Here is a 121722-nt window from a genome sequence, read left to right as displayed (position 1 = left end):
TGGCCTCCCCACTTTGTTGCTTCTCTTGCCTGTGGGTGGATGCAGGAGAGCCAGCAGAAGACCCAGAGCACCCGCTAGATTTGGAACATGTCTGGGGTGGGGCACGCTGGCTCATGCCTGTAATCCCAGCGCTTGGGGAGGATCACTTTAGCCCAGGAGATTGAGAACAGCCTGGCAATATAGTGAGACCCTGTCTCTACAAAAAATTAGACCGACACAGTGGTGTGCTCCTGTAGTCCCAGCTACTCAGGAGGCTGAGGCAGGAGGATTGCTTGAGTCTGGAAGGTCGAGGCTACAGTGAACTATGATTCTGCCACTGCACTCCAGCCTGGGCAGCAGAGACCGAGACCTTGTCTCAAAAAAACAAAACAAAAATCAGCTGTGTTGCACCACTGACGTGGGGAGGAGGGGTGTCTGTTACAGCAGCCACACTGCCTATCCAGGGACAGTGCTGGGGATAGGACCTGGGGAGAAACTTGAGGCCTAGTGAAAAATACGAGGTTTTGGCCGGGCGCGGTGGCTCACGCCTGTAATCCCAGCACTTTGGGAGGCTGAGGCGGACGGATCACCTGAGGTCGGGAGTTTGAAACCAGCCTGACCAACATGAAGAAACCCCATCTCTACTAAAAATACAAAATTAGCTGGGTGTGGTGGTGCATGCCTATAATACCAGCTACTCGGGAGGCTGAGGCAGGAGAATCACTTGAACCCAGGAGGCGGAGGTTGCGGTGAGCCAAGATCATGTCATTGCACTCCAGCCTGGGCAACAAGAGCGAAACTCTGTCTCAAAAAAAAAAAAAAGAAAAAATATGAGGTTTTGGAAAAGGATGTAGAATTGCTCGTCATCTAAAATGGAAGCAGCAGTGACAGCTCTCATAAGACCAGCATCACACCATCTCCTCACAGACGGGGCTGGCTCTTCGGCACAAATCCCACTCTCCAGACCTAGCTGCATAGGACAAGCCAATTTCTCTCTGAATGTCTGTTTTTTGTTTTTGTTTTTTGAGATGGAGTCTTGCTTTGTCCCAGGCTGGAGTGCAGTGGCATGATCATAGCTCACTGCTTGCTTGAACTCCTGGGCTCAAGTGATCCTCCCGCCTCAACCTCCCAAGTAGCTGGCACGTGCGCACCACCATGCTCAGCTAATTAAAAAAAAAAAAAATTCACAGAGATGGGGTCTCACTATATTGCCCAGGCTAGTCTTGAACTCCTGCATTCAAGGGATCCTCCCGCCTCAGCCTCCCAAAGTGTTGGAACTAAAGGCATAAGCCACCACACTTGGCCTTTTTTTTTTTTTTTTTCTGAGACAGAGTCTCACTCTGGAGTGCAGTGGCACGATCTCTGCTCACTCCAACCTCTGCCTCCTGGGTTCAAGCGATTCTCCTGCCTCAGCCTCTTGAGTAGATGGGACTACAGGCACCCGCCACCTTGCCTAATTTTTTTTTTTTTTTTTTTTTGAGATGGAGTCTCACTCTGTTGCCCAAGCTGGAGTGCAGTGGCACAATCTCGGCTCACTGTAACCTCTGCCTGCCGGGTTCAAGCAATTCTTCTGCCTCAGCCTCCCGAGTAGCTGGGACAACAGGCATGCCACCATGCCCAGCTAATTTTTTTGTATTTTTAGTAGAGATGGGGTTTCACCATGCTGGCCAGGCTAGTCTTGAACTCTTGACCTCATGATCCACCTGCCTTGGCCTCTCAAAGTGCTGGAATTACAAGAGTGAGCCACCGTGCCTGGCCCGTGGCCTAATTTTTGTATTTTTAGTAGAGATGGGGTTTCACCAATTTGGCCAGGCTGGTCTCGAACTCCTGACCTCAAGTGATCTGCCCACCTCGGCCTCCCAAAATGCTGGGATTACAGGCATGAGCTACTGTGCTCAGCATTTTTTTTTTTTTTTTTTTGAGACGGAGTTTTGTTCTTGTTGCCCAGGCTGGAGTGCAATGGCACAATCTTGGCTCACCACAACCTCCGCCTCCTGGGTTCAAGCGATTCTTCTGCCTCAGCCTCCCGAGTAACTGGGATTACAGGCATGAGCCATCACACTTGGCTAATTTTGTATTTTAGTAGAGATGGGGTTTCTCCATGTTGGTCAGGCTGGTCTCGAACTCCCAACCTCAGGTGATCCACTCTCCTTGGCCTCCCAAAGTGCTGCGATTACAGGCATGAGCCACCGCGCCCAGCCTATTTTATTTTTTTTTAAGAGACAACAGTCTTGCTCCATGGCCCAGCCTGGAGTGCAGTGGTGTGATCATAGCTCACTGCAGCCTCAAACTCCTGGGCTCAAGCCATCCTCCCACCTCAGCCTCCCAAGGAACTGGGACTATAGGTGGTACCACCACACCTAGCTAATTTTTAAATTTTTTGAAGATTTTATGCCGGGCATGGTAATCCCAGCACTTTTGGAGGCCGAGGGGGCCAGATCACTTGAGGTCAGGACTTCACAACCAGCCTGGCCAACCTGGTGAAACCCAGTCTCTACTAAAAATATAAAAATTAGCCGGGCATGGTGGCCCACGCCTGTAATTCCAGCTGCACAGGAGGCTGAAGCAGGAGAATCACTTGAACCCGGGAGGCAGAGGTTGCAGGAAGCTGAGATGGCGTCACTGCACTCCAGCCTGGGCGACATAGCAAGACTTTGTCTCAAAAAAAAAAAAAAAAAAAAAAAACAGTTTTGTGGAGATATGATCAATGTAACATTTTTAAGTGACCCATCTAAAGGATATTATTCAATGTTTTTTAGTATTCAGAGTTATGCAATCATCACCACAATCCATTTTATTGTATGTTTTTTAGTAGAGACAGGGTCTCACTATGTTGCTCAGGCTGGTCTCAAACTCCTGTCCTCAAGCGATCCTCCCACCTTGGCCTCCCAAAGTGCTGGGATTACAGACATGATCCACTGTGCCAGCCACCACAATCTGTTTTAGAACACTGTCATACCCCAAAAGAAACCATATACCCCAGCCTGGGCAACATGGCAAAACCTCACCCCTACAAGAAATACAAAAATTAGCCAGGTGTGTAATCCCAGCACTTTGGGAGGCCGAGGTGGGTGGATCACCAGAGGTCAGGAGTTCGAGACCAGCCGGGCCAATATGGTGAAACCTTGTCTCTACCAAAAATACAAAAATTAGCCAGGCGTGGTTGTGTGTGCCTGTAGTCCCAGCTACTCAGGAGGCTGAGGCAGGAGAATCACTTGAACCCGGGAGGCAGAGGTTGCAGTGAGCCAAGATCATGCCATTGCACACTCCAGCCTGGGCAACAGAGCGAGATTCCGTCTAAAAAAAAATAAAAGAAACTGCTGCTGTTGTCCCAGTGAAGGGAGTGGCAGAGGGCCAACAGCGTTGAGCTGTATTTAGGAGCAGGAGCTGGGAAGACCTGGGGTGGAGGGAAAGGCAGGTCCAGATGGCTGCAGGGCAGCGGGGGGATCTGTGGCTTTTGTTTGTTGAGATGGGGAACTAGGGGAAGAGGGGCAGTGTGGGGTGAAGCGGGGAGAAAGGCTGGAGGGTTGGATTTGAGGTGCCTGAGGACGAACATCTAGAAAGCAGCAGGGTGTGTTCACCTGGAGCTCAGGAGACAGATCTGACAGGAGATCCAGATCCAGGGGTTGTCAGTGTGGAGGTGGCCCTGAAACCATGGCCACGGGTGAGGCCTTGCATACCCCAGTCCCTGTAAGGAAGCACAGCCCTGAGGGCCGGGCTAGGGGAAGGCAGGAAGCACATAGGAGAGAGGCCAGAGCGGCAGGAGGTGAGCCAAGAGCCCACAGCACCAGGGACGCCACAGGGCTCCAGGGACAGGGCTGCAGGGAAATGCTCCCTGGTACCATCCTGGTCCCGGCCCCTCGTCCCCCTCTCCCCATTGCCACAAAACCTCCTCCTGGCTCTCCACCCTGCCTCTTTCCCCAGCCTGTCCAAAGAGGGCAAAGTCCAGGCTCCTGCCCCTCAGGCGCGGTGTGATGTAGGACAAAGAGCATGAGATCGCAGGCCTGAGGCCAGGGCCTTTATTCCTCGCTGTGTGACCAGGGCCCCCTTTTTCTCCTTTTTCTTTTTTTTTTTTTTGAAACAGAGCAAGACTCTATCGCCCAAGCTGGAGTGCAGTGATGCAATCCCGGCTCACTGCAACCTCTGCCTCCCAGGTTCAAGCGATTCTCCCACCTCGGCTTCCCGAGTTAGGATTACAGGCACGTTCCACCATGTCTGGCTGGTTGTTTGTATTTTTAATAGAAATGGGGTTTCACTGTGTTGCCCAGGCTGCTCTTGAACTCTTGGCCTCAAGTGATTCACCCGCCTCGGCCTCCCCAAGTGCTGGGATTACTGGCGTGAGCCATGGCGCCTGGCCACGACCAGGGCCCTTAACCTCTCACCCGCTTCCTTCATCTGTTTAAAAATCAAACCAACGAAAATGTCCCTAGGTTGTTCTGAGGATCCAACGTGATTATGTACACAGGTGTTTTGCAACTGCAACGATTAAGTACATCGTGACAGGTGCTGATTAGGATCTTGGCATTCAAGATCTCATACAGTCTGCACCTGGTCCAATTCTCCAAGCCTTTGGCCAACCAAATCCCTTCTGAGTGTTTGCCTTCAGTCAGCATCTACCTTTCTCCCAGATCACAGGCAAAACCTCAGCTCACAGGCAAAACCTCAGCTCACTGCAACCTCCAGCTCCTGGGCTCAACCAATCCTACCACTTCAGCCTCCCAAGTAGCTGGGACCACAGGCGCACACCACCATGTCCGGCTAAATTTTTGTATTTTTAGTAGCGATAGGGTTTCACCATGTTGCCCAGGCTGGTCTCCAACTCCTGAGCTCAAGCGATCCCCCTGCCTTGGCCCTCCAAAGTGCTGGGATTACAGGCGTGAGCCACTGTGCCTGGCCTGTTTAAATCTTTGATCCGTTTAAAGGTATCCTGATATTGGTGTGAGAGATGGATTCAGCTCTCCTTTTTTCCAGATAGCTATACGCTTGTCTGGATAGTATTTACTCACAGGCCACCTCTGCCCCAGCTGCTGTCCTCTCCTCTCTAACTAACCTTCAGCCCCTCCTCTCTGCTCTCTGCTTATCCCCAGCCTGTCATGAGAACTGGATCTACAGACCCCACATCTCCTGAGAACCCCTTCCTGACCAGCTCCCAGGGGGCTCTTGCTCCTCTGCAGTGTCGAAATCCCAACTGCCTGCCCCCTTCCTCCATCCTCCCTTCCTCCATCCTCCCTTCCTCCATCCTCCTGCGGGCACAGTGGCTCAATTCTGTAATCCCAGCACTTTGGGAGGCCTAGGTGGGTGGATCACTTGAGGTCAGGAGTTTAAGACCAGCCTATTCAACATGGTAAAACCCCATCTCTACTGAAAACACAAAAATTGGCCGGGCGCGGTGGTTCACACCTGTAATCCCAGCACTTTGGGAGGCCAAGGCGGGCGGATCACTTGAGGTCAGGAGTTCGAGACCAGCCTGGCCAACATGGTGAAACCCCATCTCTACTAAAAATACAAAAATTAGCCAGGCACGGTGGCAGGCGCCTGTAATCCCAGCTACTTGGAAGGCTGAGGCAGGAGAATTGCTTGAACCTGGGAGGCGGAGGTTGCAGTGAGCCGAGATTGCGCCATTGCACTCCAGTCTGGGTGACAGAGAGAGACTCCCTGTCAAAAAAAAACACAAAAATTAGCCGGGTGTGGTGGAACATGCAGTAATAATCCCAGCTATTTGGGAGGCTGAGGCAGGAGAATCACTTGAACCCAGAAGGCAGAGGTTGCGGTGAGCTGAGGTTGCACCACTGCACCCCAGCCTGGACGACAGAGCAAGACTCCATCTCAAAAAAAAAAAAAAAAAAAAAAAAAGAATTTAGGCTGAGTGTGGGTTATAAGATTATACAGGTTAAGGTGTATTAAGTAACTAGCACAAGATGGGTTAATCTATGCTAGTGCCCACACCTGGTAAATCATTTTGAGTTCAGCCAGCTTCTGGTCAGCCCTGTGCCCATCCATGATTCTTATTCTGTTCTTACTGAGCGCAAAATAATTCATAGATTTTTGTTTTTTGGTTTTGCAGTTTTGGTTTTTTTTTGAGACAGGCTCTCACTCTGTCACCCAGGCTGCAGTGTGGTGACACAACTGCAGCTCATGTAACCTCAACTTCCCAGGCTCAAGCCATCCTCCCACCTCAGCTTCCCAAGTAGCTGACTCCAGGAACACACCACCACACCCAGCTAATTTTTATATTTTTTGTAGAGATGAGGTCTCACTATGTTACCCAGGCTGGTCTCAAACTCCTAGGCTCCAAGCGATCTCTCACCTCAGCCTCCCAAAGTGTTGGGATTACAACCACACCCAGCTGTATTTTCTTTTCTTTCTTTTTTTTTTTAAGATGGATCTCGGTCTGTTGCTCAGGCTGGAGGGGCAATGGCATGATCTCAGCTCACTGCAACCTCTGCCTCCCTAGTTCAAGAAATTCTCCTGCCTCAGCCTCCCGAGTGGCTGGGATTACAGGCACCCGCTACCACACCTGGCTAATTTTTGTATTTTTGTAGAGACGGGGTTCACCAGCTGGCACGGTGGCTCACACCTGTAATCTCAGCATTTTGGGAGGCCAAGTCGGGCAGATCATTTGAGGTCAGGAGTTCGAGCCTGGCCAACATGGTGAAACTCTGTCTCTACTAAAAATATAAAAATTAGCTGGGTGTGATGGCACACGCCTGTAGTCCCAGCTACTCAGGAGGCTGAGGCAGGAGAATCGCTTGAACCCAGGAGGCAGAGATTGCAGTGAGCTGAGATTACGCCATGGCACTCCAGCCTGGGCAACAAAGCAAGACTCTGTCTCAAAAAAAAAAAAAAAGGCCAGGTGTGGTGGCTCATGCCTGTAATCCCAGCACTTTGGGAGGCCAAGGCGGGCAGATCACCAAGTCAGGAGATCGAGACCATCCTGGCTAACACAGTGAAACCCCATCTCTACTAAAAATACAAAAAATTAGCCGGGCGTGGTAGCAGGTGCCTGTAGTCCCAGCTACTCCGGAGGCTGAGGCAGGAGAATGGCGTGAAGCCGGGAGGCGGAGCTTGCAGTGAGCGGAGATCGCACCACTGCACTCCAGCCAAGGGCAACGGAGCGAGACTCTGTCTCAAGAAAAAACAAAAAAAGAGAGAGAGAGAGATGGGGTTTCACCATGTTGACCACGCTGGTCTTGAACTCCTGACCACGTCGTGATCCGCCTGCCTCGGCCTCCCAAAGTGCTGGGATTACAGGCTTGAGCCACCGTGCCCGGCCTTGTTTATATTTTCAACGTAAACTTTAGCATCAGCTTGTTTCCTTCCAGAAAAAAGGCTCTTGGTGTTTTTATTTGGATCATGTTAAATTTGTAAACTAAGAAGAACTGGCGTTTTATGATGTTGAGTCTCCCTATCCGAGGACTTGCCATGTCTTTCCAGTTTCATGTCCTTTGGGAACATTTTCCTTATGGTGATTTTGCATGTTTCTTGTGACATTTGTTCCCAGATATTTTATCATCTTTGTTGATATTGTAAAACAGACCTTATCTTCTTCCATCTTTTTTTTTTTTTTTTTTTTTTTTGAGATAAGGTCTTGCTCTGTCACCCAGGCTGGAGTGCAGTGGTGCGATCATGACTCACTGAAACCTCCACCTCCTGGGCTCAAGTGATTCTCCCACCTCAGCCTCCCATGTAGCTAGAACTATAGACATATGCCACTGCACCCAGCTAATTTATTTATTTTTGTTTTTAAATTTATATCTATCTATTTATTTATTTATTGAGACATGGTCTCATTTTGTTACCCAGGCTAGAGTACAGTGGTGTGAACGCAGCTCATCCCAGCCTCGACCCTTTGGGTTCAAGCAATCCTCCTACCTCAGCCTCCTAAGTAGCTGGGACTATAGGCAAGTACCACCATGCCGACCTAATTTTTGTACTTTTTGTAGAGATGGGGTTTCGCCATGTTGCCCAGGCTGGTCTTGAATTCCTGAGCTCAAGTGATCTGCCCACCTCAGCCTCCCAAACTGCTGGGATTACAGGCGGGAGCCACTATGCCTGGCCTCCCATTTTCTAACTAGCTGTCATTTGTCTGTGGGAAGGTATTGATTTCTCTGTACAGATGTTGATCTCACTTCCCTACTGAATTACCTGTCTGTGTGCAGTGGTTTGGCATTTGATCTCATACAGACAAAATTGTGTCTTTTTTTTTCTTTTTTCACAGACAGAGTCTTGCTATGTTGGCCAGGTTCATCTTGAACTGTTGGCCTCAAGCAATTCTCCTGCCTCAGCCTCCCAAAGTGATAGGACTACAGGTGAAAGCCTCCACACCTGGCCTCAAAATCATGTCTAAATGGCACATTTAAACCCATGGCCAGGTGAGCTCCAAGGCTCTTCCACTGCCTGCTCTGCTTGTCCTGAGACCGCTAGTGAAGATGAAAGTTCATTAAAGGAGAAAATAGGCCAGGCGCAGTGGCTCACACCAGTAATCCCAGCACTTTGGGAGGCTGAGGCGGGTGTATCACTTAAGATCTGGAGTTCAAGACCAGCCTGGCCAACATGTAGAAACTTCATCCCTACTAGAAATACAAAAAAATTAGCTGGGCGTGGTGGCAGGCACCTGTAGTCCCAGCTACTCAGGAGGCTGAGACTGGAGAATTGCTTGAACCCGGGAGGCGGAGGTTGCAGTGAGCTGAGATCGCACCACTGCACTCCAGCCTGGGTGACACCGTGAGACTCCGTCTCAAAAAAACAAAAACTATTTTGTTCTGAGTAAGGAATATAAGTTGTTTTTCAAATGCCTTCTGACCATAAGGCTACTCTTCCAAACACTTTTGCAGCCTGAGAAAAGTAATCCATGGAGAGAAGACCTCTCCCCCTCAGCTGTAGAACTCAAAGTGCAGATGGGTGAGGAGCATGATCTCAAAAGAAAACACAGGGCAGCCAGGCCAGCACCATGGGAGGCCGAGGCGGGGAGATTACTTGAGGTCATGAGTTTGAGACTAGCCTGGCCAACATGGTGAAACCTCATCTCTACTAAAAATACAAAAATTAGCCAGGCGTGGTGGCAGGCGCCTGTAATCCCAGCTGCTTGGGAGGCTGAGGTGGGAGTATCGCTTGAGCCTGGGAGGCAGAGGTTGCAGTGAGCCAACATCACGCCACTGCACTCCAGCCTGGGCGACAGACACCGTGTCAAAAAAAAAAAAAAAAAAAGCATATAGCACCTCTCCCTTCGCTCTCTTTCTCCTGCTCCAGCCGTGTAAGATGTCCCTTCCCCATCGCCTTCCACCATGATTGTAAGTTTCCTGAGGCCTCCCCTGCCATGCTTCCTGTACATCCTGCAGAACCATGAGCCAGTTAAACTTCTTTCCTTTATAAACTACCAAGTCTCAGGTTCTCAGGTATTTTACAGCAGGGAGAACAAACTGATGACACCATTGCATTGTGGGGTTAGGGCCTCAAAGTATGAATTTGGGAGTGGGGGGGTGCATAACAAAATCCCACAGACCTGGGTTCTTGGTCCTAGCTCCAGATCCTGCTAGTTACGTGACCTTGGGCGAGGTGGCTGATGCCTCTGAACTTGTTTCCTCAGCAGTATGATGGAATATGATGTTGGCCTCCTAGGGTTTTTGGGAGACATGACTAATGTATATAATATCCAGCCTGGACAGGCACGGTGGCTCACACTTGTAATCTCAGGACTTTAGGAGGCTGAGGCAGGTTGATCACCTGAGGTCAGGAGTTTGAGACCAGCCTGACCAACATGGTGAAACCCCATCTCTACTAAAAATACAAAAAATTAGCCAGGCCTGGTGGCCCATGCTTGTAACCCCAGCTACTCAGGAGGCTGAGGCAGCAGAATCACTTGAATCCAGGAGGCGGAGGTTGCAGTGACCCGAATCGCATCGTTGCACTCCAGCCTGGGCGACAAGAGCGAAACTCCATCTGGAAAATAAAATAAAATAAAATATCCAGCCTAATGCCAGAGGAATCATATACTTCCTCAATAGATGTTTCTCTTCATCTATCCATCTGGGCAGACATGCTTTCTGCCACCTCCCCCCCTCTTCTTCCATAGTAGGAAAACACCCAACTATTATTATTATTGACAAGGTCTCACTCTTTCACCCAGGCTGGAGTGCAGTGGCACAATCTTGGCTCACTGCAACCTCCGCCTCCTGGGTTCAAGCAATTCTCTTGCCTCAGCCTCCCAGGTAGCTGGGATTACAGGCTCCCACAGCCACGGCCAGCCAATTTTTGTATTTTTAGTAGAAACGGGGTTTCACCGTATTGGCCAAGGTAGTCTCGAACTCCTGACCTTAAGTGATCCACCCACTTTGGCCTCCCAAAGTGCTGGGATTACAGGCGTGAGCCACCATGCCCAGCCAGAGAATACCCAATTTTTAGCTTGCATAAGACTACCCAGAGTAAAGACCACCTGTCCCAGCTACTGACATTTAGGTGCAGCCATGTGACTCAGCTCTGGCCAATAGGATTCAAGCAAAATTTTCATATGACAGCCCCAGATAACCTTCCTGAAACCCCTTTCTCTTGCAATCGTGTCTCCATCCTGTTGCTTCACTACTCATGTGATGTCTGGAGCTCTGGCTGCTGACACTGAGGGCCACACCCTAGGGCAGCGGTCCCCAACCTTTTTGGCACCGGTTTCGTGGAAAACAATTTCCCATGGTGGAGGGGGAATGGTTTCGGGATGAAACTGTTCCACCTCAGATCATCAGGTATTAGATTCTCATAAGGAGCGTGGAACCTAGATCCCTCGCATACGCAGTTCACGTAGGGTTCGTGCTCCTATGAAAATCTAATGCCACCACTGATCTGACAGGAGGCGGTAATGCTTGCTCGCCCGCCATCATCTCCTGCTGTGGGGCCCAGCTCCTTACAGGCCACAGACCCGTACTGGGTTGGGTCCTTCTGCCCTAAGGGTTGTGGCATGGTGGGCTGGAAGGGGCCAGTGCTCTGCTCCTGGGAAATTGATGGAGACAGTGGCTGAACCAGCCCTGGTCAGCTTACTGTGGACTTTGATGAATTCAAGCCACTGTTGTTGTGGGGCTCTGTCACTTTCAGGGCAGCTGAATCTAGTCCTGATATCCCATCATTCATGCCTGTCTACCAAGCAGCCAATCCCCACAGTCCCTGACATCTCCGGAATCCCCACCGCAAAGGGGAGCAAAGAAAAGACGTCTGTGGAGATTTCCCATCTTCCTCTACTCAACCCTGCTTCGTGCGTAGTTCTCCACTCCCACGATTCCCCGTCTATAAATACTTTCATGGGGTGGAGGCAGATGAGGATGTGGAAAGGGGAAATCACTTCACTCTGAGCCATGCTGGGTGATGTGTCATCTCCATCCCTGCACTCTAGTGTCTACTGAGCCGTCGAACACAGGCCCAGGTGCTGGAGACAGAGATGCAGAAGAAAGTTACCAAACACTAGCCCTCAGGGAGCCGGAGATACCGTGGCAGATGCTGAGCAGTAATCCATCCCAGAAGGCAGCGGGGCAAGGAGAGCAGAGGGGAGGCCGACTTGGATGGGGTCAGGAGAGACTTCAGAGAGACGGTGACTCCAGAGCTGAGGCGTGGGGAAAGGAGGGAAAAAGGCTCATGCAGAAGCACGTGAGCATCCACCAAAGAGAAAACATCAAGTGTTAGCGGAGATGGCGAGGAACTGGAACCGCAGACCTTGCTGGTGGGAATGTATTAGTAAGATGGTGCTGGCCAGGCGCGGTGGTTCACACCTGTAATCCAAGCACTTGGGGAGGCTGAGGCGGGGGGATCACTTGAGGTCAGTAGTTCGAGACTGTCCTGGCCAACAGGGTGAAACCCTGTCTCTACCAAAAATCCGAAAAATAGCTTCGCGTGGTGGCGGGTGCCTGTAATCCCTCCCCACCCTCGGGAGGCTGGGGCAGGAGAATTGCTTGAACCTGGGAGGTGGAGGTTGTGGTGAGCCAAGATGGCACCATTGCACTCCAGCCTGGGCAACAAGAGCAAAACTCTGTCTCAAAAAAAAAAAAAAAAAGCTCTGGAATTGGATGGTGGTGATGATTGCACAATATACTAAACAAACCCCACAGAGCTGTATATTTTTAAACATACAGTTTTTAAATTTTTTTATGTTATGTGAATTATATCTTAATACAAATAAGCTTTAAAAATCATTATGAGCCAGGTGCAGTGGCTCATGCCTGTAATCCAAGCAGTTTGGAAGGCTAAGACGGGAGGACTGCTTAATCCCAGGAGTTGGAGACCAGCCTGGACAACATAGGAAAACCTCATCTCTACAAATAATAAAATAAAAATTAGCCAGGCATGCTGGTACACACCTGTGGTCCCAGTTACTCAGGAAGCTGAGGTGGGAGAATTGCATGAGTCTGGGTGGTCAAGGCTGCAATAAATCGTGATCATGCCACTGCACTGCCACTGGGCAACAGAGCAAGACCTCATCTCAAAAAAGAAAAAAAAGATAATGATACAACCAACAAAAATTATACTTTATGAAAAACGTAAAAAACATGGAAAACATCATCATAGTACAATGTTAAATAAAAGCACATAATCTTACATGTACAGTAGGATTATAATTGTGTTAAAAACAAAAGCACATCGCTTAAATACAGGAAAAGCACAGTGGAAAGAAATGTATCAATCCTGGGACAGGAGAAAATCTGTTTCTGTCTTGGGAGTAATGACATGACCACCCTGCCTGATTTGCTATGGATTTGAGGAGGCTTTAGGCCCATTTTCTCATAGCCTGCTTCTTAGATTTGGAGCTCCCAAAAGTAGTCATCATTTTTTTTTTTTTTTGGAGATAAGAGTCTCGCTCTGTCGTCCAGGCTGGAGTGCAGCAGCTCGATCTCAGCTCACTGCAAGCTCCGCCTCCCAGGTTCACACCATTCTCCTGCCTCAGCCTCCCAAGTAGCTGGGACTACAGGTGCCCGCCACCACGCCCGGCTAATTTTTTGTATTTTTAGTAGAGACGGGGTTTCACCGTGTTAGCCAGGATGGTCTTGATCTCCTGACATCGTGATCCGCCTGCCTCGGCCTCCCAAAGTGCCGGGATTACAGGCGTGAGCCACCTCGCCTGGCCCATTTTTTGTTTTTGAGACGGGGTCCTGCACTCCCAGGCTGGAGTGCAGTGGCATGATTTTGACTCACTGCAGCCTTGACCTCCCAGGCTCAAGAGAACCTTCCACTTCAGCCTCCCAAGGAGCTAGGACTACAGGCGCGTGCCACACATCCAGCATTGTTTTCTATTTTTTTTGGTAGAAACAAAGTCTCACTATGTTGCCCAGGCTGGTCTTGAACTCCTGGGCTCAAGTAATCCTCCTGCCTCGGCCTTCCAAAGTGCTAGGAGAGGTAGTCATCCTTGAGACAGGAACTGTAAGTTGTCAGAGAAGAAGACATGGTCTGTGGCTGGGCACGGTGGTTCACGCCTGGAATCCCAGCACTTTGGGAGGCCGAAGAAGGCAGATCACCTGAGGTTAGGAGTTCGAGACCAGCCTTGCCAACATGGTGAAACCCCATCTCTACTAATAATAAAAAATTAGCTGGGTGTGGTGGCGCGTGCCTGTAATCCCAGCTACTCAGGAGGCTGAGGCAGGAGAACTGCTGAAACTTTGGAGACAGAGGTTGCAGTGAGCCAAAATCACTGCCACTGCACTCCAGCCTGGGCTACAGAGCGAGACTCTGTCTCAAAAAATAAAAGAAAAGAAAAGAAAAGAAAAGAAGACAGGGTTTGCGGTTGATGTGGGACATGTCAACCTGTCCACACACAGACACCTCTACCTTCGCGACAGGGCTGCACTCTGTTCTCTGTGTGCATTTGATGGCAGGCAGGGTGAAGATGGGCTTCCCACAGACACAGCAAAAATTCCTTTTTTTTTTTTTTTTTTTTGAGATGGAGTTTCGCTCTTGTTGCCCAGGCTCAAGTGCAGTGGCGTGATCTCGGCTCACTGCAACCTCCGCCTCCCGGGTTCAAGCGATTCTCCTGCCTCAGCCTCCCAAGTAGCTGGGATTATAGGCACGCACCACCACGCCTGGCTAATTTTTGTTGTATTTTTAGTAGAGAAGGGGTTTCACCATGTTGGCCAGGCTGGTCTTGAACTCCTGACCTCAGGTGATCCACCCACCTCGGCCTCCCAAAGTGCTGAGATTACAGGCGCCCTCCACCACAGCTGGCTAATTTTTGTTGTATTTTTAGTAGAGACAGGGTTTCACCATGTTGGCCAGGCTGGTCTTGAACTCCTGACCTCAGGTGATCCACCCGCCTCGGCCTCCCAAAGTGTTATGATTACAGGTGTGAGCCACTGCACCCAGCCAGAAAATTCTTTCTCACAGAAGCTCAGAAACAGGTGATGAGTGAGGAGGCATGGTCACCCACAACAGTTGATGATCTGGTCAGAGAGAGCCAAACGCTGAAAACCACAAAGCTGGAAGCCTTGAGACCCTCCAGCAAACTTGGGAACCCTTCTTCTCTGGCCTGGTATTGACATTTCCTGTAGCCTCTTTTTTTTTTTTCTTTTCTTTCTTTTTTTTTTTTTTTTTTTTTTTTTTTGAGACAGAGTTTTGCTCTTGTTGCCCAGGCTGGAGTGCAATGGCGCGATCTCAGCTCACAGCAATCTCCGCCTCCCGGATTCAAGCCATTCTCCTGCCTCAGCCTCCAGAGTAGCTGGGATTACAGGCAGGTGCCACCACGCCCAGATAATTTTTATAGTTTTAGTAGAGACGGGGTTTCACCATGTTGGCAAGGCTGGTTTCAAACTCCTAACCTCAAGTGATCCGCCTGCCTCGGCCTCCCAAAGTGCTGGGATTACAGGCGTGAGCCACCTTACCCAGCTAGTTTTTTATTATTAGTAGAGACAGGGTTTCACCACGTTGGCCAGGCTGGTCTCAAACTCCTGACATCAGATGATCCGCCTGCCTCGGCCTCCTGAAGTGCTGGCATTACAGACGTGAGCCACCGCACCCGGCGCCCTGTAGCCTCGTGATGTTTGACTCCCCTGAGAAGAGCGACAGAAGAAAGTCAAAATGCATAAGAAATCAGCTATTGAAAGTTACTGGACAGTGAATCCTCTCTTTCTTTCTTTCTTTTTTTTTATTTTATTTTAGTTTACTGGTGTTTGAGTCATTTGCTGAGTAAATCTGAAAGAACAAAAAAAAAGGAACTGTTGCCGAGGTGCCCCATCTTTGGAGCTTGCAGCCTATCAGAACTTCCTCTGGAATCCTCCAGCAGTGGTTGGCTTCTCATTATTTCCTCAGCCCTTTAGCTCTACTAAGTTTTAAAAAATAAAATGGAGGCCGGCCATGGTGGCTCACGCCTGTAATCTCAGCACTTTGGAAGGCCAAGGTGGGTGGATTGCTTGAGGTCAGGAGTTCAAGACCAGCCTGGGCACACCCTGTCTCATTTAAAAATAAATAAAATAAAATAAAATGATGGAGATTTATATCCATACAAAAACCTGCACATGAAGGCTTATGGCAACTTTATTCATAAATGCTAAAGCTTGGAAGCAACTAAGATGTCCTGTTTTTTTGTTTTTTTTTGAGACGGAGTCTCGCACTGTCACCTGTGCTGGAGTACAATGGCATGATCTTGGCTCACTGCAACCTCCGCCTCCCAGGTTCAAGCAATTCTCTTGCCTTAGCCTCCTGAGTAGCTGGGATTACAGGCACCCACCACCATGTCCAGCTAATTTTTTGTATTTTTAGTAGAGACAGGGGTTTCACTATGTTGGCCAGGCTGGTCTCGAACTCCTAACCTCATGATCTGCCCGCCTCGGCCTCCCAAAGTGCTGGGATTACAGGCATCAGCCACTGCGCCCAGCTAGGATATCCTTTAATAGGTGAATGGATAAGCAAACTGTGTGCTGGATCTGCACAATGAAATGTTATTCAGCACCAAAAAGAAACACACTATCAGGCCAGGAGAAATTGTGGAAAAACCTTAGCTGCATATTGCTGAGTGAAAGAAAGTCAGATCCAAGAGGGCAAGAATTCTGATTGGTTCACTGCTGAGTCTCCAACATCTAAAACAGTGTCTGGCCAAAACAGGCCCTCAATATTAGATGAGTTTTTTTTTGTTTTTTTTTTTAAGTCCAGGCATATGGTGGCTCAAACCCTTGATCCCAGCAGTTTGGGAGGCTGAAGCGAGGTGATTACTTAAGGCCAGGAGCTCGAGACCAGCCTGGACAACATAGTGAGACTCCATCTCCATTAAAAAAAAAAAAAAAAAAAAAAAAGACTGGGCGCAGTGGCTCACGCCTGTAATCCCAGCACTTTGGGAGGCTGAGGCAGGTGGATCATGAGGTCAGGAGATCCAGACTATCCTGGCTAACACGGTGAAACCCCGTCTCTACTAAAGATACAAAAAATTAGCTGGGCGTGGTGGCAGGCGCCTGTAGTCCTAGCTACTCGGGAGACTGAGGGAGGAGAATGGCATGAACCCGGGAGGCGGAGCTTGCAGTGAGCCGAGATCGCAGCCACTGCACTCCAGGCTGGGCGACAGAGTGACAGAATGAGACTCCGTCTCAAAAAAAAAAAAAGAAGAAAAGAAAAAAGAGGCCCTTCATCTTATCCTGACTGAAAAGAAGGTAGAAAGAAGCAAGGGTATCCTGGGATCATCAGCTAAGATATCTCCAGTTCAGTCTGGTCCCTGAAAGTGTGGGCCACTAACCAAAATGCTTATCCCTAGGCCCCACCCCAGACCTGCTTGATCAGGATAAGTGTCCCTAGGTAGGAGGTAATCCGCATTTTAAAATAAGCATCTGGCCAGGCACGGTGGCTCACGCCTGTAATCTCAACACTTTGGGAGGCTGACCCAAACAGATTGCTTGAGCCCACGAGTTTTAAGACTAGCCCGGGCAACATGGCAAAACGCCATCTCTACAAAAATACAGAAAATTAGCTGGGCATTGTGGCATACACCTGTGGTCCCAGCTACCCAAGAGGCTGAGGTGGGACTGCTTGAGCCTAGGAGGTGGAGCTTACAGTGAGCCGAGATCGAGCCACTGCACTGCAGCCTGCGCAACAGAGTGGGACCCCATCTCAAACAAAAAATAAAAAACAAACAAAAAAATAAAACAAGCATACAGTGATTCTTGTATCAGCTGAAACTGAGAACCACTTGGGATGTTTACTAAAAATGCAGATTATGGCTGGGTGCAGTGGTTCATGCCTGTAATCCCAGCACTTTGGGAGGCCAAGATGGGCAGATCACGTGAGGTCAGGAGTTCCAGACCAGCCTGGCCAACATGGTGAAACCCCGTGTCTACCAAAAATACAAAAACGAGCCAGGCACGGTGGCACGCGCCTGTAATCCCAGCTACTCGGGAGGCTGAGGCAGGAGAATTGTTTGAACCTGGGAGGCGGAGGTTGCAGCGAGCCGAGATTGCGCCATTGCATTCCAGCCTGGGCGAAAGAGCGAAACTCCGTCTCAAAAAAAAAAAAAAAAAAAAAAAATGCAGATTATATTTTAGAACTGTGGAGGTGCAGAGGCAGCAAGGCTTGACCTACCCTGTAGTCCAACTCCATCTGTGCAGATGAAGGAACTGCAGCCCAGAGAAGGAAAGTTACTTGCCAGAGACACACAGCAAGTTGCCTTCTGACTTTCAGGCCTCTTACAGAGAGCTGACCAACTCAGTTAGATGTTAAGAGACTCATTTGCCTCAGAAGCATCAGCTCAAGCAGCTGCTAAATACCAACTCTATTTGGTCAAGGCCAAGGAGATATTTACTCCTTCCGAGGAGGCGGGGGAAGTCCAAAGGAGCTTTTTATAGGCCTCTTTAGGGTAAGTGTTGGTGAGGTCACAGAAGGATTCACTTCCCCAAGCTGACGGGAACCATTACTTTCTGGTTTCTCTTTTCATATTTACTAAACATATTTAACTTAAAATGAAATGGCCAAATTTGAAATATATAAAAACTACAATCTGGGTCAGCCCAGGAAAACTAGCATCTACCTCCAATCTCATCTCATCCCAGCCACCAATTTGCCACCTGACCTTGAGGGACTGCAGGCACATCTCCTAGTCCTTCTGGGCCCCGGTCAGATGAAATGGCCTCCATGAATCTTTCCAGTTCTGACCATCTGTGGTGCCCTGGGTCTAAGTCACCCTACAATTAGCCTGTAGTCAAAGGTCCTTCCTGGCTTATCTGCTGATTGGCCTTTGAAGAGGCCCATTCTAAAATGTGGGTTTGCTCTAGTTCAGGAAAACAAAGTAGGGCCAAAGATCTCCTTAGCCAAAGAAATAATCTGGAAAGAGGTTAGCAATCAGTTCACAAACTAACCTGGACAACAGAGATAAAACATGAAGGCTGCACTTGCATGGGGAAATAAGGTAATCCCTAAGCAAGGAGACAGAGGGAGTGAGGGAGGACTGTGCAGCCCGGAAGGCCACAGTGAGGGACACTTTCGACTAGAACAGGAAGTCAAATTTCTTTTTTAGGTTCTGCCCATTATGGGCCAACTTAACATCTTTATTTTTATTTATTTATGTATTTTTGTTTATTTTTGAGATGGAGTCTTGCTCTGTTGTCCAGGCTGGAGTGGAGTGATCTCGGCTCACTGCAACCTCCTCCTCCCAGGTTCAAGTGATTCTCCTGCCTCAGCCTCCTGAGTAGCTGGGATTACAGGTGCCCACCACCACGCCCAGATAATTTTTGTATTTTTAGTAGAGATGGGGTTTCACCATGTTGGCCAGGCTGGTCTCGAACTCCTCACTTCAAGTGATCCACCTGCCTCAGCCACCCAAAGTGCTGGGATACAGGCATGAGTCACTGCACCAAGCCCACCTTAACATTTTTTTTTTTTTTTTTGAGATGGAGTCTCACTCTTGTCACCCAGGCTGGAGTGCAGTGGTGTGATCTCAGCTCACTGCAACCTCCGCCTCCTGGGTTCAAGAGATTCTCCTGCTTCAGCCTCCTGAGTAGCTGGGGTTACAGACACCTGCCACCACGCCCAGCTAATTTTTGTACTTTTAGTAGAGATGGGGTTTCGCCATGTTGGCCAGGTTGGTCTTGAACTTCTGACCTCAGGTGACCCACTCACCTCAGCCTCCCAAAGTGCTGGTATTACAGGCGTCAGCCACCGTGCCTGGCAATATCTTTAACTATCTTTTTCCTGTGTGGACAATGCTTATCATTACTTGCATTGAGTGAAAAAAAAAAAAGGTCATCATTTTGTGTGCACATTAACTGATTTTCAACAAACATGAACAGAGCAATTTAGTGGAGAAAGAATAGACTTTTCAACAAAAACAGAGTTCCATGTACTACGACAATTAAATATCCAAATACAAGAAAAAAAAAAACCTTCAATATCTCATACCAAACAAAAAATAACTAAAAATGGATCAGAGACCTAGATGTAAAACCTAAAACTATGAAATTTCTATTAGAAAACGTAGGAGAAAATCTTTATGACCTTTGACTAGGCAAAGATTTCTTTGGTAAAGGCCAGGCATGGTGGCTTACACCTGTAATCCCAGGACTTTGGGAGACCCAGGAGTTTAAGACCAGCCTGAGTGCATAGGGAGATCCTGTCTCTACCAAAAATTAAGGCCAGGCGTGGTGGCTCATGCCTGTAATCCTAGCACTTTGGGAGGCTGAAGCAGGCAGATCAGCTGAGGTCAGGAGTTCGAGACCAGCCTGGCCAACATGGTGAAACCTCGTCTCTACCAAAAATACAAAAATTAGCTGGACATGATGGCGGGTGCCTGTAATCCCAGCTACTTGGGAGGCTGAGGCTGGAGAATCCCTTGAACCCAGGAGGCACAGGTTGCAGTGAGCCGAGATTGCACCATTGCACTCCAGCCTGGACAACCGAGTGAGACTTTGTCTCAAAAACAACAACAACAACAACAAACAAACAAAAAACACAAGGGACACAGGAAGATGTGGAAACAACTCCATGGGGATGCTATCAGCAAAATCCAGAGTAGGGAAAATGCCACAGCATAAACCACTTAATTTCTTTCTTTTTAAAAATTTATTATTTAGTTTTTGTAGAGATGGAGTCTTGCTATGTTTCCCAGGCTGGAGCACAGTGGCTATTCACAGGCACTATTTTTGCGCAATACAGCTTTGAACTTCTGGGCTCAAGGGATCCTCCTGCCTCAGTCTCCCTAATAGTGGGAATACAGGTGTGCACCCCCAGCCTGGCTCCATCTAGTTTCTTAAAAATATATATAATAAAATAAAACAAAGAAAGGAAAATGAAAGGAAATGAAAGAAAACAAATTTCAAGTAAAAAAAAAGTAAAGTGGAGAAAAACGATAGATTTTTTAAAGGACTTCCAGTTGCAATGTTCAGTTCAGATCTCAACTCTTTTTTCTTTTCTTTGAGGCAGAGTCTCACTCAGTTGTCCAGGCTGGAGTGCAATGGCACGATCTTGGCTCACTGTAACCTCTCCCTCCCAGGTTCAAGTGATCCTCCTGCCTCAGCCTCCCAAGTAGCTGGAATTACAAGCGCCTACCACCATGCCTGGCTAATTTTTGTATTTTTAGTAGAGACGCGGTTTCACATGTTGGTCAGGCTGGTCTTGAACTCCTGACCTCAAGCAATCCACCCACCTCAGCATCCCAGTGCTGGGATTACAGGTGTGAGCCACTGCACCCAACCAAGATCTCAATTCAGACAAACATTTTTGTTTGTTTGTTTTCTGAGCTCTGTCACTTAGAAAAACTTGTGGCTGGGTATGGTGGCTGACGTTTATAATCCCAGCACTTTGGGAGGCCGAGGCGGGCAGATCACGAGGTCAGGAGATCGAGACCACAGTGAAACCCCATCTCTACTAAAAATACAAAAAATTAGCCGAGTGTGGTGGCGGATGCCTGTAGTCCCAGCTACTCGGAGAGGCTGAGGCAGGAGAATGGCGTGAACCCGGGAGGCGGAGCTTGCAGTGACTGCACTCCAGCCTGGGGAACAGAGCGAGACTCCGTCTCAAAAAAAAAAAAAAAAAAAAAAGAAAAGCAAACAACTTGTTTTAAGAAGGACATTTCAGCCAGGCACGGTGGCTCATGCCTGTAATCCCAGAACTTTGGGAGGCCGAGCAGGGTGGATCACTTGAGATCAGGAGTTCAAAACTAGTCTGGCCAACATGATGAAACCCCATCTCTACTAAAACTACAAACATTAGCTGGGTATGGTGGTGCACGCCTGTAGTCCCAGCTACTCAGGAGGCTGAAGGAAGAGAATCACTTGAACCTGGGAGGTGGAGGTTGCAGTGAGCCGAGATCGTGCCACTGCACTCCAGCTTGGGTGACAGAGTGAGACTCTTGCCTCAAAAAAAAAATGTTTGAGACCAGACTGACCAACATGGCGAAACCCCATCTCTACTAAAGATACAAGAAATTAGCTGGGCCTAGTGGTGCACGCGTGTAATCCCAGTTACTCGGGAGGCTGAGGCAGGAGAATCGTGTGAATCCCAGAGGCAAAGGTTGCAGTGAGCTGAGATAGCGCCATTGCACTCCAGCCTGGGCGACAAGAGCAAAACTCTGTCTCAAAAAAAAAAAAAAAAAAAAAAAAAAAAAAAAAAAAAAAAGGACATTTCTTTCATTCAGCGAAGTGTAAACACTAATTCGTATTTGATATTTAAAAAGTTTTTTTTTGGATCGGAGTGACAGTTTTGTGTGTGTATGAAGCATAACGTATACGTATTAAAAAGGGAATGCTTGTCCTTTAAAGACACATATTGAAATATTTACTGGTGAAAACACATGATGGTATTTACTTCAAAATAACGCTGGGCAGCGGGTGCGAAGTAGGTGCAGAAATAGAGGAAACAAGATTGCCCCATGAGGCGCGTAACTGCTGAGGTCGGAGAGCGACTGTACGCGGCTTCATCGGGTTATTCCACTTCTGTGTATCTTGAAATTTTCTACAATAAAAATGTCTTAAAATTGTGCGTCAAAATGATAACACTAATATAAAAATGCAATTAAAAAGTCAGGAGGCAATATGTCGCGCAAAACCGTGACGCTAGTTGTGTGCGGGCGGTAGGATGAGTCATTTCCTCCTTCGTTTCTACATTCTCTGTCTATATACTTTTAATATTACTTTTATAATGAGAAATACTAAAACGCGGGGTGGGGGGGGACACTAGTGTTTTTGCCCTCCCTGTCCCCGAGGGGACTGTTTTCATCTATTCTCTCTCCGACGTCCTCCAGGTTTTTGCTAGGCTTCCTGCCATCTTTACGAAGTTGAGATTATCCGGGTTCTGGCATTAACAGAGTTTGAGGAAAGCAGGTCAAGTTCACCGCGCCCAAACCTTGGACCCTGCCTGCAGGCTGACTTTCGAGCCACACGCCAGAGCATGGCGACCCCTAAGGTCGCAGCCCGGCTTCGCAAGCCACCTCCTTCTAACGCGTCGGTCGCCCTCGCGCGCCCGCGAGCAGCCGGACTACATCTCCCAGGAGGCTGTGCGCCGTCGAGCGGACCTGCCCTTTGTCGCGAAGGACTACATTACCCAGTGATACTTTGCGGGAGGCGGGCGCCAGACCTCAAGCGCACAACCATTGGTCCAGCGTCTGGCGGGGAGCTGCACGGTGATTGGCCCAGGAGCCCGCCAGTTTCGCCCGAGCTCAGTAGAGTTTTGCTGTTAAGACTGCGCGAGGAGCTAGAGAGAGCAGAGCGCGCGGAGCCGGGCCGCACCCGCCGATCCGTGTGAGTAACCTCTACCTCCGTCCTTCTCACTGTCCTCTCGGGGACCTGCACCCTCGCTCCTCAGGGTGGTCGGGAGGAAGCACACGCACCCGGGCGCTCACGAGGGGGCGGGGACTGTGTACACACGTGTCACACCTGACCGGAGAAGCATCTCCAGGGACACCGGCGGCAGAGCCCCGCGCACGCCCTTGAGCACCTGCGCTCCAGGGCGTCCCCTCGGATTCAAGGAGAAAAAACACATCCCGAGGCACACGTGGACACCTAGGTACCCACACGGGGACCTCTGCAGAGCTGCTCAGCTGAGCCCTTGGGCACATGGGCACCCGAACACCGGGAAGAGCTTGCTATGCTCCGGTCTCCTCCTGACAGCGATCCAGGACACCTGCCACTCGGGCTTGCTCCTCCTTCTTGCCCAGATGGGCGGGAAACTGACGCTGCTCAGTGTGACCTGAGCGGTCCCTGGGTAACCCTGGAGAGGTTTTGCCTCTCAGTCGCTTGCCGCGTGTTTAAACTTTCTCATGGGCGCCTGGGGGGGAGTTCCAGGGTGGGTGAGAGGAGAAAAGGAATTGATGTCTGGGGTGGAGGCTGCCATCCTGTAGGCAGTATCTCCCCTCCTCCCCCACCCCCACCCCCACTACTACAAGTATTCAAGAACTAGGGTAATTCTGAAGTGTAGTTTTAGGGATTTTTTTTTTTTTTTTTTTTTTTTTGCCATAACACATTCAAACAGTATAGAATTATTGACAGGTCTACCTTCCTTCTTCCCTTCCCAGCCCTTCTCCCAGTGATCAATTACCAACTACCTGTTGATGTGTGTGTGGTTACAGACTTCTTTCTATGCTTTGTACAACTCTACAGAGCGTATGTAGGTATTACTGTTTTTTTGTTTTTGTTTTCTGTTTTTACAAAAAAGGAAAAAACTACATCTCCTGGAAGGGATGCTTTTTAGCTGAGCTCTGGTGGATGAGAGGAGCTAGCCTTGAAAAAGTGAGTAGGGGCTGAGAGTGGGGATGCATTTCAGACGTAAGAAACTGGAGGAGTAGAAGCAAGGCAATAGATAGGAGTGCTCGCCAAGTTTTCCAGGAACTGGGCAGAAGCAGTCAGACCACTCTGGTAAAATGAGGGAAGGGGAAGAATGGTCCAGAGTGAGGCTGAAGAGGTCAGTAGGTCTGAGTCAGGGGAGCCCAGGAGCGTCATTTTCTTTTTGTTTTGTTTTGTTTTTTTGTTTTTGAGACGGAGTCTCACTCTGTCGCCCAGGCTGGAGTGCAATGGCGCGATTTCGGCTCACTGCAACCTCCGCCTCCCAGGCTCATGTGATTTTCCCTCCTCAGCCTCCCAAGTAACTGGGATTACAGACGCCCGCCACCACACCCAGATAAGTTTTGTATTTTTAGTAGAGGCGGGGTTTCACCATGTTGGCCAGGCTGGTCTTGAACTCCTGACCTCAGGCGATCCACCCGCCTCGGCCTCCCAAAGTGCTGGGATTACAGGCATGAGCCACCGCGCGTGGCCAGGAGCATCATTTGCTAGCGTAGCATGGCCCCACTGTGCTGGGGCGGCCTGAGGTGTGTGCAGGAGGGGAAAGGGAAAGGTGAAGGGGCTCAGGGCCTCAGGGCTCTTCCTTTGGACAGTGGGGGATTGTTAAAGAATCCAATCCCTCTTCTCTAGCCCTGCACGTCCTTCAGTCCCTCAGCGTTACACTTGAGTGGGCTCACTCAGTGAGCAGGAGTTTGCTATAAAGTTGCCAGATGTCTTGGAAAACCAGTTGATCGCTGGGACCAACAATTGCCTATCAAGCCTGTTCATTCAATTCTCAAATATTATTAAGCACTTACCATGATGGGCTCTATTCCAGGAACCGAAAAGTTACGAGTGAACAAATGAGACCAAGGCCGTGTTTCCACGGGCTTACATTCTAGTCAGAAAGAGAGACAAGAAACAAATGTATTGTATAAATAATCCATGGCGTGCCGGGCGCTGCAGCTCATGCATGTAATCTCAACAATTCAGGAGGCTGAGGCAAGAGAATCACTTGAGGCCAGGAGTTCGAGACCAGCCAGGGCAACATTGAGACCTTATCGCTACAAAAATAAAAAAACTTAGCCAGGCCTGCACCTGTAAGTGCCAGCTAATTGGGAGCTGAGGCAAGAGAATCACTTGAGCCCAGGAGTTCAAGGCTACAGTGAGTTATGATGGCACCACTGCATTCCAGCCTGGGCAACAGAGTGAGACCCTGTCTGTAAAAAAGTAAACAAATATGCCATAGTAATAAGTACTGTAAAGAGGAATAAAACAAGTGCTATTTTATTTTATTTTTAAATTTTTGTATTTTTTGTAGAGTTGGGGTTTTGCAGTGTTGCCCAGGCTGGTCTTGAACTCCTGAGCTCAAGCAATCCGCCCACCTCGGCCTCCCAAAGTGCTGGGATACAGGCATGAGCCGCTGCGCCCAGTCCAAAAGTGAGTGCTATTTTAGACAGTCTAGTCGGGGAGGGCTGCTCTGAGGCAGAGACCATGAGAACCTTGCCTCGTGTTTATTCCGTATCTCTTGCATTTAGCTTGATACTGATGGACATTGTGTGGGCCAGAGGCAGGGATGGTTGGCTATGACCCCAAACCAGATGGCAGGAATAACACCAAGTTCCAGGTGGCAGTGGCTGGGTCTGTGTCTGGACTTGTCACTCGGGCGCTGATCAGTCCCTTCGACGTCATCAAGATCCGTTTCCAGGTACTCTTCCCCTTTTTCCATGCAATGGACTGCAGGACAAGTTCAGTCTTTCTTGCAAAAGCAGTTCCTAAAACTTGGAATTCTATCCAGATGAAGGGCTTGCCTTTTCTGAAAGTTCCCCTTCACATTCCAGCCCACCCCGCTGTCCTGACCTTTTTTATTTTGATTCCTAGCTTCAGCATGAGCGCCTGTCTCGCAGTGACCCCAACGCAAAGTACCATGGCATCCTCCAGGCCTCTAGGCAGATTCTGCAGGAGGAGGGGCCAACAGCTTTCTGGAAAGGACACATCCCAGCTCAGATTCTCTCCATAGGCTATGGAGCTGTCCAAGTAGGTGGCAGGGGACCTGGCCAGGCCTCTAGGGTCATGTTGCTCAATGGAGGAGCAGAGGGAGGGTGAGGCAAGCAGGAATGCCGCGCAGGGCAGGACGGAAGAGGCAGGCCCCACGCTTCCCATCTGCCTCACCCGGGAGCCTTCCTGACCAGCAGTACCGTAGGCATTCCCCTCCGCCATGTCCCCGCATCTATCCTGTGTGACTTAGGTGTTGCATCTTGGAGACTGATTTGATGTCATGCCTTCTGTGAGGCTTGGCGAAGGACAGCACTAATGCATTTCAATTTTTGAAATACCACCTTCACATATGTGGTTCATCTGAACTTCACCGCACGGTCACGAGGAGGGCGGGGTAGGTGTCACGTGGCTCTCAGGGAGGAGAAGTCAGCTGTCCGAGGCCACACAGCCTGCACATGGCGGGGCTAGGGTTAGAACTCACGCTTCATTCAGTGGAGCACTAATATAGTCATAGTGCACAGCATGTGATTTTATGCAGTAGATGTGTTAAGAACCAGCCCTGTACAGTGCAAACCACGGGCCAGGCCCCTGTTGGAAGCACTTCACATACACTCTGTCACAGCAGTCCTTAAGGTAGGGGCTGTTGTCCCTTCCATGTCACGCATGAGAAGACTGAGATGGACAGAGCTTACATAATTAACCCCACCAAAGTCACTGGCTAGAAAATGGCAGAGCCACGACCCCCACCTAGGCAGCTAGTGCCAGAGATGTCCCTGCCTACTCTTCCTGTGACATCACAGTGACCGCCCAAGTCAGGTGCTTACTGGCTGGGCATGTGCTGCGATCCTGTCTCTGCACTTGTCTGCAAACAGATATTGCAGCATGACGAAGAAATACAGCAACAGGATAGTCTCAAAAAGCCAGGCGTGGGCCGGACTCAGTGGCTCACACCTGTAATCCCAGCATCTGAGCCCGGGAGGCGGAGGCTGCAGTGAGCCACGATCATGCCACTGCACTTCAGCCTGGGCGACACAGCCAGACCCTGTCTCAAAAAAAGCAAAGAAGCCAGGCCATCTTCAGTTGGCTGAAGCAAGATCTGAGCATAGCCCTGGTATAGTGGCCCACACCTGTAATCCCATCAATTTGGGAGGCTGAGGTGGGAGAATGGCTTGAGCTCAGGAGTTTGAGACCAGCCTGGGCAACATAGGGAGACCTCCTCTCTACTAAAAAAAAAAAAAAAAAAAATTAGCCAGATATGGTGGTACATACCTGTAGTCCCAGCTGTTCCAGAGGCAGGAGAATAATTTGAGCTAGAGAAGCCAAGGCTGTTGTGAACTATGATCGAGCCACTGCACTCCAGCCTGGGCAACTGAGCACGACCTTGCCTCAAAAAGCAAAACAGGGCCAAGCTCGGTGGCTCATGTGTGTAATCCCAGCATTTTGGGAGCCCAAGGCGGGCAGATTGCTTGAGCTCAGGAGTTTGAGACCAGCCTTGGCAACATAGTGAAACCCTGGTTCTACAAAAAATACCCAAATTAGCTGGACATGGTGGCATGCGCCCGTAGTCCCAGCTACTTGAGGGGCTGAGGTGGGAGGATCACTGGAGCCCAGGAGGTTGAGGCTGCAGTGAGCCGTGTTCGTGCCACTGTACTCCAGCCTGGGTTACAGAGAGACACTCTTGTCTCTAAAAATAAAAACAAAAACAAAAAAAGAAAGAAAGATCTGAATGTAAGGGGGTCACCCTGTGGAACATGCTCCCGAAAGAATCTGCCCCAGAAAAGAATGATTCTTGAACAGTGCCGCCACCAGCTGCACTGAAGTGGTCCCTGCAGGAATCAGAGCATGGCTGTCTTTCCCAGTTCTCAGAAAACGAAGTTAGCCAGTGACATTTTCTGATGTACATTGTTCTCATGTATCTTTTTTATTTTTTCTTGAGACGGAGTCTCACTCTGTCGCCCAGGCTGGAGTGCAGTGGCGCGATCTCAGCTTACTGCACCCTCCACCTCCTAGGTTCAAGTGATTCTTCTGCCTCAGCCTCCCAAGTAGCTGGGGTTACAGGCCCATGCCACCACGCCTGGCTAATTTTTGTATTTTTAGTAGAGACAGGGTTCCACCATATTGGCCAGGCTGGTCTCCAACTCGTGACCTCATGATCTGCCCACCTCGGCCTTCCAAAGTGCTGGGATTACAGGCATGGGCCACTGCACCCAGTCTTTTTTTTGAGACTGAGTCTTGCTCTGTCGCCCGGGCTGGAGCGCAGTGGCATGATCTCGACTCAGTGCAGCCTCCGCCTCCCGGGTTCAAGTGATTCTCCTGCCTCAGCCCCCTGAGTACCTGGGACTACAGGTGCCCGCCACCATCCCTGACTAACTTTTGTATTTTTAGTAAAGACAGGGTTTCACTATGTTGACCCGGCTGGTCTCGAACTTCTGACCTCGTGATCTGCCCGCCTTGGCCTCCCAAAGTGCTGGGATTACAGGCGTGAGCCACTGCACCTGACCCCCATATATCTTCTTAACCCTTTGAGTGTCTGACTCTACTCAAGTATCAAATGGCATCTGAGTTTTGCATAGAATGTTACATTTATCATATGCTGTCACTGCTCAAGAAGAATATTTCCTGACCTTTTCCTCGCCCCTCCACCTGGGCCCCAGCCGGGTCACGGGTGATGTATTTGGGGAGTATTTGGTCCTCGCCCTCATCCTTTGGGCTCTCAGTGACTTCTTCACTTACTCTTGCAGTTCTTGTCGTTTGAAATGCTGACGGAGCTGGTCCACAGAGGCAGCGTGTATGATGCCCGGGAATTCTCAGTGCACTTTGTGTGTGGTGGCCTGGCTGCCTGTATGGCCACCCTCACTGTGCACCCTGTGGATGTTCTGCGCACCCGCTTTGCAGCTCAGGGCGAGCCCAAGGTGAGTGGCCAGGGACCAGACCAGGGGAGCCCAAATAAGGAAGGTGTTGTCCCAGGGGTAGCATTCTTTATTTTGTATTTATTTATTTATTTATTTATTTATTTATTTTTGTTTTGTTTTGTTTGAGATGGAGTCTCGCTCTGTTGCCAGGCTGGAGTGCAGTGGTGCAGTCTATTTTTTTCTTTTATTTCATAAACTTTTTTTTAATATATAATTTTTATTTTTATTTTTTTTGAGAGACGGAGTCTCACTCTTATTGCCCAGGCTGGAGTGCAATGGCCAGATCTCGGCTCACTGCAACCTCTGCCTCCTAGGTTCAAGCAGTTCTCCTGCCTCCGCCTCCCAGTAGCTGGGATTACAGGTGCCTGCCATCACGCCCAGCTATTTTTTGTACTTTTAGTAGAGACGGAGTTTCGCCATGTTAGCAGGCTGGTCTTGAACTCCTGACCTGAGGTGATCCACCCGCCTCAGCCTCCCATAGTGCTAGGATTACAGGCATGAGCCACCGCACCTGGCCTATATATATATTTTTTGAGACAGTGTCTTGTTTTGTTGCCTAGGCTGCAGTGCAGTGGCACGATCACTGCTCACTGAAGCCTCGACCTCCTGGGATCAAGTGATCCTTCTGCCTCAGCCTCCCCAGTAGCTGAGACTACACCTGGCTTAAGTTTTGTATTTTTTTAGAGACGGGGTTTCATCATGTTGCCCAGGCTGGTCTCGAACTCTTGAGCTCAAGCCGTCTGCCCGCCTTGGCCTCCCAAAATGCTGGGATTACAGGCATGAGCCACCGCACTTGGCAGAGGTTGAGTTCTTATCCTTGCAGAAAGCAAAGCTGGGAGAGTTTCGGGTTTTCAGTTTGTCTGGCAGTCAGTTTGTAAAACCCATGACTGTGGGCAGCACCGTGCGTGATGCTCTATTTCCCTGCCTCAAAGGAGCTCACAGCCTCCCTGGAAGACAGAACCTACCGGTATGAAACAGAACAAATAATTACCCAGCAGTGGGCTGGATCAAGGACTGCATCTGGGCAAGTGGGACTTGAGAACTTATTGCTGGATTATTATGAGAGTGTCTTTGTTTTTTTGTTTGTTTGGTTGGTTGGTTTTTTGAGACAGTCTCACTTTGTTGCGCAGGCTGGAGTGCAGTGGCGCGATCTCAGCTCACCGTAACCTCTGCCTCCTGGGTTCAAGTGATTCTCCTGTCTCAGCCTCCTGAGTAGCTGGGATCACAGGCACGTGCCACCATGTCCGGCTAATTTTTATATTTTTCGTAGAGACAGGATTTCACGAAGAATTGGGCTGGGCGCGGTGGCTCACGCCTGTAATCCCAGCACTTTGGGAGGCCGAGGCGGGCGGATCACGAGGTCAGGAGATCGAGATCATCCTGGCTAACATGGTGAAACCCCGTCTCTACTAAAAATACAAAAAAAAATTAGCCGGGCGTGGTGGCGGGTGCCTGTACTCCCAGCCACTCGGGAGGCTGAGGCAGGAGAATGGTGTGAACCCGGGAGGCGGAGTTTGCAGTGACCCAAGATCGCGCCACTGCACTCCAGCCTGGGCGACAGAGCAAGACTCCGTCTAAAAAAAATAAAAATAAAAAAATAAATAAATAAATAATTTTTTTTTTTTTAGGCCAGGTGTGGTGGCTTACACCTGTAATACCAACACTCTGGGAGGTGAGGCAGGCAGATCACCTAAGTCAAGAGTTCAAAACCAGCCTGGCCAACATGATGAAACCCCGTCTCTACTAAAAATACAAAAATTAGTTGGGCGTGGTGTCAGGTGCCTATAATCACAGCTACTCGGGGGGCTGAGGCACAACAATCGCTTGAACCTGGGAGGTGGGGGCTGCAGTGAGCCAAGATTGTGCCACTGCACTCCAGCCTAGGCAACATAGCAAGACTTTGTCTCAAAAAAAAAAAAAAAAAAAAAGATAGTAGCATATTACCTCTAGCTTAAACTATTGACATGTTGGATTTTTGATTCTAGAATGATCAGAGAATATCTGGTCATGAAAGTGAGGGGAAGAGACCTGGTTAAAACCTACAAGACTCTCCACCTGCCTTAAGACTAGTCACAACCATATTGTAAACCTGATCTTGAACGATAAAAAATTTTACAACGTATAAGATGTATCAAGGTTACAAAGACAGTTCTTCATGAATTATAATTTAAAAAAATACCAGCCGCTCCCTGATTCCGATCCCCAGAGGCGACTACTTTTAATACTTATAGTTGTTTCTTTGATTATTTCCTTCCATAATTCTAAGTAACATGCTTGGCCGGGTGCAGTGGCTCACACCTGTAATCCCAGCACTTTGGGAGGCCAAGGAGGAAGGATCACCTGAGGTCAGGAGTTCGAGACCAGTTTGGGCAACATAGCAAGACCTCCTCTCTACTTTATTATTTATTTATTTATTTATTTTTGTTTTTGAGACAGAGTCTCCGCCTGTCACCCAGGTTGGAGTGCCGTGGTACAATCTCAGCTCACTGCAACCTCCGCCTCCCAGGTTCAAGCAATTCTTGTGCCTCAGCCTCCCAAGAAGCTGGGATTACAGGCATGAGCCACCACCCCCAGCTAATTTTTGTATTTTTAGTAGAGATGGGCTTTCACCATGATGGCCAGGCTGGTCTCAAACTCCTGTCCTCAAGTGATCTGCCTGCCTCAGCCTCCCCAAAGTGCTGGGATTACAGGCGTGAGCCACCGCGCCCGGCCGCACCTTCCTGTTTTAACAGCTGCACTAGGTTCTTGTGAGCTGGTGTCCCATAATTCATGTAACCATCACTCACAGATGGACATTGCATCTTTAGCTCTTCCCCAGGACGCTGCAGTGACTCTTCGACACACACTTTTGTGCACACCTGTGGATATAACAGTGGTATACATGTGTAGAAGGGGGAGTTTCTGGAAAATGCCATCCTTCGAATCTCTGTCCAGCATTTCCCTTCACCGTCTTCCTGGTAGGAGGAGTCTGGCTCCTGGTAGCTGGTATTTTAGGCGAGGGGACAGAGCTATGATGGGCTGTTCCAGGGCTAAAACCACTTCACTGAGCTCATTCAAAGTGCGTGTGTGTGTCCAGGTCTATAATACGCTGTGCCATGCCGTGGGGACCATGTATAGGAGCGAAGGCCCCCAGGTTTTCTACAAAGGCTTGGCCCCCACCTTGATTGCCATCTTCCCCTACGCCGGGCTGCAGTTCTCCTGTTACAGCTCCTTGAAGCACCTGTACAAGTGGGCCATACCAGCCGAAGGAAAGAAAAATGGTGAGGCAGCCCTCACACGAGAGGAAACCCTCCCACCCCAGCCGCCAGAACGCCCCCTTCCAAATCACGAAGGAGCTAAAGTTCTCCTGTCCGAATCGAAGACCGCGGGTCTCTGTACCTGGCTCTGTAATGTGGCAAACAAAACAACTGCAGCTGCTTGGAGAGGACTTGATTTCTTCCAGCTCCTGCCACACCCATCACTGGCATTACTGAAATTGACTTCCAGTGATTGGTCATGGTTTTCATTTTTGTCAGAAGTCCAAATTGCAAGTTGCTTGTTTTTTGGTTGAGGTTCTTCGGTTGCTCTTTCCAGGCAGGGGGAGGCTGGGGAGGGGTGGGGCATCCTGGTCCCTCTCCAGCCCTGAACTGAGTCATGCTGCAGAGCTTGAGGCCCATGTTGCCTCCAGCTGGGGGACTGCGGCCTCCAGCCCCTCCAGCCCGGATTACTCTGCCAGAAGTGGCTGTGTCTGGCTCTTCTCCCCCTAGATTACATTCCCTTTTGGAATGGGAGGACCAGTGGAGGTCAGATAGAAGTGCGTTTGTGGGGTTTGGTTTGTGGTGGAGGATTAGCCCTGACACCTTTTAAGTTGTCACCCATAGACTGCGTTTCTCTCATCCGTTCTCCCAATCCCACTTCTCTGGTTCAGAGAACCTCCAAAACCTGCTTTGTGGCAGTGGAGCTGGTGTCATCAGCAAGACCCTCACATATCCGCTGGACCTCTTCAAGAAGCGGCTACAGGTTGGAGGGTTCGAGCACGCCAGAGCTGCCTTTGGCCAGGTGAGCCGTTCACTCCCGGGCAGACAGCTCTGACCCTTGCCATCACTGGGCACATGAGGGAACCAGTAGTCACCTCCTACCCATTGGGCAACATCACCCCTGGCCATGGTCCCTTCACCTCCAGTCCATCCCTTGAGATCCCCAAGCATGTGGGAAAGCTGCATGCAAACCCTGGGTCCTGAGCACTGTGGAAGGATCTGGGCCAAAGACATACAGTGTCTACTCTTTTTTTTTTTTTCTTTAAAATAGAGGCAGGGTCTCACTCTGTTTCCCAGGCTGGTCTTGAACACTCCTGACTCCACCTCCCAAAGTGCTGGGATTACAGGTGTGAGCCACTGCACCTAGCACAGTTTCTGCTCTTAAAACATGTCCTGGCCGGGCGTGGTGGCTCATACCTGTAATCCCAGCACTTTGGGAGGCCAAGGCGGACGGATCACGAGGTCAGGAGATCGAGACCATCCTGGCTAACACAGTGAAAGCCCGTCTCTACTAACAAAAAAAAAAATACAAAAAAATTAGCCAGGCGTGGTGGCGGGCACCTGTAGTCCCAGCTACTCGGGAGGCTGAGGCAGGAGAATGGCGTGAACCCAGGAGGCAGAGCTTGCAGTGAGCTGAGATTGCGCCACTGCACTCCAGCCTAGGCAACAGAGCGAGACTCCATCTCAAAAAAAAAAAACATGTCCAGAAGCTGGGTGTGGGCATGGTGGCTCACGCCTGTAATCCCAACATTTTGGGAGGCCGAGGCAAGTGGATCACCTGAGGTCAGGAGTTCCAGACCAGCCTGATCAACATGGTGAAACCCCATTTCTACTAAAAATATAAAAATTAGCTGGGCATGGTGGTGGGCGCCTGTAGTCCCAGCTACTCGGGAGGCTGAAACAGGAGAATCGCTTGAACCTGGGAGGTGGATGTTACAGTGAGCCACAATCCCACCACTGCACTCTAGCCTGGGCAACAGAGCAAGGAAGGTCCCCAGATATTAAAGAACACAGAAAAGGGGTTTTGCTATAGTTGTTCTGGAATGGAGTGAATTTGAGCAACTAAGTTATATATATATGTATGTTTTTGTTTTGTTTTTGTTGTTTTTGTTTTGAAATGGAGTTTTGCTCTTGTTGCCCAGCCTGGAGTACAATGGCGTGATCTCGGCTCACTGCAACCTCTGCCTCCCAGGTTCAAGCGATTCTCCTACCTCAGCCTCCCAAGTAGCTGGGATTATAGGCGCGTGCCACCACGCCCAGCTAATTTTTTGTATTTTTAGTAGAGACAGGGTTTCACCATGTTAGCCAGGCTGGTCTCGAACTCCTGACCTCAGGTGATCCACCTGCCTCGGCCTCCCAAAGTGCTGACATTACAGGCATGAGCCACTGTGCCCAGCCATATATATATATATTTTTTGAGACGGAGTCTCGCTCTTTTGCCCAGGCTGGAGTGCAGTGGCGTGATCTCGGCTCACTGTAGCCTCCGCCTCCCTGGTTCAAGTGATTCTCCTGCCTTAGCCTCTGAGCAGCTGGGATTACAGGCGCCCGCCACCATGTCCTAATTTTTGTATTTTTAGAAGAGACAGGGTTTCACCACATTGGCCAAGGTGGTCTCGAACTCCTGACCTCAGTTGATCCATCTGCCTCAGCCCCCCAAAGTGCTGGGATTACAGGCATGAGCCGCCACACCCGGGCCTAAGTTGTATTTTATGTGCACTAGGAGAGTTGGCCATTCAGAAGCCCCATGCTAGGTCATGTTGTAGTCTTAGTAGTCACTCCTCAGTTGTTCAGATTTTTACATACTCCTTTTCTTTTGGTCAGTGGGTAGGGTTAGGGGTAGGCTAAGGATGGGCAATTCCAGGCCTTTCCCCTCTGTATCCTGGGAACCTGAGATGTGGAGGCGTGAAAAAATATGCCTGACAATGTCAGAGGAGAGGGATGGCATGGAATGGGAGGCAAGATAGGGAGAGAGCATTCCTTCCTTGGGGGAAGAAAAAGAGCTGGGTTTATAGTTATAATGCATTTTCTCTGTAGGAAACTTTAGAAAATTTAGATAGACAAAAAGAAAGACCAAGCCAGCTGCAGTGGATCACGCCTGTGATCCCAACACTTTTGGAGGCCAGAATGGGAAAATCAGTTGAGGCCAGGAGCTTGAAACCAGCCTGGTCAACATAGCAAAACCCTGTCTCTACAAAATAAAAATTAAAAAATTAGCCGGGCATGGTGGTGTGTGCTTGTAGTTCCAGCTACTGGAGAGGCTGAGGCAGGAGAATTGCTTGAGCCCAGGAGTTCGAGGCTGCAGTGAGCTACGATCACACCACTGCACACCATCTTGGGCGACAGAGTGGGACTCTGTCTCAAAAAAAAAAAAAAGACCAAAATCCCTTGTAATTTCACTACCACAGATAACCACATGGAACCTTTCAGTGTAGTTTTATTTCTTTTCATAAATACACGTGTACATTTTAACAAAAATAGGGATACACTGTATACAAGGTTTGTAACCTCCCTTTTCCACTTACCGGCTTGTCCTGAAGGGAGAGTTTGTTTTCTTTTTTTGTTTCTTTTTTTAAATGGGGTATCGCTCTGTTGCCTGGGCTGGTCTCGAAATCCTGGGCTCAAGCGATCCTCCCACTCTCAGCCTCCCAAGTAGCTGGGATTGCAGGCAGGCACCACTGCACCCAGCATGAAGGGACAGTTTGAATTTGGACAGGGAGCGATGGTGAGAGCCCAGGATGACAGAGGGAGGCCTTACTGCTAACAAAGACTAGTGTAATCCAGTTTGGCCGGAGGTGGGAAGGGCACGTGGGAGGACCAGTGGAGGTCAGATCAGGGAGGAAAATCAAGGCCAAATGGTGCAGTGCCTTGAACGGCAGATCCTGGGGTTTGGACTTGATTTCTCATGATGTCGTCACTGGGAGTTACTGCAGCTTTTGGAGGGAAGCCAGGCCTGAGGAGGGCTGTGCCTGGGGATGAACGTCTGGCAGTAGTGTGTGAGGTCAGCTGGAGAGGGTGAGGCTGGAGGCAGGAAGGCCTGGCTGAGAGCTACTGAGGGCTGCCCAAGGGGGATCAGGTGGGGTGCGATGAAGGGTCAGAGACGCCTCTGGGAAGAGGTTCTGGAGCCATTGCTGGATCCTTTGGAGCCACAGGCAGCCGTTCTTCCTGGGCAGGAAGGAGCTCTGTCCAGCTGCTGATTTCTAGGCCTGTCATCTGTTCAGTCTTAACCCAATTGCAGTAGAAAGAATGAGATTAATTTATTTGCTATTTTGAGCTGGGCATGGTTGTCCATGCCTGTAATCCCAGCACACTGGGAGGCTGAAGCGGGTGGATCACCTAAGGTCAGGAGTTCAAGACCAGCCTGGCCAACATGGCGAAACTGCATCTCTACTAAAAATACAAAAAATTAGCCGGGCGTGGTGGTGTGTGCCTGTAATCCCAGCTACTCAGGAGGCTGAGGCAGGAGAATCACTTGAACCTGGGAGGCAGAGGCTGCAATGAGCCAAGATTGTGCCACTGCATTCCAGCCTGGGCAACAGAGTGAGACTCTGCCTCAACAAAAAAATAAAATAATTTGCTATTTTGCATTCATTTCTTTGTCCAGCAAGTACTTCTTCAGAGCTGTGATGTGCCAGGGGCTGTGTTAATGGGAGCAGAGCGGGCATCCATATTTTCATCCCTTTCCTCTCCGCAGGTGCGGAGATACAAGGGCCTCATGGACTGTGCCAAGCAGGTGCTGCAAAAGGAAGGCGCCCTGGGCTTCTTCAAGGGCCTGTCCCCCAGCTTGCTGAAGGCTGCCCTCTCCACGGGCTTCATGTTCTTCTGGTATGAATTCTTCTGTAATGTCTTCCACTGCATGAACAGGACAGCCAGCCAGCGCTGAGCACAGGAAGGACCCCAGGTCTTCCGTGGAGGCAGCCTCCTGAAGGAAGGAAGATTCAGTCTCCACTGAGAGGTGCCGTCTGGCCCTTCCCTGCAGGCCAGCTGCCCCAAGCGGGGTGGCAGCCTTGAACCCACCCAGCTGGGACACCACCAGAAGGTCCAGGGCTCTCCCCATGAGAGAATCAGAGGGAATGCAGGACGTGGTCTACGGTGAACCAACGACACAGTGAGAAGGAGCAGGAAGTTGCTGTTTCTCCTCTGACCAGCCCACACTCCAAAGGAAACAGACGCCATCCTACACCTGTCAGCCCTGTCTGCCAGGAGAACAGAACGCTCCTGGTCTGGATGGGGCTGCTGCTTGAGTGCAGAGGGCTGTGGTAGGCCCTTTGCAGGAGTCAGGTCCCTACACTTGGCCTGTTTTTCCCAACCTATTTAATAGACATTAAAGCTAAACGCACATTCCTTATCTTACTCCATCTCTCCTGGCACATCTGCCTACTCACAAAGTATGAGGGAAAGGACTCCTGCCTTCCTCAAATCCCATGTTCTCCATAGCGGCAGCCCTTGGCAGCTCTGCTTCTAGTGCTGGGGGAGACTCCAGGCTGAGCCAGTCACTTCCTGGGCCCTGGGCCCAGATCTTTGTGTCTGCAGACACACCACCACCCAGGCTGTCCTCTCCCAGGACCGGGCTGGTTATGGCCGTGGGGCTCCATGGAAAGCAGATCCCAGTGCCCGTGCAGGAAGTGGACGGGCCATGCTGTGGGCAGGCGTGGGTGAAGGTGCAGCCTCTCCCCAGTCTACCTCACTGGCTCCTCTTTCACCCAGGGCTGGGTCGGCCTTGCTGGGTGAGGAGCTGTCGGCAGGACAGGTGGCATCAGCGCCCACTGCCTGCTCCTCAGTGCAGAGCATGCTGCGGGTGCATCCTCCCCTGGAGCCCCAGAAGGGCCGTGGCTCTGAAGCAGCCCCACTGATGGAGATGGCGGAAGGAAGGGGCGGGCAGGTAGCCTGGTGAGGGCACAGCTGGTGCCTGGGGTGTTACCAGAGCACAGGGACACCCACAGGCGGAAAGGCAGAGGAGAAACCAGTTCCAGGCTGAGGGGAGGTCTCCATGACCTGCACCCTTCCCTCCACCTGCCCGGCCTGTAGGGGTTGCTCCGACCTGGGGAGCCCTCCATTCTGTCTCCTCTCCAGCCTTGGAAGGAGGCACCCACTGGGAGCCGGCGCTGGCCCTGGCCCTGGCGTGTGGGTCCTGGGCTCCTCCTCGCACCATCCTTGCCTGCCTCTGGTCTGGGATTTTGGGGTCTGTCTGGGCCCTGAATGCTGGGGCTTCCTGGCTCTGGGCTGCTGGTTCCCAAGGTCCAGGCTGCGGCGGGGGCCACGAGGTTGCAGCTGCCTGAATGCATTTTTTATAAAATTTCGTTAAAGTTTCTTCTCTTCATCTCTCCTGCCCATTGGTTTCTTTTGCTGCAGCTGAGCGTTCTCTTCCTCCTCCGTTTTCGGTGACCACTTTGGCGGTTCTTTTAAAAGGAGGCGAGAACGCGGGCAGCGCCGGCAGCGCTCCTCCCGGTCGCGCGGCAGGAGTGGCGGCAGTTCTTCCCTCACTTCTAGGTGCCCTCCTGTCACCCAGGGCAGACGCCGGGCGGTGGGGTCCGCGCCACTTCAGGGGCACTCGCAACAACCGACGGCCGCGAGTTGCCCATGGGGCCCCTTTCTCGGGGCTGCCCCTATGACCTGAAACTCCCTTCGCCCATGTCCTCCTTGGAGCGGGAGAGGGTTGTGGCTGGCCCCGGTCCTGCAGCCCCTGCCTTCTCTACCTGGGTGGGGGGAGCGGGGAAAGTGGTGCGACCAGGGCTGATGCTGTTCCTCCTGCCACCGGGTCCCCACCACGCCCTCTGCAGGCTCCTCCCACGCCGCGCAGCCCAGCGGTGTCTCCCAGCCCAGTGCACCTGAGCTCCGGGGAGGGCTGGGTGCGGGGCCACGCGCAAGATCGAGGGTCCGGCGGGTCCGGCGTGGGCCCGGACACGGCCCAGGCGCACCGGGTGAAGGGGTGACGAGCCGAGCGAGTTCCGCCTGCGGCTGGGTGGCAGCGTCGCAGGGTCCCACGCAGGCGGCGCGGCTTCCGGGGCGGCCTGGAGGCCAGGGCAGTACCCCGCGGGCCCGGCAGGTGGCGCGGGCGTGCCGGCCCTTCCCCGGCGCCGCGCGAGGAGATGAGCTCACTGCGGCCCCCGCAGCGCCGGACGCTAGTTGCGCGCTCCCAGGCGCCGAGCGGCCCCGGGCACGCGCGCGCGCCACCGGCCCGGCAGGTGGGTCACGGCGCCCACGCCGCCTCTCCTGCCCGCGAGACCCTGGGCCGTGGGCTCCGCAGCCCGCCCTGTGCCTCCGCGAGGGGCGTTCCGGGAGCAGGGGGAGCGGCCGAGGGCTGGAGACCCTAAAGGCGCCTCCTGTGACCAGAGGGGAGCCTCCGGCGGGAGCCACCTCTCGGGGGCGCATCATCCTGCCCCCCCGTAAGAGGAAGGCTCCAGAATGGAGCTCAGGAATTAGGAGTCTCGAGTGCGTAGGGCCGGGTTACTGCCACTCGGGAGCCGATCCGACCAGCCTGTCCCGGGGAGAAGCTGGCACGGGTCTGGGGAGTTCAGGCTGCTCCCGGCAGGGGCGGCGAACAGGGCGCCTGCGTCCCCACCCACGCAGGCCGGCCCCATCCGGGGGATGCAGCGGCGGGTGTTGAGACCGAAGGACTCGGCGAAAGCCAGAAAGAAAGGGTTGGGGAGAGGGGCTCGGAGCCCTGCTGGGGACAGAGTCGCACCGCTTGGAGTTCCCAGCCTGGCCCTCACCGGCATCTTCCTGGGCCAGCAACGTCAGGCCGGTTTATTTAAGCAACTGTAACGTCCGCCCGCACACACCCTGCCCCGGTCTACTCCTGCCTCCTGCTGGGACTGGAGGGTGGGCGCTTTCCTGCTTCAGCTTCTCGCTCTTGTGTAATCCCACAAGCGAGGGGTTTCTAAACTGAGCAGCAGGTGCCTGGCTGATGCCCAGTCCCCGCCAGAAGCCAAGCCTGGTGGGCCCTCAGCCAACCACCGCACGCCACGGACCGCCCAGGAGCCCCTGTCCCGAGCGCCGTCAGCCCCGTCCAGGGCCTGCAGGACGGAACCCGCCCTGCGCTCCACACCTGAGGCCGCTCCCTTCGCCTCTTCTCCTCCCCAGGTGCTGTCCTTATTCCCAGCCCAGTCAAGAGCTACCGGGGCTGGCTAGTCATGGGGGAGCCCAGTAGAGAGGAGTATAAAATCCAGTCCTTTGATGCAGAGACCCAGCAGCTGCTGAAGACAGCACTCAAAGGTGAGCACGGGACCCCTCCTGAGCTGGGGTCAGGAGCGACAGAGAAGGGCCCCTGTGGGCAGCACCAGAGGCTGAGCCTGGTGAATGCCTCCACCCCTCCCCTCATTCTCTGACGATAGGAGTCGGCAACGTAATTCTTGAACTGGAAGACAAGCTACATTGAGGCCATTATTTTGGAGTATGAATCACAGTCACCTCTCAGACTGTAAAGACTTTTTTAAAAGTTTAACCATAGGGCTAGGCGCAGTGGCTCATGCCTGTAGTTCCAGCACTTTGGAAAGCCAAGGTGGGCAGATTGCTTGAGTCCAGGAGTTCAAGACCAGTCCCGGAAACATGGTGTAAACCCCATCTCTACAAAAAAAAAAAAAAAAAAAATTGAAAAATTAGCCGGACATAGTGGCACGCACCTGTGGTCCCAGCTACTTAAGATGCTGAGGTGGGAGGATTGATTGAGCCTGGGAGGGTGAGGGTGCCATGAGCCATGATCCTGCCACTGCACTCCAGCCTGGCTAACAGAGCGAGACCCTGTCTCAAAAAAAAAGTTTAACCATAAAAAAAGAACACTGCTCCTGCCCTTGAAGCGCTTACATTTGAATTGCTCGTTTCTGTGCTGCCATAGCCCCGTCTCTTGAATGCACAGCTGCCTGCTTTGAGACAGAAGATGGAGAATATTCCGTTTGCCAGAGGAGCTATAGTAATTGCTCTCGCCTGATGCCTTCCCGCTGTAACACGCAGCACAGAAGTTTGTCTTCAACTAATAATTAGCAACACCCATCATGTGTCAGGCCAAGCCTGTTGGGAGGCCCTGTGTGGCCCTCTCTTGTCGGGGGTTTGCATGTGTGTAGTATAAGAACACTTTTCCTTGTGAAATTGCTGTTGGAGGCATGTCCTGGTCAGTATTCCTTCCTTAACCTAGTGCCAGGAAAAGATGTGTTTCCTGAGAAACTACATTCTTACTTTGATTGGTCTCTAATAGCCACATAACCCTCCCCATTTTCTCTGACTAGGCAACCAGCAGACAGGTGAAGCTGTTTGTTTGTATGGTTACTGTCCTCTGTATGGTTTCTTTCTCCTTTTTTTTGGAGACAGTTTCGCTCTTGTTGCCCAAGCTGGAGTGCAATGGCACGATCTTGGCTCACTGCAACCTCCGCCTCCCAGGTTCAAGCAATTTTCCTGCCTCAGCCTCCCAAGTAGCTGGGGTTACAGGGGCCCGCCACCATGCCCAGCTAATTTTTTGTATTTTTGTAGAGACGGGGTTTCATCATGTTGGCCAGGCTGGTCTTGACGTCCTGATCCTGACCTCAGGTGATCCGCCCGCCTCGGCCCTCAAAGTGCTGGGATTACAGGCGTGAGCCACCACACCGGGCCCTCTGTATTTCTTTTCTTTTTTTTCGAGACGGAGTCTTGCTTTGTCGCCCAGGCTGGAGTGCAATAGCATGATCTCGGCTCACTGCAACCTCCGCCTCCCGGGTCCAAGCGATTCTCCTGCCCTAGCCTCCCAAGTAGCTTGGATGACATGAGATGACGTGTGAGCCACCACACCTGGCTAATTTTTGTGTTTTTAGTAGAGATGGGGTTTCACCATGTTAGCCAGGCTGGTCTCAAACTCCTGACCCCAGGTGATCCAACCACCTCAGTCTCCCAAAGTGTTGGGATTACAGGCATGAGCCACCGCGCCTGGCCATGATTTCTTATAAGTACCATGCGCTAACCGATTGCACCACTGGAGCCACTGTCCTCTGTATGATTTCTCATCTCTTTCACTTCAAGCATATGAGTGCTCTACTGCAACTATCTCAAATTCTTAGAAGCGCGTGGACGCAAATGTGATAAAGCAGCAGCTCTAGACTCCCCTCCTATCTCTACCCCTAGATCCGGGTGCTGTGGACTTGGAGAAAGTGGCCAATGTGATTGTGGACCATTCTCTGCAGGACTGTGTGTTCAGCAAGGAAGCAGGACGCATGTGCTACGCCATCATTCAGGTTGAGGGTTGGGAGAGTAAAGGAAGCTGCTTTGAGGAAGGTGCTTCAGGAGTGGGCAGAAGGCCTGGCCTGCAGGACAGAGATGCACAGGGTCTAGCTCACAGACAGAGGCATAGGATGGGTGGGGTTGCAGGGGCACCGCCCCCCACCCTTCACCTTCCTCTCCCTGGCTCACAGGCAGAGAGTAAACAAGCAGGCCAGAGTGTCTTCCGGCGTGGACTCCTCAACCGGCTGCAGCAAGAGTACCAGGCTCGGGAGCAGCTGCGAGCACGCTCCCTGCAGGGCTGGGTCTGCTATGTCACCTTTATCTGCAACATCTTTGACTACCTGAGGGTGAGGCCCCGGCAGCCACCCTGGGAGGCAGACATGGCCTGTCTCCCGAGGCCCAGGTTGGACTGCTCCCCTTGGCCACTAAGCCTGGTGCTCTGACCCCGCCTCTTCCTCACAGGTGAACAACATACCCATGATGGCCCTGGTGAACCCTGTCTATGACTGCCTCTTCCGGCTGGCCCAGCCAGACAGTTTGAGCAAGGAGGAGGAGGTGGGTGGCCCCAGCCCTGGCACAAGCACAGAAGGCTGCAGGATGGACAGTCTGGCTCAGCCGAGTGTCAGCCCACTGCTCACGGAGGTCTTTGAGGACTGTGTCACTTCTGGGGCAGGACTGTGGGGGTGTTTAAGGCCTGTCAGAGTTATAGGACAAGCTGCCAGGTCTGGAATTTATCCAATACAGAGAGCAGCCAAAACCTACTGGCTCAGTAGCTTCCTTCTCAGCCAGAAAGCCAACCTGTGATGGCAGCTGTGCGAGCCATGGTTAGCTGTGGGTACAGACGGCCCCAAAGCCAAAGCAGGGCCAGGCAGTGTGTGGGAGGCAGGAGAGTGAGATGAGGAAGTGGTTTGGAGACAGGCTTGAGTGGAGCCTGGCCAGATGAGGGACCTCAGGCAAGTCCCGGCACTCATTTCTTTGTGTGTAAGATGCGGAAGTACCCACTGGATGGTAAGGAGGGAGCAAGGGAACTAGTGTAAAGGCAAAGCACAGCACCTGGCACTTGGCAAATGCTGTGTGAGAGGCTGGCCCTGCCCCAGTTCACTTGTGTTACCCGCACTGTCCCCTGCAGGTGGACTGTTTGGTGCTGCAGCTGCACCGGGTTGGGGAGCAGCTGGAGAAAATGAATGGGCAGCGCATGGATGAGCTCTTTGTGCTGATCCGGGATGGCTTCCTGCTCCCAACTGGCCTCAGCTCCCTGGCCCAGCTGCTGCTGCTGGAGATCATTGAGTTCCGGGCGGCCGGCTGGAAGACGACACCAGCTGCCCACAAGTATTACTACAGCGAAGTCTCCGACTAGGCCTCCAGATCAGGGCTTCCTCGCCAGCACTGGCCTTTCTTCTGCCCACCTCTGAAGCTGGCAGTGGAGTCTCTGCCTCACCCAAAGACTTTTCCTTTCCAGACTTTGAGTGTCTTCCCTTCTAGACTTTCCCATCTCCTGGTGAGATGTTTCCCACTTATGCCGTGGTCCTGCCCTGAGCCCCTTTCCCCACCACAACCCACCAGGGCCAGGCAGAGAAGGGCAACTCCCAAGAGCCACTGCACTGTGTAACCATTAGTGCAACTACTACCTTGGTGCCTCAGTTTACCCATCTGTAAAATGGGTAAGCATAGCCATTGGTGGGATGCTTTGGGATGTCAAGGGGTGGAGGCAGAGCACAAGTCACACCAGAAACTGCTTTTTATACATTTTGTACAAGGACAACTCTGGAAACAGCCTATTTTCTCCAGCCAGTTTTACTAAATGCTGCACCACATGCTATAGCAGTTCAGCGTGAGAATTTTCTAATAAATCTTTTCTGATACTAAAACTGCTTCCTTTTATATCCAAAGGTCCACCCCAACCTAAGGGAAGAGAAGACAGCCCTGAGTTTCCTGGAGGAAATTCCCAAGTCAACGTGCTCCCTCTTTACAAGGAAATGGGGGCAGAGAGAGCAAGTTCCAGCCTCAAAGAAAGAAGGATTAACGGATAGTGAATATGCTGCTCCATCTTTCTTATGAGGCCTGCCCACCCTTACAAAGGAACTACATCCTTAACCCACAGGTAGTTTTCAGCGTGACAGTAGCTCACACTGTTTCTTGCGGCAGAGGGCCCTGGGCTCCTCCTGGAGACTCTACCACCAGCGGTAGTGGGCCAAGGCACGGTTGGCCTCTGCCATCTTGTGCATGTCATGCTTCCTCTTGATCACGGGGCCCTGGTTATGGAAAGCCTCCAGCAGCTTGTGTGACAGCTTCTCCGGCATCAGTGTCCGCTGGTGCTTTCTATCCCGGCACTCAGTGATCATCCACTTCATGGCTAGGAAGCGGCGACGCCGGTCGGGTAGGGGTACAGGGACCTGGGTGAGACAGGACATAGGCAAGTTGGTCCAAAAGTCTGCCAGGGTTTGGGGCCTCCTGCCTCCCTGAGTTCTAAGGAGTAGCCACATGTTCCCTCTGGACCAGCCCTGGTCAGGCCTGGGGAGAAGGGCCTGTCTTTTCTTCTTTGAGCTTCCCTCACCTTCAGGTGACCCCAGTGTAGCAGACATAAGAGACGTTCATTCAGCAAATACTCATTAAGCACTGGCCTCTCCAGGCACGGTGGCTCACACCTGTAATCCCAGCACTTTGGGAGGCTGAGGCAGGAGGATCACTTGAGCCCAGGAGTTCAAGACTAGCCTGGTCAATATAACAAGACCCTGTCTCCATATATTAAAAACAAAAAGAAGGCCAGGCGCGATGGCTCACGCCTGTAATTCCAGCACTTTGGGAGGCCGAGGCAGGTGGATTACCTGAGGTCAGGATTTCGACACCAGCCTGGCCAATGTGGTGAAACCTCGTCTCTACTAAAAATGCAAAAATTAGCTGGGTGTGGTGGCAGGCGCCTGTAATCCCAGCTACTTGGGAGGCTGAGGTAGAAATGCTTGAACCCAGGAGACGGAGGTTGCAGTGAGCCAAGATTACACCACTGCACTCCAGCCTAGGCAGCAGAGCCAGACTTTGTCTCAAAAAAAAAAAAGAAAAGAAAAGAAAAAGAAGAAAAGCACTGGCCATTTTCCCTCCTAAACGGTAGTCCTACCAAGTTGTTATAAGAACCAAATAGGAAAAGCCCCATTAGCTGGGGTGACTAATCCACCTCAGACCATAGGTACCTAAAAACAAGACCCCTTCAGTCTTCAGACACAGCGAAACCCTGTCTCTACTAAAAATACAAAAAAATTAGCTGGGCATGGTGGTGGTCACCTGTAATCCCAGCTACTTGGGGCAGGCAGGGGCTGAGACAGGAGAATCTCTTGAACCCGGGAGGCAGAGGCTGCAGTGAGCCCAGAGCCGAGATTACACCACTGCACTCCAGTCTGGGCAACGAGCGAAACTCCATCTCAAAAAAAAAAAAAAAAAAAAAAAAAAGTTAAAAACAAAAAGACCCTATACAAACAGTTAAAGAAAACCAAAAAACAAGACCCTGTGTCCAAAAATCATTTGTCAGGCCCTCACTATGCGTCAGTACGATGCCAGACACGAGAGTGCAGACAATAATGAAGAAGTCCCTACCTCATGGAGTTGATGCTGTAAAAGGAGAACACAAGAAAACTCAGGACAATAAAATATAATTAAATGCTATGAAAGAGATACCTAGTACTGTTCAGCAAACACTGATGAAGCATCAGTTATGGGTCAAGCACTATGCCAAACACTGGCATACGAAGACAGGATATGAATAGTCCCTCACCATGAGAATTTTACAGGTTAGGACACACAGGATGCTTGACAGAAGAAGGCGAAGGGAGGTGGGCTCCCAGATGTCATTTAGATACTTTTTCGCTCTCTTGCATCTTCTACCCATAATTTTTACCCTACAGGACTCAGACGAGTGGACTGTGACAGTCTCAATCCTTTTTTTTTTTTTTTCTGAGACGGCGTCTTGCTCTGTTGCCAGGCTGGAGTGCAATGGCATGATCTCGGCTCACAGCAACCTCTGCCTCCTGGGTTCAAGCAATCCTCCTGCTTCAGCCTCCCAAGTAGCTGGGATTACAAGCATGCGCCACCACGCCTGGCTAATTTTGTATTTTTAGTAGAAACGGTTTCTCCATGTTGATCTTGAACTCCCGACCTCAGGTAATCCACCCGCCTCGGCCTCCCAAAGTGCTGGGATTACAGGTGTGAGCCACCGTGCCCAGCCTTTTTTTTTTTTTTTTTCTGAGACAAGGTTTCTCTGTCTTGCCCAGGCTGGAATGCAGGGGTGCAATCATAACTCACTGCAGCCTTGACCTCCTGGACTCAAGTGATCCTCCCACCTCAGCCTCCTGAGTAGTTGGGAGCACAGGTGCACACCACCACACCTGGCTAATTTTTTTGCTTTTTTTTTTTTTGTAGAGACGGGGTCTCCCTATGTTGCCCTGCTGGTCTCTTAACTCCTGAGCTCAAGCTATCCTGCATTAGGCTCCCAAAGTGCTGAGATTACAGGTGCAATCCCACTGCACCAGCTAGAAAGCTATCAATCTTGACCCAACTCCCAAGCACCACCTATCTTGTTTCACATGTGGAGGGCCCTGCTTTCTTGCCCTGGCCATTCATTCACCTGGTAGAAACGGCCTCCCTTGAGGATGGGTACCAGCCCAATCATAGGCTCACAGTTTTTCAGTGCTTGATGGAAGATGGTGTAGGGGTTGCGTTCGATGGTTGCCTGTTCCTCTGCAGAAGCGGCATGGTACTTCTCAAACTGCTTCCTTTTCACAGCTTCCAGAGTCTGCAAAAGAATACGGTGGAAGAGGCTGACCCAGGCTCCCTAAAGGGTTTACCCAGCCAAGCTAGTACCTTGCCCTTTACTCCCATCCTCCTGTTCTGCTCTGGCAATGAAGCTCCTCTCACAGCACATCCAAAACGAAGTTTTTAAGTGCCTCCCCCTTTGCTAGACTAAGACACAAAGAGTGGACTGAGATTTGTGGTGTGGAGGGGGTGGGGGGTGAGGTGGGGAATGGCAGTTGTTTTATTTTTTATTTTTTCCTTTTTTTTTAATTGTGTGTTTATTTCTGAAACACCAAGGAATGGCAGTTGTTGACTCCTACAGGGTTTCATTAAAGCCCGTACACATGCAGGGAAGTTAATCTTAATAATAGATAATATGAATCCATTTGCTCTTAAGCTACACTGAAAGTACCAAGTACAAGGCTACGGGGTGGGGGGGGTAAGAAAGATGACTGAGGAGGGAAGTGCTGTTTACCTGAGTCATGAGGGATCTGGCCAGTACTTTGTTTCCCCCTATCATCATCATGTTGGTGAATTTACTTCAAAGAGAAAAGCAACACGTTTAGCTCTCCAAGGCTGTATCACGGAATCCTCACCAGAGACCCTCCCTGGGATAGTCCCAGTCCATGTAACAAGTGTTTGTTTCCATCTCACCTGATGACTGGGTCTTCAAACACAGAACTTGTTTTCCCTGCTGGAGCAGCTTTGATGAGCTGAGTCTTCTTGAGCTCCCGATCATATTTCTCCTCCTCAGTTAGCTCCTCCACAGGCTTGCGATAATATTCCTTGTCAATCAAGGGATCCTTGAATTCAGGATTATAGCGACTCCATCTCACCTGAGTTAGCCTGGGAGGGGGGAAAAGGAGGAGGCAGGCAAAAGCTGACTCCACAAGCGAGTAGGTTTGACTTAACAATAGGCATGACTGCCAACGCACCGACGAGGGAGAGCGGCGCGGAGACCGCGAGCTAAACCTGAGCCACAACAATTCAGGCCCTTGTCCCAAGAAGTAGGAGGACATTCCCCAAACAGGCGGGTAAAGTCTCCTCCTGGTCAAGGGCTAATGGTAAGGATGGGCTTGGCGCCTACACACCCATCCCAATTCACAGGCGATCCCAGCTCTGAGCTCTTTAGCTGAACCGCACTTTCAGCTCCGCGTTAGAACCCTAGATCAGCCAGACTCCTTAGGCGAGAGGTAGTCACTAAACCTTCGGATTGGCCCAGGGTCACGCAGCTAACTTAGAAGCTAGAATCCAGATACTCCGGCCCCCAGGGCAGTGCTCTCTCTAGGGCCCCAGGCGGCCTGCCTGTGGCCCGCTTCCTTCCTCGCAGGTCCCTCCGTGTAGAACCAAGCGGCGCCCCCCCGCTGCCCGCCACCCTCTCACCCTGGAAGCTGCAAGACAGCCGGTCGCACGCCCAACGCCAGGCCCAACCATCCTCGGGCAACCTTCACTGCGGGGGCAGCCATCTTGGCTGGCCACGAGGACCCCATAAGGACTGCCCTCGGCACGCCTGAGCGAGTGACGGGAAACGGGTGAAAAAGACTCCTCGGGGTCCTAAATCTGCGTTTCTCTCCACTGATCTGGACGTTAGAGTTTCTCACTCCGGGGTCCAAAGGGAAGCGCCAAAAGGAAACACTTGCCCTCCCAGTATCCGTCGCAGTCTGGCGCGGCCCTCGGTGACGGCACTCACTCGTCTCAGGACCCCATGCAGGCCCCGCCCTGTCTCAGCTCGTGCAGACTCTCGCGAGTTTTGAAGTCGCGGGCCGGCCCGGGCGGCTGCAATATGGCGGAGGCGGAAGGGGAAAGCCTGGAGTCCTGGCTCAGTGAGTAGCCGCGGCCGTTTCTGCCTGCCTTCGAGCCGCTGGGCTGCCCCTCTCTTCACTCCCACGTCCCCTTCCCGGGCTCCATGGCGTCGCCTCTTGGCAGCCCACGCCCGGGTTCGCCCTCGCCGCGAGCAGCCTGCGATCACGCCCCTTCCCTATCAGGGCGCCGGGGCCCCAGTCCGGCCCCCGCTTCCCTCGCTGCGGCGCGTCCTCTTGCTCTGGCGCGCGGCGGCGTGAACTCGGGGTCCCGTCGGGCACCGCAGGCTCGGGGGAAGGCGACAGCCAAGATCTTCGGGCTGACATGCTTCGGCGCTTTGGGGAGATTGTGGTGGGGTCGCCACCCGGCGGTGACTCTAGGAACCCAGCGCCCCAATCCCTGACTAAGGGAGAAGCTTCGGATTGGGGCCGAGTCTCCGGTAGTGGTGGGTGCTGCCGACTGCGTTCAATCGCCTGGCAGCTTCAGAATTGTGACCATGTGTTGGAGAAGTGACGGCTTCGCTCAGGCAGAATGCTTGAAGTGAGAATAATATTCCAAAGAGAGCGACGATAGAGAACAGAGAGCTCTACCTTTTTCCTGCAGTGACCACAGAAGCATGGTGAAATCGGTGTCGGGAACTCCCCCCACACACAAATACATATAACCCCTTGAACATCCTAACGAGTCAGTGTTGATAGCCTATTCTGAGTAAGGCTGAGGAGCACAGTCTGAAGCTGTAGTTATAGAAGCATATTGCTGTCATTGCACTGTGAATTACAGTGCTACGAAGGAAATGTGTGTTAACCTGGTTAGCAGGTAGTACTCTGCCAGAGGGTTAATAAGTGAACTTTCCTGTAGGCTAGACCTGGAAGCCTCCTTTAAGTGGAGAGAGAAATTGGACTGGTAATGGGATAGGTGACATACCTAGTACTGCCTTGTTCTGAGGTCTCTTATTTAGTACTGCTTCCGGGATCTTGGAGGTGATAGCTATTTCCTCAAATTGTCTGATTTTTCCTAGTAAGAAACCCCCTTCAGGAGGTTGAGCTTCAGTTTAAAGGGGAGCATATCCCAAAAGAGAAAAAGTAAGATCACGTTTGCAAAATCTGCAGTTGCAGGCAGGTCATAAGGCTTCTTTATATATGGAACTGTTCTCCAAGGAGCTCAAAGTACTTTACAGATATTCATTAAATTAGTTTACCAAGTATCCTAGCAAAGCAGGTACTACTGCCATAATTTCACAAAAAGAGGACATCCTGACTCCAGTCAAACCACTTGCCCAGAAATGCCTAACTTGCTATAACCACAGTGGAATTAGTTTGCTTTGAAGATATTAATATGGGTATTGAATAATTTAAATGACCTAAGCCGAGTTTAATAGGCTACATTTAGAGTTACATTTTGTTTTTGTAACTTGTTTTTGAGACAGAGTCTCGCGCGCTGTTGTCTAGACTGGAGTGCAGGGGTGTGATCATAGCTCACTGCAGCCTTGAACCCCTGTGCTCAAATAAGTCTCCTGCCTCAGCCTCCTGAGTAGCTGGGACTATAGGCAAAACGCCACCACGCTTGGCTAATTCTTTTGATTTTTAGTAGAGATGAGGTCTTGCTGTGTTGCCCAGGATGGTCTCAAACTCAAGTTCAAGTGATCCTCCCACCTTTCCCTTACAAAGCTTTGGGGTTACACACGTGAGCTACCGCACCCATCCTAGAGTCACATTATGAAATGAGAGGGACACACTTGGTGGGGGGGAGTCACATGGTATCTGTAGAGACATAAGCTTCACAGTTGTTATGACTTAATAATGTGAACTGTACCAGTTGAACAAACCAGCAGTTGGGGTTCAGCATCGTCTCAGTCAGGGTCCTTGTCACCCCATGTTTGCCTGAATTGTTGCAGAAGCCTCTGCTTGGCCCAAAGACTCAGGTCTCTCCCGTCCTCACCTCTCCTCAGTCCATTTTGCTCCCAGAGGCGCACTTGTGTTGAATCAAGTCATTCCACTGTTGCCTGTAATCTAGCCTTGGTTGTTCCAGGCCTTTTTCTCTGTGGCTTCTGTGTTTTTCTGCTCTGCTCAGTGTGATGTTCTTGGTTTACCAATACACGTTGTTCTTACGTGGAAGCCCTGCTCCCCTTTCCTCAACTAAATGCTTGAAAACCCATCTCAGATTCTCTTTTCTCACAAACCATCTCTTAATGACTTCAGTCTTCTCTCCAGTCCCACCATGATCAATCAATCAATGTTTAATGAGTACCTGCTATGTGGGGTGTTATAGGAGTTAGGAAGTTTAAGAAGATTTTGCCTTTAGTTGGATGGAGGTGATGCTGGAGTGGATGAAGAACTCTTAAAAGATAATGATACAAAGCAGTGCTGGCCGAGCGCGGTGGCTCACGCCTGTAATCCCAGCACTTTAGGAGGCTGAGGCGGGCAGATCACGAGGTCAGGAGATCGAGACCATCTTGGCTAACACAGTGAAACCCCGTCTCTACTAAAAAATACAGAAAAATAGCCGGGCGTAGTGGCGGGCGCCTGTAGTCCCAGCTACTTGGGAGGCTGAGGTAGGAGAATGGCGTGAACCCGAGAGGCGGAGCTTGCAGTGAGCCGGGATTGCGCCACTGCACTCCAGCCTGGGTGACAGAGCGAGACTCCGTCTCAAAAAAAAAAAAAAAAAAAAAAGATACAAAGCAGTGCTAAAACGCAGGCATTCTCTTTAGTGAACTGGGGATGGGGGAAGAAAAGATGCAGTGAGGATACTGCATTTGAGCTAGCCATTAGAGAATGGGAAAAGTTGGAAAAAACCATTAGATGGTGATGTGGAGAGAGCAAACCTGTTTGGGGCACACAGTAACAGAGGTGTTAGGGAATGAGGGAAGATAAGGCTGGGAAGTTAAGACCAAATTCTACCAAGTCTCCAATTTCCAGCCCAAGAAGTTTATTTAATTTATTTATTTATTTGAGACAGAGTCTTGCTCTGTCACCCAGGCTGGAATGCAGTGGCACAATCTCGGCTCACTGCAACCTCCGTTGCGTAGGTTCAAGCAATTCTCCATCCTCAACCTCCCAAGTAGCTGGGACTACTGGTATGTGCCACTACACCTGGCTAATTTTTCTATTTTTAGTAGAGATGGGGTTTCCCCATGTTGGCCAGGCTGGTGTCAAACTCTTGACCTCAAGTGAGCCACCTGCCTCAGCTCCCTCCAAAGTGTTGGGATTACAGGCGTGGGCTACCACGCCCAGCCAAGCTGAAGAAGTTTAAATTTCTGCAATTATCAAGCCCTCATTCCTTCTGTACTAGGTGAAATTGGTGTTTTGGTGTCTTAAGAGGCTTGATTTGATATAGGTTTCATGCGCGTCCGTGTGAAGAGACCACCAAACAGGCTTTGTGTGAGCAACATGGCTATTTATTTCACCTGGGTGCAGGTGGGCTGAGTCCGAAAAGAGAGTCAGCAAAGGGTGGTGGATTATCATTGGTTCTTACAGGTTTTGGGATAGGCGGTGAAGTTAAGAGCAATGTTTTGCGGGCAGGGGTGGATCTCACAAAGTACATTCTCAAGGTTAGGGAGAATTACAAAGAACCTTCTTAAGGGTGGGGGAGATTACAAAGTACATTGACCAGTTAGCGTGGGGCAGAAACAAATCACAATGGTGGAATGTCATCAGTTAAGGCTATTTTTACTTCTTTTGTGGATCTTCAGTTACTTCAGGCCATCTGGATGTATACGTGCAAGTCATAGGGGATGCGATGGCTTGGCTTGGGCTCAGAGGCCTGACATTCCTGCCTTCTTATATTGATAAGAAAAATAAAACAAAATAGTGTTGAAGTGTTGGGGCAGCGAAAATTTTTGTGGGGTGGTATGGAGAGAGAATGGGTGATGTTTCTCAGGGCTGCTTCAAGCGGGATTAGGGGCGGCATGGGAACCTAGAGTGGGAGAGATTAAGCTGAAGGGAGATCTTGTGGTAAGGGGTGATATTGTGGGGATGTTAAAAGAAACATTTGTCATATAGAATGATTGGTGATGGCCTGGATATGGTTTTGTATGAATTGAAAAACTAAATGGAATAAGAGGAGAAAAACAGGTATAAAAGGTCTATAAGAATTGGGAGGACCTAGGACATCTGATTAGAGAGTGCCTAAGGAGATTCAGCATAGTCCTGCCAGCAAAGATTATTTATTTACTTCAAGAGTTAAGAGTGGCAGTTTGGGGATAGCAGCAGGAGATATCAGCTGTGATGGCTTGGGGAAACAGTGTAAACCGGCAGTGTAAACAGGAGCAGGGCATGTATGAGTAGTTGAGAACGGTGAATAGGAGTGTGACTAGACAGAAGATAGTAGGGATGACAAGTTTTTTTTTTGGGGGGGGGCACAGTCTAAGTTGGTCTGGTGTCTGGAATGAGACGGGGGCTAATAAAAAGGAGCATCTATATAGGAGCTTAAATGGGCTGTACCTTATAGCATTCTGAGGACAGGTCTGACTTCTGAGAAGGGAAAGTGGTAAAAGTATTGTCCAGTCCTTTTTAAGTTGGTGGCTGAGCTTGGTGAGGTGTGTTTTTAAAAGACCTTTAGTCCGTTCTACTTTTCTTGAAGACGGAGGACCGTAAGGGATGTAAAGGTTTCACTGAATACTAAGAGCCTGAAAAACTGCTTGGCTGATTTGACTAATAAAGGCTGGTCTGTTATCAGACTGTATAGAGGTGGGAAGGCTAAACTGAGGAATTATGTCTGACAGAAGGGAAGAAATGACTGCGCTGGCCGTCTCAGACCCTGTAGGAAAGGCCTCTACTTATCTAGTGAAAGTGTCTACTTAGACTAAGAGGTATTTTAGTTGTCTGACTCGGGGCATGTTGAGTAAAGCTAATTTGCCAGTCCTGGGTGGGGGCAAATCTTCAAGCTTGATGTGTAGGGAAGGGAGGGGGCCTGAATAATCCCTGAGGAGTAGTAGAGTAGCAGATGGAACACTGAGAAGTTATTTCCTTGAGGATAGATTTCCACGATGGAAAGGAAATGAGGTTCTAAGAGGTGGGCTAGTGGCTTGTACTATAGCATAGGCTGCCTTTGCTGCTGTGTGGCGATTAGGCCTGGTGGAACTGCCATCAATAAATCAAGCGTGATCAGGGTGAGGAACAGGAAAGAAGGAAATATGGGGAAATGGGGTGAATGTCAGGTGGATCAGAGAGATACAGTCATGGGGGTCAGGTGTGGTATCAGGAATAATGTGGGAGGCCAGATTGAGGTCCGGGCCAGGAACAATGGTAATTGTGGGACTTAACAAAGAGTGAGTACAGCTGAAGGAGCTGGGGAGCAGAAAGTGTATGCATCAGGTATGAGGAAGAAAATAATTTTGGAAGTTATGAGAAATGTAGAGAGTGAGTTGAGCATAGTTTGTGATTTTTAGGGCCTCTAAAAGTATTAAAGCAGCGGCAACCGCTGCACGCAGACATGAGGGCTAGGCTAAAACAGTAAGGTCAAGTTGTTCGGACAGAAAGGCTACAGGGTGCGGTCCTGCCTCTTGTGTAAGAATTCTGACCACACTAACCGTGCCTAGGAAGGAAAGGAGTTGTTTTGTCAGGGATTGAGGTTTGGGAGATTAATCGGACACGATCAGCAGGGAGAGCACGTGTGTTTTTATGAGAATTATGCCGAGATAGGTAACAGATGAGGATGAAATTTCGGCTTGACTGAAGTAATGGGGGCTGTCTGTGAAGCCTTGCGGCAGTACAGCCCAGGTAATTTGCTGAGCCTAATGGGTGTCAAGGTCAGTCCAAGTGAAAGCGAAGAGAGGCTGGGATGACGGGTGCGAAGGAATAGTAAAGAAAACATGTTTGAGATCCAGAACAGAATAATGGGTTGTAGAGGCAGGTATTGAGGATAGGAGAGTATATGGGTTTGGCACCACGGGGTGGATCCTGAACTAACTTGTAAGACTTGTCTGGTTTTAGGACAGGTAAAATGGGGGAATTGTAAGGAGAGTTTATAGGCTTTAAAAGGCCATGCTGTAGCAGGCGAGTGATAACAGGCTTTAATCCTTTCAAAGCATGCTGTGGGATGGGATATTGGCATTGAGCGGGGTAAGGGTGATTAGGTTTTAATGAGATGATAAGGGGTGCATGATCGGCTGCCAAGGAGGGAGTAGAGGTATCTTATACTTGTGGGTTAAGGTGGGGGGATACGAGAGGAGGACGCAAAGGAGGCTTTGGATTGGGAAGAAGGGCAGCAATGAGATGCAGCTGTAGTCCAGGAATAGTCAGGGAAGCAGATAATTTAGTTAAAGTGTCTCGGCCTAATAAGGGAACTGGGCAGGTGGGGATAACTAAAAAAGAGTGCATAAAAGAGTATTGTCTAAGTTGGCACTAGAGTTGGGGAGTTTTAAGAGGTTTAGAAGCCTGGCCGTCAATACCCACAACAGTTATGGAGGCAAGGGAAACAGGCCCTTGAAAAGAAGGTAATGTGGAGTGGGTAGCCTCCGTATTGATTAAGAAGAGGACGGACTTACCCTCCACTGTGAGAGTTACCTAAAGCTCGGCGTCTGTGATAGTTTAGGGGGCTTCCAAGGCGATCAGACAGCATCAGTCTTCAGCCGTTAAGCCGAGAAGATGTGGGAAGGAGTCAGAGAGCCTTGGGCCAGAGTTCCAGGGGCTCTGGGAGTGGCTGTCAGGTGAGTTGAACAGTCTGATTTTCAATGGGGTCCCACACAGATGGGACGCAGCTTAGGAGGAATCCCGGGCTGCGGGCATTCCTTGGCTCGGTGGCCAGATTTCTGGCACTTGTAGCAAGCTCCTGGGGAGGCAGTTCTGGAGGAACGCCTGGCCACTGTGGTTTAGGCGTTTGGAAGTTCTTTTGTGCTGGAGATGTGGCTGGGGTTTGTCTCACAGTGGAGGCAAGGAATTGCAACTCAGAAATATGTTGCTACTTGGCTGCCTCTACTCTATTATTGTACACCTTGAAGGCGAGGTTAATTAAGTCCTGTTGTGGGGTTTGAGGGCTGGAATTTAATTTTTGGAGTTTTATTTAATGTCAGGAGCAGATTGGGTAATAAAATGTATATTGAGAATAAGACGGCCCTTTGACCTTTTAGGGTCTAGGGCTGTAAAGTGTCTCAGGGTTGCTGCCAAACGAGTCATGAACTGGGCTGGATTTTTATATTTGATGAAAAAGAGCCTAAACGCTATCTGATTTGGGATAAAGAAAAAGGAGCATTAACCTTGACTATGCCTTTAGCTCCAGCCACCTTTTTAAGAATAAATTGCTGGGCAGGAAGGGGAGGGCTAGTCATGGAATGGAACTGTAAGCCAGACCAGGTGTGAGGAGGGGAGGTGATAAAAGGATTATAGGGTGGAGGAGCAGAGGCTGAGGAAGAATTGGGACCTAGCTTGGCCTGGCGATGAGCAGCCTGAGGAGGAGGGGAAAGGTCAGATGGGTCTGTAGAAAAGGAAGACTGGAAAGACTCAGCAACGCTTGGGGTTGGGACTGAGGGGACAGGCGGGAGGGAAAGAAGGAGGATTTGGGAGGACTCGCATTGGGAACAGAGACTTGCGAGGGAACGAAGTGTGAAAAATGCCTGGACATAAGGCACCTTAGACCATTTGCCCATTTTTTGACAAAAATTATTTAGGTCTTGTAGGATGGAGAAATCGAAAGTGCCGTTTTCTGGCCATTTAGAGCCATTGTCAAGTTTGTACTGGGGCCAAGTGGTGTTGCAGAAGAAAATAAGGCGTTTAGGTTTTAGATCACGTGTGAGTTGAAGAGGTTTTAAGTTCTTGAGAACACAGGCTTAGGGAGAAGAAGGAGGAATGGAGGGTGGAAGGTTGCCCATAGTGAAGGAGGCAAGCCCAGAGAAAAGAGAGAGTAGAGACACGGAGGGAAGGGGTTCGGGGGTTCTTACCCTCCAGAAAAGTGGGAAAGGGGTCAGGGTGTGGAAATAAGGGATTGGGGCACAGAGATAAGAGGTTGGGGTGTGGAAATAAGGGATTGGGGGTTCTTGCCCCCTAGAAAAGCAGGACTTGCTGCTAAGGGTGAAGGAGAAGGGGTTGAGGGGTACTTGCCCCTCCCCCAGAAATGCAGAGAAGGGGTAGAGACACGGAGAGAAGGGGTTGGGTACTTGCTCCTCCCCCAGAAAATCGGGACTTGCCACTAAGGGTGAAGGAGAAGGGGTTGAAGGGTACTTGCTCCTCCCCCAGAAAAGCAGAGAAGGGGTGGAGAGACAGAGAGAAGGGGTTGGGGTACTTGCCCCTCCCCGAGAAAAGCAGGACTTGCCGCTAAGGGTGAAGGACCAAGGCAGGCGTCCCTGCGTGGTCTGACACCTTTGAAACGTGGGTGAATAATCAGAGAGGCGTCCCTGCGATGATTAAACACCAAGGGAAGGCTGCCTTCCCAATCCGTGACCGGCGTCGGAGTTTTGGGTCCACGGATAAAACATGTCTCCTTTGTCTCTACCAGAAAATGAAAGGAATTGAAATTAAGAGAAGGGAGAGATTGAAGAGTGGAAAGGAGAAAGTGGTTGAGGGATAGTGAGAGAGGTTGGAGAAGAGAGTAGGAAGAGGCCGCTTACCCAATTTAAAATTGGTGAGATGTTCCTTGGGCTGGTGGGTCTGAGGACCTGAGGTCGTAGGTGGATCTTTTTCACGGAGCAAAGAACAGAAGGACAGGGGATTGATCTCCCAAGGGAGGTCCCCGATCCAAGTCACGGCACCAAATTTCATGCGCGTCCGTGTGAAGAGACCACCAAACAGGCTTTGTGTGGGCAACATGGCTATTTATTTCACCTGGGTGCAGGCAGGCGGAGTCCGAAAAGAGAGTCAGCAAAGGGTGGTGGATTATCATTGGTTCTTACATGTTTTGGGATAGGCGGTGAAATTAAGAGCAATGTTTTGTGGGCAGGGGTGGATCTCACAAAGTACATTCTCAAGGGTAGGGAGAATTACAAAGAACCTTCTTAAGGGTGGGGGAGATTACAAAGTACATTGATCAGTTAGGGTGGGGCAGAAACAAATCACAATGGTGGAATGTCATCAGTTAAGGCTATTTTTACTTCTTTTGTGGATCTTCAGTTACTTCAGGCCATCTGGATGTATACGTGCAAGTCATAGGGGATGCGATGGCTTGGCTTGGGCTCAGAGGCCTGACAATAGGGACTTTACATAGGATTAGGATGGATTAGAACAGAAGTTCTAGAAGCAGGTGAGAAGGAGTGGAGGGTAGGGATAAGGAAGGGATTTAAGAAGACATTGAGAAGGAAGGACCACAGGACTGAGAGGAATGGATGAGGAGAGAGGGAAGAAGAAGTCAAAAAAGAGGTGGGGGAATAGGGGACTTTTGGAAGGTGCACCATTTATAGGAATAGTGACTTAATAGGCCACATGCAGTGGCTCATTCCTGTGGTCCCAGCTACTCAGGAGGCTGAGGTGGGAGCATCGCCTGAGCCCAGGAGTTGGAGGCTACATTGAGCCATGATCACCTACTGCAGCCTGGGGCAATAGAGTGAGACCCCCATCTCTAAAAAAAGAACAAGCACACGCCTGTGGGTGGTCCCAGCTACTCAGGAGGTTGAGGTGGGAGGATCACTTGAGCCTGGGAGGCAGAGACTGCAGTGAGCTGTAAGAGCCACTGCACTCCAACCTGGGTGACAGAATGAGACCCCGTCTCAAAGAACAAAAAAGAAAAAACAAAAAAAATGAAAGACACCAGGCACTGGGACTCACACCTGTAATCCTAGCACCTTGGGAGTTAAAGGCAGCAGATTGCTTGAGCCTAGGAGTTCAAGACCAGCCTGAGCAACATGGCAAAATTCTGTCTCTACCAAAAGTACAAAAAATTAGCTAGGCGTGATGTGAGTGTCTGTGGTCCCAGCTAGGCTGAGGTAGAAGAATCATCTGAGCCTGGGAAGTTGAGGCTACAGTGAGCCATGATCGCACCACTGCACTCTTGCCTGAGTGACAGAGTGAGACCCTGTCTCAAAAAAAAAAAAAAAAAAAAGAATAAAAAGAAATGGGGAAGGCAGGAAAAAGAAGTGATGCTTTTTTTTTTTTTTTTTTTTTTTTTTTGAGAGGGAGTCTCACTCTAGTCTCCCAGGCTGGAGTGCAGTGGCATAATCTCAGCTCATTGCAACCTCTGCCGCCTGGGTTAAAGTGATTCTCCTGCCTCAGCCTCCCAAGTAGCTGGGATTACAGGCGCCTGCCACTTCGCCTGGCTAATTTTTGTAGTTTTAGTAGAGACAGGGTTTCACTATCTTAGCCAGGCTGGTCTTGAACTCCTGACCTCGCGATCCACCCACCTCAGCCTCTCAGAATGCTGGGATTGCGGGTGTGAGCCACCGTGCCTGGGCCATACATTTGTTTTTACACTCATTTCTGTACCAAATTAGCCCAGTTATCTACTGTCTTGTTTTTTGAACTGATTTTTTTTTCATGTATTGAACCAGGAGAGCACAGCCTCCTCGAGGGTAAAATCTGTGTCTGGAACTTTTTCTGTAGTCCCTCCAGGGTCTGGCATGCTGACATGCTGTTTACTTCATTGTCTGCGCGTGCTTAACAAAGACTTGGTGATTGACTAAGTTTGTGTTTCCATTCAGGACCCTAGTGAAGGTTGACCTTTACTCCCTTTCCAGCCCATGTTCTTGCCTCTGCTTATTTGTAAGTCATTTGTTACGTAGATTTTTCTCTTTGGAGATGGAGCCTTACTCTGTGGCCCAGGCTGGAGTGCAATGGCCTGATCTCAGCTCACTGCAACCTCTGCCTTCTGGGTTCAAGTGGTTCTCCTGCCTTAGCCTCCTGAGTAGCTGCGATCACAGGCGTGCGGAACCATGCCCAGCTAATTTTGTATTTTTAGTAGAGATGGGGTTTCACCATGTTGGTCAGGCTGGTCTCGAACTCCTAACCTCACTCAGGTGATCCACCTGCCTCGGCCTCCCAAAGTGCTGGGATTATAGGCATGAGCCACCGTGCCCAGACCATATATATATAATTTTTTTTTTTTTTTTTTTTTTTTGGAGATGGAGTCTCACTCTGTTGCCCAGGCTGGAGTGCAGTGGTACAATCATGACTCACAGCAACCTCTGCCTCCTGGGTTCAAGCAATTCTCCAGCCTCAGCCTTCAAGTAGCTGAGATTACAGGTGTGTGCTACCGTGCCCGCTAATTTTAGTAGTTTTAGTAGAGACAGGATTTCACCATGTTGAACAGGCTGGTCTCGAACTCCTGACCTCAAATGATCCACCTGCCTTGGCCTCCCAAAGTGCTGAGATTACAGGCGTGGGCCACCACATCCAGCCTGCTATGTAGATCTTGTTTTCTCTGGAACGTTTGAGCCGTGCTGGAACGGGGTACCCGGTGCTGCTGTTTCCATCCCCACATGACGTTTTAAGTCCCACGAGAGTCTAGGCTAGCGATGGAGTGAAGCTGAAAAATGAAAGCAGGAAATCCAGAGACACAGAAACAGATGAGGCTTTCAACAGAGACTTGAAAATAGACAGAAACCATGAGTCAGAGCAGAGCCCGGAGAGGCGGTTTGGGAAGGCAAGGCCTATAGGGGAAGCTCGGGTGTCACCTCTATGCCAGGTAAAGGAAATGTTGAGTGGGTGGAAGGCTGTGTGCATCTGCTGGGGAGGCAGTAGGCAGATGGAGAGATCAAGTCACCCAGAATTATCCCCAGAGGTTCCTTCCCGTTCCTGTGGGCGGGTGAGCTCTGCTTTCTGAGCTGCCCAGAGAGCTGGAGGAGATAGACATGGAACTGACCATTGCAGAAACTAGGGCTTTTTGTGCCCGTGAGTAGGCAAAGAGCTCCCTGTGCATTTGCCATAAAAAGGTCTATCAAGGTGGAAGAAAGTGAGATTCTAGAGAAATTAATACAAGTGAAAAGTGGGCAGGAGTGTTCTTGGAAGTAGAAATGCTGTTGGAACTCTAATAGGCTTGGGAAGAAGATATCGGATGGTGAATACCAGTTGCTTCGGGGGTTGGGGGATCCACATTTTACTCTGTACTCGGAAGATGCTTTTCCCCTGTGCAAAAAGTGAAAGTGAGTGGGCCAATTTTTCTTCTATCACAAGGTGTATGACTGTTCCCAAAATAATAGCCCTGGGGGATGGGGATGGCTCCTCAGACCATTCAGTTTTTGTACCCTGCAGCCTTTTGGTGTTATGTGAGAACTTTAAGCACCTGATAGGAATTAGTAACAGAGCTACGCTAATGCCTGAGAATGTTTCAGACAATTGGTGGGAGAGACTTGGCATTTGGAATGTGATAGCTGGTAGGCTACCATACAGTAAGGCAGGATTGCCAGACATTTCTTTCCAAATGGCTACCCTTGATTACATTCAACTCCCCTCCTTTCAAGCTCCAGATTTTGAAGGACCTGTTAATTCTCTTTCAAGATTGAAGACAGACACCTTCTTTTCTTCTAAATAGGAACCTAGGCAGAGTGCGGTGGCTCCCACCTGTAATCCCAGCACTTTGGGAGGCCGGGGCTGGTCTTGACCTCCTTACCTGAGGTCAGGAGGTCAAGACCAGCCTGGCCAACGTGGCGAAACCCCATCTCTACTAAAAATACAAAAAGTAGCCAGGCATAGTGGTGCATGCCTATAATCCCAGCTACTCGGGAGGCTGAGGCAGGAGAATAGCTCGAACCTGGGAGGTGGAGGTTGCAGTGAGCGTAGATCGCACCACTGTACTCCAGCCTGGGTGACACAGCGAGACTCAATCTCAAAATAAATAAATAAATATGAACCTAAACCATCAGAATCTTCCCCTTGCAGCCAGAACAGAAACACTGCCGGGGAGACCGAGCCCCGACCTGGGAAGCAGGGTGATACACTGGGTGCCACGGGCCTTCCCTCTGCCTGGCAGCTGTCGCTACTCAGATCCCTGCAGCCCTGTTCCCAGTGAAGGAGTTGGAGTCTCTGTTAGGATTTGTTCATCCAGCTGGTGAGTTTTTTTTTTTTTTTTAGACAGAGTTTTCACTCTTGTTGCCCAGGCTGGAGTGCAATGGCGCGATCTCGGCTCAAGGCAACCTCTGCCTCCCGGGTTCAAGCGATTCTCTTGCCTCAGCCTCCTGAGTAGCTGGGACTACAGGCATGTGCCACCACGCCCAGCTAATTCTGTATTTTTAGTAGAGATGGGGTTTCTCCATGTTGGTCAGGCTGGTCTTGAACTCCTGACCTCAGGTAATCCGCCTGCCTCGGCCTCCCAAAGTGTTGGGATTACAGGCGTGAGCCACTGCACCCAGCCCAGCTGGTGATTTTTTTTTTTTTTTTTTTTTTTGAGACGGAGTCTTGCTGTTGCCCAGGCTGGAATGCAGTGGCACGATCTCAGCTCACTGCAGACTCCGCTCCCCTGGATTCACGCCATTCTCCTGCCTCAGCCTCCCAAGTAGCTGGGACTACAGGCGCCCGCCACCTCGCCTGGCTAACTTTTTGTATTTTTAGTAGAGACAGGGTTTCACCGTGTTAGCCAGGATGGTCTCGATCTCCTGACCTCATGATCCGCCCACCTCGGCCTCCCAAAGTGCTGGGATTACAGGCGTGAGCCACCATGCCCGGCCCCCCAGCTGGTGATTTTTAAAGTTAACAAAATACAATTATGAGAAATCAGAATTCAGAAAGTAATGACAGAGAGGGGCTTGTCGGGAGGGACTCTGACGCCCTGCTTTGGGCCCTCATAGAGATCTGGGGAGGGAGCAGGAGTGTTTTAAAAGGTGTGCATCTTCAGCCTTCCATTTGTCTTCGGAACCCAAAGCCTTAAATTTAGCAAACAGCTGGAGAGTGCTTTCTGAAGAGGGAGCCTCTGGATCTGAATCAGAGATGGGAACCCATGTAACCACCCTCAGCTGGGCTCTTTGGTGTAATCACAGGTTTGGGAAGGTAACAGGGAGGAGAGCCCATACCAAATATCAGAACTTTGCATTTGGTGCCTGGATTTTAAATCCCAGGGGCCCTCTGAGAACTCTAGTACTTGTGTTTGTGCTTGACCATGGAAGGCCATTAGAGCCTGGGGGTGCTCGATACTCAAGCTGCAATCCCAGGCAAGGTGCACAGTGACCACGGCTTAGTAGGGGCTAAGTAAATTTTGTTGGCTTGACAATGATGAGCATTATGTGCAATTTCAAAAACACTTAAAGCATTATGGAAGGCTAGGTCTGGAAAAACCTTTTGACAGGTATGTCGAAAATATTCGCTGGGTGCAGCGACTCACGCCTGTAATCCCAGCACTTTGGGAGGCCAAGGCGGGCCGATCACCTGAGGTCGGGAGTTTGAGACCAGCCTGACCAACATGGAGAAACCCCGTCTCTACTAAAAATATAAAATTAGTTGGGCGTGGTGGTATGCACCTGTAGTCCCAGCTACTTGGGAGGCTGAGGCAGGAGAATCACTTGAACCCAGGAGGCAGAGGTTGCAGTGAGCTGAGATCGCACCACTGTACTACAGCCTGGGCAACAAGAGTGAGACTCCATGTCAAAAAAAAAAAAATTCATGGTTATAAATATGTATATTTTTTTATCTAGTTCAATCTGATTTCGGTTTCCCCAAAAACCCTTCTTGACCATCTCCACTTGCTTAACACTGAGCTCATTTTTATATAGCTGGAGTTCCCTTTATTATATTTACATGTTTTATGTAGGCATTTTTTTGGGAATATTTTAATTATTTGTGTTTGTCCTTTTGACCTTGATTCCACTCTAAGCTTCACGAGACAGAATTTGTTTTCTCTTTTATTTGTGACTTTCAAAATACTGGACAGAAAGCAGTATTTGTATTTGCTCTCCGACTGAATTTTTTTTCTGTCTCCTTGCTACTGACTGTTCTACTGAGGCTTCTCTATTAGAGAGTAAAGTTGAAAGCAAACTCTTAGTGCCTAAAACTTGCGAAGAAAATCTTCCATTGCGTCCTCCTTGCTCTTCCTAACACTTGTCCTCTTCTTTGTTCTGTTGCAAGATAAAGCCACCAATCCTTCCAACCGCCAGGAGGACTGGGAATACATAATTGGCTTCTGTGATCAGATCAACAAGGAGCTCGAAGGGTGAGTCTCAGCACTGTGGGGGCAGCTGAGAGGGAGCGGACTGGGAAGGGGAACAACCATGGCCAAAGAGGGCCAGCCAGGTAGCCCCAGGCTTAGTGCACTGAAGGGTATTCTGCTTGTCCCTCAGGCCACAGATCGCCGTCCGACTGCTGGCCCACAAGATCCAGTCCCCACAGGAATGGGAGGCGCTCCAGGCCCTGACGGTAGGTCCTTCACTCTCCGGAGGTGGAAACCGCAGCCCTTCACCTGCCCACGCCATTCCTCGTGCCCCCATAGCAGTTCTCAGGGCTCATGCCAAAAGCCAACAGAAAGTCCTTAATACAGACTAGATAGATCTCGAATCTGTTCAGCCAGCTGTTCCACAAATGTGTGTGCATTGTGCCAGGCCCTGAGGCCTCAGAGGTGACTGCAGTACCATCCCTGCCAGCACGGCCACATGGTTAGTGTGTGAGGCAGAGGGGCTAAGGAAAGCAGCCCAGAGTCAGGGCGCTGAGCCCCATGTGGCGCAAGAGAAGCTTGGTGAAGAGATGCTGACGGGGCTGTGTTGATAGTTCAGAGCTGGCCAGCTGAAGAAAAGAGGGGTCAGTCCAGTTCATTCTGTAGTTAATGCCGGTCACTAGCAAAGGTGTCGCACTGATGGCTGAGGCCCCTGGGGCAGATCTTGGTGTCTATTCAGACTGAGGGAATTCAAGGTGTGGAATGGTGCCTGGCCCTCAGTGCCTCCACATGCTCCGAAAACAAAGAGCAGCCGAGATCTGAGGAATCCGGGGCTCTAGCCTGACTGCATTCAGGTCCTGGAAGGAGAAAAGAGGAAATATCATCTGGTTCACGTGCACCTCTCAGTCATATTTGCTGTAGAACGAATTCCTTAAAACAGTGATTCTCAGCAGGGCACGGTGGCTTGTACCTATAGTCCCAGCACTTTGCGGGGCCTAGGCCGGGAGGATCGCTTAAGGGAATTCAAGACCAGCCTAGGCAACGTAGTGAGACCTTGTCTCTACAAAAAATAAAAAAATTAGCCAGGCATGGTGGCACACACCTGTGGTCCCAGCTCCTCGGGAGGCTGAGGTTGGAGGATGGCTTGAGCCTGGGAAGTTGAGGCTAAAGTGAGTGGTGATCACACCATTGCACTCTAGCCTGACCAACATAGTGAGATTCTGTCTCAAAAAAAAAAAAAAAACAAGTAACAAAACCCAGTGATTCTCAACAGGGCTTTCCAGGAAACATTTGGCAATGTCTGGAAACATTTTTAGTTGTCACACATCGGGGTGGGGGTCCTCCTGGCATCAAGTAGGCAGAGGCCAGGGATGCTGCTCGACACCCTATAAAGTGCAGAGCGGCCCCCCAGAACGAAGAATGACCAGCCCAAAATGTCAGCCAGGCCTCACCTGAGAAACCCTGCTTTAAAATGCAGAAGCCAAGAAAGGGAGCCTGGACAGTGCACTCCCCCTTAGAAACCGCAGTGCCAGGGATCACAGGCAGCACAGGAAAACCAAAGTGTGAGTTAGGGAGATAAACGGAGGGAGGAGAAATATCCTGTCATCTTTCTCAAAGATAATAGGATTTAAACATCCCTCCCATTCCCTGCACGATTGTTGGTGAGCTTGTGGAAAGAACCTGGGACACCGAGTCAGAGAAACTTTGTCCCTGGACCTCACCTCCCTCATTGTAAAACACGAGGCCAGAATCTTTAAGGAAGGCACCTTCCAGGACTGGCATCCAGGCCTTCTTGGGGTCGGGGTCTCGGAGTTTCTTGCTTTAGTCCCTGCCCAGCTTCCCCAGCAGAGGTTTGCAGTTGGAGGGACATGGTCTGTAAGTGATCTCGTTGCTTAATTACACTGTCCCTGGGCAGTGCACACCGCTTTTCGTGATGAGCTCCTTCCTGTGGGCGTGTTTATTCAGCACTCTCTGGGTGCCAGGGATCTTGCCAGTGCCAGGTCCCAGCCCCGAGCGCGCCCTCACTGAGCGCCTCTCCTCTGTGCGGCTACAGGTGCTGGAGGCATGCATGAAGAACTGTGGGAGGAGATTTCATAACGAAGTGGGGAAGTTCCGCTTTTTGAATGAGTTAATCAAAGTCGTCTCTCCAAAGGTCAGTCAGCGGCAGATTCCTCGCTTTTAGGGACTTCTTTTGTGTTCATTCCCATCTCCCATCATACTGGCTTTCACTGCCCATCCAACATCTCCAGGGAGCTGAGATTATTTGTGTCTTGTCCTTAGAGAGCTAGGCCCTGGAGGTAACGGGATGACCAAACAGGCCACAGGGACCGGCAGCTTTTTCTGAAGCGCCCTCAGCCCAAATCTGACAGGTGATGTGGCAGTGGCTGTGTGTTTATCCAGGGTGAGGGCCCATGTAGTGTGGGACTCTAGGTGCCTGGCACACGGCAGTTGTGGGTTTTGTGGGTTTTCTTGGCATGTCTCATGTGGATACGGGGAGCTGGCCTCTGTCATTGCTCCGATGCTCAGCTGGCCGTGTTCTGTTGCACGCTGGTGTGGCCCAGCTCTGGGCCCCCACTTAAAGCAGAGGGAATACTTTTCCATGCTAAAGACATTCTCATGAACACCCTCAAGATAAAATGCGGTTGTGTTTCTGGCAACTTGTGCGTGAAAATGCACGTTCCTCGGAACTCAAAATATCCACCCAACCATGGCCTGCACCACATGGGCATCAGGGTCATAAGGAAGCCTCTCTGTCTTGATGTCCCCAAGGCAGTAAGGAAAGGCAGAAAGCAGGGGTGAGCACCGAGGGTGTGGTCTCTGGTGTCAGACTCAGGTTTCCATCCGGCCCTTACACCCTGGAAAAGTCAGATGATCCCAGGCGGCAAATGGGGACGCCACCCCTACTGACGTGGCTGCTGTGCAGATGAGTAAGGTCATGAATGCACTTACAGGACACCTCCTGGCCCCCTGCCTATCCACAGACTGTATCCAGATGGACACAGCCACACCACAGGGAGTCCTTCCCCTCCCCACACTGTCTCACACACACTTGGACACCTGCGGATTTTGAGTAGGACCATAGCTGCTGAGCAGCCACACCATTGCTGTGGAGGGAGCCTTACACTTTCTCTGCCTCCGAACTGTACTTACTAGGTCCTCTCATTTTCTTTTGCCATGTAGTACCTGGGGGACAGGGTGTCTGAGAAAGTGAAGACCAAGGTTATTGAGCTGCTGTACAGCTGGACCATGGCCCTGCCAGAAGAAGCAAAGATCAAAGACGCCTACCACATGCTGAAGAGACAGGGTACGTGCCTGCCTGCCCGCAGCCTCCAGGCAGCCCTCGAAGGCTGGCCCAGGCAAGGAGAGAAGGGAAGGTTTGGGATCCGCAGAGTCCCTCCTGAAGAGAACAGCATTTGTCCCCAGGCAAGGCTGAGTCGGAGTTGGATGGGATAAGGTGTAGCGGCCTGCCCTCCACCCTGCTACCCTTTGCAGGTCTTGATCACAGGGACGTGGCCCTTGGTGTATGAGGAGGGGTGACAAGGCGACCACAGCCTGAGTGCACGTGCTGCCATGTCCCCTTTCAGGCATAGTGCAGTCTGACCCACCAATTCCTGTGGATAGGACGCTGATCCCCTCTCCACCACCTCGTCCCAAAAACCCTGTTTTTGATGATGAGGAGAAGTCCAAGGTAAAGGACACCCTGGGCCTGGGATTTTCTTGTATGAGAGTGGGTGGCAGCAGGGGAATGTGGTTTGCACTGTGCTGTGGGGAGCTCTCTGGGGTTTCCCTGGGGTAAGGGTGCTGCCTCTTCCCTTCACCTCTGATTTCCTGCTCTCAGCTTTTAGCCAAACTGCTGAAAAGCAAAAACCCAGATGACCTGCAGGAGGCCAACAAGCTCATCAAGTCCATGGTGAAAGAAGTGAGTGGGCCCCGGTCCTTCAGGCTCGGGGTGGAGGAGCCCATGGCCACACAGCAAAAGCCGCTTTGCCCCTGGACACGGGCCTGTTTTGTTCTCCCCTGCTGCCAGCTGCCCTGCCTGTGCCCCAGAGGCTGAGAGTGGGAGGAGGAGCACAATAGCTTCCGCAGGAGCACGGAAGAGAGGCGTGGGTTGGGAGCAGGGATGGGAAAGCAGAAGTGTATACTGGGCCCCAGGCACCCCACACTGAAAGGAGCTTCCGAGCCTCTGTACTTGTGTTGAGGGGTAAGGTGTGACCTGGCGGAAGTGGAAAGACAGTCAAGTGATGCTCTCTTTCTCTTGAACTTCTTCATTGGGGCAGGACGAGGCACGGATCCAGAAGGTGACCAAGCGTCTGCACACGTTAGAGGAAGTTAACAACAACGTGAGACTGCTCAGTGAGATGCTGCTTCATTACAGCCAGGAGGACTCTTCGGACGGGGACAGAGAGCTGATGAAGGTGGGACTGCCGACGGCAAAGGCTGCCTCCCGGGGCTGCGCTGCCTTCCAGGAGCTCAGCCAGCATTTGCCAAGCACCTGCCTTGTCAGAGACACAGCCTGTGCACTTGGCAGTGTATTCATGACCTTACTCATCTGCACAACAGCCACGTCAGTAGAGGGTGGTGTCCCCATTTGCCTCCTGGGATCAGCTGACTTGTCCAGGGTGTAAGGGCCAGATGGAAACCTGAGTCTGACTCCAGAGACCACGCCCTTGGTGCTCACCCCTGCTCTGTGCCTCTCCTTACTACCTTGGGGACATCAAGACAGAGAGGCTTCCTTGTAACCCTGATGCCCATGTGGTGCAGGCCATGGTTGGGTGGATATTTTGAGTTCTGAGGAACATGCCAGCCTGGAAGGCAGGAGGGGACTGACTTCCCCTGACCCATCCTGGTGACTGCTACCTAGACATCCTGGGTGACGTGGTGTGGTGGTGGCTGGTGGCAAGAAGATGTGTGCTGTGGTCCCAGCTCTGCTGATAATTGACCGTGGCAATTGGCATATCCCCGTCATTTTCTGGGCATGAACCCTGAATGAATCAGATGATCTCTAAGGGGCTTTGTGGTTTGATTTTTATGTCTGAGTCTCTTTCAGGAGCTGTTTGATCAGTGTGAGAACAAGAGGCGGACTTTATTTAAACTCGCCAGTGAGACTGAGGACAATGATAACAGTTTGGGTGAGTGAAAGAGCGACGGTCAGGGATAAGCCAGGCATTTGGATATGTGAGTGGGAACTGTCACAACAGGAGTGAGAAGTCTCTCTTTCCTGCTCCAGGGGACATCCTGCAGGCCAGTGACAACCTCTCCCGGGTCATCAACTCTTACAAAACAATTATTGAAGGGCAGGTCATCAATGGCGAGGTGGCTACCTTAACCCTGCCTGACTCAGAAGGTGAGATGCTCTGGTCCCCAACTCTAGACTCCTCCAGACCAGCCTCAGGTCCCTACCATGAAGCTGCGGGTGTAGGCTGGCCAGCGTGGTGGTGTTGCACAAGGCCCAAGGGAGTTCTTTGCCATTCCAAGCAATCCTCCAGCTTCCCAGAGGCCTGGAGATGTGGGTGGGAATTTCCCCGCCTGCTTTCTCAGGCTTGCTTTGCAGCATCCCCTGGCAGAGATGCCATTGGATTAGGCCAGAGGCTGTAGCAGTAACCTCTGTGCCTAGGGTGCTGCCTCCTGCCACACAGCCACTAGAAGACCCCTAATTATTCCTGTTCTGCTCTGTTGACCTATCCAGGAAACAGTCAGTGCAGTAACCAAGGCACGCTCATCGACCTTGCGGAGCTGGACACGACAAACAGTTTGTCCTCCGTGTTGGCCCCAGCACCCACTCCACCCTCCTCAGGAATCCCGATCCTCCCTCCACCACCCCAGGCCTCAGGACCTCCACGGAGCCGCTCCTCTAGCCAGGCCGAGGCCACCCTGGGGCCCAGCAGCACAAGCAACGCCCTCTCCTGGCTGGACGAGGAGCTGCTCTGCTTGGGTGCGGCCCACAGGGGGCGTCAGGGGCATCCCCTGACAGGGCTCTGGGAGGAAGAAGGGTGTGCAGAATTAGGAGGAGCCCTGAGCGGGGCCCCAGTGTGACTGTTGGGGTGGGCAAAGAACCCTGAGTTGTAGGTAGTCAGTGAAGTTTAGCGACCCTGAGGGCCCCAGGGCCATCCTCCCGGTGGACTCTGCCTCCTGCCCTGCACCCGGCCCCACAGGCCCCCCACTTCTGCATCATGGACTGGAGGGCTCCATTCCCCTCTGGAGGCTGCCTGCAGAACAGCTTCTCCCTGCACCTTCACCCATTGATGTCACTTGTCACCTGACCCCTCCTCAGGCAAGGTGGGGCTAGGGCTGCCTAGCTCAGAGCCTCTTCTCATCCGGTTTTTTTCTCTGTTGTCAGGCCTCGCCGACCCAGCCCCTCATGTTCCTCCCAAAGAGTCAGCTGGGAACAGCCAGTGGCACCTGCTCCAGGTAGGGGCACAGGATCAGTGACAGCACTACTGTGCCAAGGACCTCTACTTTCCAGCATCATGTCTCCTGGGCTGCAGTTAGCTGTCCTTCCCCTCCAGAGCGTGCCAGCTGCAGCGGGAAACAATGAGTGCCTCCGGGGCTGTCTTGCGTGCAGTCCTTGGAGGGCTGCGCCCTGTTCCAGCGGCAGGCCCTCCCCACCCACCCTCGGCTCACCACCCTTTCTGTTGCTCATAGAGGGAACAGTCCGACTTGGACTTCTTCAGCCCCAGGCTGGGGACCGCTGCCTGTGGCGCCTCCAACGCTCCTCTGCTCCAGCCCTCAGCACCCTCCTCAAGCAGCTCCCAAGCTCCACTGCCGCCTCCCTTCCCAGCTCCTGTGGTCCCAGCCAGTGTTCCTGCCCCCAGTGCAGGCTCCTTCTTGTTTTCTACTGGAGTGGCCCCAGCCTTGGCCCCAAAAGTTGAGCCCGCAGTTCCTGGGCACCATGGCTTGGCGTTGGGCGACAGCGCGCTGCACCACCTGGATGCCCTTGATCAGCTTCTAGAAGAGGCCAAAGTGTAATGAGTGGGAGGAGATGTGGGGTTGCTGAGGGTTGGGCCTGAATGTGTCAGAACCAGAGCTAACTTTGAAGGGGTGGGGGTGCCTTGTCAGTCAGGCTGGAAGGCAAGGGGTGGGCCTGGGTAAGAGCATGGCCAAGGGGCCTTGGGTGAGAGTCCTGCAGCTCTGGCTGGCTCTCTGATGTGCTTTCCATCCTTCCCACCTCCCAGGACCTCGGGCTTGGCGAAACCCGCTACCTCCCCTCTCATCCCCACCACCACCCCAGCCAGGCCTCTCCTGCCCTTCTCCACGGGGCCCGGCAGCCCGCTCTTCCAGCCACTGAGTTTCCAGTCCCAGGGCAGCCCCCTGAAGGGGCCTGAGCTCTCCCTGGCCAGCATCCACGTGCCCCTGGAATCGATCAAGCCTAGTAGGTGTTGGAGGATTGAGGTGGGTGGGGTGGTGGGGCCTACAACCACGGACCTGTAGGACATGCGACACGGATGGATCCAGGTACTCTTTGCAGGGGGTCCCTTAAAACCAGGCAGGCCTCCCTGCCTGCATTCTGGGTCTTAAGCTCCTCACTGAGCGCCCCTCCCAGATTCCGTTAGGAAGCATTGGACTCATCGTGACCGCGGAGTAGCCCTTTTCTCCTCACCGCTGGGGCTCTGTTGGGTGTCTCTGGTGCTGCTCCTCCCACACTCACATGTCATGTTCTTACAGGTAGTGCCCTTCCTGTGACAGCCTACGATAAAAACGGCTTCCGCATCCTCTTCCACTTTGCCAAGGAGTGTCCCCCAGGACGACCTGACGTGCTGGTGGTGGTGGTGTCCATGCTGAACACGGCTCCCTTACCTGTCAAGAGCATCGTGCTGCAGGCTGCAGTGCCCAAGGTACCAGTGTCTCCCTGGGGCCAAAACCACCTTATCTTGACCCTGTTGTGTAGAGGCCTTTGCAGCCAGCAGGTGGCAGTGTGTGTGTGCACTGCGGGTTCCATCTGGGGCACCGGCCAGTTCTCTTCAAAGGAGCTTCTCTCTCTTTAGTCAATGAAAGTGAAGTTGCAGCCACCTTCTGGGACAGAACTCTCTCCATTTAGCCCCATCCAGCCACCTGCAGCCATCACCCAGGTCATGTTGCTGGCCAATCCACTGAAGGTGAGCAGCAAAGAACCCAGGGGTCCCAGCCTGAGGCCCCAGCTGCCCCAGATTAGGACCTCAGGACCACCACCTCCCAGCTGGAAGTGTTTTGACTGTAGGATTGACACATCGCTTTGCTGCCTTAGGTTAAGCATCTGAGCATGGTTGGGGTTGCGGGGAAAAGGGACCATTCCTCTAGCACAGAGAGGGTAGCAGAATAGAGGGCGTCCTGCCGAGGGGCCGCCCGGGCTGGATCTCACTTGCTGCCCTCTGTCACAGGAGAAGGTGCGGCTTCGGTATAAGCTGACCTTCGCCCTGGGGGAGCAGCTGAGCACAGAGGTGGGCGAGGTGGACCAGTTCCCTCCTGTGGAGCAGTGGGGGAACCTATGACCCCAGAGGACGCTGTGATCTCCACCTTGAAGCCAGGCAGGCTGCCCTGAGACGGGGAGGGCTCTGGTCCCGTCACTCTCCATGCCCTGACAACAGTGCTTGTAGCTTTGATGTGGAACAGGGGCCCTGAGCATTTCTGCTGAGAACCAAACTGCTGCTGTGATAACCTCTCCTTTGGCCCCTAAAAGGACCTGTTTTTATCTTCCTGTGTGAGTTGAAGTGGCCATATGCTGTCAGGGGTGGGGAGTGGCCCCTGACTTCACTGCTGTCCTGGGAACACGGACCCCCAGGCTTGGCGTAGGTGTTTGCTTCCTTCTACTGGCATTCACTGAAGCCACCGGGGCGGGGGTGGGAGTCTCTAAAGAGAGACTGTCATGGGTCATTCCCCACAAGAGCCACATCCTCACACCTGACAGATGCACGGCCCAAGGGGCTGCAGCCCTGTTGGAATTCCATGCTTCCCCCGCCAGCCAGCTCCTGCTGCCATCCCCAGGGAGGTGGCCCAGAATAAAGAACTGGCATACTGCAAAGTCCCCAGCCCTGCCTCTGGTGGACAGCATCGTCCTGGAATGGCCACGGAGTGATGAGCTGTGTGCTTGTCTCTGGCAGTGGCAGGCTGTGTCCTATGGACATCTTGGCAGGACATGGAATTTGGCCTCATGAAAGGCCCAACTAGGCATAGGAAGGAAAACGAAGAGAGCCAGTATTTCCCCTTCTCCAGAAGCAGGTACTCAGCTTTCTGGGAAAAGCGTGCCTCCAGCCATGGGGACAGGCCATCCTACTGACTACCTCTTGCTTGGCATGAAATAAACTGCTATCCTCCCCTTGGAATCTACCGCCACTCTACATCCTACTGCTTTGGCCTCCCTCTCCTCTCACCAGATGGCATGTGGTGTGGCACTTGTGGCTGGACACAGGAGGCCTCAGGATCACAAATGTTGCACTAGACATATATCCTAATGTGCTGCCCAGAAACCTCAACTGTTCCCCAGCTCCTGAGGGGCACTGTCAGCGAGATGCTGGGTCTGGAGGTGATGAGATCAGGGGCCACACTTGAGCCGAGTCACCAGATCCTATTGCTTCAACAGTGCTTGGCCCCAGCCAGCTTGTCCCGGCCACTCTAGCTGCTGGATGTGATCCTGGGACATGGACTCCAAGCCTCCCTCACAAAAAAAAAAAAGAAACAATCACCAGCTGCCATAGACACGGGGGAAGCTTGTGGAGCTCAGGTGAACAAGCTCAGCAATCAGACATCTCTGGGGAAAGGAAGGTGGCACAGACCACGTTCCCTGGTTCCTCCCTGCCCCTTGCCAGGCTTCCTTATTCCTTACTATGGAAGAGGTCATATCCCTTCCCTGCCCCTCGCTGTCTTTAGCAAGCAGGTTTCACTGCTTCATTAGAAGAGGACAGGTCAAAAGTGAATCATTTTTCACTACTTAAGGAATAAATCCAAGAGCTTTCCAGAGACTGGCTGCTGCAGCCCTGGGAATGTCTGTGGAATTACCATGTGGAAATGGAACTTTCTGTTACGCTCTAGACATTACAATTACTTGAGTGTTACTCGTTACTACTGAGGTCAATGCTTCGTGGCAAATGGCTGTACTGGATGTACCAACTCTGCTGCCCTTGTTTTGCTGCATGTTAAATAAAACCATTTTCACTGTACTTGGAATCTTCCTAGTATAGATGCCATTTACCCTGATGGAGGAAAAGGTACCACCTATGAATCCTAGATATACATGAGAGGACAGCCTATGATAGAACTGCCCAAGGTTTTTGTTAAAAGTGCGGGTTCCTGTACGCTTATATTTTAAGGGAACTAAATAACCAAAATGTTAAGTGTTCCAGAAGAGATGAGGCAAGATTTCAGAAGCACAAGTATACCACCAAGTGTTCTTGTTCAGATTTCCAAGACACTGCAGTCACCACAACTTTGGGGGTTTCTTTTTTTTTTTTTTTTAACAGAGATGGAGTCTCCCTATGTTGCCCAGGCTGGTCTCAAACTCCTGGGGTTGAGGGATCCTCCCAAAGTGCTGGGATTACAGACGTGAGCCACTGCACCCGACCTGGGGGGTGATTTCTTATCTAAGGAGGCACAGGAAGACAGTTCCGTATCAGAACATAAAACAAAGTCGGGTGTGGTGGTTCACGCCTGTAATCCCAGCACTGTGAGAGGCCAAGGCGGGCAGATCACAAGGTCAGGAGTTCGAGATCAGTCTGGCCGACACAGTGAAACCTCATCTCTACTAAAAATACAAAAAAATTAGCGGGGTATGGTGTGCACCTATAATCCCAGCTACTTGGGAGGCTGAGGCAGGAGAATCGTGAACCCTGGAGGCGGAGGTTGCAGTGAGCTGAGATCGTGCCATTGCACTCCAGCCCAGGCGACAGTGCAAGACTCCGTCTCAAAAAAAAAAAAAAACAAGCATTTTTTAATCTTATACCTCAGGTTCAGACTGGACAGATAAAAAATTCCCTGGGTGGACTCTTAAGAACCTACATTTGCAAAACAACATTTATTCTTTTTAAAAAATCTATATACATTGCCATACAGATAGCACATTGAAGCAGTCCTCAGGAACCTTCCAGTGAGCCTTCTCTTATAATTGCCCGAGCAAGATTTCGTGCCAGAGCAAGTCTCAGCATTTCCACCTTGGTGGTCTCTATGTCATCATCCTGCAAAGCAGAGAGCGCCAGCATGAGATAAGAGCAGGAAGGAGCCCTTTCACACTCCCGAAGGTTCTAGCTAATCCAAAGGTAGAGGGCACTTAACATTCATAGTAGCTTCCAGCAAATTATCGATATAAAAGAAAGCAATACCAAAGGGCCATACTGGAAATGATGAACAGCAAAGAACAAAATGTAGTAATCAGAACACTAGAATCCCTGATTTTCTCCTAAAAGAAGGTGGTGTGTGAATTACACAGGTTAAGGGGAACAGAGGCACATGTGTCCATAGGAGCCAGTGTTTCTGGAGGGAAGGGGAAGCCTGAGATAGAGGGAGCCTTTTCCCACCTCCATGTGGAACCATCAACCCAAAAGTGAAAATGACCTGGAGCTGCTCGGTATCAGATTCTCCATGCACAGGTCTTCTTGACGTCAAGTCCTCCAGACACCGCATCAACTCGTAAGTCTGTTCTGCTGAGAAAATCACCTAGGGAAGAGAGCCTGCCTTGCTTGGCTGCCCCCAGCCCTGGCCTGCACTGGTTGGGGCAGGGGCCCATGTTCGGACGTTCTTCCTTTCATGCCCTTCGCAAGAGTGTGCTTTGTATACAAATACCTCATTTCAAATCAAGCAGTGTTTCCTGTGTGAGTCTAGAATTCCAGAGAGGGTGCTAAGGGGAATACACACGTGCAGGCAGAACAAAGGAGGAAACACGCACATCAGCAACAGCTATACAACTAAGCTCCAACAGGGACTGACAAGCAAAGAAAACCACCGCTGCTGCAACCTTCACCTGTTTCTGTTCCAAAAGGGGCAAGGCATCTGTCAGCAGAGTCATCCAGAAAGACCGAGGGGCAATCCGAGACGTCATCAAGGACAGGAGGAGAGAAGCTGCGTCGGCAAAACGCTTCTCCCCGTACATACGGTGGAACTCGCGATACTTTCCTATGGCGAAACAAGAGCATAGGCGAAACAATTTGCATATTCCCCCAAATTGCCCAAGTGACACCTACAAAAGTCACCCTGGCCCTAAACAAAAGAAAAACCTCAGACCAGCCACTCCACAAAGCAGGAGATTTTTTCTGTCTCCAAACTCATAGGTCCCAATGAGATGCAGACCAAGAGCATTCAAAGCAGACTTGGAAGAACTCCAAAGAGCCAAATCGGAGGAAACATCAGAGTCAAAATACATAACAAGAGTCATGGATTAAAAGAGATTGACTACGCCAGGCGCGGTGGCTCATGCCTATGCCTGTAATCCCAGCACTTTGGGAGGCCGAGTCAGGTGGATCACCTGAGGTCAGGAGTTTGAGACCAACCTGGCCAACATGGTGAAACCCCGTTTCTACTAAAAATACAAAAATTAGCCGGGTATGGTGGTATGCACCTGTAGTCCCAGCTACTCAGGAGGCTGAGGAGGAAGAATGGCTTGAACCCGGGAGGTGGAGGTTGCAGTGAGCCAAGATCATACCACTGCACTCCAGCCTGGGTGACAGAGTGAGACTCCGTCTCAAAAAAAAAAAAAAAAAATGGAGGCACTGGCCAGGCACAGTAGCTCACACCTGTAATCCCAGCACTTTGGGAGGCCGAGGCGGGCGGATCACTTGAGGTCAGGAGTTCCAGGCCAGCCTGGCCAACGTGGTGAAACCCCATCTCTACTAAAAATACAAAAATTAGGCGGGGTGCGGTGGCTCACGCCTGTAATCCCAGCACTTTGGGAGGCCAAGGCAGGCGGATCACAAGGTCAGGAGATCAAGACCATCCTGGCTAACACGGTGAAACTCCATTTCTACTAAAAATACAAAAAATTAGCCAGGCGTGGTAGCGTGCGCCTGTAGTCCCAGCTACTTGGGAGGCTGAGGCAAAAGAATCGCTTGGACCCGGGACGTGGGGGCTGCAGTGAGCTGAGATCACGCCACTGCACTCCAGCCTGGGTGACAGAGTGAGACTCTGTCCCAAAAAAATAAATAAATAAAATACAAAAATCAGCCAGGCGTGGTTCCGCATGCCTGTAATCCCAGCTACTTGGGAGGCTGAGGCACGAGAATTGCTTGAAGTCAGGAGGTGGAGGTTGCAGTGAGCCTGGCAGCCTGGGCCACAGAGCGAGTAAGATTCTGTCTCAAAAAAAAAGAAAGAAAGAAAAACATGGAGGCACTAAGGAGATGTAACAGCCAAACTCATGATCCTGGACATGACGGAGGATGTTTCTGGGACCACTGATGCAATGGGAATATATGAAGGAAGCACTGGGAGAAGTCTGACATGATCCCTGTAACCTCCCCAACTACCCACTTGTGCCCAAAGCACAGGGCACAAAACCCAGAGACTCACCCAGGAATGTCAGTCGGTCACTGAGCATCATGGCTGGCCCCAGGTTGTCAATGAGATCCAAATCAGAAAAGCAGCCTCGCTCACAGTAATCCCTGAGGAACCTGCAGGGCCCGGCCCGATCAGAGCAGCAGTCTCAGGCCCACCTCAACCACCCAGTCCCTGGGAAGCCAACACTAGCGGCACCCACCTGTCTGACACGAGTGTGGCAAAGGCGGCATCCTTAGCACGGATGCTCCAGGAGAGGGCAGAACCCAGGCGATTGTTGCGGACAGCTTTCATGGCTAAGATCTTACAAATGCTGCGAACTTTCAGGGGAAAAAAGGTAAACGGCTTTCACTCCACAAATCACTCCATTCCTGAGCCCCATGGGGACCGGAGTGGCCTCACAGCCTCACTCCACTGCAGAGCCACTCTTTGGGCTCTAAATGCAGCTGGATCGGCAGAGCTAGAAACTCAGGCTGATTAACAGTGTCTGGGATCTGCTAAGAGTGTAAGTGCCCATCACGGCAAGACTGGCTCTCTGAGTGTGTGTGGCTTCAAGGGTAGCAAAATGTTGCTCCCTACATGTCAGCTCTTCTATTTTTTTTTCTCCCTACGTGTCAGCTCTTCTATTACCTCTCCAGATGCCTCAAATCACATCTTCCTGTGGATCGTGAATACCATACGCTTTCACAAATGGTCGTGAACATGCAACTGCCTCTCTGCAGGGTAATAACTCATGTTTACATCACTCAACAGTGAGGGGAGAAAGGAAGGGGCAGACTTGGTCATCCTCATTCCACTCTCTCTGCTTTTCTGGAGCCACCTCCAGCACTGCTTCCCCACTGAGCCAGGCTGAGCTAGCAATAGCAACCCACCTGGACAAAGAAACAGCGCCAACCCCAGCCCTGACCTCGTGGAATCAAGTGTGTGAGAAAAGGGGCGGCTCAGGCCTTTCCAGGTGGTGTGTAGATTTTGTCTGGGTTCCAGTGGATCCCTAGCTTTCCTGTCCCTCCCAAATAATTATCCCATCTCTTAGTTTACCTCTTGGCGTCCACAGCCCCAAGTCGCCAGTGTGGCTTGTGAGGAGGAGGATGGCTGGGGTAGGCATAAAGTGTGACCTCAGGATCCCCTGACTCCCGCGTCCCACAGATGGTAGGCTGGGAGCAGGGCCAGCTCACCTTGTTCAGTCATCTGCCGCTGCTCACAGATCCGCAGAACCTTGAGGGCTTTCTGCTCGGTGTTCAGAGGTATCCGTTCAATGTGCAGCTCCAGGGAGACTCGGCCCAGCTCGGGGCAGTAATCAAAGTAATCCACCCCCAGCTGCCACAGGCTGCAAAGGTTCGAGGAGGACAGGCATGAGGTGCTGCCTCATGGCTCCGAGGACTGGCACCTGCAGCTCCCTTTCACCCACCCTTCCGAAGCCTTCAGGGAGCCAACTGGGAGAGAACAGTCCAAGCTCCAATGGCATCCGCATGCTGAAGAGCACCCGCATAGCCCGCACCCATGGGGTCCTTCCTACCTGGGATGAGCAAACAGTCCCGAGGCGTACTCCAGCAGGAGGAACTCTCTCATGTTGGAACCGAAACTGGAATAAAACATAACAAAAGACCAAGACTCCTGGCCTGCCCTCTTCAGGGCCCCCTTAGCCCAACCTCCCTTTCAGGCATTCAGTTCACCCCACCCTCGAGGGCTTGGTGGTAAGAAGAGGAGGATCGGCGCCTCCAGGCCACTTACTAGAGGTTGTGTGACTGGAGGAGCTTGCAGTGGTCCAGCAGGTCTGTCAGGTGGGCCACAAACCACCAGTTGCTCAGGGCGATGCTGCAGATTCAGACACCAAGGCAAGAAGGAAAATCAGGGCACAGGCCGTGTCCCACAAGAGTGGGGGTGAGCAGAACCCCACATGTCCTGTCCCTCAAAGAGATGGGGCCGGGCGTGATGGTAGCTCATGCCCGTGATCCCAGTACTTTGGGAGGCCAAGGCAGGCAGATCACCTGAGCCCAGGAATTTAAGACCAGCCTGGGCAACATGGCGAAACCCCATCTCTACAAATACAAAAATTAGCCAGGCATGGTGGCACACACCTGTAATCCCAGCTACTCGAGAAGCTGGGGTGGGAGGATTGCTTGAGCCTGGGAAGCAGAGGCTGCAATCGGCTGAGATCACGCCACTGCACTCCAACTTGGGTGAGAGAGCACAACCATATCTCAAAAAAACCAAAAAAAAATTGCTCAGAAAGTAGTTGAGATGGAGTCTTGCTGTGTCACCCAGACGGGAGTGCACTGGTGAGATCTCGACTCATTGCAACCTCTGCCTCCCAGGTTCAAGCAATTCTCATGCCTCAGTCTCTTCAGTAGCTGAGATTACAGGCATGCGCTACCACACCCAGCTGGAAAGTAGCTTTTGAATGTTCTCACCACACGCACACCAAAAGGGTCACTATGTGAGGTGACGGATGTGCTCACTAGCTTAATTTCACAATGTATACGTCTATCAAAACCTGTTGTTGGCCGGGCGCGGTGGCTCACATCAGTAATCCCAGCACTTTGGGAGGCTGGGGTGGGAGGATCACGAGGTCAGGAAATCACGAGGTCAGGAAATCGAGACCATCCTCGCTAACATGGTGAAACCCCATCTCTACTAAAAGTACAAAAAATTAGCCGGATGTTGTGGCGGACACCTGTAGTCCCAGCTACTCTGGAGGCTGAGGCAGGAGAATGGCGTGAACCTAGGAGGCGGGGCTTGCAGTGAGACAAGATCGCGCCACTGCACTCCGGCCTGGGTGACAAAGTGAGACTCCATCTCAAAAAAAAAAAAAAAAAACACATGTTGTTACACCTTGGCCGGGTGCAGTGGCTCACTCCTGTAATCCCAACACTTTGAGAGGCTGAGGCGGGTGGATCACTTGAGCTCAGGAGTTCAAGACCAGCCTGGCCAAGATGGCAAAACCCCATCTCCACCAAAAATACAAGTTAGCTGGGCGTGGTGGCGTGTGCCTGTGGTCCCAGCTACTCAGAAGGCTGAGGCAGAAGATCGCTTGAGCCCAGAAGGCAGAGGTTGCAGTAAGCTGAGATCGTGCCACCACACTCCAGCCTGAGTGACAGGGCAAGACTCTGTCTCAGAAAAAAAAAAAAAAAAAAAAAAGTTGTACACCTTAAATACATACTACTTTGTTAATCACACCTCAATAAAGCTGGGGAAAAAAATGGGACAGAGTGGGCTGGGCCAGGGGAAAGGACACCTCAGCTTCCCAAAACAGCTGCTGCTACCCAGATTTCTAGCTGATGGTTATGTCGAAACCATTAGAGAAGCCAGTGAAAAGGCTCTAGGGGACCCAGGCTAAGGGAGCCAAAGCCTTATAGCCTGCACGAAAGCCACCCGCAAGTGCAAGGAAGGGCTGAGACGGTGCCCGGTGTCTTCCCAAAGGATCCAGCAGCCTCCAAGGCTGGAAGGCAGCAAGCACTGAGAGCAGAGAACTAACAACACAACTCAAGTGACGGAGACCAGACATAGTGCTGCACAAGGCCACCACAGTCTCCCTACAGGGCCCAGCAGGCCTGAACCACACAGGTCTTAGATCACACACGCACACACTCCCACTCTCACACACTCTCTCTCTCTGTCTGTCTGAAGGATTCTGAGTGAGCAGCCGAGACACAGAGCAGGCGGGCATCCTTAACATTCAAGGCGGGAAAGGCCTAATTATCAGCTCCAAAGTAGTCCTCTGCTGAAAACGAGAGAACGCTGTGGAGTTGGGAAGACCAGCTACGGTGAAGGTGACCCCTCTGAGCAACTGTAGCCCCAAATGAGCTGTTTGTCCTGTACTAAGGTTACTGTCAACTCCTTCCCCAGGCCCCATCTTGCTCTTTGGGGGCTCTGGAGTAATCAAAGCTCCAGTGCCTCTGCCTGCTATTCTGGAAATGGGGTGTGAGGTTTGTAAACACTGCTGCACCCTGCATCCAAGGTTGTGGGCTGGGCCAAAATACAAGTCAGAAGATTCTAGATTCAGCAGACATTAAGCTGGAACTCTTCTTGGTTATTGAAGGAAGACTTGTCACCTTTTAGCTCGATACTTTTGGAGGACTTGAAGGGCACCAGGAAACTGCCGACATCTCGCCCAACTCCCAGTGAAGTGCACCCCAGCTGTTTCCTCTTGCCAGATAGCAAGGAACTGGCCCGTCTTCAGAGGAAGCTGTAAGCCAGGAGGGAAGAAGGGACCCTGTGGAGGACTCCTGCCATCTCCTTTCAGCTGAGGGGTTAGCAGTCAAGCGTGCCCACCCAGGCACTGAGAGACAAACCCCTGGCCCTTTAGCAGGGCTGAGGAACTACAGCCTCTGAGTCAGGATCCCCTGGCTGCCTTTTCTGCCCCTTAGGGTCTGGCACGATTATTGACATAGGAGTAAATCAGGGGCCCACTTAGAAACCTCCCTTCTCCATGTTCATATGAAGGTGGTGTGAACAGGAAAGGAAAAAAAAGAAAGAAACCTTCTTTCTAATGCCTTTAAAAAAGCATGCCAACAGCCCACTGGCTCAAGTCCAGAAAGAGACACACTTCCCTGCCGCCCAGAACTGTGCATGGGTCTGACTGATACATCCCATGAGAAAACAAGTGCCCACAAGACCCTAATTCAACCTTTCCCCAGAGCCAGGAGGGCACACTTCCTAAAACTGCTACTGCCTCTGAAGACATTGCAGCCCATTTCACAATTCCTGGGACAAGCTCTCTTTTCTGTTCCTCTTTCAAAACAGGACAGGAGGTAGCCTCGCGATCAGAGAAATGCAAACTCCAAGATTTCCCACTAACAGAGCTCAGATCCCTTCCTGCTTGTGAGAGTGGAGAGAGGCTGAGACTGGGGGACTGCAAGCCTAATCCTTCCTTGTCTGCGTCCGGCACGAGAGTGATGTTGTTCACCCCTCTTCATTGGTACTTCTCTTTCTCTTCTGCCACTGGAAACAGCAGGATGCTTTCCCCTTTTATACTCCCTGCATCCAAGAGACTTGTTCTGCTCAAATCTGTTCTATTCCTAAAAATCTAGATACAGCTTATAAAGGAAGCCCTAGTGAAACTCACTCACTGTTATAGCACAGGAAATTTAGAATACTCAACTATGGGCAGAGACACCAACAAAGCCAAATGATGGTGTGTTTGTGTGTTTTTAAGTTATTCTCACTAATTCCTCCATGCAGGGACTTCTCACGATGTTTACAGGCCTGTGAAAATATTGACACAAAACTTGACTTTTAGGCCGGGCATGGTGGCTTACGCCTGTAATCCTAGCACTGTGGGAGGCCCAGACAGGCAGATCGCTTGAACTCACGAGTTCAAGACCAGCTTGGGCAACAAAGTGAAACCTCATCTCTCCAAAAAAAAATAATAATAATTAGCCAGGCATGGTGGCACACACCTGTAGTCCCAGCTACCTGGAAGGCTGAGGCAAGAGGATCACTTGAACCCAGGAGGTCAAGGCTGCAGTGAGCTGAGACCACTCCACTGCACTCCAGCCCGGGTGATAAAGTGAGACCCTGTTTCAAAAAAAAAAAAAAAAAAAACTTGGCAGGGTGCGGTGGCTCACGCCTGTAATCCCAGCACTTTGGGAGGCCGAGATGGGCAGATCACCTGAGGTCAGGAGTTCCAGACCAGCCTGCCTAGGCAACATGGTGAAACCCTGTCTCTATTGAAAAACACAAAAATTTGCTGGGCGTGGTGACGGACACCTGTAATCCCAGCTACTTGGGAGGCTGAGGCAGTAGAATCGCTGGAACCCAGTAGGCAGAGGTTGCAGTGAGCCGAGATCACGCCACTGCACTCCAGTCTGGGTGACAAGAGCGAAACTCTGTCTCACAAAAAAAAACCCAGAAACAAACACACAAAAAACTTGTTTTTCATTCCCCAAATCTAGTATCATTTTCTTGAAGCCCTGGCATTCTTTTGGCCAAAACAAGAAGAGCAGGTAGGGTGAAGGAAACTCTTCCCATGCCCAGATCTACAAAGAGCCAGTTGAGGTCAGTGAATCTGACACCTGATCAAGGCCATCTTCTGCCATTACCCACTTCCTCCCTTCCCAGCAGGTCTTCAGTGCAATGCCCACCATCCAGGGTGCACAAGAAGGAAGGGGACCTTCTTTCTGACTTACCATATATGGAGAGTTCTGGAAAGGTTTACCTTTGATTCATTATGTTTGGCTATGTTTGGCACTCCCTTTCCTGCCTTGCTAAAGATTCAGTGCAATCATAGAACACCCTCTTTTGGACAGAGGGCTGGAAATTCCGAATAATACCCAGCCTCAAGCCCAGTGGTTCGGTAGCTCACATCACTGGAGTGAGACTCTTGGAACACGCCACCCCATAAGGTGACTACGTGTCCATTAGGTGCCAAGAAACAGGCTTGCTGGCTTTTTCTAGATTTTAAATGTCAAAGTAGTTTCCCACAATGTTATTTTAAATAAACATCCCTGAAATGGAAACAGTTATGTATATGGTAGCCCTCAAGCCTCCAGGAAGTCCCTAAGCTCACCCAGAGAAAAGCCATTATCTACCTGTGGCAAGTCAAGCAGGGGAGCAGATACTATGGTTTGAAGGGGTCCCCTCTAAAACCCCAGTTTTGCCAATGCGATGGTATTAAGAGGTAGGGCCTCTAAGAGGTGATTAGGCCAGGAGGACTCCTCCCTCATGAATGTGATTGGGTGCCCTTATAAAGCGACTTGACGAAGGGAGTTTGTCCTTCTTGCCCTTCCACCACATGAGAACACAGTGTTCAAGGTGCCATGCTGGAAGCAGAGAGCAGCCCTCACCAGCAACATTGCCAGTGCCTTGATCCTGGACTTCCTAGCCTCCAGAACTGTGAGAAAATATCTTTTTCTTTATAAATTACCTGGTCTCAGGTATTCTGTAATATCAGCGTGAGATGGACTAAGATAGCAGGTCTGAGGGAAGAAGGGTAAGGAAGGAACAGGCCACTCTAGAAACGCAAGGTGGTGATATTTGTACACCTAAAAATGGTTACAGTGGGGGGTGGGAGAGATCCTACCTGCACTCTTTGATTACTTGATGGATGTCAAACTCAAAGGCCGCCAACAAGATGTTGTCCAGGGGTTCTGGGCTGCTTTCACCTCCCAGAAACAGGTCCAGGCTGGACTGTGGAAAGGTGATGACACTCAATCCCGAGGATGGAAGCAGAGACTCGGGGCAGGCAGGGCTGCTGTATAAGGAACCCCAGAGAAGGGTGCCATGTTCTTTCACTAAGGGCCAAAGGAAAGGGTCTTCCTGTTCCTCAGGGAGGAATTCAAAGAGAATGACCCATCAGGGCACCCCCAGGACTCCTACCCCCACCCTTGCCCTCCCCGAGCTCACTCACCTGGGCGTAGTAGTGCAGATCAATGGGTTTTACTGTGGGATTGGAGTACAAGAGCCGAGTCACTAGGAAATGATACCAATTACTCAGAAGTTCCTTCTGCTCTAACAAGGCAGCTTCGTCTCCCAGCATAATCTGAGGAGAGAGACATTTGTGCTGAACTCTGTCCTCCTCTCAGGGGTACCTTCTCCATCATGCGCCTGCTCTCAGCTAAGGGCACTGGATTTCAACTAGTCTGAAAGCTCTCGCCATCACGGCAGAGCAACAGACAGCCCTATCCGAGGAGGAACAAGCTCCTGCCACTGCTGCACTGGATGCCACAGCCCCCACAGGAAGCCAACATGGATGCAATCTGAACTGCTTCCCAGACCTTCAAGAGAGACTCCAGGTGAGGGCTGGTGGCGAATGTGCTGTCCTGGAGGTACCGCTCACATTCCTCGTGCCAGTGCTGCCACTTCAGCTCCAGCTCTGTCAGTGTCTGGGTGTTCCCGGGCTAAGGGAGAGACCGGCCATGAGACGTCATCCCATCCAAACCCTTTATATTTAGTGAATCATGCATCTCCTGTGACCCAGCAGAGCAAAGCCACCCCCACGTACACTGAGAATGGGCATTGTCCTCATCAGGTCCCCCATGATTCGGCATATGCCTGCAGAGGCGGGGCTGGCGTCAGCTTCCTTGGAGAGCATCTGTCGGGCCTCATCCAGCCGGCCCTGCAGCACCAAGATGGTCACCTGGGAGGAGATCCGGGCCCATGAGCACTGGCAGGAGGCCTGGCCCTGCCAAGGTGTGAGGAGGCCAGTCCTCTCACCCCACACTTTGGCTTTTTAACTCCTCACACGTAGGCTTCTTTCTGCCCCTGAGTCTGCCCTGGGAAGAATGATGGCTCTTTCCCTCCAGAAGTAATCTATCACATCCAATCTCATGGCTTTGTCACCTCCACTATGTTTTTCAAGCAGCCAGCTGTAGTCCATTATAGCCTGTGACCACCTTTTTGTTTGTTTGTTTTTGTTTTTTTCAGAGTTCCACTCTTGTTGCCCAGGCTGGAGTGCAATGTCATAATCTCGGCTCACTGCAACCTCCACTTCCCGGGTTCAAGCGATTCTCCTGTCTCAGCCTCCCAAGTAGCTGAGATTACAGGCGCATGCCACCACGCCCAGCTAATTTTTGTGTTTTTAGTAGAGATGGGGTTTCACCATATTGGCCAGGCTGGTCTCTAACTCCCAACCTCAAGTGATTCCCCGCCTCAGCCTCCCAAAGTGTTGGGATTACAGGCGTGAGCCACCACGCCCAGCCCCAGCTTTTCAAAAATAAAAGAAACAGAAAAACATGTTCCTCTACCCGCTTCCCCCCACCCCTTCTCCACCATCATGGTGTGTGCTGTTGATTATTTCTCCCACCGTCTTCTCACAAAACGTCCAGGATCATGCAGTTCCTAGCCAAGAAACAAAAGCAAAATCGTCCCATTCACCAGTGGATTCAGATTAAAACTGGTAATACAGGGCCGGGCGTGGTGGCTCACACCTGTAATCCCAGCACTTTGGGAGGCCAAGACGGGCAGATCACAAAGTCAGAAGATCAAGACCATCCTGGTTAACATGGTGAAACCCCATCTCTACTAAAAATACAAAAAATTAGCCAGGCATGGTGGCGGGCGCCTGTAGTCCCAGCTACTTGGGAGGCTAAGGCAGGAGAATCGCTTGAATCTGGGAGGCGGAGGTTGCAGTGAGCTGAGATTGTGCAACTGCACTCCAGCCTGGGCGACAGAGTGAGACTCCATCTCAAAAAAACAAAACAAAAAAAAATAAAACAAAACTGCTAATACAGTTAGCTACAACCCCAAGAGGAGGGACTGAAGAAGAACCAAGCTGGGTCTGCCAGGAATTACACATGAGATGAGTCTACACGTAAGACTATCATCTTATCACAGCAAGCTGAAACTGTCACCACTATCTGGAAAGGTGGACATACTTTGTTGAGAAAATCATTTTTCTCTGATTATAAGCTCTACAATAGGTTGGTTCAATAATAAATATGTGAGAAGTTTTGTTTGGAAAAAAATTAAAATGAAATAATAGAAAATATCAGAATGCATTAAATAAAATGGTTCATAAAAGTTTCAGTTCAAATATAAATATGTAAAATAAATACACTCAGGCCAGGCGTGGTGGCTCACGTCTGTAATCCCAGCACTTTGGGAGGCCGAGACGGGTGGATCACCTGAGGTCAGGAGTTTGAGACCAGCCTGGCCAACATGGTGAAACCCTGTCTCTACTAAAAATACAAAAATTAGCCGGGCGTGATGGTGCATGCCTGTAGTCCCAGCTACTCGGGAGGCTGAGGAACGAGAATCATTTGAACCCGGGAGGCAGAGGTTGCAGTGAGCCAAGATCACACCACTGCACCCCAGCCTGGGTGACAGTGAGACTCCATCTCAAAAATAACATAACATAACATAAAATAAAATAAAATATACACTCAATGCAAATAGTCTTCACTGTTCAGTCTTTATCTCTGAATCTGCCTACTCACTAAAATTTATCCGTAACCCCCAAATCAGTATTTGTGGTACTTTCAAATCAAAATTCAGAGTGGCAAGAATATTGAGTTGCTTGACACACACTAAACAAGGCTTTATCGTGATGCAGTTAGTGCCACATTTTTTTCATTTTTGTACATTTTCTTGGGTCCCCACGTGTAGTACTGAAGTGCTTTCTAGTGTTGCTAAGTGCAAGAACTATGGGAGGTGTTAGATAAGCTTCATTCAGACACGAATTATAGTGCTGTTGGCCCTGAGTTCTTTCCTTTTTTTTTTTTTTGAGACATTGCTGTCGCCCAGGCTGGAGTGCAGTGGCGCGATCTCGGCTCACTACAAGCTCCACCTCCCAGGTTCATGCCATTCTCCTCCCTCAGCCTCCCGAGTAGCTGGGACTACAGGCGCCTGCCACAATGCCCAGCTAATTTTTTGTATTTTTAGTAGAGATGGGGTTTCACTGTGTTAGCCAGGATGGTCTCGATCTCCTGACTTCGTGATCCGCCCGCCTCGGCCTCCCAAAGTGTTGGGATTACAGGCGTGAGCCACTGCGCCTGGCCGACTTCATTGTTAATGAATCAACAATATTATGTCAAGTAAGTTGTCTCTAAACAGACACACACATAAAATAAGTGATCAGTTATATATTGACTGGTTGAACAAAATGAGACCAAAGGCTTGCAGGAACCTAACTAACCTTGTATTTCCCCTAGGAGCAATGGTTCGATATTCACTAATTCCGTATTCAAGGCACTGCACTCCAGCCTAGGCAACAAGAGCAAAACTCTATCTCAAAAAAAATAATAATAATAAAATAAAATAATAAAAAATATATATACAGATACATACTGATAACTCCCAACTTTTCCTCTCTAGCCCAAACTTCCTTGTCTGAATTCCAGCTTTGTATATCCAAGTGCCTAGTCAACATCTCCACTTGGATCTTGAATAGGCATCTTAAAACGTAACCTGTCGGACAGGCATGGTGCCTCACACCTGTAATCCCAACACTTTGGGAAGCCAAGGAGGGTGGATTGCTTGAGCCCAGGAGTTTTAGACCAGCTTGGACAACATGGCAAAACCCCGTCTCCACTACAAATACAAAAATTAGCTGGACGTGGTGGCACGCCTTTGTAGTCCTGGCTACTTGGGAGGCTGAGGTGGGGAGGATCACCTGAGCTTAGGCGGTCAAGGCTGCAGTGAGCTGTAATCCGACCACTGCACTCCAACATGGGCAACAGAAACTCTGTCTCAAAAAAAAAAAAAAAAAAAAAAACACACACACGAGAGAAACATGTCTAAAATTAAATACCAGTTTGCCTCCAATTCACCAACCTCATCCTCCCACATTCTTCTATTTCTTGCATGCCCCCATCAAATCAATCCATCAGCAAACCCCATCAACTCTCTTCAAACATATCCAGCCTACACCACCACCATCTTTTGCCTGGCTTAGTACAGCAGAATCCAGACTGGCCTGTTTCCATCCTTGCTGTAGTCTCAACATGGCAGCCAGGACAGCCTTTGGGAACCTAAGTAAGATCTCGGGCTTCCTCTGCTCAGCTCTCCCATGCCTCCTCACCCCACATGGCTTAGAAGTAAAAGACTAGCTTTTACTGTGCATCAGCCGTGTCAACTACTTCACCCACATTTATGTTCCTTTAACTAATGATCACAACAGCCCCATGGGACAGGTATTATTATCTCCACTGGACAGATGAGGACCCTTAAGGCCGTTAAGTAGCTCACTCAAGATCTCACAGCTAGTGGCCGGGCACAGTGGCTCACACCTGTAATCCCAATACTTTGGGAGGCCAAGGCAAGAGGACTGCTTGAGGCCAGGAGTTCAAAAAATAAAAAAATCTGGCTGGATGTGGTGGCTCAAGCCTGTAATCCCAGCACTTTGAGAGGCTGAGGCAGGCGGATCACTTGAGGTCAGGAGCTCGAGACCAGCCTGGCCAAAACAGTGAAACCCCATCTCTACTAAAAATAAAAAAAGAGCCAGGCAAGATGGCGAGAGCCTATAATCCCAGCTGAGATCGCCCCACTGCACTCCAGCCTGGGCAACAGAGTGAGACTCTGCCTCAAAAAATAAATAAAAATAAAAAATAATTGGGTTAGCCAGGCAGGGCGGCTCACGCCTGTAATCCCAGCACTTTGGGAGGCCGAGGCAAGCAGATTATGAGGTCAGGAGATCGAGACCATCCTGACTAACATGGTGAAACCCCGTCTCTACTAAACAAAATTAAAAAATTAGCCAGGTGTGGTGGCGGGCGCCCGTGGTCCCAACTACTCAGGAGGCTGAGGCAGGAGAATGGCGTGAACCCGGGAGGGAGAGCTTGCAGCAAGCGGAGATCGTGTCACTGCGCTCCAGCCTGGGCAACAGAGCGAGACTCCGGCTAAAAAAAAAAAAAAAAAATTGGGATGCTGGGATGGAGGGAGGCAGGCAAATCACTTGAGGTCAGGAGTTCAAGACCAGCCTGACCAACATGATGAAACCCCATCTCTACTAAAAATACAAAAAACAAAACAAAACAAAAAAAACCCAGCTGGGCATCATGGCGTATGCCTATAATCCTAGCTACTTGGTAGGCTGAGACAGGAGAACTGCTTGAACCAGGGAGGCGGAGGTTGCAGTGAGCTGAGATAGCGCCACTGCACTCCAGCCTGGGCAACAGAGCAAGACGCCATCTCAATAAATAAATAAATAAATAACTTTAGCTGGTGGTGGTAGCACATGTCTGTGGTCCCAGCTACTTGGGAGGCTGAAGTAGGAGGACCACTGGAGACCTGGAGGCCAAGGCTACAGTGAGTATTGATTGTGCACTGCAGCCTGGGGAACACAGTGAAACCGTATTTAAAAAAAAAAAAAAAAAAAAAAAGGCCAGGCATGGTGGCTCATGCTGGTAATCCCAGGACTTTGGGAGGCCAAGGTGGGTGAATCACGAGGTCAGGAGTTTGAGATCAGCCTGGCCAACATGGTAAAACCCCATCCCTACTAAAAATACAAAAATTAGCTGGGTATGGTGACACGCGCCTGTAGTCCCAGCTACTCAGGAGGCTGAGGCAGAAGAATCACTTGAACCCCGGAGGCAGAGGTTGCAGTGAGCTGAGATCACACCACTGCACTCCAGCCTAGGTGACAGAGAGAGACTCTGTCTCAAAAAAGAAAAAACCCACCTCACAGCTAGTAAAAGGCAAAGCTGGAATGCTAACCCAGGCAGTGTAGCACCACAGACCATGCTGTTAGTCACCCTGCTATGTAGGCTGCAAAAAGCTAAAGTCTCAGTGACAGCCCAGGGGCCCATCTCAGACCTGGCCTGGTATCTCTCTGTCTTTATCTCCCCAGCTAATCCCTCCCACCTACCCCTACACAGCACAGCCCCTCCTGCCCACCCTGGCTCTAGAACACAGCATCTACAGGCCCTGCTATCTAGAATGCTTTCTTCAGCCTAGCTCTCCTCACCTCCTTCAGGTCTCACCTCCAATCTCTCATGAGGGAGGCCTTCTTTGATGCCCCTCCAGCACTTGCAGCCTCCCCTCCCTTCTTGGCACCTTGCCAGAGCATTTCACTATGTGCCAGGATACATGGTACTAGCCTATGCGTTGCTGTTCTGTCTCCACACACAGGATATAAACTCCATAAAGGCAGGAATCTTTGCCTGTTTTAGTCATGGTGTCTCCTTGGTGCCTTGCAAACAGTAGGGACTCAATAAATCCTCAGTGAATGACCAGGCATGGCGGCTCACACTTGCAATCCCAGCACTTTGGGAGGCCAAGGTGGGAAGATTGCTTGAGCCCAGGAGTTCAAGACCAGCCTGGGTAATACAGTGAAACCTCACCTCTACAAAAAATCAAACTAGCCAGGCGTAGTGGTGTGCGCCTGTAGTCCCAGCCACTCAGGAGGCTGAGGTAGGAGGATTGCTTGAGCCCAGGAAATCAAAGGTGCATTGTGCCATGATCGCATCACTGCACTCCAGCCCAGGCCGCAAAGCGAAACCCTGTCTCTAAATGACAACAACAAACCTTAGCGAATCAATCAGAGACTCAAACATTTGGCCCACTACTTCCTGTGAGCCACCATGCTGGGCCGAATTCCAGGTTTTCTTTTCTTTTCTTTTTTTTTTTGTCCTCACAATCTGTTCCCAATTTCAGGTTTTATAAGTTTAATCGACTTTCCATTAGCCCAGTCAACTAGCCATCTCCTCCCTGCCACCTCCCAATTGGGTCAGTCAGCAGAGGTGAATGGAACTACCTAACACATAGAAAATACATCCATATACACACATACGACATGCTGACTTCGAAATTGATAATCCCAAGTAACGTGCAAGCTCATTTATATCCAAACCCGTATGCACCCCAGCCCCTGTCAATTGGTTTTATATCATTAGCCAGGCATGGTGGTTGGCACCTGTGGTCCCAGCTACTTGAGAGGCTGAGGTGGTAGGACCACACAGGAGGCGGAGGTTGCAGTGAGCAAGATAAGGCCACTGCACAACAGCCTGGGGAACACAGTCAGACTATCTTTTCTCTTTTATATTTTTATTTATTAATTTATTTTGAGATGGAGGGTCTCACTTTGTTGCCCAGGCTAATCTCAAACTCCTGGGCTCAAGAGATTCCTGACTTGGCCTCCCAAAGTGCTGGCTGGAATTACAGGCATGAGCCACCACACCCAGCTGAGACCCTGTCTCCAAAAAAAAAAAAAAAAAAAACGGTTTTGTATTCCTTTTTGTGTCTTCTCTTCCTTAGATCCACAAAGAAATCAAATTTCCTTTTACCCTGGAAAGTCTTCAAAGCATTATTTTTCTTACATGGTACCTCGGTTTTAGACTTTCCCATAGAGCAGGGAAAAAAAGATCCAAAAGAGTCTCCATAGTAACAGACTCCAAAAGCCAGCCTACTGCTGGAGGCTCAGTGGGTGTCCTCGGACCCACCCGGCAGCACCAGGGACAGTAGAACACATGGTGGGAGGTGGGGGCCCGGCCTGTCTTACCAAGTTCCAGAAGCTGTCATGTTTGCTCGGATTCTCACTGCCCAGAACATCTGCCGACAAACTGTCCACCTCGCACACATGGAGCCGGACCCAGTCAAGGAGATGGAGAAGGAGAGGGCCAGCTGGGAGGAGAGACTCTCATCACACACAAAAGCCTCAGCTTCATCTGCAGCAAGTTCCTTTATCCAAGGAACAGAGAACTTTAAGGCAGACAAGCTGACTACATAGGTTTATCCCTTTTAAGCAGTCACACACATGGTCCTGAATGAAGGACTGTGCTAGGAAAAAGCAAATGCACTTTCACCAAATATTACCTCTGTGCGAAGCAGCTCCATCTTTAACTGACCCCAGAAAGGGGTGAACATGGAATGCAGACCTCACCACCCCACACTCCAGATTCTTCACAAATACTTAATAGCTACATAAGTAATGGCCGTTTAGGAACCCACAATGACTAGCTAGCAAGCAGCCAGGTATGCAATGATGATAAAAACATATGACCAGGGGGCTGGTGGCGCACACCTGGAATCCCAGCACTTTCAGAGGCTAAGGCAGGTGGATCATCTAAGCTCAGGAGTTCAAGACCAGCCTGGACAACATGGTGAAACCCTGTCTCTACTAAAAATACAAAAATTAGCCGGGCGTGGTGGCTCATGCCTGTAATTCCAGCTACTCAGGTGGCTAAGGCAGAATTGCTTGAACCCAGGAGGCAGAGGTTGCAGTGAGCCAAGATCGCACAACTGCACTCCAGCCTGGGTGACAGAGTGAGACTGTCTCAAAAAACAAAACAAAACAAAACATATGGCCGGGCATGGTAGTTCATGTCTGTAATCCCAGCACTTTGGGAGGCTGAGGCAGGCAGATCCCTTGAACCCAGAAGTTTGACACTAGGCTGGACAACATAGGGAGACCCCATCTCTACAAAAAAAAATAAAAAATTAGCCGACGCAGGAATGGTGGCTCACGCCTATAATCCCAGCATTTTGCGAGGCCAAGATGGGCAGACTGCTTGAGCCCAAGAGTTCAAGAACAGTCTGGGCAACATAGCGAAATTTCCTCTCCAAAAAAAATACAAAAATTAGCTGGGTGTGGTGGTGCATGCCTGTGGTCCCAGCTACTTGGGAGGCTGGGCAGGAGGATTGCTTGAGCCCAGGAAGTCAAGGCTGCTAAGCTGTGATCACACCATTGTACTCCAGCCTGGGTGACAGAGCAAGACCCTGTCTCCCCTCCCCCAGCATATACACACAAAAAATTAGCCTAGCATGGTGGCAGGTGCCTGTAGTCCCAGCTACTCAGGAGGCTGAGACAGGAGGATCGCTTGAGCCTGGGAGGTCCAGACTGCAATAGCCATGATTGTACCACCACACTCCAGCCTAAGTGACAGAGTGAGAACTTGTCTCAATTAATCAATAAAAATAAAATGAAATAAAATGACAGAGTAAAGCCAGCACTCTGTATCCATGATGTAGAACCTGCAGATACAAAGGGCCAACTGTAACCTCCTCAAAAATCCACTGGAGAAGGGAGGCCCCTGAACAACCAACTCTAATTTCAAGTTTCTCACTTCTTTAGCAAGAGTATGAATAAAATGCTAGGGCTACACAGAGGTTACTACTCATTTATGGAAAATAGCAAACATAAATCCTTAAAAGAAATGCAAAAAAGCTGCAGCAGATCCACAGAGAGCTCATACAGGCCATGACACTATACTGACCACAGTTTAATTCAAGATCAACAGAAAGCTGGGCACAGTGGCTCACACGTGGAATCCCTGCACTTTGGGAGACCGAGGCGGGCAGATCACCTGAGGTTGGGAGTTCGAGACCAGCCTGACCAACATGGAGAAACCTCGTCTCCACTAAAAATACAAAATTAGCCAGACGTGGCAGCACATGTCTGTAATCCCAGCTACTCAGGAGGCTGAGGCAGGAGAATCGCTTGAACCTGGGAGGTGGAGGCTGCGGTGAGACGAGATCACGCCATTGCACTCCAGCCTGGGCAACAAGAGCGAAACTCTGTCTCAAAAAAAAAAAAAAAGATCAACAGAAAAATTCCCATTGGCAGAGTTAATACCCATTGGCAGAGTTAACACACAGAGTTGCCCTGTCCCAATGATTTGTGACAGAATTCCCAACGTGACTTTGCCTCTCACCACCTAATCCCACCCCACATTCACAAAACTTTCTTAAGCTTGGCCAGTCCATGATGGACTGACACTGACACCCCCTTTCACACACTAGTTTAATATTTCTCAGTACTTGTCAGGGTTTAGGTTTCTTGGAGGCACTCTGCATGATTCTTTTTGCAGCACCTGACAAAATGGTCAGGTTTCTTTGGGTGTTTTCTAACCATTTCCCGTGGTTATAATGATGGAAAGAACATTCTCAGGAATAAAACACTCATCACCACGCACAGGAAAGATGAGGAAAGAGCAGAAGATGGAAGGGGACACCTATGACATTATGGTAAGATATTCCATGCTTACCTGGGGCCACTTCAATAAAAAGAATCTCACACAGGTTCCAGATGAGCTCCATTGCTGACAAAATGGAGACCTAAGGAAGACATGGGGACAGGTTTCACCCGAAATGATTCCTGAGTTTTGCTCTCAGAGCCAAGGGATAAAGCAGACCTTGACTCACATGACAGTTATTCCTTAACCCAAAGGTTACTGAAATCCTACTGGAGGATTTCCCACAGGGGAGCCAGCGTGAGGACGTTAGGTGGTGGGATGGAGACCAACATTATTTTATTTTAGTGGTTGTGATTTTATTTTACTGTGCATTACAAAAATAACTTGGCCAAGTGCAGTAGCTCATGCCTGTAATCACAGCACTTTGGGAGGCCAAGGCAGGTGGAATGCTTGAGTCTAGGAGTTTGAGACCAGCTTGAGCAACATGGCAAGATCCTATCTCAACAAAAAATATAAAAATTGGCCAAGTGTGGTGACACATCCCTGTAGTCTCAGCTACTCAGGAGGCTGAGTTGGGAGGATCACTTGAGCCCAGGAAGTTGAGTCTGAGTGAGCCATAATCGTGCCACTATTCCAGCCTGGGCAAGAGTGAGACCCTGTCTCAAAATTTAAAAAAAGAAAAAAATATAACTTGCATGTCATCAATTATTATTTATTCATTTTTTGAGATGGAGTTTGGCTCTTGTTGCCCAAGCTAGAGCACAGTGGCATAATTTCGGCTCACTGCAACTTCTGCCTCCCGGGTTCAAGTGATTCTCCTGCCTCAGCCTCCCCAGTAGCTGGGATTACAGGCGCCTGCCACCATGCCCAGCTAATTTTTTGTATTTTTAGTAGAGACGGGGTTTCACCTCGTTAGCCAGGATGGTCTCGATCTCCTGACCTCGTGATCCACCCGCCTCAGCCTCCCAAAGTGCTGGGATTACAGGCTTGAGCCACCGTGCCTGGCCAACACCCAGCATTTTTTTTTTTGAGATAGAGTCTCACTCTGTCAGCCAGGCTGGAGTGCAGTGGCATGATCTCGGCTCACTGCAACCTCTGCCTCCAGGGTTCAAGCAATTCTCCCGCCTCAGCCTCCCGGGTGGCTGGGATTACAGGTGCACACCACCACGCCTAGCTAAATATTGTATTTTTAGTAGAGATGGGGTTTCCATGTTGGCCAGGCTGGTTTCGAACTCCTAACCTCAAGAGATCCACCCACCTTGCCCTCTCAAAGTGCTGGGATTACAGGCGTGAGCCACTGCGCCCAGCCTATCTCGATGAACTGATGCTTTAGCAAGGTGCTTCATTTGAGTAAAAGGAAGAGACAATATTTAGAAAAATATTCAGTAGATGACACAAAACACGTAGACAGAGCAAGAATTGTGAAGTTGGTATTCCAAGGACTGAAGTTTAGGAAACAGTCTATTAATGTGAAAGCCCAATATAAGACCCTGAAATAAATCAGACATGGACCTTGCCCTTAGGAATACGCGGGCTTCCCTTCCTCACCATCCTTCAGTCCACAGACACCTTGATGACTTGACATAAGGGTACTTCAGAGACAGTGAATTACTGCCTAGTCACTACTGACTTTGAAAAGTATCTAATATGAAGCATCTACTAAGGAAAAAGATACTGTAAGTCATCTTCCAGCTCCAAGTAAAGTAGAGCCACTTGCAACTCAGTAAAAATGTTGAGTTTGGCTGGGCGCGGTGGCTCACACTTGTAATCCCAACACTTTGGGAGGCCGAGGCAGGCAGATCACGAGGTCAGGAGATCGAGAGCATCCTGGCTAACACGGGGAAACCCCGTCTCTACTAAAAATACAAAAAATTAGCCAGACATGGTGGCGGGCGCCTGTAGTCCCAGCTACTCGGGAGGCTGAGGCAGGAGAATGGCGTGAACCCGGGAGGCGGAGCTTGCAGTGAGCCGAGATCGCGCCACTGCATTCCAGCCTGGGTGACAGAGCGAGACTCTGTCTCAAAAAAAATAAAATTAAATTAAAAAAATTGAGTTTCGCCAGGTGTGGCAGCTCACACCTATAATCCCAGCACTTTGGGAGGCCAAGGCAGGAGGATCACTTGAGCCCAAGAGTTCGAGACCAGCTTTGACAACATAGAGAGACCCTGTCTTTCAAAAAAAAAAAAAAAAAAAAAAAAAAAAAATGTTGAGTTCAAGAAGTGAGTAGTGTTTATGAGACCGAGCAGTGATCTCACAAGATTAGTCCTCCATTTCAGGTGACAACCCCTCAACACAATTTGGTCAGGATATATATGTTCCATAAGAACGGAAAATTCAGGGCCAGCACAGTGGCTCACACCTGTAATCCCGCCACTTTGGGAGGTCAAGGCGGGTGGATCACTTGAGGTCAAGAGTTCAAGACCAGCCTGGCCAACATGGTGAAACCACAGCTCTACTAAAAATGCAAAAAGTAGCTGGGCTTGGTGTGGCACGCACCTATAATCCCAGCTACTCGGGAGGCTGAGACAGGAGAAATGCTTGAACCCAGGGCACTCCAGCCTGGGTGACACAGCGAGACTCCATCTCAAAAAAAAAAAAAAAAAAGAAAGAAAAAAAAGAAAAGGAACCGAACATTCATTCAAGTATTTAACAAGCACTTCCTTGTGAGCTACACCTTGAAGGGGGCAAGACAATCACTGTCACCCAAAGGAGCTGTCTATCTACCTGAAAAGAAGAGACTTCTGTCATAACAGGAACTGCAAAGCCACCCAGGTGGGTGCCCAGGACACAGAACACAGTCGTGCTAAAACAATAAAGGTGACTCCCCTTACCTGGCTGCTGAACTGGCGGCCATTGGCTGGATCTTTAGCAGCAACTAGCAAAACACAAAACATTTTAAGTGAGCAATGGAACTCTTAGGCTTATTGTCATAGTTGAATATTCCAGGGTCTATGGCTTGAGCCTTTATTTCTTTTAATGACAAAAATTAAAAGACATTATAATCTCTTTTAATTATGGATTTTTTTGTTGTTGTTAATGCTTCATATCCCTTCAATTCTCAAACCAAAGGCCCTCAAGTTACAAAATGGCACTTTCAACTGCAACACAGCTACCATAAAGGTCTCTGACATGCCAAGCACAGTGGCTCACACCTGTCATCCCAACACTTTGGGAGGCTGATATCAAAGGACTTCTTGAGCCCAGGAGTTCAAGAACAGCCTGAAAAAATTAGGGAGACCTCGTCTCTACAAATAATTAAAAAATTATCAGAACAAAGGTCTCTGAGGAAAAGAGGGGACAAAAATTGTTTAAATTAGCTGGGCATGGTAGTACACACCTGCAGTCCCAACTACTTGGAAGGATGAGGTAGGAAGATCACTTGAGCCCAGGAGGTGAGATCATGACTGCAGTGAGCCATAATGTGTCTTTGCACTCCAGCCTGGGCAACCTTGTCTCAAAAAAAAAAAAAAAAAAAAGTCCAGGCACAGTGGCTGACTCCTGTAATCCCAGAACTCTGGGCTTGGTGGTGTACAACTGTAGTCCCAGCTACTCAGGAGGCTGAGGCTAGAGAATCGCTTGAACCTGGGAGGTGGAGGTTGCAGTGACCTGAGTTCACGCCACAGCACCTCAGCCTGGGCGACAGAGCAACACTCAGTCTCAAAAGAAAAAAAATACTCTAAATGATTACCAAAAAAGTAAGGATTATGAAAGATGGAAACGTAAGTTTTGGATTGGAATATCAATCAAACTTTACCTCACAGTATTTATGCATAGATTACATACTCAAAATACCAACATGCACGCACACACACACACGTACACACACGCACGCACATGCACGCACACACACACATGCACACACACACGCACACACAGTCCTTACTTGCAACCTGGTGCATTTCCTCCATACATGCTCTGATGACTGATCGGTAGTTTTTACTCACTCGAACCAATCTACAAAAAATGAAATAACACACAAGATGAGCCTGGAACATCTTGTAGTGCCACAAAGGAAGGAAACACTCAAATAAATGTAGAAATTTGCTGAAAGAAAGAGGAGAGCTGTTGTGAAGGAGCTCCTAACCTTCTGAAGCTGGAACAACTTGGACAACAAAATAAAATGCCACAAAACAACCCATGGGCTAAAGTTAATATCCACAAACCCATACTGACATTAATTGTTGCAGATGAAATCTACTGGTCAGACCTTGTCTCAAAAAAATAAAAAAGATACATAAAGATATTTACTGGCCAGGCCCGGTGGCTCAGGCGTGTAATCCCAGCACTTCGGGAGGTGAAAGTGGGTGGATCACCAGAGGTCAGGTGTTTGAGACCAGCCTGGCCAACCTGGTGAAACCCTGTCTCTACTAAAAATACAAAAATCCCAGCTACTCGGGAGGCTGAGGCAGGAGAATCTCTTGAACCCGGCAGGCAGAGGTTGCAGTGAGCCAAGATCATGCCATTGCACTCCAGCCTGGGCAACAGAGTGAGACTCCATCTAAAAAAAAAAAAAAAGAATAAGACAGGGTCCCCTGGCATCAAGGAATTACAGGACTTTTGACATGTTTTTTTCCTAGAAGTGACAATAGATTTCTCAAACTCACCAATATTCTCCACCAGAGTCCCTTAAAGCCAATAATCAGGCCAGGTGCAGTGGCTCACTCCTATAATCCCAGCACTTTGGGAGGCTGAGGTGGGCAGATCACTTGAGGTCAGGAGTTCAAGACCAGCCCGGCCAAAATGACAAAACCCTATCTCTACTAAAAATGCAAAAATTAGCCAGGCATGGTGGCACCCACCTGTAATCCCAGCTACTCAGGAGGCTGAGGCAGGAGAATGGCTTGAACCCAGGAGGCAGAGGCTGCAGTGGGCCGAGATTGCACCACTGCACTCCAGCCTAGGTGACAGAGTGAAACTCTGTCTCAAAAAAAAAAAAAAACAAAAAAAAAACAGGTCCAGGCATGGTGGCTTACACCTGTAATCCCAGCACTTTGGGAGGCCGAAGCAGGTGGATCATGAGGTCATGAGATCGAGACCATCCTGGCTAACATGGTGAAACCCCGTCTCTACTAAAAATACAAAAAATTAGCTGGACATGGTGGCAGGCGCCTGTAGTCCCAGCTACTTGGGAGGCTGAGGCAGGAGAATGGCGTGAACCCAGGAGGCGGAGCTTGCAGTGAGCGGAGATCGCGTCACTGCACTCCAGCCTGGGCGACAGAGCGAAACTCTGCCTCGAAAAAAAACAGAAAAACAACCAATAATCACTCTCACACACACTCACACAGAAGCTGACCTGGGTCTTGTCCAGAATGACTCATTTGTGAAAAGCTTATCAAGGAAGTAATATACCAACACTGCCCACGCCGTAGCCATCCATGTGAAGGGACGCTGACAAACATCTAACACAGGAGTTCTTAAACTCCAGTGTGCTGGAGATTTTAAGATCCAACCACAGAGATTTTGATTTTGATGATCTGAGGTGGGTCCCAAAAGTCTACAATTAACAAGTACCACTCTGATAATGATGAAGTTATGAACTACAATTCAAGAAAATCCTAATCTATAAATAGTACAAGAGTTTTCTGGTCTGTCGTCAAATAACGTCTGAACCGTAATTTTTTAGAGACAAAACTGTTAGGTTTATATTAATTTTCAAATCTCCCAACAATGTGACCTCATTCAACAACTCTCACATGCTTGTGTGGCCTAAATTTTCTTCTTTAGAGGGTAAGTAAAATATGAATATAAATAAAGCTTGTCAAGCCAGCCAATCAATAGCATTTGCATATTGCCGCTAAGTCTTCCCATCACTGCTAATGTACACTGTCCAGTACTCATGCCTCAACTAGAACCAGGAGTCTCTTATTTCTTTACGCAACCGGTAAAACACACAAAAAGACAACAATGTACTTCATTTGGCTTTCCACAGTGTAGTGTGGGCTTCAACACCAAACAGCAACCAACTTACTGAGATTTTCTGGATTTTCCAGTCAACTCTTCGTCAATTCTCTGGAGGCCCAGAAAGATTCCATGGGATTCATTGAAGAGTTTTCTCAAGATTTGAGAGTAAACATCTACGTCCTTACGGATGATATAGATAAAGGGGCAACTTGGCACCATCTCTGATTTTTCTGAAACCAAACAGAAAAAAAAAATTTAACATCTATTATGATCATCTCCAAAAGTGAATCTACTCTAAAGAAATTTTTTGTGGCCGGGCATCGTGGCTCGTGCCTACAATCCCAGCACTTTGGGAGGCCCAGGCAGGCAGATCACGAGGTCAGGAATTCGAGACCAGGCTGGCCAACATAGCAAAACCCTGTCTCTACCAAAAATACAAAAATTAGCTGGGCGTGGTGGCGCATGCCTTCATTCCCAGCTACTCAGGAGGCTGAGGCAGGAGAATTGCTTCAAACCGGGAGGCGGAGGTGGCAGTGAGCCAAGATCGCACCGCTGCATTCCAGCCTGGACAGAGCGAGACTCCATCTCAAAAAAAAAAAAGCAAATCAAATGTCAAGATTCCAGTTTTATCCTTCTACTGGAGGGAGACCGTATCACTGTATCAGGAAAAGAAAAAGATTCACATCCTATCCAATAGCTGATGGAACTTAGGAAAATCAAGCCAAGGACAAGCTATGTCACTCTCCAGCTCCATCTGTGCCTTGGATGCTACGGCTCAGCTCAGCCTACAGAACTATTATTCAGCTGAATCCATGCTGTGGACACAAAAGTGACGGCCAAGCATCTGCAAGGTTCACAATAAGGGAGCTACTGATAGGAATTTGGTCACTTTGGACAAAGAAAAAGGGATAAAAAGCTTGACATTTTAAATATGAAGAAAATTTTTCATGAAAACTATTTAATTTTTTTTCCGGGATTCAACATCTTCAAGATCTCAAAAATCAATGAAAATCTAAAATAGCTAACATTTCAAAAATAAAAATGCCGAAATGCAACAGGATCGCTTGAGGCCAGGAGTGTGAGACCAGCCTAGGCAACAAAACGAGACTCCCATCTCTACAAAGAAAAAAAAATTAGCTGGGCGTGGTGGCATGGGTGACCTGTAGTCTCAGCTACTAGGAAGACTGAGGCGGAGGATCACTTGAGCCCAGGAGGTAGAGGCTGCAGTGAGCCATGATCGCACACGGGTGACACAACAAAACTCTGTTGTATCTTGAAAACAAAATAGAGAAAATTAAAATAGTACAAAATAAATTCAACTGTTTCAGTCCACAACTAGTAAAATCTGAGGTAATAAACAGAAAAACAACCAAATGTGCCAAGATGGATAATTTGGAAGGAAAAAAACCCTACCTTTTTTGTTGAAGGAGGTTTCACATACCAGCATCTCCCCTGGACCCCAGTCAAAACACATTTGGTTCTTCTTGGAATTTACGCCTGGAATCAACTAGTAAAATAAGGCATAGAAATCTAAATGAAAAATGTTCTTCTTACTGAAGTCGTTCCATCCTTTTTTTTTTTTTTTTTTCCGAGACAACGACTCCTCACTCTAACAGGCTGGTGTACAGTGGCGCAATCTCAGCTTGCTCCAGTCGCCGCCTCCTGGGTTCAAGGGCTTCTCCTGCCTCAACCTCCTGAGTAGCTGGGACTACAGGTGTGTGCAACCACACCCGGCTATTTTTTTTCATTTTTAGTAGAGATGGAGTTTCACCATATTGCCCAGGCTGGTCACAAACTCCTGAGCTCAGGCGATCCATTCGCCTCAGCCTCCCAAAGTGCTAGGACTACAGGCGTGAGCCACCGTGCCCGCCCTGCTGAAAAACACTTTAAGTGAAGAGCACAGCCGGTCCTCTAATAACACTGTATCCTTCAATAACATTTCTTTATAACACTGGTAAGAAAAATTCATTTTGGGCTGGCGGCAGGGTGGCTCCTGCCAGCACTTTGGGAGGCTAAGGCGGGCAGATCATCTGAGGTCAGTAGTTCGAACTCTTGTTGCCCAGGCTGGACTGCAGTGACGCGATCTCGGCTCACTGCAACCTCTGCCTGCTGGGTTCAAGTGATTCTCCTGCCTCAGCTTCTTGAGTAGGTGGGATTACAGGCACGCGCCACCACATCAGGTTAATTTTTGTATTTTTTTAGTAGAGACGGGGTTTCACCATGTTGGCCAGGTTGATCTTGAACTCCTAGCCAGGCGCGGTGGCTCACGCCTGTAATCCCAGCACTTTGGGAGGCCGAGGCAGGCGGATCACGAGGTCAGGCATTCGAGACCAGCCTGACCAAGATGGTGAAACCCCATCTCTAACAAAAATACAAAAATTAGCTGGGTGTGGTGGCACGCACCTGTAATCTCAGCTACTCAGGAGATTGAGGCAGAAGAATCGCTTGAACCCGGGAGCCAGAGGTTGCAGTGAGCTGAGATCGCACCACTGCACTCCACTCTGGGTGACAGAGTGAGAATCCGTCTCAAAAAAAGAAAGAGGCCAGGCGCAGTGGCTCACACTTGTAATCCCAGCACTTTGGGAGACTGAGGCCGGCAGATCACCTGAGGTCGGGAGTTCCAGACCAGCCTGACCAACATGGAGAAACCTCATCTCTACTAAAAAAAATACAAAATTAACCAGTCATGGTGGCACATGCCTGTAATCCCAGCTACTCAGGAGGCTGAGGCAGGAGAATTGCTTGAACCTGGGAGGCGGAGGTTGCAGAGAGCCGAGATCACACCACTGCACTCTAGCCTGGGCGACAAGAGGGAAACTCCGCCTCAAGAGAAAAAAAAAGAAGGAAACATATCTCCCCAGACAGCTTCCCTCACAAATTGCTCACAAGGAAATTCCTTGTGAGCCTCTAAAATTTTCAGGATACACATCGCCCCTATAAACTAGTCCTAAAATCAAGATCTGTTGATTCTGACAATGTCAACTACCAGCTTATCTTCACAAGCAAAAGACCAGAAATCAGCCGGGCACGGTGGCTCACGCCTGTAATCCCAGCACTTTGGGAGGCCGAGGCGGGCGGATCACGAGGTCAGGAGATAAAGACCATCCTGGCTAACATGGTGAAACCCCGTCTCTACTAAAAATACAAAACAAAATTAGCTGGGCTTGGTGGCGGGTACCTGTAGTCCCAGCTACTCGGGAGGCTGAGGCAGGAGAATGGCGTGAACCCGGGAGGCGGGGCTTGCAGTGAGCCGAGACTGCGCCACTGTACTCCAGCCTGGGCAACAGAGCAAGGCTGTCTCAACAACAACAACAAAAAGACCAGAAATCGGCCAGGCGTGGTGGCTCACACCTGTAATCCCAACACTGTGGGAGGCCGAGCTGGGTGGATCACAAAGTCAGTTCAAGACCAGCCTGGCCAACATGGTGAAACCTCATCTCTACTAAAAATACAAAAAAAAAAAAAATTAGCCGGGCGTGGTGGCACACGCCTGTAAACCCAGCTACACAGGACACTGAGGCAGGAGAATCGCTTGAACCCGGGTGGCGGAGGTGGCAGTAAGCTGAGATCAAGCCACTGCACTCCAGCCTAGGCGACAGAGCGAGACTCCATCTCAAAAAAAGAAAGAAAAGAAAAGAAAAGAAAAGAAAGAGGCCAGGCGCGGTGGCTCACGCCTGTAATCCCAGCACTTTGGGAGGCCGAGGTGGGGGGATCACGAGGTCAGGAGATCGAGACCATCCTGGCCAACACGGTGAAACCCCGTTTCTACTAAAAATACAAAAAAATAGCCAGACGTGGTGGCGGGCACCTGTAGTCCCAGCTACTCAGGAGGCTGAGACAGGAGAATGGCATGCACCCGGGAGGCGGAGGTTGCAGTGAGCCGAGATCGCGCTACTGCACTCCAGCCTGGGAGACAGAGCGAGACTCCGTCTAAAAATAATAATAATAATAATAACAATAATAATCCCTCTACCTACCCTGAGATGAATGCATACATAAATTTTTCCTCTGCTCCCTCTTTTCACAGGTAAAATGCAGATTTACTGAGGCTAGTCACCGACTCACAAGAATGTAATCATTTGCCTCCTCACTGCCTAACCTCCCGTTTTTGCCCCTCCTGCTAGCTCCTTCCTCTTTAACTAGGGATGTTCCCAAAACCATCTTTGGAAAAAGCACAGGTCTCAGATCCTCCTGTGACCTGTGCTTTTTCCCGGTTGGATCCTCAACCTTAGCTAATTAAACCTTTATCGGTTGAGGCCTGCCTCAGTCACTTTTGGTTAACAAGAGAAAGAGGGAAAACAAGATCAGTCCAAGTAGCAGAAACGGTAGGTATCTCGTACACAAAGCGCGGGAATTTTTTAATACACATCACAGATCATCCACAGTTGACATACTATCTTCAAAGTTCAAATGGAATTGAATGCACAGCGATAAAATAGGAATAGTCTCCTGAGAGAATACGTTGAATAAACCTTAGGCCACACAGGCAGAAGCTCAACGTGCCGCGATGCAGAGCTTAATACGGCTGGAAGAAAAATATAAATTCCTCTGCTTGGGCTGAACCCACTCTAATGCCCAAGAGGAAAAGCGAGGGAAGTAAAAAGGCCAGGAAGACAAAGGAAGGAAAGGGACGGAGTGGAACCTTCGAGGCCGGGGTTTGTGACTGGTGGCAGAAACCCCGCGACCACTGCGACCCTAGGACGGGCACCTCGTTAACACTGCGACCTCCGGAAAGCGGCAACTGAGTCGAGGGAAGGGGACGAGGGCCTCGCGACCACTAGGGAAGCAGACAAGCCTGAAGTAACTAAGCAGACACAGTTCTCAACCCGCAAGGACGAGCAAGCCTGTTCGGGGTGCCCTTACAGTGACTGTTGGCTCGCCATCGAGCTCCTCCATAGCGCCGAACCCCAGCCTTCTAGAAGTCGCCGGGACACCAATGCTTCCCGCGCAGTCCTCCCGCTCAGAGCTGGCTGTGAGACGAGACCCCGCCTGGGCGTCTCCTGCAGCGCCTGCAAGCCCAAACCCTCAGTGCTGCGGCGCTGTCTCCTCTCAGCCACGGCCACCCCGCTGCGGTCCTCTGCCCGCGTTCTTCCTTCCTGGCGTCCACAGCAAATCAGGGAAAACAGCGTCGAGGACTGACTGCACTCACAGTACCGCGCTAACAGGATCAGGCGGCGCCGCGGACACCCTGGTGCCGAGCGGAGAAAAGGCCCCCGGAGACGGCGGGTGGGGCAGGAGGACCCCGAGGCCAGAGAAGGTGGGACTGCGCGTGCGTGGCCGGGGGGGAGGGGGGGGGCGGGGGCGGCACTTGGGTGGGAACTCGTGCGGGACTTAGGTCCCAGGAAGCCTGCAACCTCTCCCAACTCTGGGAGTCCTCGCTCCATCCCGGTCTCCACCTTAGTGTCGTCGCAGCCACTTGTCCAAACCCCGACAGTCAAACGGGCTTGTGCTGGAAAGCAATCGCCTCCACTTCCACACTAGAACACACACAAGAGGCACGGGAACAAAATCGATACCCCTGAAGGCCGGGCGCTGTGGCTCAAGCCTCTAATCCCGGCATTTTGGCAGCCCGAGGTGGGCGGATCACTGGAGGTCAGGAGTTCAAGACCAGTCTGGCCAATATGGTGAAACCTCGTCTCTACTAAAAATATAAAAAATTAGACGGGCGTGGTGGCGGACACCTGTAATCCCAGCTACTCGAAGGCTGAGGCAGGAGAATTGTTCTAATCCGGGAGGTGGAGGTTGCATTGAGCCAAGATCGCACCACTGCACTCCAGCCTGGGAGACAGAGCGAGACTCCGTCTCAAAAAAAAGAAAAAAAAAATTAGCCGGGCTTGGTAGCGCGCACCTGTAATGCCAGCACTCCAGGAAGCCGAGGTGGGCGGATCACCTGAGGTCAGGAGTTCAAGACCAGCCTGGCCAACATGGCGAAACCCCGTCTCTACTAAAAATACAAAAATTAGCCGGAAGTGGTGGCGGACACATGTAATGCCTGGGAGACAGACTGAGACTCCGTCTCTAAAAAAAAAAAAAGAATTATTTTGCTGAGTCTCAAAAAAAAATTATTTTGCTCTTTTTCTGTTAATAAGTTTCTGTTATACCTCAAGTTGGAGTTATCGCCTGTGTAATTGAAAACTTTTCCAGAGTTAAATACAGTTTGAGAGTTAAATCAACCGCTCTAGAGAGAGGAAGGGGAAAAGAGAGGGGAAGGAGCCACTGGTGGAGGAGAGGAAAGAGAAAAATAATTTGTAAGATAATTGTTTCATTTTTCCAAAGGTTTTCCATTAGGATTAACTGAAAAAGGATACATAAACTACTTCATCAAAACCTTATTCTTAGAAATCTATAGAAAGGTTGAGGAGGGAAAAGGTCCATATATAGTATGCGTAGTCAGTATACAGAACAAGGATAGGCCGGGCGCGGTGGTTCACGCCTGTAATCTCAGCACTTTGGGAGGCCGAGGCGGGTGGATCACGAGGTCAGGAGATAGAGACCATCCTGGCTAACACGGTGAAACCCCATCTCTACTAAAAATACAAAAAAAAAAAAAAATTAGCCGGGCGTGGTGGCGGGTGCCTGTAGTCCCAGCTCCTCGGGAGGCTGAGACAGGAGAATGGCGTGAACCGGGGAGGCGGGGCTTGCAGTGAGCCGAGATTGCACCACTGCACTCCAGCCTGGGCGACAGACCGAGACTCCGTCTCAAAAAAAAAAGAACAAGGATAGCTCTATTAGCTGTAGTTTTCCTTTTTCGCCCTTGTATTACTAAGCCTATTCGAATAATTGGGTAAAATGGTTGGTATATAGCAGTCTTAGACCAAAGAATATTGCCAATACTTTTTCCTCAATGTTATCTAGCTCTTGGTCAGGCAATTTAACTACTTTTATTATCTTAAATGGCATTTTGTCAGCCTTAAAAATAATCAAGGAAATACAGCACTAAGATCTAACAAGCTCTCTCTCCTTTTTTTTTTTTTTTTTTTTTTTTTGTCTTTTTGAGACAGAGTCTTGCTCTGTCGCCAGGCTGCAGTGGAGTGGCATGATCTCGGCTCACTGCAACCTCCGTTTCCCGGGTTCAAGCGATTCTGCTGCCTAAGCCTCCTGAGTAGCTGGGACTACAGGCGCACGCCACTATGCCAGGCTAATTTTTTATTTTTTAGTAGAGACGGGGTTTCGCCATATTGGTCAGGCTGGATTCGAACTCCTGACCTCAGGTGATCCACCCGCCTCAGCCTCCCAAAGTGCTAAGGTTACAGGCATGAGCCACCGCACCCAGCCTGGTAAAGTCTTAAGTGGATACATTTCATGCAGCCTAATAAAACTAATGCTCCTGAACCGGGCGCAGTGTACATTATTTAACAAAATCTCTGGCCTCAGCCTGGGCAACAGGGCAAGAGCAAGATGCTGTCTCAAAAAATAAAAAATAAAGAAAGGCCGGGCGCGGTGGCTCACGCCTGTAATCCCAGCACTTCGTGAGGCCGAGGCGGACGGATTGTCTGAGCTCAGGAGTTCAAGACCAGCCTGGGCAACACGATGAAACCCCATCTCCCTAAAATACAAAAAATTAGCTGGGCATGGCGGCTGTGCGCCTGTAGTCCCGGCTACTGAGGCTGAGGCAGGAGAATCGTTTGAACCCTGGAGGCGGAGGTTGCAGTGAGCCAAGATCATACCACTGCACTCCAGCCCGCAGCCCGCACAGCAGTGTGAGACTCCCTCTCAAAAAAAAAAAAAAAAACTCTAGCTGGGACTAGTGGCATATGCCTGTAGCCCTAGCTACAGCAAGAGGAAGGAGACTGAGGCCAGAGGATTTCTTGAGCCTGAGAATTCAAGTCAAGGCTGCAGTGAACTACGATTGTTATAGCACTGTACTCCAGCAAGACCCTGTTTCAAAAGCAACAACATGGCCAGGCGCAGTGGCTCACGCCTGTAATCCCAGCACTTTGGGAGGCCGAGGTGGGCAGATCACGAGGTCAGCAGTTCAAGACCAGACTGGCCAACATGGCGAAACCCCGTCTCTACTAAAACTACAAAAATTAGTCAGGCATGGTGGCGGGCACCTGTAATCCCAGCTACTCCGGAGGCTGAGGCAGAAGAATCACTTGAACCCGGGAGGCGGAGATTGCAGTGAGCCAAGACCACGCCATTGCACTCCAGCCTGGGTGACAGAGGGAGACTCCGTCTCAGAAACAAAAAAAAAACAAAAACGAAAAACAGGCTGGGTGCAGTGGCTCACACCTGTAATCCCAGCAGTTTGGGAGGCTGAGGCGGGCGGATCACCTGAGGTCAAGAGTTCAAAACCAGCCTGGACCAACATGGTGAAACACAGTCTCTACTAAAAATACAAAAATCAGCTGGGCGTCGTGGCATCCGCCTGTAATCCCAGTTACTAGGGAGACTGAGGCAAGAGAACCGCTTGAACCCAGGAGGCAGAGGTTGTGGTGAGACAAGATCACGTCATTGCACTCCAGCCTGGGCAACAAGAGCAAAACTCCGTCTCAAAAAAAAAAAAAAACACCCCACCAAGAACAAGAACTCCAACCTCTGACCTTTACCTACTAGATGCCAATAACATCACACAACTGTGAAAACTGAAAATATCTCCATATATTCCCAGTGTCCTCTAGGGGGCAAAATCACCTCTGTTAAGAGCTGCTGGTATATATGTTCAACCGTAGAAGGTAGCTAAATAAATATATCAGTGAGATGTTACTTTACTCACCTGTTTAAAATAACTATGAAGACTGACGGGACATGAAAAATTCTTTCAAGAGATTTGAAAATGTTCATCTTTTGTCCTCATAATTACACTTCCAAGAAATAGTCAAGAGAGATGTGTTTTATATAAGCACCAAAAAGGAGATTTAAATGAATAAAAGAAGTGTCTCACAAAGAATTTTTATGCAGAATTCTTATTAAAAGGTTATTTGGGGCTGGGCACGGTGGCTCATGCTCGTAATCCCAGCACTTTGGGAAGCTGAGGCTGGCAGATCACCTGAGGTAAGGAGTTCAAGACCAGCATGACCAATATGGCGAAACACTGTCTCTACTAAAAATACAAAAAACAGCCGGCTGTGGTGGCCCATGCCTGTAGTCCCAGCTACTCAGGAGGCTGAGGCAGGAGAATCGCTTGAACCCGGGACGCAGAGGTTACAGTGAGCTGAGATCATGCCACTGCACTCCAGCCTGGGCGGTGGAGCGAGACTCCGTTTCAAAAAAAAAAAAAGGCCAGGCATGGTGGCTCACACCTGTAATCCCAGCACTTTGGGAGGCTGAGGCGGGCAGATCACCTGAGATCGGGAGTTCAAGACCAGCCTGACCAACATGGAGAAACCCAGTCTCTACGAAAACTACAAAAATTAGCCAGGCGTGGTGGCGCACACCTATAGTCCCAGCTACTCAGGAGGCTGAGGCAAGAGAATCACTTGAACCTGGGAGGAGGAGGTTGCAATGAGCCAAGGTCATGCCACTGCACTCCAGCCTAGGCGACAGAGGGAGACTCTGTCTCAAAAAACAAACAACAACAACAAAAAATGCTGTAGAGACAAGATCTCATTATGTTGCCCAGGGTGGTCTCTAACACCTGCCCTCAATCGATCCTCCAACCTTGGCCTCCCAAAGTGCTAGGGTTACAGTCAAGAACCCTCGCCTGGCCTATTTAGAGACAGAGGCTTGCTTTGCTGCCCAGGATGGAATTCAGTGGCTCAATTATAGTTCACTGCAGCCTCATACTCCTGGATAGAGTGTGTGTAATCAATTATTGAGAGAAGATAGAAGAGTACAGATAATATCTATATTCACACAAGTCTGCAAAATATAGCTTTATTCATATTGTTTGTGTTCATTTTATGAAACAAACAGCTTCAAGTCATTGGGCCTCATTTCAGTGCCCTATATGAATCCACTAATGTACAGAGAGGTAGGATTTGAGCATTAATCGGCCTAAAACTTGAAATTGTCATATCAATGTTGAAGCTGCGTAACTGACAGGCATTTGGGAGCCCCTGTTTAAGCATTTTTGGCCTTCTCATAAAAAGTACTTGCTGGGTGCGGTGGCTCATGCCTGTAATGCCAGAACTTTGGGAGGCCAAGGCGGGCAGATCACTTGAGGTTAGGAGTTTGAGACCAGCTGGCCTACGTGGTAAAATCCTGTCTCTACTAAAAATACAAAAAATTAGCTTGATGTGGTGGCAGGTGCCTGTAATCTCAGCTACTAGAGAGGCTGAGGCAGGAGAATCACTTGAACCTGGGAGGTGGAGGTTGCAGTGAGACAAGATGGTGCCACTGCACTCTAGCCTGGGTGACAGAGTGAGACTCTTGTCTCAAAAAAAAAAAGTACTACACAAAGTTATTGCTGCATCAATTAGTCAACGAACACTTATTGATTACTGGCTCTCAGGACTTTGCTATTTGCTGAGACTACAAAGGTGAAAGGCAATGATACCTACACACAAAAAGCTTACAGGACTGTTCTCTAAGTTATGTTTGTACAATATGTATGTCAATAGGCAGTGAATATAAAGTATTGTGTATGTCAGTATTCAGTGAATGTATAATATTGTGAAATGTGACACTATTTCCCTGCATTTGATATCCCAACTGACACATTAGAAGGACTGTATATATATAATGAGACCTCATCACTATAGAAAACAGCAAAATTATCCAGGTGTGGTGGCACGTGCTATAGTTCCAACTACTCAGGAGGCTGAGGTTGGGGTGATCGCTTGAGCTCAAGAGGCAGAGGTTGCAGTCAGCCGAGATCCTGGCACTCCGGTGACAAAGTGAGACCCTGTTTCAGAAAACAAAAAAAAAGAAGAGAGAGAGAGAAAGAAAAGAAAGCAAGAAAGGAAGGAGGGAGGGAGGGAGGGAAGGAAAGAGAAAGAAAGCAAAGGTGGACTGGGTGCTGTGGCTCATACCTGTAATCCCAACACTGGGAGACTGAGGTGGGAGGATCGCTTGAGCCCAGGAGTGTGAGACCAGTCTAGGCAACATAGTGAGACTGTCTCTACCAAAAACAACAAAATTAAGAGAAAAAAAAAAAAAAAAAAGGCCAGGAGCGGTGGCTCATGCCTGTAATCCCAGCACTTTGGGAGGCCGAGGCGGGTGGATCACGAGGTCAGGAGATCGAGACCATCCTGGCTAACACGGTGAAACTCCGTCTCTACTAAAAATACAAAAAAAAAAAAATTAGCCGGGCGTGGTGGCAGGCGCATGTAGTCCCAGCTACTCAGGAGGCTGAGGCAGGAGAATGGTGTGCACCCAGGAGGCGGAGCTTGCAGTGAGCCGAGATCTCGCCACTGCACTCCAGCCTGGGCGACAGAGCGAGACTCTGTCTCAAAAAAAAATAAAAAATAAAAAGTAAAAAAAATTTAAAAAATTTAAAAATTAGCCGAGCATGGTGGCACATGCTTGTGGTCCCAGCTACTTGGGAGGCTGAGGTGGGAGAATCGCTTGAGCCCAGGAGGTTGAGGCTGCAGTGAGCCATGATGGTGTCACTACATTCCAGCCTGGGCCAAAGAGCGAGACTCTGTCTCAATACAAAATAAAATAAAATTTAATTAAAAAAAAAAAAAGGCCGGGCACAGTGGCTCACACCTATAATCCCAGTACTTTGGGAGGCCAAGAGTTCGAGTCCAACCTGGCCAATATGGTGAAACCCCGTCTCTACTAAAAATACGAAAATTAGCTGAGCGTGGTGGCACGCGCCTGTAGTCCCAGCTACTTGGGAGGCTGAGGCAGGAGAATCATTTGAACCCAGGAGGCAGAGGTTGCAGTGAGTTGAGATCACGCCACTGCACTCCAGCCTAGGCGACAGAGCGAGACTCCATCTCAAAAAAAAAAAAAAAGAAAGAAAGAAAGAGGCCAGGTGCGGTGGCTCATGCCTGTAATCCCAGCACTTTGGGAGGCCGAGGCGGGTGGATCATCTGAGGTCAGGAGTTTGAGAGCAGCCTGACCAACATGGTGAAACCCTGTCTCTACTAAAAATACAAAAAATTAGCCGGGAGTGGTGGCAGGCGCCTATAATCCCAGCTACTCAGGAGGCTGAAGCAGGAGAATCTCTTGAACCCAGGAGGTGGAGGTTGCAGTGAGGTGAGATCGTGGCATTGTACTCTAGCCTAGGCTACAAGAGCAAAACTCTGTCTCAGAAAGAAAGAAAGAAAGAAAGCCAAGGTATCAAGTGTGGAATTTTCCACTTGTGGCATCATGTTGGTACTCAAGAAGTTTTGGAATTTGGAATATTTCCCATTTCAGATTTTCATATTAGAGATACTCAGCCTGTACTAGGTTCTTCACATTCACTGTGAGTACAATCTTGGGTCCCATCATTTTTGCCATGACACAGGTAGAAAGGGTTTCTTTCCTTTTTTTTTTTTTAATTACTTTATTTATTTTTTGAGATGGAATCTGGCACTGTCGCCCAGGCTGGAATGCAGTGGCAGGATCTCAGCTCACTGCAGCCTCTTCTTCCCATTTTCAAGCTATTCTCCTGCCTCAGCCTCCTGAGTAGCTGGGAATACAGGCACACACCACCATGCCCAGCTAATGTTTGTGTTTTTAGTAGAGACAAGATTTCACCATGTTGGCCAGGCTGATCTCGAACTCCTGACTTCAAGTGATCTGCCCGCTTCAGCCTCCCGGTGTTGGGATTACAGGCGTGAGCCCCGAAGCCCAGCCGATAGGGTTTCTACAATATCATCACCATTCTGCCTCCAGGCTTCCTGCAGTATTGAGAAATTCATGATTTTTTTTTTGTTTTCGAGACAGGGTCTCTCTCTGTCACCCAGACTGGAGTGCAGTGGCAGGATCTCGGCTCACCACAACTGCTGCCTCCTAGGCTCAAACGATTCTCCTGCCTCAGCCTCCTGAGTAACTGAGATTACAGGCACGCGTCGCTATCACCTAGCTAATTTTTGTATTTTTAGTAGAGATGGCATTTGATCATGTTGGCTAGGATGGTTTCGAACTCTTTTTTTTTTTTTTTTTTTTTTTTTGAGAGGGAGTCTCGCTCTGTCACCCAGGCTGGAGTGCAGTGGTGCCATCTCCGCTCACTGCAAGCTCCGTCTCCCGGGTTCACGCCACTCTCCTGCCTCAGCCTCCTGAGTAGCTGGGACTACAGGTACCCACCACCACGCCCGGCTAATTTTTTTGTAATTTTAGTAGAGACGGGGTTTCACTGTGTGAGCCGGGATGGTCTCGATCTCCTGACCTCGTGATCCGCTCGCCTTGGCCTCCCAGAGTGCTGGGATTACAGGTGTGAGCCACCACACCTGGCCTGGTTTCGAACTCTTGACCTCAAGTGATCTGCCTGTCTCGGCCTCCCAAAGTGCTGGGATTACAGGCGTGAGCCACCGCACCCGGCCGGAATTCAGTATTTACATTCATACAGCATTCACAAACAGCTGAAGTACTCAACTAAACTATGTTATAGAATGAAGGAAATTTGATGGTATAAAGTACACAAGTTTAGTCACCTGTATTACGAATTTGGTATGTGTTTAGGGGTTCTGGCAAGGACTTAAAGCTCTGAACGAACGCTGTGATTCTTGTTCTCCTACCCCTTTTAGGTTTTATTTTGTTTATTTTTATTTTCTTTTCTTTGACACAGAGTTTCACGCTCTCACCCGGGCTGGAGTACAGTGGCATGATCTCGGCTCAATGCAACCTCCACCTCCTGGCTTCAAGCAGTTCTCTTGGCTCAGCCTTTCCAGTAGCTGGGACTACAGGTGTGTGCCACCATGCCTGGCTAATGTTTTTTTTTTTTTTTTTGATATGGAGTCTCGCTCTGTCGCCCAGGCCAGAGTGCAATGGCACGATCTCGGCTCACTGCAACCTCCGCCTCCCGGGTTCAAGCGAGTCTCCTGCCTCAGCCTCCTGAGTGGCTGGGATTACAGGCATGGGCCACCACACCCGGCTAATTTTTGTATTTTTAATAGAGATGGGGTTTCACCATGTTGGTGAGACTGGTCTCAAACTCCTGACCTTGTGATTCTCCTCCCTTGGCCTCCCAAAGTGCTGGGATTACAGGCATGTGTCACCATGCCCAGCCCTCTTACCCCTTTTAGGAATGATGTATTTTTCTTTTTTTTTTTAATTTTATTATTATTATTATACTTTAAGTTTTAGGGTACATGTGCACAACGTGCAGGTTTGTTACATATGTATACATGTGCCATGTTGGTGTGCTGCACCCATTAACTCATCATTTAGCATTAGGTATATCTCCTAATGCTATCCCTCCCCCCTCCCCCCAAGAATGATGTATTTTTCTTTGGCAGCTGACCCTGCGGAATTCTAGCTAGTTCACCCCCCCTTTGTGTGTGTGTGTGTGTGTGTGTGTGTGTGTGTGTGTGTGTGTGTGATGGGGTTTCACTCTGTCACCCAGGCTGGAGTGCAGTGGTGCAATCTTGGCTCACTGCTCATTTTTTTTTTTTTTTTTGTAACATACATGGGGTTTTGCTATGTTGCCCAGGCTTGTTTTGAACTCCTTAGCTCAAGAGATTCTCCTGCCTTGGTCTCTCAAAATGCTGGGATTACAGGCATGAGCCACTGCACCCTGACAGTTCATTCTATTCTTACTCTGTATTTCTTTTTCCTTTTCTTTTTTTTTTTTTTTCTGAGACAGAGTCTCGCTCTGTTGCCCAAGCTGGAGTGCAGTGGTGCCATCTCGGCTCACTATATCCTCTGCCTCCCAGGTTCAAGTGATTTTCCTGCCTCAGCCTCCCAAGTAACTGGAATTACAGACATATGCCAACATGCCAGGCTAATTTTTGTATTTTTAGTAGAGACAGGGTTTCATCATGTTGCCCAGGCTGGTCTTGAACTCCTGACCTCAAGTGATCTGCCTGCCTCAGCCTTGCAAAGTGCTCGGATTACAAGCGTGAGCCACCACACCAGGCCCTTACTCTGTAGTTCTTTTTTTTTTTCTGAGACAGAGTTTTGCTCTTGTTGCCCAGGCTGGAGTACAATGGCCCGATCTCGGCTCACCACAACCTCCGCCTCCTGGGTTCAAGTGATTCTCCTGCCTCAGCACCCCGCGTAGCTGGGATTACAGGCATCCGCCACCACGCTTGGCTAATTTTGTATATTTAGTAGAGATGGGGGTTTCTCCATGTTGGTCAGGCTGGTCTTGAACCCCCAACCTCACATGATCCGCCCACCTTGGCCTCCCAAAGTGCTGGGATTACACGCGTGAGCCACTGCACTGGGCCTCTTACCAGAGTTTCTAGTTAACTGTTAATGGTACAAACTGCTCACTGCACAACTCTCTCCCCATTAATTCTTTTATTTACCTAGTAGGACCCAGAAACTATGCTTGCTGCTGGAAATAAAAGTGTGGTAACACAGACAGACCTCTGCTTCTGTGCAACTTCTGTTCTACTGGAGGAGACAAAACACACACACACACACACACACACACACACACACCCAGACAAATTTAGGTCACAACAACTTGACTGGTGCTCCTGGTACTATTCTAGGAATTTTTTTTTCCTTCCTTCGGTATGTTTTCTCTCTGTGGCTTTCCACAGCAGCAGTTCTACAATAATTAAGCACTGGGCTCTGAGTCAGAAGATCTAAGTTCCATACTGGCTCTGCCACTTCAAGCGAGGTGACCAATTTAACCATCCTCTCTCTATCTCACTTTTTTCATCTGTAAAATGGGGATAATTATAACAGATGTTTTGGGCAGGGCGCGATGGCTCACACCTGTAATCCCAGCACTTTGGGAGGCTGAGGCGGGAGGATCACGAGGTCAGGAGATCGAAAGCATCCTGGCTAACACGGTGAAACCCCATCTCTACTGAAAATACAAAAAATTAGCCGGGCGCAGTAGCGGGCGCCTGTAGTCCCAGCTACTCGGGAGGCTGAGGCAGGAGAATGGTGCGAACCCGGGAGGCGGAGCTTGCAGTGAGCCGAGATCGCGCCACTGCACTCCAGCCTGGGGGACATAGCGAGACTCCGTCTCAAAAAATAAAAATAAAATTACTCAATTAATATCTGCCATTGTTATTTTTTTCCATGTATACCTCTCCTTGCCCAACCTGGTCTTGAACTCCTGGCCTGAAGTAATCCTCCTGCCTCAGCCTCTCAAACTTTTGGGATTACAGGTGTAAGCTATCTTCCTTGTACTTTATTTTCCTTAAAAAAAAAAAAAATTTTTTTTTTTGGCCATGCACAGTTGCTCACGCCTGTAATCCCAGCACTTTGGGAGGCCAAGGTGGGCAGATCATTTAAGGTGAGGAGTTCAAGACCAGCCTGGCCGACATGGTGAAGCCCTGTCTCTACTAAAAATACGAAAATTAGCCAGGCACGGTGGCACACATCTGTAATCTCAGCACTTTTGGAGGCCAAGGCGGGTGGATCACCTGAGGTTGGGAGTTTGAGACCAGCCCAGACAACATGGTGCAACCCCATCTCTACTAAAAATACAAAAAATTAGCCAGGTGTGGTGGCGTGCATCTGTAATCCCAGCTACTTGGAGGCTGAGGCTAGGGAATTGCTTGAACCCAGGAAGCGGACGTTGCAGTGAGTTGAGATCGCACCATTGCACTCCAGCCTGGGCAACAAGAGTGAAACTCTGTCTAAAAAAAAAGGCCAGGCGTGGTGGCTCACACCTGTAATCCCAGCACTTTGGGAGGCCGAGGCGGGCGGATCACGAGGTCAGGAGATTAAGACCATCCTGGCTAACATGGTGAAACCCTGTCTCTACTAAAAATGCAAAAACAAAATTAGTCGGGCGTGGTGGTGGGCGCCTGCAGTCCCAGCTACTTGGGAGGCTGAGGCAGGAGAATGGCGTGAACCTGGGAGGCGGAGCTTGCAGTGAGCCGAGATGGTGCCACTGGACTCCAGCCTGGGCGACAGAGCGAAACTCTGTCTAAAAAGAAAAAAAAAAAAAAAAGGCCGGGCACAGTGACTCACGCCTGTAATACCAACACTTTGGGAGGCTGAGGTGGGGAGATCGCGAGGTCAGGAGTTCGAGACCAGCCCGGCCAACATGGTAAAACCCCATCTCTACTAAAAATACAAAAATTATCCAGGCATGGGCCAGGTGCTGTGGCTCACACCTGTAACCCCAGCACTTTGGGAGGCCGAGGTGGGTGGATCACGAGGTCAGGAGATGGAGACCATCCTGGCTAACACGGTGAAACCCCATCTCTACTAAAAATAAAATAAAATAAAAAATTAGCTGGGCGTGGTGGCGCGTGCCTGTAGTCCCAGCTACTCGGGGAGGCTGAGGCAGGAGAATGCCGTGAACCCGGGAGGCGGAGCTTGCAGTAAGCCAAGATTGCACCACTGCACTCCAGCCTGGGCGACAGAGCAAGACTCTGTCTCAAAAATAAATAAATAAATAAAATTATTCGGGCGTGGTGACACACGCCTGCAATCCCAGCTACCCAGGAGTCTGAGGCAGGAGAATTGCTTGAACCTGAGAGATTGCAGTGAGCCGAGATTGTCCAGCCTGGGTGACAGTGCAAGACTCTGTCTCTAAAAATAATAATACAAAAATTAACCAGTCATGGTGGCATAGCCTGTAATCCCAGCTACTCAGGAGGCTGAGGTGAGAGAATCACCTGAAACCAGAAGTGGAGGTGGCAGTGAGCCAAGATCCCACCATTGCACTCCAGCCTGGGTGACAAAGCGAGACTCCGTGTCAAAAAAAATTTTTTTTATTCTTATTTTTATTGATTTTATTTTTTATTTATTAGAGACAGAAGTCTTGCTATGTTGCCCAGGCTGGTCTTGAACTCTTGTCCTCAAGTGCTCAAGTGATCCTCATGCCTTGGCCTCCCAAGGTGCTGGGATTACTGATATGAGCATATGAGCCACCATCTCCTAGCCCACTTTCTTTATCTTTTCCTTTTCTTTTTTTTTTGAGATGGGCCCTCATTATGCATCCAGGCTGGAGAGCAGTAGTGCGATCACAGCTCACAGCTCACTGCAGCCTTTGCTTCCTGGGCTCAAGTGATCCTCCCATCTCAGCTTCTTGAGTAGCTCAGACCACAGGCAAGCGCCACTATGCCTGGCTGATTTTTTGTATTTTTGATAGAGACGAGGTTTCACCATGTTGCCTAGGCTGGCCTCGAACCGCCCAACTCGGACTGCCAGGCCTGCCAAAGTGCTGGGATTCCAAGGGTGAGCCACCGTGCCCAGACCCACTTTCTTTTTCTAAAGCATCCTTTTTCAGTGCACAGCTATCGCTTTCCTCCCACCCCTATAAAAATGATGGAGGGAGAGGTGCAGTGGCTGAAGCCTGTAATCCCAGCACTTTGCGTGGCCGAGGTGGGCGGATCACAGAGTCAAGAGATCGAGACCACACTGGCCAACACGGTGAAACCCCATCTCTACTAAAAATAAAAAATTAGCTGAGCGTGGTGGCACGCGCCTGTGGTCCCAGCTACTCGGGAGGCTGAGGCAGGAGAATCGCTTGAACCCAGGAGGTGGAGGTTGCAGTGAGACAAGATCACACCACTGCACTCCAGCCTGGCTACAGAGCAAGACTCCGTCTCAAAAAAAAAAAAAAAAAAAAAAAAATGGAGGGAGAAAATTAATAGGAAATTTCTATCTCATCACAATTTTTTCCTGGAAATTACAAAAGGATTTTCAGAATATAATTTCAGTACATTCCCTAGGCCCAGCTCCCAGAATTTCAATGTGCCCTTGGAATATATATTGCTCAGACATTTGAACATGTTTGTTTGTTTTTTTTGAGATGAAGTTTTTCTCTTGTTGCCCAGGCTGGAGGGCAGTGGAGTGATCCCAGCTCACTGCAACCTCTGCCTCCCAAGTTCAAGTGATTCTCCTGCCTCAGCCTTCCGAGTAGCTGGGATCACAGGCGCCCACCACCACGCCCAGCTAATTTTTGCATATTTAATAGAGACGGGGTTTCACCATGTTGACAAGGTTGGTCTTAAAGTCCTTACCTCAGGTGACCCACCTGCCTCGGCCTCCCAAAGTTCTGGGATTACAGGTGTGAGCCACTGTGCCCAGCTATTTTTTTTCTTATTTTTTTAGATGAAGTTTCGCTCTTGTTGCCCAGGCAGGAGTGCAATGGTGTGATCTCAGCTCACTGCATCCTTTGCCTCCCAGGTTCAAGCAATTCTCCTGCCTCAGCCTCCTGAGTAGCTGGGATTATAGGCGTGCGCCACCACGCCCAGATAATTTTTGTATTTTTAGTAGAGATGGGGTTTCACTATGTTGGCCAGGCTGGTCTCGAACTCCTGACCTCAGGTGATCCACCCACCTCAGCCTCCCAAAGTGCTGGGATTACAGAAGTGAGTCACTGAGCCCAGCCTTGAACATGCATTATTATTATTATTATTATTAATTATTATTATTTGGAGATGGAGTCTCACTCTCTCACCCAGGCTGGAGTGCAGTGGCCAGGATCACGGCTCACCGCAGCCTCCACCTCCTGGGTTCAAGTGATTCTCCTGCCTCAGCCTCCTGAGTAGCAGGGATTACAGGCTCCTGCCACTGCGCCCACCTAATTTTTGTATTTTTGGTAGAGATGGGGTTTCACCATGTTGGCCAGGCTGGTCTCGAACTCCTGACCTCGTGATTCTCTCGCCTTGGCCTCCCAAAGTGCTGGGATTACAGGCGTGAGCCACCGCCCCTGGCCAAACATGCATCTTATACAAATTCCTCCTTTGCCTGAAGGTGATTTTGTAATTTAGTGTAATAGGTTGTCAGGTAGTTTTTTTTTTTTTTCTTTTGAGACAGAGTCTTGCTCCTCTTGCCCAGGCTGGAGTGCAGTGGCGCAATCTTGGCTCACAGCAACCTCTGCCTCCCAGGTTCAAGTGATTCTCCTGCCTCAGCCTCCTGAGTAGCTGGGATTATAGCTGCCACACTCAGCTAAGTTTTTTGTATTTTTAGTAGAGACGGGGTTTAACCATGTTGGCCAGGCTGGTCTTGAACTCCTGACCTCAGGTGATCCGCCTGTCTCAGCCTCCCAAAGTGCTGGGATTACAGGTATGACCACTGTGCCCAGCCAGTATCTCTTTGTCTTTTCCCTAGCACACAGCAGGAGCTTAGTTAACACTACTTTCTAGCTATGTGATAGCACGTTACTTAACCCCTTTGAGAGTGAGTAGCAAATAACTACTACACCTGCTTGCAATCGTTTGTGTAAGACGAAAATGAGCTAACATTAGTAATGTCCCACTTAGTGCCTGATAGGTGGCAGGTATTCAACAATTGTTGGTTCTCTTTCTCTTTCACTTCTTGTATATTTCCTCCTCCCCCAATCATAAGTTATATGAGTCAGAGATTTTGTCTCCTCTTCTTGGTATCTCCAGTGTCATAGTATCTTACATATAGTAATGGGTTTTTTTTTGTTTTCGTTTTTGTTTTTGTTTTGTTTTGTTTTTTTGAGACAGGGTCTTGCTCTGTCACCTAGGCTGGAGTGCAGTGGCACAATCTCGGCTCACTGCAACCTCCACCTCCCGAGTTCAAGCGATTCTCCTGTCTCAGCCTCCCAAGTAGCTGGAATTACAGGCATGCACCGCCATGCCCAGCTAATTTTTGTATTTTTAGTAGAGACAGGGTTTTGCCTGTTGGCCAGACTGGTCTTGGAACTCCTGGCCTCAGGTGATCCACCCGCCTCGCCCTCCCAAAGTGCTGGGATTACAGGCGTGAGCCATCGCACCTGGCCCAGTAATAGGTTATTTTTGTTGTTGTTTTTTGAGGTAGGGTCTCACTCTGTCACCCAGGCTGGAGTGCAGGGGCACAATGATAGCTTATTGCAGCCATAATCTCCTGGGCTCAAGCAATCCTCTTACCTTGTCCTCCCAAACTGCTGGAATTACAGACATGAGCCACTGCGTCCAGCTGATAGTTTCAATTCATTCATTCATTCATTCATTCATTCAGTGAATCCTCAAACGCCTACAACGTACAAAAGCCTGGAGTTGAGAGAGAACATTTAGGAATCCCAAGTGATTGAATATGACCAAAGCAGAGGCTTCAGGATGAGAAACAAGGCTATAGAGTGGTTAATTTGGATTAGTTCTCAAAGGGTGCGTAGGTCGTATCCTGTGAAGCAGATGATTAGTGAGGAACCAGGGAGTGTCAGAAACTTCTTTTGGTTTATTTTTTATTTTATTTTCTATTTTTTGAGACAGAGTCTTGCACTGTCACCCAGGCTGGAGTGCAATGGCACCATCTTGGCTCATTGCAACCTCTGCCTCCCAGGTTCAAGCGATTTTCCTGCCTTAGCCTCCTGAGTAGCCGGGACTACAGGTAGCCGCCACGATGCCCAGCTAATTTTTGTATTTTTATTTATTTATTTACTTTCTTATTTATTCTGAGACAGAGTCTCGCTGTGTTGTCACCCAGGCTGGAGTTCAGTGGCGCCATCTCGGCTCACTGCAACCTCTGCCTCCTGGGTTCAAGTGATTCCCCTGCCTCAGCCTCCCGAGTAGCCGGGATTACAGGAACCTGCTACCATGCCCGGCTAATTTTTATCTTTTTAGTAGAGACGGGATTTCACCATGTTGGCCAGGTTGGTCTTGAAATCCTGACCTCAGGTGATCTGCCTGCCTTGGTCTCCCAAAAGGCTGGGATTCCAGGCTTGAGCCACAGTGCCCGACCCTTTTGATTTATATTTATTTTATAATGGCTTGTGTTTCTCAAACTTTATTATTTATTTATTTATTTTTTTTTTTTTGAGGCAGAGTCACACTCTGTCACCCAGGCTGGAATGCAATGGTGCAATCTCAGCTCATGGCAACCTCTGCCTCCTGCTTTCTAGCAATTCTCCTGCCTCAGCCTCTGGAGTAGCTGGGTATGCCACCATGCCCGGCTAATTTTT

General features: G+C 50.0%; 6 protein-coding genes and 1 pseudogene across 26 annotated transcripts; 3 read left to right on the top strand and 4 right to left on the bottom strand.

The window, feature by feature from the left end:
- The first annotated feature begins 22150 nt into the window (after positions 1-22150).
- On the top strand, positions 22151-36939 carry SLC25A19 (solute carrier family 25 member 19). Of its 6 annotated transcripts, none has more exons than XM_054456353.2 (8): positions 22151-22646; positions 23420-23511; positions 25202-25371; positions 25545-25700; positions 28403-28573; positions 31650-31833; positions 32481-32611; positions 36281-36939. In XM_054456353.2, the coding sequence occupies exons 3-8, from the start codon at positions 25240-25242 to the stop codon at positions 36467-36469; spliced, it is 963 nt and encodes a 320-aa protein (XP_054312328.1). In that variant the 5' UTR covers positions 22151-22646; positions 23420-23511; positions 25202-25239; the 3' UTR covers positions 36470-36939. The 6 variants fall into 6 exon arrangements, with proteins under 6 accessions (XP_054312328.1, XP_054312326.1, XP_054312329.1 ...); XM_054456351.2 differs by having other exon boundaries at positions 22552-22646; positions 23420-23515; XM_054456354.2 differs by having other exon boundaries at positions 22552-22646; positions 23420-23633.
- A 222-nt stretch (positions 36940-37161) lies between these two features.
- Positions 37162-37871, bottom strand: LOC129016723 (uncharacterized; annotated as a pseudogene).
- Positions 37872-38127: 256 nt separating this feature from the next.
- LOC129016721 (collagen alpha-1(I) chain-like) lies at positions 38128-38961 on the bottom strand. Its single transcript, XM_054456358.2, has one exon. It carries the CDS (start codon positions 38959-38961, stop codon positions 38128-38130), a length of 834 nt encoding a protein of 277 aa, XP_054312333.2.
- Positions 38665-43637, top strand: MIF4GD (MIF4G domain containing). 4 transcript variants are annotated; one of them, XM_063657109.1, is made up of 7 exons: positions 38665-38771; positions 39670-39801; positions 40421-40543; positions 41674-41783; positions 41961-42116; positions 42232-42324; positions 42899-43435. In XM_063657109.1, exons 2-7 carry the CDS (start codon positions 39720-39722, stop codon positions 43124-43126), a joined length of 792 nt encoding a protein of 263 aa, XP_063513179.1. In that variant the 5' UTR covers positions 38665-38771; positions 39670-39719; the 3' UTR covers positions 43127-43435. The 4 variants fall into 4 exon arrangements, with proteins under 4 accessions (XP_063513179.1, XP_054312336.1, XP_054312337.1 ...); XM_054456361.2 differs by lacking the exon at positions 40421-40543 and having other exon boundaries at positions 38668-38771; positions 42899-43637; XM_054456362.2 differs by lacking the exon at positions 40421-40543 and having other exon boundaries at positions 38683-38972; positions 42899-43637.
- MRPS7 (mitochondrial ribosomal protein S7) lies at positions 43548-48268 on the bottom strand. The gene is made up of 5 exons (XM_054456359.2): positions 47932-48268; positions 47203-47394; positions 47024-47087; positions 46382-46549; positions 43548-44162 (listed from the first exon to the last, which is right to left on the bottom strand). Exons 1-5 carry the CDS (start codon positions 48036-48038, stop codon positions 43941-43943), a joined length of 753 nt encoding a protein of 250 aa, XP_054312334.1. The 5' UTR covers positions 48039-48268; the 3' UTR covers positions 43548-43940.
- Positions 47530-81761, top strand: GGA3 (golgi associated, gamma adaptin ear containing, ARF binding protein 3). Of its 11 annotated transcripts, none has more exons than XR_010124790.1 (18): positions 47530-47612; positions 63258-63342; positions 63470-63545; positions 65333-65431; positions 66460-66583; positions 66864-66967; positions 67118-67198; positions 67557-67694; positions 68327-68408; positions 68507-68623; positions 68966-69211; positions 69617-69687; positions 69922-70241; positions 70452-70652; positions 70946-71111; positions 71262-71372; positions 71634-71953; positions 72354-73409. XR_010124790.1 is itself a non-coding variant. In XM_063657102.1 (18 exons), the coding sequence occupies exons 1-18, from the start codon at positions 48254-48256 to the stop codon at positions 81478-81480; spliced, it is 2256 nt and encodes a 751-aa protein (XP_063513172.1). In that variant the 5' UTR covers positions 48251-48253; the 3' UTR covers positions 81481-81761. The 11 variants fall into 11 exon arrangements, 9 of the variants coding, with proteins under 9 accessions (XP_063513172.1, XP_063513173.1, XP_063513174.1 ...); XR_010124789.1 differs by lacking the exon at positions 47530-47612 and adding an exon at positions 48251-48371; XM_063657102.1 differs by lacking the exons at positions 47530-47612; positions 71634-71953; positions 72354-73409 and adding exons at positions 48251-48371; positions 77344-77448; positions 81469-81761.
- Positions 74242-105480, bottom strand: NUP85 (nucleoporin 85). Of its 3 annotated transcripts, XM_054456345.2 has the most exons (19): positions 104778-105480; positions 101328-101421; positions 99982-100144; positions 97897-97967; positions 96845-96888; positions 94086-94155; positions 91601-91722; positions 84668-84802; positions 84441-84563; positions 84074-84205; positions 83747-83853; positions 78457-78540; positions 78242-78307; positions 77901-78052; positions 76928-77045; positions 76741-76841; positions 75203-75354; positions 74797-74898; positions 74242-74420 (listed from the first exon to the last, which is right to left on the bottom strand). In XM_054456345.2, the coding sequence occupies exons 1-19, from the start codon at positions 104808-104810 to the stop codon at positions 74319-74321; spliced, it is 1971 nt and encodes a 656-aa protein (XP_054312320.1). In that variant the 5' UTR covers positions 104811-105480; the 3' UTR covers positions 74242-74318. The 3 variants fall into 3 exon arrangements, with proteins under 3 accessions (XP_054312320.1, XP_054312322.1, XP_054312323.1); XM_054456347.2 differs by lacking the exon at positions 84668-84802 and having other exon boundaries at positions 104778-105181; XM_054456348.2 differs by lacking the exon at positions 101328-101421 and having other exon boundaries at positions 104778-105070.
- Between the last annotated feature and the right edge of the window lie 16242 nt (positions 105481-121722).

The sequence above is a fragment of the Pongo pygmaeus genome, chromosome 19, assembly GCF_028885625.2.
Source record: "Pongo pygmaeus isolate AG05252 chromosome 19, NHGRI_mPonPyg2-v2.0_pri, whole genome shotgun sequence".
NCBI lineage: Eukaryota > Metazoa > Chordata > Mammalia > Primates > Hominidae > Pongo > Pongo pygmaeus.
The sequence above is the reverse complement of the archived record's forward strand: the minus strand, read 5'-3'. Positions and strand labels throughout refer to the sequence as shown.

What these genes read in the sequence shown, in the direction of transcription:
- SLC25A19 (XM_054456353.2), top strand. Translation starts at nt 25,240, where the DNA reads ATGGTTGGCTATGACCCCAAACCAGATGGCAGGAATAACACCAAGTTC. An exon ending in TCATCAAGATCCGTTTCCAG is followed by an intron (nt 25,372 to 25,544) that starts GTACTCTTCCCC and finishes TTTGATTCCTAG; the next exon opens with CTTCAGCATGAGCGCCTGTC. An exon ending in TAGGCTATGGAGCTGTCCAA is followed by an intron (nt 25,701 to 28,402) that starts GTAGGTGGCAGG and finishes TTACTCTTGCAG; the next exon opens with TTCTTGTCGTTTGAAATGCT.
- LOC129016721 (XM_054456358.2), bottom strand. Translation starts at nt 38,961, where the DNA reads ATGATGCGCCCCCGAGAGGTGGCTCCCGCCGGAGGCTCCCCTCTGGTC.
- MIF4GD (XM_063657109.1), top strand. Translation starts at nt 39,720, where the DNA reads ATGGGGGAGCCCAGTAGAGAGGAGTATAAAATCCAGTCCTTTGATGCA. An exon ending in ACATCTTTGACTACCTGAGG is followed by an intron (nt 42,117 to 42,231) that starts GTGAGGCCCCGG and finishes TCTTCCTCACAG; the next exon opens with GTGAACAACATACCCATGAT. An exon ending in GTTTGAGCAAGGAGGAGGAG is followed by an intron (nt 42,325 to 42,898) that starts GTGGGTGGCCCC and finishes TGTCCCCTGCAG; the next exon opens with GTGGACTGTTTGGTGCTGCA.
- MRPS7 (XM_054456359.2), bottom strand. Translation starts at nt 48,038, where the DNA reads ATGGGGTCCTCGTGGCCAGCCAAGATGGCTGCCCCCGCAGTGAAGGTT. An exon ending in TTTGAAGACCCAGTCATCAG is followed by an intron (nt 47,088 to 47,202) that starts GTGAGATGGAAA and finishes TTCTCTTTGAAG; the next exon opens with TAAATTCACCAACATGATGA. An exon ending in CCAGATCCCTCATGACTCAG is followed by an intron (nt 46,550 to 47,023) that starts GTAAACAGCACT and finishes ATTCTTTTGCAG; the next exon opens with ACTCTGGAAGCTGTGAAAAG.
- GGA3 (XM_063657104.1), top strand. Translation starts at nt 48,254, where the DNA reads ATGCAGGCCCCGCCCTGTCTCAGCTCGTGCAGACTCTCGCGAGTTTTG. An exon ending in ATCAACAAGGAGCTCGAAGG is followed by an intron (nt 63,343 to 63,469) that starts GTGAGTCTCAGC and finishes CTTGTCCCTCAG; the next exon opens with GCCACAGATCGCCGTCCGAC. An exon ending in TCAAAGTCGTCTCTCCAAAG is followed by an intron (nt 65,432 to 66,459) that starts GTCAGTCAGCGG and finishes TTTGCCATGTAG; the next exon opens with TACCTGGGGGACAGGGTGTC.
- NUP85 (XM_054456345.2), bottom strand. Translation starts at nt 104,810, where the DNA reads ATGGAGGAGCTCGATGGCGAGCCAACAGTCACT. An exon ending in AACCTCCTTCAACAAAAAAG is followed by an intron (nt 100,145 to 101,327) that starts GTAGGGTTTTTT and finishes GTTTGGTTTCAG; the next exon opens with AAAAATCAGAGATGGTGCCA. An exon ending in GCCGCCAGTTCAGCAGCCAG is followed by an intron (nt 94,156 to 96,844) that starts GTAAGGGGAGTC and finishes TGTCTTCCTTAG; the next exon opens with GTCTCCATTTTGTCAGCAAT.